This window comes from Cannabis sativa, chromosome 3 (genome assembly GCF_029168945.1).
Source record: "Cannabis sativa cultivar Pink pepper isolate KNU-18-1 chromosome 3, ASM2916894v1, whole genome shotgun sequence".
Classification (NCBI taxonomy): domain Eukaryota; kingdom Viridiplantae; phylum Streptophyta; class Magnoliopsida; order Rosales; family Cannabaceae; genus Cannabis; species Cannabis sativa.
This window is the reverse complement of record NC_083603.1, coordinates 60,526,359-60,670,537: the sequence shown is the minus strand read 5'-3', so window position 1 is coordinate 60,670,537 and position 144,179 is coordinate 60,526,359. Positions and strand designations below refer to the sequence as shown.

The following is a 144,179-nucleotide window of genomic DNA, read 5'->3' as shown; positions in this document are numbered from 1 at the left end:
CCGTTTAGGCGAGAGTCAAGGCAATTCTATCTTATGAGCTTCCACCATTGTTTCATAATTTGCAAGTCAAGTATGGTCGCCACCATTAGGGTGATCCATACCATACAAAACACTTACAAACTACTTATCATGCGAGGTTAAACGGTGCGAAATTGCTAATGAACGTTCTTCCATTAGGGAGGATTACTCACTAAAACAAACACGGTGTAAAACCCACAATGGAGATCGAATGTCTTAATAATAATCAAGCTCATTATTTAAAGTGAGTTGTATTTTCTTTGATTCTCTTTATTTAATTTATTTATTTTAAATATATATATTTATTTAAAATTTCCAATTTAGAATGAAAAATTCTAAATATAAATTTTAATTTAATATTTATAAATTTTACTTAGATGGATATGAAAATAACATGAATTATTTCCATCTTAGTAATAATTTCCATTAAATATTTAGAAAAATATTCAATTTAAGTTGTTACAAAATTAATTTAAATTAATTTACAACTCAAATTTAATTTTCTATAAATATATATTGCATTTCGAAAAATTAAAGTATATAAGAATACAATTTTCGAAAAATGCATAATAAAATAAAAAATAAATCCTGGAAAAATTATTCTAATTTAATGTTGGCCCAAAATTAATTAATAAAATTAATTTACAACAAAAAATATAATTTTCCTATTTAATTAAATATATAAGAAAAATTTCAAATATTTAAGTATGATGATGAAAATCAACTTAAATATTAATTTTCTATTTAATTAAATACACTAGAAAAATACTTCAAGCAAAAATATCATCTATCTAGATTTTCCTTTGACTAATTAATTCAATTTCTAATAATATACTTTAATTTATTTTAAATTAATCAATAAATGAAAAAATCATTGATTTAAGTTGATCCAAGAATTGATTAAAATAAATAATTAATTTACAACTCAATCGATTTTTCAAGATAAAATTCGAAATTCTAGCATTTAAGAAATGCAATTTCGAAAATTGATTAATAAAATAAAGAAAAAAAAATATATTTTAAAAATTATTTAAATTTAGTTGAAAAAATAAATTTCAACTAAAAATAATTTTCTATTTAATTAAATGTCATGAAAAAGAAATATTTAAGTATGATGATAAAAATCAACTTAGATATTCAATTTTCAAATTAATTAAATGTATTAAATTCAAGAAATAAATAATTAAGTGTAGAGAAGGCTTAATTATGAATCTCTAGTTTAATACTAGGAAAAAAATATACTTAAAATAAATTGTACCAAAATTAATTATTATTTAAATAATTAATTTCACAATTTATAATATTTTCTTATTTAATATTAGAAATAATAAGTAGTCTAGAAATAACTATCTAGAAAATATCTTATTTAACTAAGTATCTTTTCCACAAAATTTGAAAAAATATCTAATTTAAGTTGTATTTGAAAAAATCTAGAACTTAAATATTTTTCAAATTTAAATTTAATTAAATATCAAAAATTAAGTTGTAACCACTTAATTTGAAAATATTCCATTTTAAGTTAATATCCGAAAAGATATTAACTTAAAAAATATCTAAAGAATCTTAATAACCAATGCCTAAAATTCCTCAACTTAATTTTGAAATTTGAAATTCAAAAGATATTCAGATTTAAGTTGGTTAGTTGTAGATAACTAAATATCAACTTAAATAGGAATATTTAATGAAAAATTTAAATTAAGCTTCAGAAAGAATCTAGATGGTTATAATTCTATATTTAATTAAATACAAGAAAATACACATAGTTTAGCTTAGAATAAAAAATTCTTTAAACTATGTTTTTCTTAAATTAATTTCAAAATAAATGAAATTAATTATGTTGCTAATCAATTTTATTAGGTTAAACTAGTGTAATTAACCTAGTACAGTTGTTCAAATCAGGCAAATGGGCCTTCACAATTGGGGTGGTTCATGTGAGGGGGTGTTGGGTTCAGTATGTCGTACTCACTTCTATGGCTCCCAACTCTCACACAAGGCCCAAAAGAGAGGAATCCAACCTTAATAAGAACAACTGTTATTAATTGAATAAGCCCAATAACTAAATGGGCCTAAATAAATTCTATCAAGAACTATGATAATTTATTTTAGCAACAACAACCTATATGTATCTATAATCAAATTAAACACATAGGCTCACACAGGCACACTTTGGATGGGTCCTATCATGTTGCTAGGTCATACACAGATGAAAGAAGATTGTAAATATACTTGTTACAAATTATTAACTTGACCAAGGGAGCCATCAGATCATTAGATCTGGCAAAAAGTAACCATGGCTATTTGCAATCAAGTAATAATAGGTTTTGAAAACTTACACATAAGCTAAAACACATACTCCTGCAACAAGGTTAGTTGGATAGTTGGATGTAGGATTTATTTAATTTTAAATTAAATATTTAATTTCGAAAATAATTAATTAAATAATAAAAATATTTATTTTTCGAAAATTTAAAAAAAAAATTCGAAAATTTAAAAAAAAATTTAAATTTAAAATTAAACCTACAATTTTGAAAAATTAGGTTTCAACCAACCTAAATATCATTTCAAAATTTGCTAACTACTTTTAAATTTTTAAATGTTATTTTATAAATAAAAATTAAATAAAAAATTAGAAAAGATAAATAAATATCTTTTTCAAATTTTAAATGTAATTTAAATAAATAAAATAACAAAATTTAAAAAAAAAAATTAGCAAAATATCTTATATCATTTAAAAATTACATGATTATAAATATCTTATTTTAAAATTTAAAATAAGATAAGATATAATCAAATTTTAAAATAAGATAGATTTTTAAGCAAGAAGATAGATACTAATTCTATTCAAATTCAAATTACACTAATATCTTGAATTAAATTTAAAAAATATTAAATTAATTCAAAACGATAATTAGAATTGAATTAGGAATAGTAATAGTATAAATACAAAACTATACCAAAAATCGGAAGTTAATTCCATGAAAAAGCATGAAAAATCGAAGAAAAACAAAAAAAAAAATTGTGAACTGTACGGACAGTTTCGCGATCGCAGGAAAATTTCAAAGACAAATTTACCCCCAATTTTTTCAAATCTTCAAAAATTCATAACTAATTCAAATAAAATCGAAATTGAGTTCTGTAAAAGGCTAACTTGCTTAATTTTTTCCATACTATCCAATAAAAATAATTCCAGAAACAAAATCGCAATTATTTTTCATGAAAATTTACAAACATCAATCAATCATCAAATAACACTCAATACAACATGCTACCATCCAAAGAACATACAAACAATCGTTTTAAAGTCCAAATTTCTTGCAAGTAAATCAATTACCATGGCTCTGAGGCCGGTTGTTGGAAATTATTTTACCAGGATCTTAGATCTACTCACAAGTATGTTTATTAACATCCTAAATATGAACTTTCTAAAACGATAAATTAAACACATATAAAGTTTAGGAAACCTTACATTGGGTGCAGCGGAATAATATGACTCCTTCCGTTCAGATATCTAGCCCTTGATTCCTTTCTGTAGCAGAGCATTATCAATATCTGAACCTGGATCTCTTTCTCTGAATCTTTGATGCTGAAACTCCTTTGCTGATGATCTTTCTTCACGATCTTCCTCACTATGATTGAGGTATCACTTGATGTGTGTGGGCACTACTCATACACTAAGGTAGTTCGAAATTCAAAGGAAGAGAAGGAAGAAGTGGCAGCTAAAGATAGGGAGAGAGAAGGCTCAGTTTTTTTTTTATTCAGAAGTCTCAGAAGAAAAGTCTTATTTTTCTGAAGCCTTCACTATCTATTTATAGCATTCCACTAGGGTTAGATTTGAATTATATGGAATTAAAATAATGAAAAAAATCAACATAAAATACTACAATAGGTGGCCGGCCATACACTAATGGATTGGGCTTGCTTTTTACAATTTTGCAATTTTAACACCTTTTGTATCTGATTTTCTCAAAAATGCCAATTTCCTAATTCAATCATTTAAATGCCAATTCTAACTATTTAATAACTATAAATAATTATTAAATAATATTGTCATTTATCATATTTATTAATTGAACCATACAAAGTATCATAATTAACAAATATGCCCCTATAAACTCTTTCTTTACAATTTCGCCCTTACTTAGTGAAAAATTCACAAATAGACATAGTCTAATTTGAGAATTATAATTGATTAATCAAAACCAATTACATGAGTCTTACAAGCAATATTATCTCAACTAGTGGGGGGACCATGGGTCTATATAACCGAGCTTCCAATAAGTAGATCAAGAATTTAGCACTAAAATTCACTAACTTATTAATTCTTCGTTGAATCCACGCATAGAACTTAGAATTGCACTCTCAGTATATAGAATGCTCTATATGTTCCACCATATAGACACATCATTAGTTATCCATTGTTATAATCCTAACGTGATCAATTATCCTCTATATGAATGATCTACACAGTAAAGGGATTAAATTACCGTAACACCCTACTATGTATTTTATCCTTAAAACACTTGACCCCGTATAAATGATATTTCAGCTTATGTGAAATGAGATCTCCACCATTTATTTTTCGTTTGGTCAAGCTCGAAGGTGATCATTCTTTGCTTACTATTCGCCAGATAGAAGCTATAGATTCCATGTTTATGATAGCACTCCCACTCAATTGCACTACCGTGTTCCCAAAAAGTACGTTTCACCCTGACCTAAAAGTAGGCTTAACTAACAATTCAAGGAACACGAATAGCCTATCAAGATTGAGCCTAATCATAACAGGATTAAGATCATTTGATCTAGGATCAACTAGGCGATATTGACTTGAATAGATTTTACGGTAAGTTTAATTAAATCTAAGTCAAAGTTCAATATCGGTCCCTTCCGATGCATACTCCATGCATCCAACCTGAGCTTTACTTTAACCAATGCTCTGGAAAGAACATAGCACTTCTCCAAATGCAAGTAAACTCTGTTGTAGATTATCATATCAGTAAAACCCTGTGTCTGACAAATCTAGGAAACTTTATTCACATAGTCATGTTTACTTTCCAATGTGTTGACGGCACAATAAACAGGATCAAGTATGTGAAAAGGGTTTCAGATGAATCTATACATTATGTACATATAATCATGAAATAAATCATGTGAACCATGCAACATTAAATGTTATTTCTGATCTATATTAATAAGTAAATCTGATTATATTGAAATGAGTTTTATTTAGGGCATAAAACCCAACATGAACCCCCTAATTATGGGGAGTACAATGAGGCTGGGCAACGAGTTGGCGCTGACGGGGAGGTCCTGGTTGAGGGCGTTGATTACGTCAGTGAGGAGCTTGTTGAGGCGGTTCCTCACAGGAGGCAAGGTGCCTTGGGCGCCAGGTGGGTGAGTCCTCTGTCCAAGATTTCGGAGGCACGCCTCCGCACTCTCGACAAGGACGGATACCTAAGCGAGCTGGACTGCTACATTCCCGCCCACGACAATCGTGCCACAAACCCTGATAAGGGGATGTGCAGCTGGTCGGGGGCTCACGGTCAGCAAGGGGCGATGATGCCCTTGCACAAGTACTTCCAGGATGTGGCGGACTTCTTCGGCCTCTGCCCGACTCAGATTACTCCCAAGGGCATTAAGTATTTGTCCGCTCTCTTCGTCCTCTACGCTTCCCAGGGATGGGATGCTTCTTCTCCCCACGAGGTCGCTTGGTTCTTCGACCTGAAGTCTACCCCCAAGCAAGGCAGGTCGGGGTATTTTTACTTCTCTGAGCCAGGCTTTAAGTGGTTGAGTGGGACGGACCACAAGGCCATCAGCAAAATAGGGCGTTTTGTTGATGAGTACTTCATGGTGAAGGATCCAAACATCACCCAGACTCGGTTTCAGCAGATCCTGACATTTGACCGTCCTCCCCGCTCCCTTACTCTTAGGGATAGGGCTCAAAAACTTGCCTGGTTACCGGCAGAAGATAGGGATATCATCCAGTTGACCTCCGATGAAAATCTGGTGCAGTACGAGCTTTACCCAGAGGACTTTTCTTCTAAGTCTGTGATGGGGAAGAAGGGGAAATCTGCTGCTGCCTGGCCTGAACGAGCTAATAAGGAGGATGAGCTCATTCAACATAAGTGAGAGGCTAAGTTGAAAGGTGCCTGGGCAAAGCAGTATGCTCAGGAGTCCATGAATCCTAAAGATGAAACCGAGGCTGAGGCTGAGGCTAAGACTAGCAGGTGACTCCTTTGAAGAGGAAGAAGAAACTCCCGGCCACGCCCAGGCCCGTTGAACATGCCATTCGCATAAGGGAGCCCATTTCACCTGTTCGACCATCTCATCCCTATGCTGGAAAAGGGAAGGCTGTTATGGCTGAGATATCAGGTGATGATGGACTTCGGACTTTCTGGGTGGGCAGTCCCTCTGCGCTTTACTTCTTTTTCAGCTTCTTGACTTTCTTGCTTTGTATTTTCTGCTGGTTTTTTCTAACCACGCTATTTTTGTTCTGTGCAGACATGTCTCGGCAGATAATCGACGCTTTAAGGAAGAGGATGAGCGGAAGCTCTAGCGCCTCCCCTCCGGCCAAGAAGTCTAAGGGCAGAGAGGGGTCTTCAGAGAAGAGGCCTTCTAGAGAGGTTATTGACATTTCTGAGGAGCTGACTACTGCAAATACTTCCACTCCCAAATCTGCCAAGTCTAAGGAGTCTAGGCCACAAACATCTGGGTCCGAACTGGTCAGAAGGATCCCTGAGCGGGTGCAGGCACCAACTCCTCCCATGCTTGTGCTGCATGAGGCCAAGAAGGGCAAGGAGGTGATGGCTCACTATATGAACCGGCTGGTTCTTGAGGTCGGTGAGCAACTGGCTGGTGCTGACGACTCATCTCTGGATGTGTTGGTGGACGGAGTCTTGAAGGAGCTTACCAGGGTTAGTCTTTTCTTTTCGACACTTCCCTTTTAGCTTTTCATACTTAGCTTCATATTCTGACTTTTTTCCTTTATGCAGGCCGGTTTGAAGTTGGCTTACACCTACTCTCGGGCTAAATCTGCTACTTTCAAGAGTGCGGCTCTGTACGACACCTTGAGGGCAAAGGCGGACTTGGCCAAGAAGGCAGCTGAGGAGGCCAGGGCGGAGACTGCAGCTATTCGTCATGAGTTGGGTGAGGCCAACAAGAAGTTTTTTGTCGCCGAGAAAAAGATCACCGTGCTAACAAAGGACCTCCAGGCTGCTGATCGCTTTGAGGAAACCATCGAGACCTTATTTGCTGAAGTTGATCGTCTTCAGGATTAGAGGAGTTCTCTGCGGCAGGTCCTTCTTCGGCTGAAGGAAGATAAGGACGCTCAGCCGGCCAAGGCGGACCGTTTGAAGGAAAAGGTCAATGTTTTGGAGACTGCCGGCCTTGAGCTCTTCTTTGATTTTTGGAAGGCTAATCCCCAGGCCAACTTCGACTACTTGGGCGACGCAAAGGACATGTACCTCGAGTACTGCGCGGCCCAAGTTGCCTATGTGGGAAAGAGGTGGCTGCTTCAACCTCCGACCAAGCTTCTGACCAGGCTGTTGATGCTTCTCCTGCTCGAACAACAGATCCTCCTGCTCCAGTTGGCTCAGAAGAACCAAACCCAGAGCCTGGGACTCCAGCCATTTGAACATTGATCTTTTTATCTCTCCTGTTTATATATATATATATATATATTATATGGCCTTAAGGCCTTTAAGAGATCTTGACCGGCCAAGCGGTCTTTAAACTTGGAATTATTTTTCATTTTTTGGACAACGGGCTGACCGAGCAGCTTTTAATCCCGGTGCTACATGCTTTTGTTATCCTTAATGAATTTCATTTTCTGTTTATAATTGCAGTGCAATTGTGATTGTTTTATGTTTAAAAAATGCTTTGTACAGGTATAGGTGCCCCCAAGTGACCGAACAGACGCATGACTCTTGGTCACTTGTCTTTCGCAAATATATTGCTTTTCTGTTCGGTGTTTTGGGTTCGACTGAACCTTTTGTACGCACTTTAGGTAAATTATAATCATGCTGATTTTTTCGACTCAATAGAATTGGAAATACTATCTTTATTCTTTTATTGATCGAAAATGTATTTGTTACCGTAGTAACTTACATCAGAGCTAGTGATCTAATAGATCTTTTTAGCTTAACATGACATAAAAAAAAAATAAGAAACTGTACTTTAAAGTGGTCTACCCGACCTGAGTACTTTTGTTTCTGAAGCCTTTGTGCGTAGTCCGCCCAAGAGGCCATTCACTTAAAAGCGAATGTTCAATAGTACTTTAATGTGGTCTACCCGACTTGAGTACTTTGAAATGGTCTATTTGACTTGAGTAATTTGAAGTTGTTGTTGGGTTTTATGCCCTAAATAAAACTCATTTCAATATAATCAGATTTACTTATTAATATAGATCAGAAATAACATTTAATGTTGCATGGTTCACATGATTTATTTCATGATTATATGTACATAATGTATGAATCCATCTGAAACCCTTTTCACATACTTGATCCTATTTATTGTGTTGTCAACATATTGGAAAGTAAACATGACTATGTGAATAAAGTTTCCTAGATTTATCAGACACAGGGTTTTACTGATATGATAATCTACAACAAGAGTTTACTTGCATTTGGAGAAATGCTATGTTCTTTCCAGAACATTGGCTAAAGTAAAGCTCAGGTTGGATGCATGGAGTATGCATCGGAAGGGACCGATATTGAACTTTGACTTAGATTTAATTAAACTTACCGTAAAATCTATTCAAGTCAATATCGCCAAGTTGATCCTAGATCAAATGTTCTTAATCCTGTTATGATTAGGCTGAATCTTGAAAGGCTATTCGTGTTCTTTGATTTGTTAGTTAAGCCTACTTTTAGGTTAGGGTGATACGTACATTTTGGTAACACGGTAGTGCAATTGAGTGGGAGCGCTAGCATAAACATGGAATCTATAGCTTCTATCTGGCGAATAGAAAGCAAAGGATGATCTCCTTCGAGCTTGACCAAACGAACATAAATGGTGGAGTACTCATTTCACATAAGCTGAAATATCATTTATACGGGGTTAAGTGTTTTAAGGATAAAATACATTGTAGGGTGTAACGGTAATCTAATCCCTTTACAATGTAGATCATTCATATAGAGGATCATTGATCAAATTAGGATTATAACAATGGATAACTAATGATGTGGCTATATGGTGGAACATATAGAGCATTCTATATACTGAGAGTGCAATTCTAAGGTCTATGCGTGGATTCAACGAAGAATTCATAAGTCAGTGAATTTAGGTTATAAATTCTTGATCTGCTTATTGGAAGCTCGGTTATATAGACCCACGGTCCCCCCACTAGTTGAGATAATATTGCTTGTAAGACTCATATAATTGGTTTTGATTAATCAATTATAATTCTCAATTTAGATTATGTCTATTTGTGAATTTTCACTAAGTAAGGGCGAAATTGTAAAGAAAGAGTTTTAGGGGCATATTTGTTAATTATGATACTTTGTATGGTTCAATTAATAAATATGATAAATGACAATATTATTTAATAATTATTTATAGTTATTAAATAGTTAGAATTGACATTTAAATGGTTGAATTTGAAAATTGGCGTTTTTGAGAAAATGAGATGCATAAATGATAAAACTGCAAAATTGCAAAAAGTGAGGCCCAAATCCATACTGTATAGGGCCGGCCACTTTTATAGGGTTTTTCATCTGATATTTTCATTATTTTAATGCGAAATAATTCAAACCTAACCCTAGTGGAATGCTATAAATAGATAGTGAAGGCTTCAAGAAATTTACACTTAACTTTCTACTTTTTCCTTCACAGAAAAACCTGAGCCTTCTCTCTCTATTCCTAGCCGCCACTTCTTCTCTTTCTTCTTCCTTGAAATTTCGAACCACTTAGTGATTAGAGTAGTGCCCACACACAGCAAGTGATACCTCAATCATAGTGAGGAAGATCGTGAAGAAAGACTTTCAACAAGAAGGAGTTTCAACACTAAAGAATGAGAGAAAGAGATCCAGGTTCAGATATTGATAATGCTCTGCTACAGAAAGGAATCAAGGGCTAGAAATCTGAACGGAAGGAGTCATATTATTCCGCTGCACCCAATGTAAGGTTTCTCATACTTTATATGTGTTTATTTCATAATTGTTTTAGAAGTTCATATTTAGGGTGTAATCAACATACTTGTGAGTAGATCTAAGATCCTGGTAAAAGAATTTCCAACAACTGGCCTCAGAGCCATGGTAATTGATTTGCTTGCGAGAAATTTGGACTTAAAACGATTTGTTTGTGTTTTGGATGGTATCATGTTTTTTTGAGTGTTGTTTGATGATTGATTGATGTTTGTGAATTTTCGTGAAAAATAATTGAATATCTGTTTCTAGAATTATTTTTATTGGATATTATGGAAAAAATTAAGCAAGTTACTTTTGTACAGAACTCAATTTCGATTTAATTTGAATTAGTTATGATTTTTTGAAGTTTCGAAAAATATCGGGATGGTGTCACTGCACCACGCGCGCGCGGAAATCATGCAGCTCCCCCTGCGCTGTGTTTCCTCGCCCATGCAACCCTTTGAGCGCGAGCGGTCAATATGCTCAGCATACTGTCCGTACAGCTCGCATTTTTTTTGTTTTTCTTTGATTTTTCATGCTATTTCTTGGATTTAACTTCCGACTTTTTGTGTAGTTTTGTGTACTATTCCTAATTCAATTCTAAATATCATAATTAAATTAATTATTTTTTTTTAAAATTAATTCATGATATTAGTGTAATTTGAATTTGAAAATAGTAAATATCTATCTTTTTTGCTTAATTATCTATCTTATTTTTAAATTTAATTATATTATATCTTATTTTTACGTTTAAGGGCGGATTTTAAATTTTAAATTAAATATTTTTTTAAATGATTTGACCTTATTTAAATTTAAAATAAGATAACTATAATCATGATATTTTAAATAGATGTAAGATATTTTGCTAACTTTTAAATTTATTATTTTATTTATTTAAATTAAATTATAAAATCTGAAAAAGATATTTATTTATCTTTTTTTAATTTTTTATTTAATTTTATTTATAAAATAACATTTAATTTTTTAAAAGTAGTTAGCAAATTTTGAAATGATATTTATGTTAGTTGAAACCTAATTTTTCAAAATTGTAGGTTTAATTTTAAATCATTATTTTATTAATTTCGAAAATATATATATTTTATTATATTATTATTTTTTTTTTCGAAAATAAATATTTTTTTTATTTAATTATTTTTCGAAATTTGATTATTTAAAATTAAATAAATCCTACATCCAACTATCCAGCTAACCTTGTTGCAGGAGTATGTGTTTTAGCTTGTTTGTAAGTTTTTAAAACCTATTATTGCTTGATTGCAAATAGCCATGGTTAACTTGTTGACAGATCCAATGATCTGATTTTAACTCATGGCTCCCTTGGTCAAGTAAATACTTTGTAACAGGTAATTTTCACAATCTTCTTTCATCTGTGTATGACCTAGCAACATGATAGGATCCATCCAAATTTTGTGCCTGTGTGAGCCTATATGATTAATTTTGTTATAGATGCATATAGGTTGTTGTTGCTAAATAAAATATCATAGTTTTTGATAGATTTTATTTAGGCCCATTTAGTTTTGGGCATATTCAATTAATAACAGTTGTTCATTTTAAGGTTAAATTCCTCTCTTTTGGGCCTTGTGTGAGAGTTGGGAGCCATAGAAGTGGGTACGACATACTGAACCCAGCACCCCCTCACATGAACTACCCCAATTGTGAAGGCCCATTTGCCTGATTTGAATAACTGTACTAGGTTAATTAAATTAGTTTAACCTAATAAAATTGATTAGCAACATAATTAATTTCATTTATTTTGAAATTAATTTAAGAAAACCATAGTTTAAAGACTTTTATTCTAAGCTAAACTATATGTATTTTCTTGTATTTAATTAAATATAGAATTATAACCATCTAGATTCTTTCTGAAGCTTAATTTAAATTTTTCATTAAATATTCCTATTTAAGTTGATATTTAGTTATCTATAACTAATCAGTTTAAATCAGAATATCTTTTGGATTTAAAATTTCAAAATTAAGTTGAGGAATTTTAGGAATTGGTTATTAAGATTCTTTAGATATTTTTTAAGTTGATATTTTTTCAAATATTAACTTAAAATGGAATATTTTCAAATTAAGTGGTTATAACTTAATTTTAAATTTAATTAAATCTAATTTGAAAGATATTTAAGTTTATTTTTTTTTAGATTCTTCTAAAACTACTTAAATTAGATATTTTTTCAAATTTTGTGGAAAAGATACTTAGTCAAATAAGATATTTTCTAAATAGTTGTTTCTAGACTATACTTATTATTTCTAATATTAAATAGGAAAATATTATACATTGTGAAATTAATTATTTAAAAAATTAATTTTGGTACAATTTATTTTAAGTATATCTTTTCCTAGTATTAAACTAGAGATTAATAATTAAGCCTTCTCTACACTTAATTATTTATTTCTTGAATTTAATACATTTAATTAAATTGAAATCAAATATCTAAGTTGATTTTCATCATGATACTTAAATATTTCTTTTTCATGACACTTAATTAAATAGAAAATTATTTTTAGTTGAAATTTATTTTTTCAACTTAAATTTAAATAATTTTCAAAATATATTTTTTCTTTATTTTATTAATCAATTTTCGAAATTGCATTTCATAATCCAAGATGATTTTGAATTTATCTTGAAAAATAGATTAAGTTGTAAATTAATTATTTATTTTAATTAATTCTTGGACCAACTTAAATCAATAATTTTTTCATTTATTGATTAATTTAAAATAAATGAATTAAAGTATATTATTAGAAATTGAATTAATTTGTCAAAGGAAAATCTAGATAGGTGATATGTTTGCTTGAAGTATTTTTCTAAGTAATTATTATTTAAGTATTTCGAAAAACATAAAGTTTTTATACTTTCTTTTTCAAAATACAATAAATATATTCTCATGAAAATTTATTTTGAGTTGCAAATTAATTTAAATTAATACAACTTAAATAATTTTCTTAATATATATATATCAAAATTACTACTGAGATGGAAATAATTTAATTTATTTCAATCACCATCTAAGTATAATTTTATAAATATTAAATTAAATTCTAATTTAGAATTTGAATTCTAAATTCGATATTTAATGAATATATTTTATTATAAATAATAATGAAAATACATTTTAAATAATGAGCTTTATTATTATTAGGACATTCGATCTCCATTGTTGGTCTTACAATAGTTAAATGTTTTCAATATAACCTCGAGACGCTAGACTTCGTCCCCCTTATGGATGGTTATTCGTTGAACGCATTTAACACCATAAGATCTCTCATTTGATAAGTGTTTTGTAAGTTTTCGTCTCTATTAGACTCTCCCCTACGGTGACTACTTAGAGAAAAAATTATAAAACATGAAACAATGGTGGAAGCTCATAAAATGAGAATAACCTTGACTCTCGCCTACCGGGACAACGTTGGATTCTTATTTTGATCGAATAAAAGGTTGCTAGAATGGTTTGCATTTTAGATGAGCTGACAACTCTATTCAATGAATGATACTTTGACTCTCGCCTACCGGGACACTGTATCAGTTTGTTGGAAACCTTGGAAATTATTTAGGATTGTATGTTATAGTATTTTCACTTGTCATTCCTACTTGCTATATGTTTAATAATTTTTGAATTGTGTATGAATTTATATTGAACCATGTTATTTTCTGTTATTAAATTGTAGTTTAATTTCGAATCTTCATTGTTGGTCTAACATGTTTGTTTTTCTAATTAGATAAATCCCTAATGGATTTTCACCATTAGACATACATAATAGTGTAAGATCTTGAAAGATAAATATTGTATATGCAACATCTAGCTGTTCATCAATTGATGACACCTTAGACTAGTATTTTTACAATATGAAACAAGAAGATTGTATAAATAAGATTACTTTGACTCTCGCTAATCGAAGCATCATTGGATTCTTATTTATAAATGAAATTATCCGAATTCCTCATAGCTTATTAATTTCGAATTAGCTCAATAACATATCATTGGATGAATGGTCTATAAATCATTTCATGTCATTCTATTTTCTCTTAAGAAATTAAATGACATATGATTATAACCCAAAATTCTATTCCACAATGATATAAATCCTCAATCTTAGAAATCTCCTACTTGTATGGGCAAATCAGACTTAGAGTTAAATTAGTAGTGGTGGTCCAAGATAGAATTACTCATTATATTTGGTATAAATTTAAGTCTTTGACTTTAATTTTAGATTCCAAACAAAAATTTTCTTATATTTCTAAATTCCAGGATACAATACATTTACACTTTCACAAGTGTTTAATAACCACTTCAGTCATTGGTTTCAAACTGTATGGAATATGAGTTTAATATTCTGTGACCAGGATCTAATTGCACTAAACTAAGAACTCTTTGATGTAACTATACCTAAGTCATCAAAAAGACACAACCACATTTTGATTAATCTATGGCATTTGTATCTTGTTCATAGTGGTTTTGACAAGATCAATCTCTGCAAAGAGTTAATATGCCTATATCCACTGAAAGTTGTTCATCTCATTCGTAGATGGATGTACATTCAGGGGTGGATATGAGTTTTTCGTTGTATTCTTAAAACGATAACTCTAGATTATACCTTATGCAAAGAAATTTGAAATGTTCGAAAAATTTCATTAATTTCTAGCAATGGTGGAAAACCATTAAGGTAAGTGGTTAAAAATCTTGCGAACTGATAGGGGTGGAGAAATAGTTAGTAGATATGCAATTCAAAGATCATTAATTTGATTTTTTGAATTATATCCAAACTTACCTCCCCAGAAATTTCGATTTGCATATTGATGATTAGTTACTAGTCCTTGCTTAAATTCTTCTATGGTAATACAATTTCAGAATGATGCAATGGTTGTATACTTAATGTAAATCATTACTAGATTCATGGATGACCTAATCAAAATCTTAAGAAAAGCTAGAACTGTTAACCATGGTTTGTTAGCTATTCTAAGTGATTAGGGGTGGACCATCCCATAGTCAATAGATAAGAAAGTGTTTGTTTAAACAAATACTACTTTTCTAAGAAAATGACTAAGTCTGAAAACAAAGTAGCAAATAAAGGAGATATTTATTTCTTGATTCGAAAAGTGTTCTATCATCTTATTTGACATATGATGATCCCACTGCCTATGTTGTCTTGTCACAACCGAAGAGATCAATACTATTTAGTTTTCTTAGACATAATTCACGGTACCTTGTCGTAGTGGGAGAGTTTCTAGGAACTCACCTTCTTATGACTTGGAAGACACTAGTGATTAAAATCCATTGTGAGTTTAAACAAGTAATGGATTGTCAAGATAAGAAACTAAGAAGAAAAGCCAATAGAACTATGGTTTAATCCATTCACATGGAGCAACCTAAACTTTCTATTACAAGGACATAAAAGGAAATTTCGTGTATAAGTCTATTCAATGGACTTAAAAAGACTTCCTGTTCCTAGTATGATAGGTTTGAGTTTATCTAAATCTATGGCTTATGGTATACCTGGTAATTACTTACTCTAATGCAAGCAACTTACTTTAGTGATATGCTGAAGCATTTTCTTTCTAATGGCAATCTATAGAAGCTTCTCGACTTCTAGGCATAGATTTTATTTATCTAAGGAAAAGTCTTAACTATTCCAGAAAAGATAAAGCCATGAAAGAATTTCTTATATCAACAGTAAGAGGTCTCAGATATGCTTTAGTATGCCTTAGACTAGACACCTGCTGTTGAGTGGGAGTAATGAGTAGGTATCAGATTAATCTAGGAGAGGAACATTGGAAGACAATCAAGTAAATCTTAAGATTAAGAAGAGGAACTATATGTTAGTCAATAAGGGTATTTAAAACTCTTAGACTACACCACATCAGATTTCGAGATTTGCCTTTGTGCTAGAAAATCTTTCTGATAAGATGGTGATTACTCTGAGGGTGGAATAGTGATTTTGGAGAAGTGTAAAAACCTATCTGAAGTCTCTAGGTCTACCAGAAAGGGATTGAATGTTAAAGTTGCAGGAAAGGTACTTATTCAGTCTAAGGAAAGTTCTATACATTTTTGGCACCATTCCAAATTGCCTAAACTACTAGTGTTGTTTCCTGATTAACTAAAAGTAGTTACAAAAAGTATAGAATCAAGTATCCCAAAAAGAGTAGACATATAGCGAGGAATTTCACATTATCAATGATTTTGTGATTAAGGAAGAGTAATGGTGGAGAAAAGGTTGTGTTTAATTCAACCTTTTAGATCCTATTATGAGGAGTTTACTACTACTACACTTGATTTGTATATCAAGGTGTTGAGATTATTTGAAATGCACTTTTTGTTTTATATTAGTGCAAGTGGGAGCTTGTTGGGTTTTATGCCCTAAATAAAACTCATTTCAATATAATCAGATTTACTTATTAATATAGATCAGAAATAACATTTAATGTTGCATGGTTCACATGATTTATTTCATGATTATATGTACATAATGTATGAATCCATCTGAAACCCTTTTCACATACTTGATCCTGTTCATTGTGTTGTCAACATATTGGAAAGTAAACATGACTATGTGAATAAAGTTTCCTAGATTTATCAGACACATGGTTTTACTGATATGATAATCTACAACAGAGTTTACTTGCATTTGGAGAAATGCTATGTTCTTTCCAGAGCATTGGTTAAAGTAAAGCTCAGGTTGGATGCATGGAGTATGCATCGGAAGAGACCGATATTGAAGTTTGACTTAGATTTATTAAACATACCGCAATATCTATTCAAGTCAATATCTCCTAGTTGATCCTAGATCAAATGATCTTAATCCTGTTATGATTAGGCTCAATCTCAAGAGGCTATTCGTGTTCTTTGATTTGTTAGTTAAGCCTACTTTTGGGTCAGGGTGATACGTACATTTTGGGAACACGGTAGTGCAATTGAGTGGGAGCGCTAACATAAACATGGAATAGTAAGTAAGGGATGATCTCCTTCGAGCTTGACCAAACGAAAATAAATGGTGGAGATCTCATTTCACATAAGCTGAAATATCATTTATATGGGGTTAAGTGTTTTAAGGATAAAATACATTGTAGGGTGTAACGGTAATCTAATCCCTTTACAGTGTAGATCATTCATATAGAGGATCATTGATCAAATTAGGATTATAACAATGGATAACTAATGATGTGTCTATATGGTGGAACATATAGAGCATTCTATATACTGAGAGTGCAATTCTAAGTTCTATGCGTGGATTCAACGAAGAATTAATAAGTCAGTGAATTTAGGTGATAAATTCTTGATCTGCTTATCGGAAGCTCGGTTATATAGACCCATGGTCCCCCCACTAGTTGAGATAATATTGCTTGTAAGACTCATATAATTGGTTTTGATTAATCAATTATAATTCTCAATTTAGATTATGTCTATTTGTGAATTTTTCACTAAGTAAGGGCGAAATTGTAAAGAAAGAGTTTTAGGGGCATATTTGTTAATTATGATACTTTGTATGGTTCAATTAATAAATATGATAAATGACAATATTATTTAATAATTATTTATAGTTATTAAATAGTTAGAATTGGCATTTAAATGGTTGAATTTGAAAATTGACGTTTTTGAGAAAATGAGATGCAGAAATGATAAAACTGCAAAATTGCAAAAAGTGAGGCCCAAATCCATACTGTATAGGGCCGGCCACTTTTATAGGGTTTTTCATCTGATATTTTCATTATTTTAATGCCAAATAATTCAAACCTAACCCTAGTGGAATGCTATAAATAGATAGTGAAGGCTTCAGGAAATTTACACTTAACTTTCTACTTTTTCCTTCACAGAAAAACCTGAGCCTTCTCTCTCTATTCCTAGCCGCCACTTCTTCTCTTTCTTCTTCCTTGAAATTTCGAACCACTTAGTGATTAGAGTAGTGCCCACACACAGCAAGTGATACCTCAATCATAGTGAGGAAGATCGTGAAGAAAGACTTTCAACAAGAAGGAGTTTCAGCACTAAAGAATGAGAGAAAGAGATCCAGGTTCAGATATTGATAATGCTCTGCTACAGAAAGGAATCAAGGGCTAGATATCAGAACGGAAGGAGTCATATTATTCCGCTGCACCCAATGTAAGGTTTCTCATACTTTATATGTGTTTATTTCATAATTGTTTTAGAAGTTCATATTTAGGGTGTTTATCAACATACTTGTGAGTAGATCTAAGATCCTGGTAAAATAATTTTTAACAGTTGTCTACCCGACCTGGGTACTCATTGGTAGTATTTCCTTAAATGTTCTCCATTCCAGTATCGTGATACTAGAATGAGTTGCATTTTTTCGTCATACTTACCCAGTTCGTATGCTCCGGGGTTGAGAACTTCGACCACCTGATATGGTCCTTCCCTGTTAGGTCCTAGTACGCCTGACGTGCGGTCTTTGGTGTTTAGGAATACCCTTCTTAGGACCATATCTCCCACAAAGAATTTCCGAGCTTTCACTTGTTTGTTGAAATACCGAGCTACTTTTTATTGATGAGCTACCAACTTTAAGTTTGCAGTTGCTCGTTTTTCTTCGATTTCATCAAGTGATTCTGCAAGGAGTATGTGATTGGTACATTGATTGTACGTCAACCTTCTGTGGGATGGTGGCTCGAGTTCGACGGGCAGCATAGCTTCATAACCGTACGCCATTGAGAATAGTGTTTGACCGATTGTTGTTTTTTCCGTTGTACGGTATGACCATAGAACTTCGGGGAGTTCTTCCAGCTAATTTCCTTTTGCGTCTTCAAGTTTCTTCTTTAGTGTGTCCTTCAAGGTCTTATTGACTGCTTCAACTTGGCCATTTGCTTGGGGATGTGCCACTGCGGAGAAGCTTTTGATGATGCCATGGTTCGCGCATAAATCAGTGAAAGATTGACTGTCGAACTGCTTGCCGTTGTCCGAAACTATTTTGTACGGTAGTCCGAACCGGCATATGATGTTCTTCACTATAAAGTCTTGAACCTTCTTTGATGTGATAGTTGCGAGTGGTTCGGCTTCAGTCCACTTAGTAAAGTAGTCGACTGCTACCACTGCGTACTGCACTCCGCCTTTACCTTTAGGTAACTGTCCGATTAGGTCGATTCCCCAGATGGCAAAGGGCCACGGACTTTGCATTTGTGTCAGCTCATTGGGCGGAGCTCTTGGTATCTTTGAAAATCTTTGGCATTTGTCGCACTTCTTGACATAAGCTTTCGAATCTTCAATCATCGTCGGCCAGAAGTAGCCTTGCCTTAGAATTTTCTTTGATAAGCTCTGCCCGGCTGCATGATTTCCACAGAATCCATCGTGAAGTTCATATAGAAGCCGTGCAGCTTCATTTGGTGTGACGCACTTGAGTAATGGCATTGAGAATCCTCTTCTATACATGATCCCGTCTACGATGATGTACCATGGTGCCTTTGTTCTCATTTTCCGAGCTTCATTTCGGTTATTTGGGAGTTCCCCAGAGTTGAGATAGGCTGCTATTGGCGTCATCTAGTTCGGAGATGTGTCGATCATTTTGATTTCTTCCGTGCCGGTGATGCTAGGCTCATCAAGAAACTGGATCACGACCAGGTTCGCCTTGTCACTTATATTGCTACTCGCCAGTCGAGCTAGCGCATCTGTTGTTGTATTTTCCTCTCTTGGAATCAGCTTGAGGCTATAGCTTTAGAATTGTGCGAGTAGATCATGTATTGTGCTCAGATATGCTATCATTTTTTCTCCCCGAGCCTCGTATTCGCCAGATATATGATTTACCACTAGCTGTGAGTCACTGCAGATCTTGATGTGCTCGGCCTTCATCTCCTTCGCTAGTTTGAGTCCAGCGATTAGGGCTTCGTATTCGGCCTCGTTGTTGATCTGTGGCCGATCCATCTACATGCAGCTTCCAGGTCGGCTTGTTTTCAGTGATGCTCGGCTGTGGTGTTAACTCGAGATCGCCTTCTGGGATGCTTTCAGTTTTTCCTGTGCATTCCACCACAAAGTCGGCCAAGACTTGGCCTTTGATAGCTGTTCGCGGTTGGAAGTTGATTTCATACTACTCCAATTCCACTGCCCACTTGAGTAATTGCCCAGAGGCATCTGGCTTTTGCAGTATTTGTCGTAGTGGTTAATTGGTGTACACCGGAACGGGATGAGCTTGAAAGTAAGGTCTTAGCTTTCTTGTTGCTAAGATGAGGCAGTAGGCGAGCTTTTCTATCAACGGATATCGGCCTTCGACCTCGATGAGTCTTTTACTGATGTAATAGACTGGATGCTGCACACCATCTTCTTCTCTGATGAGTACGACGCTTATGGCATGCTCCGTTACTGCTAGGTATATCCCCAGTTCCTCACCGTCTAGAGGTTTAGAGAGGACGGGGGGTTTTGCGAGCTATGCCTTTAGGTCTTGAAAAGCTCTTTCACATTCTTCTGTCCATTAGAACTTTTTGTGTCCTCCCAGGATGTTGAAGAATGGGACACATTTATCCGTTGATTATGATACGAATCTGCTAAGTGCGGCGATTCGACCAGTTAGGCTTTGTACCTCTTTGGTTTTTGTTGGCGAGTTCATATCCAGGAGGGCTTGGATTTTTTTCGGATTGGCTTCAATTCCTCGAGCGTTGACGATGAAGCCTAGAAACTTTCCCGAGCTGACTCCGAAGGAGCATTTTAGGGGATTTAGTTTCATGTTGTATTTTCTGAGGACTTTGAAACATTCGTCCAGGTCGTCTATGTGCCCCCCTAGCCTTTTTGGATTTGTTGAGCATATCATCCACGTACACTTCCATATTTCTGCCGATCTGATCTTTAAACATTTTGTTGACCAATCTTTGGTATGTAGCTCCGGCGTTTTTAAGACCAAATGGCATAACTTTGTAGCAGTAGAGACCCATATCTGTCCGGAAGCTTGTATGTTCTTGGTCTGGCGAATGCATCTTGATTTGATTGTAGCCCGAATAAGCATTTATGAAGCTTAATATTTCGTGCCCGGCTATTGCATCGACGAGCTGATCGATTCTTGGAAGTGGGAAACAATCTTTAGGGCACGCTTTGTTGAGGTCTGTGAAGTCAATATAGACTGGCCATTTCTTGTTCGGCTTAGGCACGAGTACGGGGTTCGCAAGCTAAGCTGGGTAAAAGGCTTCAATGATGAAGTTGTTGTTGCACAGCTTTTCAACTTCGTCTTTCAGGGCTATTGCTCGTTCTTTATCCAGCAATCTTCGTTTTTGTTGAACTGGCTGGATGTTAGGATCGATATTCAGGATGTGTGAAATAATAGAAGGATCGATTTTGATCATATCCGCATGTGACCAGGTGAAAACATCTAGGTTTGCTCTCAGAAATTTTATCAATTCCGATTTTACTTCGAGCAACAAACCCTTTCCGATTTTCAGCTTTCTGGTCGGGATAGCTGGATCGATCTCGATCTCTTCTAATTCTTCCACAGGTCCAACATTCTTGCTTGGGTCCCGAAGTCGAGGATCCACATCTTCATCCTCGCCTTGGGAAGTTTCCTACATGGGAATATTTATTCCCTTGTCCGGGCTCTGGCTGGAGGATACTTCCTTCTTAGCCTTGGCCACTGCAAGGTTGTAACATTCCCGAGAAGATTGCTGGTTCCCTCTAAGACACCCTAAGTGTGAGTTGTTTTTCTTGATCAGAAGTTCTATTTCCCGCTTCAAGTTGTAGCATTCGTTGGTGTCGTGGCCGTAGTCTCCATGGAACCGACAAAACTTTGTCATGTCCCTTTTGCTGGTATCTTTCTTCATGGGCCCGGGCTTCTTGTACAGAATTAGCGACTGAGTCGCTATGTACACACTTTCTATATTTTCAATTAAGATAGTGAATGCAGTGTGTTTGGCGCGATCACGGGAATCTGTCCGGGTTTTTCGACGAACTTTCCCTTCTTCCCGTTTCCTTGCTTGTGGTTGTTGCCTGAACGCTTGCCACTTGAATTGCTGGAATATTGGGGAAGCTGGTCGGACGTTCCAGTAGAAGGAGCCTTCGTTTTGTTCGGCTTTTGCTCACCTTCGGCTCGTTGAATGGCTTCTTCGAGCTTGATGAAACCTTCAGCCCGGTCAAGGAAATCACTCATTGAGTCGACCGGTCCGTTTTTCCTTATATCCTTCGATAGTTCACCAAGAACTTCAATGCCCCCTTGTATCGAGGATAACTTTCCATCCTCAATTACCCGTGATACCTTGGTTGCTTCCGTCATGAATCTGCTGATGTATGCCCGGAGTGGCTCGCCTGGTTGCTATTTTACTTCGACCAAATCTCCAGATGCAATGGGAGTTGGCATGAGGAAGAGAATTGTGCATGGAATTCCGAAGAGAAGGTTTTCCATGAACTAAAATTTCCTGGAGCCAACTTGAAATACCATTGTTGTGCGGCCTCTGACAGAGTTGCGGGGAAGATTCTACAACATACGTCTCCTCGTACCCCTTGTAAATCCATTTGCATCTCGAAATACTTGAGATGGGAGAGGGGATCTTCTCTCCCAGTGTACATCTTCCACGTTGGCATCTTGAACTTGTGAGGTAGTGGCAGGAGGTTGATTTCTGGTGTGAAGGGAGTTCCGCGTGCACGCTCTAACTCAAGATCGTTGTTACGTTGCCCGGCCATGCCGTGAAACATATTCTTCAGTTCATCGAGCTGGGCCTGTACGGCTGGGCTGACTTGATTGGCATTTTGGTCAGGTTGGGCTACGTTAGCGTCTTCTGAGCGGGGATTTGAGTATGGGCTCCGACTGCACGTTCGTTGTAGTATTCTGCTCGTGTGTTCCCCTTCTTCTGTTTAGGTCGTCCCTTAGGTCATGGGTTGTTCCCAACCTATCGAACACAGAAGAACCCGGCTGCCTTAGCGATTGGTTCACTTGGTTGGCAGGTGGAATGGCTCCATTATTTTGCGTGGATCCGTCGAGCATGACTCCTCCTGATGAATTCCCGGACAAGGTTTGTCTGCCTACATCATGGCCCACGAGTGGAACTCGTGATCGGGGATTGGACGGCTGACCGTTGGTTGTCTAGGAAGCATTCACTGTTGGGTCATCCTCGGTTTCTCCAAGGGGAATGACGCTCAGCGCTTGCTGGCTTACAGTCTGATAGGCTCTTCGTATCAGCACAGTGGCTTACCGACTACGATCTTCGATTTCTGCATGGTGAGCCCTTAATGCCTCCATCTCTTTGTCCCTCCACTCAGCAAACATACGCCTCTGTTCGTCAAACGCGAGGTTTACTACGGCACGAAATTCTTCCTGATCATGATGCAGGGTATTGTTGTGACCCTGCATGAGTCCGAGCGCAGCATGGAGGTTTTGCAATTCGGTCGCGTCTCCGATAGTTGTCTAGGCGTTGATGCTTGGTGGAACAGTCATGTTAGGAATGTCCTGGCTGTGTGCGGAACCGTTTTTTCCGGTCTCTTGCACACCAGGCCCACTTTCAGTAACAGGAGTTGTCCCATCATTCACCACGCTTCCCGTCTGTCCAGGATTGACAGCGGATGGAACCCTTGAACTCACTGGGTCCTGCAACGTCGGATCTAGCGTCTGTGAGTTTGTTGGGTCGGACAGGCCTCTACGAGTTTGCACCATCGTGTCAAAAGAGTGATCTGTGATTCTGCTCTCAATGAAAAGCACCAAAATGTTGACTTCACTTTTAGCCAACGACAATGAGTCTTTTTGATAAGCGATAAACGATATGTCATAATAAGAATATGTAGTAAAGCAATAATAAGACACAAAAATTTTATAGAGGTTCAGCCCCGAGCAGTTCGGTAATAGCCTAATCCTCGTTAGTTGTATTGACTTCAGAATAAGGAAGAAGATTCCTTTTCTTATAGCTCTTACAATAATATCTCTGAATATATAATTCTTAAATAGCCTTAGCTTATAGCGTTTCGGTGTACAATTTCTCTGTCCTTTGCCCAGTGAACATTCCTCACTATTTATAGGGCAGGAAACTTGAGGAGCAAGAGTTTCCTCTCTCGTTACAATGCACATAAACAGAAAGATCGTGTGATCAATGCTGAATGCTAGGATCGTGGGATTGAGGCTGAATACACTGATAGTGGGATCGTGTGTATGCCACATCCACGAAGTTGATCCCTGAGTTATAAGGATTGAGCTGGTGACTCACGATGCGTTTAGTTGAATTCGCTAAGTGTTGCTCATTCTGCACGGCTCGTTGAGAATTCCATTATGGACATGCCAGCGAGGCATCCTGCTCGGCATGTTGATCCGACCAGATGCTCTAAGTAGAGTCCACGTGTCACCATTCTCGTGATGCCACGTTAGAGTGCCAATTTTGGGATAACAACTATAATCATTAACAAATTCATATGTTCTGGACTTAAATAGAATTCATACATTATATGCATATAATCTTGAAATAAATCATGTGAACCATGCAACTTAAAATGTTATTTCTGATCTTTATTAATAAGTAAATCTGATCATATTGAAATGGGTTTTGTTTAGGGTACAAAACCCAACAACTACTACATAACAAGATAAGAACTCCACAAAGAATACAGTGTACACTAATATATTGCATCTGGTATTTACTTTTAATTGTCAAAAATTATAAATTATAGTATTTAGATCACTACAAGAAAACCTACTTTTGCCGGCGCAAAAATGCGTTTGCAAAAGTACACTAAAGGTGCCAGAAAAGGTTTGGCGGCGCAATACTACGCTGCCAAAACATGTCTGGGAATCTTGGTCGGTAAAGGACTTTTTGCTGGCGCGTAGATGAAATGCGCTGGTAGAAGTTTTACCGGCGAGAAACGGTGCCGACAAAGGTGAATCGGCGGTGTTAAAGGATACCCTTATCCGCTATAAACCTTCTTTGATAAGCTTTTGCTAGCGCAATATAGCGCCGGTAAAAAGGTTCGCTCCAATCCTAAGATTGGCGCCAAAAGTTTTGCCGGTGCAATAGATGCGCCGACAAAACTATTCGAGATTGGTGCGAACCTTTTTGTTCCTACCTTTTGTCGGCGCAGTAAGGCGCTGGCAAAACTATTTTATAAAAAAAAAAATTAATTAATTATAACTTTTTTGTTGCTACCTTTTGTCGGCGTAGTAATGCACCGGCAAAACTATTTTATTTTAAAAAAATTAATTAATTACAATTAATTAATTGAAATTAATTATATTATAAACCCAAAAGTAATTATATTAAATTTTATATTAACAAAAAAACCAACATAATTTACATTAAAAGATAAACAAACATTAATTATTTTATGTGGTACTAAAATTAATATATAAACAAAACATTAAAAGATGTTTGAATCGGATAATAAAAAAAGTAAAGTTCTATAGGCGAGTAATGTCATCGTCGTTGTTTCTTTGAGTCTTGGGAGGATGCGATGACGACCCAGCACCAGGAGCAGGCGATGACGATCCAACACCAGGAGTTGGCAATGGTGGAAGATTCATGGGAGGCAAGTTGAAACCCTGCACGGCTCAAGAAAGATACTCAAACTGATCTTGGAATCCCCTGAGGTAGAGTTGTTGTGTCTAATATTGCTGCCTCGTATATTGAGTTGTCTGCTCTGCTTCCTCCACTTTTTTCTGTAAAGCCTTGTACTGTTCCATTGTAACAGTCGGTGGAGCCGAAGAATGCGTGGCAGCTGCTCTTTTAACCCCAACTCCCTTTAGTGTGGGGAGATGGCCAAAGCCTCTGAGATGTCAAGATCGCTCCCCGAGTACTTGCGTCATAACATGTAAGTTTCAGGGGTACTGTGTAGCATCAATAGCAGGCTCATCAGGCTGATCTTAAGTGGGCGCTGGTTGAGTTGCCACTATTTCAACCATTTGCTCCTAAAACAAACAAATAAATAAAATGGTTAATTTTAATACAAAATAAATTGAAAGAAATAAATAGAAATAAATTAAATGTAAACTTACGTAAGCTTGTTGTGCATACTCGTTGCGCCAATTGTTGCCTTTATGGTGAAACTTTTGAAAAGTTTCCATCGCAGTTGGCAGTTCTCTTGTGTCGGGGTTAGCCTATTTTTAAGAAAAAATATATTATTATTGTTATTTTACTACAAAAAGTTAAATCAATGATAATGTAATATATAAGCTTACCCCCTCGACAACATGTGAAACAATAGGCTTTGAGCCCCAGCCTCCTTGAAGTTTCATCTTACCCCGACTTTCTTTATTTTTTGCTGCTCTCGCCTGAAATTTATAATTTTTCTAACAATTAATAATTTATTATTGACTATATAAATGAAACATTACTAAAATTAGGAATTTTATAAATACCTTTTTTTGTCTGTGCTCCAATAAGCAATGCAATCACTCCACACCTCATGAGTTACTCTGTCATGAGGTAACATGTCGACCCTCTCCTGTCCAAGCTCCTCAACGTTTTGTATCCACTTTTTCTTACAATCTGCCCTCAAGTCATGTAAACCCTTTGACATCTCATACTCACTATAGTCTACGAATGTAGGGTTATCTCGTGGGAGGACAAACTTGGTCTGCAAAAAGTTAAACATTAATAAATTGATTACAATTTAATAAGAATATAATAATTTAAAAATTAAAAAATTTATTACAAAATACCTTAAGTCTGTCCCACAGTGCATTGATTTCAGCTCTACTAACATCTTCCCATTTGAATTTATTCACGAGGATAGACATGCGAACCATCCATTTACACATATTGTTGAATTTTTTTCCGTTTTGGTCGACGGGGGTGCTCGTTTGTGCATGCAAATTAATGTGTAACTTGGCAGATAGTGTTTTGGAGAGCTCTTTTTTTGCCTTTGTATTTACCTCTGACCCCTTTCTTTTTCGAACTGCAGCCACCTTGTGTACACATACTACATATACAACACATATTTTTTATTTAAAATAAACAGCCATATTCAAAACATATTAAACAAGAAGGGTTTTAATTTTTATTCTTATTAAAACACTATTACAATTACAATTCATCATCCTCATCATCAGTTACATATACAACATTATCATCACTGTCACTCTCTAATTCTAAGGAGTTGCCTTCTTCGGTATTTAGACCCTCGTTGTCATCATCGACAATGAAATCATCTAATTGTTCAGGCAGTGAATTCACACGATGGATGTTTTCAACTTCTGTTTGGTCCACATCATGACGAACATAGTCAACATCATCCAACTGTGGAAGTTGAACAACGAACTCGGTTTTAGCTGAATTGTTTTTCTGTATAAAGGGTGTCTCCCCATCAGTGTCCGAGAAGTCCCAAACATTTTGCAGTATGTACTCATTTACAATCAGCCAGTCTTTACCGTTCTTCAGATCAGGAATGTAATAGATCAATTTTGCTTGAGATGCATGTATGAACAGTTCATTTTGGTACCACTCACGGTTGATGCAAATACTAGTAATAACACCGTCACTATCCATTCTACTCCCATTAGTGTCAAACCACTTACACAAAAATAAGAGAACACTGCAGTCTTTTAAATAAGTCAACACCATAATTTTTTCAAGTGTGCCATAAAAAATTTGTCCATCTTCATCGGGCACCATAACACCGATATTTTGTGTTTTGCGGTTATCATCCCTTTCCTTGACAAAAAATTTAATACCGTTCACTATGCACCTAGGATAAAAATAAATTGCTGGATTCACTGGGTTAGCAATAGCATACAACTCATCTGACACTGCACCCTGGTGGCTAAACTATAGTTCATTAATCTACATTTCAAGAAAAATATTAAATTAAGAAAAGCTGAAGAGTTATTGAAAACAAGATTATGAGTATTGAGAGGCAACAATGCTTACTCGAGTTTTAAACCATTCAGGGAACTCAGTCTCTTGCACTTTTTCAATATTGCCTACACCCCTTGGTTGAAGCAACTCCTTGTGCTCACTATATAATATAATGCACTTAGTAAGTTAAGAATTTTTTGGGTGAAGTCAACTATTGTGAGTAACTGTTTATGGAATTTATACTTACTTGATATACGGCTCAACCTCTGTGAAATTATTCAAAATGTACCACTCCGCCTTACGCTTGCTTTGCATCAGTTAGGTGTCGACTGTCCTCATACCTAGCGGTCGGCCAACATGCTTGAATACAGAAAATTGTCGAGTTGGCATGTTTTGGACAATGTCATTGTTCCATTTAGGACGGTTGAATCGAGTTTGCACTTCTCGAAAGTACATTGAGAAAAATGTTAATGCCTCATTAACCACAAAAGATTCAGCAATAGAGCCTTCCGGACGGGCACGATTCCTGACATATTGCTTGTACACAGACATTGATCGCTCAATGGGATACATCCACCTGTACTGCACTGGTCCACCTAGTATAACTTCTTTAGGGAGATGCATAACTACGTGAACCATTATGTCAAAGAAAGCCGGTGTAAAAATTGTTTCTAACTTGCACAAAATAGTTGGAACATTTGTTTGCATTTTTCCAAATTTGAAACATTAAGTGTTCTTGAGTATAATTGTTTGAAATACACACAAAGCTCAATGATTGTGTCCCAGATTTCTTTTTTCAAGAGCTTACGGATACCTGCCGGTAGTAAACGTTGTAACAACACATGACAATCATGGGATTTGAGAACGGAAATCTTGCCCGTATCCAAATTTACATTTTTGTCTAAGTTTGCCGCAAAACTGTCCGGAAATCGTACAGACTTTATGAAGTGTGCAAATTCAATCTCTCCTTGAACACTAAGTGTGTAACAACCTGGAGGCTTTTTCCACTTCCCATTTCGGTCTTCATACAACCACAACTCACGTCATATTTGCAAGTCTTGCAAATCCATTCTCGCCTTGTCGGTATCCTTTGACTTCTCGTCGATAATTAGAAGAGTACCTACTAAGTTGTCACACACATTTTTCTCAATGTGCATTACATCAAGATTATGTCGTAAGGACAAATGCTTCCAGTACTCAAGCTAAAAAAACAAAAATACTTTTTTTAAAACCAATTTAGCTTTTCACTAGAACGCTTCCATTTCACACTCCCGAACTATTTGAGTTTTCCAGGCAAACTCAATGGAATTCGGTCTACTTAAGATAAAATATCATCCCCCGTTAATACAGGAGGTGGTGCTCTCTTCTCAGGCTTACCATTGTACTTTTTGCTTCTCTTTCTCGGATCACTCATTTCGAGAAAACGTTTGTGGCCAACATATCCAATCTTACTATTTAGGCCAATGGAAGGAGTGTGTTCATTGCAAGTGGGACACGCCATATACCCTTTTATGCTCCAACCAGACATTAGAGCATACGCAGGAAAATAATTTATTGTCCACAACACTGCTGCACGCATTGAAAATACAGTTCCGTTGTAGGCATCTCGGGCTTCAACAACTGTCTCCTACAACTCTTTCAGTTCATCAATTAACGGTCTCATGAGTACATCTATGTCTTTCCCAGGAGATGATGGACCTGGAATCAATAAGGCCAACAACAACGATTCAGAACTCATACACTTCCACGGTGGCAAATTATATGGGACACAAATAACTGGCCACAGGCTGTAAGAGTTGCTCATGTTGCCAAATAGATTAAAACTGTCAATAGCCAATCCCAGCATGGCATTTTTAGGTTCAACAGCAAAAGACGGATGAAGGCGGTCAAACCACTTCCATTCTTCAGCATCCGCAGAATGTCTAAGCACACCGTCTTCTTTCGGTCTCTGTGAGTAATGCCACCACATATCATCCGCGGTGTGTCTTGAGCAATATAATCGTTTTAGTCTCGGTGTGAGTGGGATGTATGTTACGAAAATTATAAACACTACGCAAGTATACGCAATCAAGTAGTAAACTCACACAGGTGAGGTCGAACCACACGGAATTGGATTAACTACTACTAAACTATACCTATAATTCTATTTGGCAAATCGAAAAGAATTTTGATTTAAAAGAATTAAAGAAATTCAGAAAACTTATAACACAGTTAAAGTTTAAGCAAGATGAGATGATAGGAAGGAGAATCCTATTGTTGTTTACCCAGATCGTTAATGCCTAATTGCTATCCTATTCTTGTTGTGATTGACAGATTATAAAGTAACCTAGCTCTTTTTAGATCTTCTAGGTTCTAAATCACATGTTATCTAATTAATTCCTTAATTAAACTAACATGAAATCAGCATTAGGTAATAATCTACTCGTCACATAAGTCATGTAAATACTCTCGTTTCACATAGAACATCGATTATCCAAATTTTAGCATTCTCAATTCTCGCTTTTCAGATTTCGAATGGAGATCATAAAGCATGCACAAGGTGATCAATCTTAAACATGAAATTAAACACAAATTAAGATAATTTCATCAACAAGAATGAAGGAATGACAATTAAACATTAACTAGGCAAAACATTAAACAACAATCATCATCCTCCCTAAATGGGAAATTTAGTTCAGAAATAAATCCATAACCATTCCTATAACAATATTCAACATAAAGAAATTAAAGAGAAATAAAGAAAGAAACTGTTGGTGGATGAGATCTGGATCTTCACTTGAATCACTATGCTCTTCCTGCCGCTCTCTGCTGTGTTTTAGGGTTCCGAATCGCTTCCCCTGACTTCCAATCGTAGTTTTCTATTTATAACTAATTTTTAGGGTTCGATTGACAGAAATACCCCTGGGTCGTACGGGATATTGCTGCGGCCAAGTGTAGTCTCGCCGCGGCCAAATAAATGCATTTTAAGCACGGTATTGTAAGTCTTAAATGGCCGCAGCGATGGTGTATCTCGTCGCGGCGACTGTAGCCTCAAAACTGCTTCGTGATCTAGCCGCGGCCAAGCTGTATCTAGCTGCGGCCAGATATGCATCTTTCCTCCAAAAATTGTTTTTCCTGGCTCAGCTCGTCTTTTATTGAACTTTTTCATCCCGAGATCTCTATTGTTCCAAAGAACCTGAAAACATAGAAAACAAGCGTAATTCTGCCCCAACACAGTGAAAAACGCACATAAAATTGATCCAAAATATAGGCTAAAAATAGCCTAACAAAATCCCCCAAACTGAATCTTTACTCGCCTCCGAGTAAAACTAAGACTCAAACTAAAGACAAACAACACATCAGATAACCAAACTTTCCAACGATTGAACTACTACCACCACCTGCACAACTTCAAGCCATCATTAACCAGAATTTCAACTCACTAACTCTAAGAACTAATCTGGATGTACAATTTAGAAGTAAGCAATTCATACAAACACAAAACATCGCATTTGACGTTCATATCACAACCATTCTACACTTCCCGACATTCCACTAACACATGATCAATAAGTTTGGATGACATACCTCTCTCCACTAATGTTGACAAATTTCTCTTTAGAATCAATAGGTCTTTTTCGGTTATCACAACGTGGCTTAGGTACATGGGTTGGTGACAAGTCAATTAAGCTACGTTATACCACAAGCACAATTAACCAAGCAAGCACCCGCATTTATCTTTTTTTTTTTTCATATATAACCCCAAAGACAATAGTAAGAGATTGCATATTCTTTCCCTATGTGCCTACCTCATATTTTTCATACTTAAAATTTTTTTTTCAAGAAGTCATTATCATATATTTTCTTTTTTTTTTCTTCTTCTATTTTTTTTTTCACTAGAGGCACAACACACAATACTTTATCATATACTTTCTCTTTTCCAATCTCTTACTAATACACTTTATTTCCCCACTTACAACAATTTATTCCCCCCCCCCCCCCCCCAAACTTGCTTAAAGGCTCATGGCATAATAAGGTATGTTTAGAGTAAAGAATTAAGGATAATGAATTTAGCTTGGGTAAGTGGTGAGAAATTTTTAGAACAGGTTAAGGCTCAACTTCGAGTATACTAGGGTAAAATTTTTGGGTAGGCTCGAAAGGCTCAATCGATCCTAAGAAACTTGCCTAAATAATTTTCCAAACAAAAATCATCAAGGATTTCGCTTCAAGAGAGTATATCAAACAAATTCTATTTCATGTCAAGTCAATCATTCCACAATCCAAATAGAACACAAGTGATATGCGTCAAAAACAAATGTTTTATATCTACATGAACAACCTTCTAACACACATCCACCTTAATTCAAACAGTTGCAAGTCAAGCACACAGTTAAGATTTTAATCAATTGCACAAGTGAATAACAGTGGTTCAATCAATCTTCCAACTTAGCTATCAACACATGACACTAAAAAAAAAAACTAACTAACTTAAACAAAAGAAAAAAAAAAACTGAAATGAACTGAAAAAAATTAAGTCTCTCCCCCTAAACTAAAGATGCACATTGTCCCCAATGTGTGAAAATAAAACTGTGTTGAGAGAAACTTACCTGAGCCACATTAGAAGGAGTTTGGTGGACCCTTTTCATCCAAAAGAGCCCTCGTACTAAATGAAGAAAATTTACCACCAATAGTGTTGATTTCAAAGTTTTGCACAAGAGTAAGCTCACCTTCAGAACTACCACACATCAATCTTTTCCAACGACGCTGAATCGTTTGAAGTCGCTCTTTAGGCTTTGCTTTCTTCTTATCAGCTTTAACAAAAGAACCCTTCACCATCTCAATCTTGCAACAGGTAGGAATGTCGGTTGGGGCAAAAACATTAAAACTGGCCTTTTCATCTTACACTCGCAACTTTAACTCCCCCTTTTGAACATCTATTAATGCTCGGCCCGTGGCTAAGAATGGTCTTCCCAAAATAATGGGAATAGTTGAATCTTCCTCCATATCAAGAATTAGGAAATTAGCAGGGCAGATAAACTTACCAACATTCACCAGTACATCTTCAATCATCCCACGAGGATGAGTCAAAGAACGATCTGCCAGTTGTAAAGTCACTGTTGTAGGCTTTGCTTTTCCCAATCCTAGCCTTTTGAAGATAGACAATGGCATTAGATTAATGCTTGCTCCCAGATCACATAGATCTTTAGTTTCCACCGAACCCCCTATAGAGCATGGAATATTGAAACTACCCAGATCTTTAAGCTTGGGCGATAGTTTCTTTTGCAAAATGGCGCTACACTCCTCAGTTAATGCCACTGTTTCATAGTCCTCCATTTTTTTCTTCTTAGACAATATCTCCTTCATGAACTTCACATAACGGGGCATTTGTTCCAAGGGTTCAGCAAAAGGAATGTTGATGTGTAGTCTTTTGAAGACCTCTAGAAATTTGGTGAGCTGCTTGTCTAGACTTGACTTTCTGAGCCTCTGAGGATAGGGTATTTTCACATGGTGATCAATGCTAATTGGTGGAGACTGTTGTGGTTGTGTTAGGCTGTCAGTAGCCTTCTCTGATGTTGGTGTTGGGGTTGGCATTGGTTGAGCTTTATTCTCCTTATCTCCATCAGTTGGTTGTGGCAATTCAGGACCATCATAATTCTTACCGCTTCTCAGGGTAATTGCTTTGCAGTTTTCCTTGGGGTTGACTTCAGTTGTGCTAGGCAAATTCCCTTGAGGACGGATTGCTACCTGAGTTGCTAGTTGGCCCATCTGAGTCTGGAGGTCTTTGATTGAAGATCTAGTTTCAGTCATGAATTGTAGCAGTAAATCTGTTTCCAAACTAGAATTTCCACCAGAGGCTTGTTGCTGATTAAACTATTGGTTCTGTGTCTGGTTCTGATTTCGTTGCTGATAGAACCCACTGTTTCTTCGGTTACCACCCTGGTTGAACCCATAATTGTTGTTGTTATTCTACGAAAAATTTCCAATGGCTTTAGCTTCATCCATTGGCAAATCATCCACATCTGCTTGACACTCTGAAAAGTGATGACTTCCTCCACATAACTCACAAACAACTTGGGCTTGTTTAGCTTGCCCTGCAATTAGCTTTGGCAATGCCTGAACCTGAGCTGTCAACTTTGCGATGGCATCAACCACTAACACACCAGCTACCTTCTTAGTTTGACTCCTTTCAGTTGGCCACTGCTGATTGTTTAGAGCCATCTCCTCCAATAGATCATAAGCCTCATTAGCACTCTTTCTCATAAAGGCTCCACCAACTGCTGCATCTATCAGAGTTCTAGTGTTACCAACCAACCCGTTGTAGAAATTGTGGACCAGCATGCACTTCTCTATACCATGATGAGGGCACTTTCTGATCAAATTTTTAAACCTCTCCCAAGCCTCATGGAGAGATTCATTATCTTGTTGGCAAAAGTTGTTTATTTCTCCTCGCAGCTTTGCAGACTTTGCTGGAGGGAAGAACTTTGACAAGAATTTCGTTGCCAGATCATTCCAGGTGGCAATAGAGTTGGGTGGCAAGGAGTTTAACCAACTCTTGGCTCGTTCTCTGAGCGAGAATGGGAACAGTCTCAGTCGAATAGCATCATCACTAACTCCATAACTTTAAAAGTTTCACAAAGTTCCATGAAGTTTGAGAGATGCAGATTAGGATCCTCAGAAGGGAGGCCACCAAACTGAACTGAGGACTGCACCATTTGAAGTATGGCAGGTTTGATCTCAAAGTTATTTGCATCCACTGCCGGTGGCCTAATACATGACTGCACTCGCGTCAGAGTAGGGAGAATGTAATCTATCAAGCTACGGTCATTAGCTTGATCTTCAACGGTACCGCCATTATTACCGTTATTACCTCCATTATTTGCAGCATTAGCATTCACATTCACAGCCATGATTTCTGAAGTTTCAGTAGTTGCTGAAACTCCTTCTTGCCTCATGTTCTTTCAGTTTCTCCTACAAGTTTTCTCGATTTCAGGGTCAACGGGTAATACTATTGCTTGCCCTTGGCAGCGCATGCACTCAAAATACCTGAAATAGACAAGAACAGTTTTTGCAAGAGAAAGGTTAGAAATTCAGCAAGAAGAATGTACCAAAGTAGAAGTTAGTATAATTTTATGTAATATTAATCTTTATACAATTCCCCGGAAACGGCGCCAAAAACTTGTTATGAAAATTATAAACACTACGCAAGTATACGCAATCAAGTAGTAAACTCACACAAGTGAGGTCGAACCACAGGGAATCTGATTAACTACTACTAAACCATACCTATAATTCTATTTGGCAAATCGAAAATAATTTTGATTTAAAAGAATTAAAGAAATTCAGAAAACTTATAACACAGTTAAAGTTTAAGCAAGATGAGATGATAGGAAGGAGAATCCTGTTGTTGTTTACCCAGATCGTTAATGCCTAATTGCTATCCTATTCTTGTAGTGAATGACAGATTATAAAGTAACCTAGGTCTTTTCAGATCTTCTAGGTTCTAAATCACGTGTTATCTAATTAATTCCTTAATTAAACTAACATGAAATCAGCATTAAGCATTAGGTAATAATCTACTCGTCACATAAGTCATGTAAATACTCTCGTTTCACATAGAACATCGATTATCCAAATTTTAGCATTCTCAGTTCTCACTTTTCAGATTTCGAATTGAGATCATAAAGCATGCACAAGGTGATCAATCTTAAACATGAAATTAAACACAAATTAAGATAATTTCACCAACAAGAATGAAGGAATGACAATTAAACATTTTTTTTTGATAAATCAGGACATTATATTGCACAAACATTATTTACAAACTATACGCACCCAAATCGGGCCCAATCAATCTATACATCACATCTTATCTACAGTATAGTTCATTGAACCATTTTTTATCTACTTCTTTAGTCTTCTTGGGTGTAAACACAGCAATACGTGTTTTGATATTCCATTTTGTCTCCTCAGTAACCCGGTTAGAGGATAATGATTCCCCTTGCCAAGTAATATTGTTCCTCAGTTTCCAAACATTATAAACCAGTCCAGCAATTGCAGCAGTATATACCTTCTTTCGGAATTTCGAAATCTTTGCCCTTGCAATCCACCTAAGTAAGGTAGAAAGATTCAATGAAACCACATTCCAAGACAGCCACTGTTTTATATCCTGCAACCATTTCACAGCCACATCACACTCGAAAAATAGATGTTGCACCGTTTCAGCTTGATCATTACACAGGCAGCATAGTTCACTAATTTGTAATCCATGCTTGAACAATCTCTCTTTTGTTTTCAATCTATTTAACATCGCTAACCACAAGATAACACTATGTTTGGGGATATTCAATCTATTCCATACCTCATTGCACCATTTCTGTTTAGTTCCAGGAGGAGAAAAGAGTACATAACCTGCTGCAATTGTGTATTGTCTCTGTTGGAATTCTGCTGTATGACACTTCAGTTTCAGCTATTCTTTGATGGCTACCAGCTTTTTCCAATACCAGCTAGCATGGATAGAGGCTGTGTAGTTCCACCAATCTTGATCCTTAAGGTATACACTATGTATCCATCTTTGTCAGAGGCTGTCCCGCTTGTTGGATATGGCCCAAATGTACTTGGAAATAGCCGCTTTATTCCACTCTTCTATCTTTATGATTCCCAAACCACCTGCTTTTTTTGGTTGACATATGTTTTCCCAAGCTACAGCCCCAGGACCATTCAACATTGCTTGGCCCTTCCACAAAAAAGCCCTACACACGGCTTCTATTGCTTTTACAACTTTTTTTGGCAACACCATCATCTGACTCCAATATGCCTGAATTGCTATTAATACTGAGTTAGTTAGAGTAATCCGACCTGCAAATGAGAGATTTCTTGAACTCCAACTCTTAATTCTAGCCGTCATTTTTTCAACCAACAGTTCACATTCCTTACCTGAAATCTTCCCAGAGCAAATAGGTATCCCCAGATAAGTAAATGGCAAGACTTGTCTAGAGAACCCCGATGTTTTAATCAATTTCTTCACACTTCCTTCATTCATGTTACTGCAATAAATTGCAGTTTTGCTAGCATTCGGGTGAAGCCCAGAAGTGAAAGAAAAAAGTTTAAGAGCTTGAAGCATATAAGTGATGCTCTGTGTATCTCCATGACAAAAGAGAAGTACATCATCTGCAAAAGCCAAATGATTCAATTGAAGTGAGGAACATCTATCATGAAATAGGAAGTCCTTTTTCTCACCTATCTTCTTCATAAGTCTAGATAAGTATTCCATTCCCAAGACAAATAACAGAGGAGACATGGGGTCCCCTTGCCTAAGTCCCCTTTTAGCTTCAAAGAACCCATGTAAGGACCAATTGAACATAAGAGAGAACCTCGGAGTTGTAATACAATTCATTATCAGCTTAATGAATTCCTTAAGAAAGTTTAAACCTTCTACAATCTCTTCCAAAAATCCCCACTCAATAGTATCATAAGCCTTTTGAAGGTCGAGCTTGATCATACAACTTGGTTTATTGGCTTTTCTACTATAATGTCTCACCAGGTCCTAACAAATCATAATATTATGCCCTATGAATCTTCCTTTAATAAATCCTCCTTGGGAAGGAGAAATGATTTCAGGAAGAATGTCTCGAATTCTAGAACTCAAAAGCTCTGTTGCAATCTTGTAAATAATATTACAACACGCAATTGGCCTAAAATCTTTGACACTGTTAGGACATTTTATTTTTGGAACCAAGGTAATAATAGTTGAATTGATTTCTTTGAGAATATTACCTGAATCCAAAAATGATATGACTGCTTCACTTATGTCATAACCAATAGCCTCCCAATTGTCTTGGAAAAAACTACTCGAGAATCCATCAGGACCTGGAGCTTTACCACTCGGAATACTAAAAGCTGCTACCTTTACTTCCTCTGTAGAGAATCCCCGAAGTAGTAGTTTTGATTGCTCTGCTGATACCCCTGCTCCTTTGGAGATTACACTATTCTGAACTTTCTTTCTATTCACCATTTTAATCCCAAGCAAGTCTTTGTAAAACCTCAGAAATGCACCAGTGATGAGCTCTGGTTCATGTACCCGCTGTCCATCTTGAGCGTCTATCGAGAGGATGCGATTCTGTCTAATTCTATGCTTAATGCAAGCATGGAATAAGGCAGTGTTGCTGTCACCATTCTCAATCCAGGCCATTTTTGCTTTCTGTTGGAGAAAAGAAGAATAATCTTTCTACACCTTCACTAACACTTCTCGAGCCTCCTTTTCTTTGCTGTGAGTTTCCTCATTTAAAGGTTGCTTCTGAAGTAAATCTTGCCATTTGTCCAGATCTGTTTTTGCTACAATCAGTGCACTATGAAGATCAGAAAATCCCTCTCGATTAATCTCCTTTAGCTTCACTTTCAATTGCTTCATTTTAGACACCACTTGATACATCTTCGAGCCTCTTATCTCACTCTTCCAAATTTCATTCAAAGCTAACTCATACTTTGGATGTGATTTCCACATTCGAAAGTATTTGAATGGTTTCTTCCCCCCCACAATACCAGGATAAAGTGTTAAAATGCCAGGAGAATGATCGAAAATGCCTTCATTAAGGAATACAGCTTCTGCATACTCATATCTGTTGATCAAAGCTTGATTGGCAAGAATCCTATCAATCTTGGAATAAATTCTATCCTCTCTAGGTTGTTTATTTGACCATGTAAAAAAATTCCCACTCGACTTGACATCCTCTAATCCACAAGAGTTGACACATTCAAGAAAGTCAGAATCGGGGTAGGATTTTACTCTGAAACCGATCCTTTCTTCCTTAGCTAATATGTCATTGAAATCTCCCATGAGTAGCCAATTTTCTGAGGTATTAAGATCCTTCAAGTCCTTCCACAACACTCTCCTTTCCAATCTATTATTTGCAGCATAGATCACAGTTAAAAAACTATTAAATCCATCAATAGTTGTTATTTTTAAATGCATTAGTTGACTAGTGCATTTAATAATATCAACTATGAATCTTGAAGGATTCCAAGCTATTGCAATTTTTCCTCCCGAATGCCAAGCTATGTTGGAAGAAAAACACCATCCTTGAAACACATTTGAGTATAAGACTCCTAATTTTGGAGCCTTAACTCTCGTCTCGAGAAGACCAACAAAATCAGCTTTTTGAGCGCTAATAAATTGCTTAATCAACTGTTGTTTATGCTGATTATTGGCTCCTCGGACGTTCCAACACAACAATTTATCCATTGGAAAGAGAGGGTGCTCCCCCCTCTCTTGTTTTAATCACCTTCCTAGCATCAAACCCTTCTATCTCATGATCATTCTCCATTTCTTGTTCTATCAAACTCTCTTCATTATCTTCTAAAATCTGAAAAGAATTACTAGTACTTGCCCCCTTCTTCCCAGCAACTTCTGATTCATTATGCTCAGCTTTACTCATATTTCGAGTCACCTTCACAAAACCCTCTTCATCTGTCTCAACCTGCTTCCTATTATCCTTTTTCATTACCCATTGTGGCTTCCCATTAGAGTGTTTCCTACATTCCTCCACTGTGTGTCCAAACCAAGAACAGTGAGAACAGGCCACTGGTTTCCACTCATACTTCAGCATCACTGTAGTAGTTGAACCGAATTCATTTTCAAATTCCAGAAAGTCTGGAAATTTCTGATCCATCATCACCTCAACCATAACTCTTGCATAGCTCAACCGCTCTCTCTCCCTAGTAATTGAATTAAGCATAGCCATCTTCCCAACCTGGCTTACAATCTTGGACAGTGTTCCATGACCCCAATATTTCAGTTCCAACTCCTCTAATTGAATCCATATGGGCACACACTTCACATTCTCTTTCTTAAAGTTCTCATGGGGGTTCCAAGGCTTCATTATCACAGGCCTCCTATTAAAGAAAATATACCCTCCATTCAAAATCTGATCTCTATATTCTATAGAGCTAAATCGGATGATAAAGACTCCATATGCCAATAGTTTCACCTTATCAATTTTATCTTTCCATATTCTATTGACAAATCCTTCAAGAACATGTAATGGAGGATTGGCCCCCAATACATAACAGACAATAGATGGTGTCCAGAAAGAGACTTCCTGTTCAATATCCTCAAAAGTAATTCTAACTTTACTGCTTTTATCACCAGAATTCCTAAAAGAATTTTCAAGATTCCTCATAACAGAATCAGATCGCAGAGTTGGGGGGATTGGAGATTTACCTTGTGCCACATCACTGTTACATTGATCGTTGGCTCGCAAGAAGTGCACAAAGTCATTCCGAGCCTCCTCTTGCTTCTGAATCCTTTCCAGAGACGATTTAGGAGATAACGGTGGTTGAGAGAGATCGTGAATTGCAGGGTCATCCGCCATCGCATCCTCTTCATCCGTCAACTCCAACGCCTCAATTTCAGCAACCTCTTCTTCCCTAGCAAGTCGAACAGCTTTAGATCCATTCTTCACTCCCTTCTTCCTGTTTGCTTTAGTAATCGATTGAGCTTTCCCTTGAGATTTTGACCTTGTTTTAGCCATGGCACCAGCTTCTCAGCTGCAAGAGCAAGAACCACGAGAGAAAGCGCCTTTTTAACTTGATTCTAAGTTTAATGACAATTAAACATTAACTAGGCAAAACATTAAACAACAATCATCATCCTCCCTAAATGGGAAATTTAGTTCAGAAATAAATCCTTAACCATTCCTATAACAATATTCAACATAAAGAAATTAAAGAGGAATAAAGAAACAAAGTGTTGGTGGATGAATTCTGGATCTTCACTTGAATCACTATGCTCTTCTTGCCGCTCTCTGCTGTGTTTTAGGGTTCCAAATCGCTTCCCCTGACTTCCAATCGCAGTTTTCTATTTATAACTAATTTTTAGAGTTTGATGGACAAAAATACCCCTGGGCCGTACGGGATATCGTCGCGGCCAAGTGTAGTCTCGTCGCGGCCAAATAAATGCATTTTAAGCACGGTTCCGTAAGTCTTAAATGGTTGCGGTGATGGTGTATCTCGCCGCGGCGACTGTAGCCTCGAAACTGCTTTGTGATCTAGCCGCGGCCAAGCTGTATCTAGCCGCGGCCAGATATGCATCTTTCCTCCAAAAAGTTTTTTTCCTGGCTCAGCTCGTCTTTTATTGAACTTTTTCATCCCGAGATCTCTATTGTTCCAAAGAACTTGAAAACATAGAAAACAAGTGTAATTCTGCCCCAACACAGTGAAAAATGCACATAAAATTGATCCAAAATATAGGCTAAAAATAGCCTAACAATGTAACACATAACTTTGTGAGGAACTTTTTTCCCCTTACCTTATTTTTCACCAATCTCTATTCGCCACATACAGGGCAAAACTCTTTCTTATCATTCTCCTTCCAAAAAATGGCACAATTATACTTGCACACATCTATTGAGTCGTAACCCAAACCTAGATTGCACAATCGCATCTTCGACTCATAATGCAACTTCGGTAATTTTGTCCCCTCCAGAAATAGTTCAATCAAGATAGACACCAACATATCGAAAGAGTGGTTACTCCACCTATTCAAAACCTTGCAGTGCATTGAGGGCTGATTTTTTGCAACCTGGATACAACTCAGACTCCATCTCCTTAAACAAGTCATCAAACTTGTTGTTGTCATTGATAGGCGATTCATTGAAAGAATTAGTAGTACTGGCAGATTCGTCAAACCCAGGGTCCCCTCTTAACATGTCTGCCAACACATCTGCCATTTCCTCTTCGTCATTTTCAGGAAGTTCAACTGCTGGGTGAGAAAAAGTCTCCCCGTGGAAATACTAGGGGTTGTACGAAGGTTGGATCCCGCTGAGAAATAAAGGAACCCTTATAGTTGTAGGTGTGTGGAAATTCACATTCAAACAACGCATGCATGGGCATCGAGCTAATCCGTCAGAATTTACGTGGTTCGTTGCAACCGCAACAAACTCGTCAACGCCACTTCGAAACTCTACAGAGCGACGGTGCGCCTTCATCCAATTTCGATTGGTAGGCATCTTCCACTATGAAGTAATTAACAAAAAAAAAACTAAAAAACAAACAAGAAAATGTGCAAGTGTCCTAATCCACCTACTCACTCCATTACTAAAAGGGTAAAGAACCTATCCCATTCAGGTTTGTAATATACATATAGTACAATCTACACTCTTAAGATTATTTTATTTTTGTAAAAAATTTGGGAGCACCTCCCCACAGTTCTTATAAGTTAGCAAACTTATAGTAATTAAGTTTGTTGACTTACAAGAACGTGTAAGAAGACGTTGTACCAAAATATCTAATAATGAAATAATCAAATAAGCAATAGATCATACTATAAGTATAAAACAAGCCAAAACTATCCATGCGGACAAACAGTCCTGGATAGTTTGGAGAAGCGTATTTAAGAGTCCTTACTGACTCAGCCTCTCCAAACGGGTCTAAGGTATTACGTGCATGTGTAAAATTAAAAAAATAATTATCACTATGTGATAATACAAATACAAATACAATTGTTATATCCTATCTTTGGTGTATAACCAAAGAGATCAAGAAAAGATAATAAAAATTTTATTTTATGCTATTTTACAAATATCTTATGCTCATTTCTACTTACTTTATAATTACACTTACTTTATGATAATTAGTATAAATTCTTACAATTACTTTAAAATTTTATTTTATAATTTTTTTAAATTATAAATGTAAAAGTTTTTAAAATTTAAAAATATCACTTGATTACATTTTAAATTTTATAATAAATATTAATTTGTAATTTTTTATTTTATTTATTTAAATTACAAATTACAAACTTTTAAACTTCAAAATATCACTTGCTTACATTTTCAATTTTGTAATAAATATTCATTTATAATTTTCTATTTTATTTATTTAAGTTAAAAATTAAAACCTTTTTAAAGTTGATAATATCGCTTGCTTACATTTTAAAATTGAACAATAAATAGTAATTTATAATTTATAATTTTATTATTTAAATTAAAATTTTCAAACTTTTTCAATATTAAAAATATCACTTACTAACATTTTAAAAATTAACAATAAATAGTAATTTATAATTTTCAATTTTATTTATTTAAATTAAAGATTACAATTTTTTAAAATAAAAAAAATATTTTGATTACCTATTATATTTTATAATATATACTATTTATAATTTTCTATTTTATTTATTTAAATTAAAGATTATAAATGTTGTCGAGTGAATTTCGCAACACCAAATTATATAATATTATTAGTAACAAGAAGAAATTTACGTGGAAAGACAAATGCGAGAATTCAACCTAGAATGGCGAGTACTCGACTGGGAATGAGAAATAATTAACAAAAGCTGGAAAATAACAATAAGACAGAGAATTATAGTGGTTCAGTCAGATTATGATCTGCTTAGTCCACTGCAGCAAGAGATTCGTAGGTGCCATTTCATGGTGGATCACCCCTTTATATACAAAGCAGGTGTCCAATCGATTACACAAGGATTGCATTCATTGTTAATCCGTTATTTACATATTGAATTACAATAATTAAACCCAAGCAACATTAACATTAATAAATGAATGACAGTTACTAAGTCCATCAACGTATGCGTCTTCCGCATCTGCGAGTTGACTGTTCATGTTCCGATGTTAAGCTCGCAGGGTTATCATTACGTTTGGGATGTCTGCATCCTTAGGTAGTCGCTTCTTGTAGACATCGCATGTCGAGCTGATAGAACCTAGACATGCAAGTCTATATCGGTTTATCAAGGTTGTTGGGTCGTCGGGACCAAACTCGCATTATAGAGAGTCGATCTCTATGCTTTCGCAGGAGTATAGAGAGGACACTCGTACATGTCCCGACACATGCGAGTTGGATCCATTCTCTCATCCCGCATAATACGAGTTACAGTTATGCGATCCGACTTTGGTCGTACTCGCTGGCTCTATCCTGGACGAGGGTTAAACTTCGAGGAGTCTCTCATGGACATTTCAGCTTTCATTGGAAATCTGAATATACGTGTCCTCCAAATAGGAGTCTGGCCTCGAGTTTCTAGGTGAGAGAAATCTCACTATAACACATGCCTCTAGTTTCGCAATGTGATAGGTGCGGTCACAAGGGAAACTATACACGAGAGACAGGTGAAAAGTTGTCACAAGGAGGTGACCTTTTGGTTGTCCCATCGAGGGTTTCGAAAAATGACGGCTGTAATTATTACTTTTTATTGCATTTATGGTGCCACGTCACAAAACTCCTCGGTTTTCGTGTAGGCGTGGCTATCGTTGGTCGTTAGATTGGGCGACCTTAGGCATTCTTGTTGCCACGTGTCGTAATCCCAATTAATAAGGGATATGGGTATTTAAACCCTTTGATACGAATCAAATCCTTCATTTTTCCCTCTTGTTCTTAACTTCCTCCTTCCCTCCTTTACAGAGATTTCAAATCCACTTTCGTACTCTGCCCAGATTTCTACCGCTCTTTTCTAAAATATCCTCAATCTCAGAAGTGATCGAGAGAAATCGCAGGAACAACTTACCAAAACTAAAGGTTAGTTTCGAGTTTCATTGTATTTTCGTTTTCTGTTTGGAGAAAAAATGCTTTTTTCTGGGTTTTGGTATTTTGAGGCTTTTTAGGAATGCATGCTTGTAAGGGGTACGTATGAGGTTACATTTTTTTAGGTAAAAAACTGGGTAATTTCATAAAAAATGACCTGTAAATTGGCATAACCGCATACTATATAAGAAATACTTGAATGGGTACTGTTTCATGCTTTGAATACTCGTGGGTATTCGGATGAACACTTCGAATACTCGCACATTGCCAAAATTTACTTACTTCTGATTATTGGCTAGATCTTTAGGATTTTGTATACTGTGAATTTAGTCGCGAGAACATTAACCGAGTTTCCAAATGGTGGGTGTGTCACAGTATTCTAATGGTCATATATGCGGTTATATGCCCCTTGAGATACTGTGATACACCCAGCCATTTGCGACATGCGTTAATATTCAAATGAGCATACTCCTTGGCTGGTAGATATTCTCGGAACGGTGGGAGTACCTCAGTAACTTCAGGGTCATGCTTGAGAACGCATGCCCCTTGAGTCACTGAGTTTCTCCCAGCCGTTTCTGGAGGTATATCGCTTGGCCCAGGATGCGTGACTTATTTGCACATTTAGTATTATCTCTACTCGCATATTGATGGGGTGGTCAGTATTCGCAAGGAGGCTGACCATTCTATCAAGTGCGACTTTATAGTTTTAATGCGGGTGAGACCACTTATTTTGCTTTCACACATTCACCACGCTGAAAAGATTTTCTATCTTTCAGATGAGCGACCTGTCGGATAGTCGACTGCTCGGCTCGGGAGGCCACGCATTCGATGGTGACGAGGACCAGGAGGAAGATAGTTTTCTCCCAGCTTCAATTTCGAAAGCGGTGATCGCACCTACTGTAGGTATAGAGCTGGGTCCGATGTCTTCTGCGGACATCGAGAGATTGGTGCAGGAGCTCGCTGAACCTGGGACCATCGATATTCGAGACAGCGAGTCTACGGTGTCAGCCCGCAACTACCTTATTCATTCGAGGCATGCTCCTGACGTCGAGGTCGAGGAGACGGATGACGATTGGACGGCCCCAGCTCGCGAATCAGGCGAGGATGAAGAAGAGGCAGAACGGAGCAGGACTGACTCGGTCGATGACGCCCAGCTGAACGAGCCTATCTTGTGCGAGGATTTGATTTCGAGAGTTACCAAATCAGACCTCACTACCTTTACGAGCCTAAACCTGCTGCGACTTGCTTCTTTGCGACCTAAACCGACTCAGAGGGCGCACCTTCCTTTTACCAATCCTGCGATTATTCCCACAGAGGATGTGGTAATCTCAATACCCATTCTCCGATGTGGGGTATCAGTCCCTTTCCATCCCTTTATCGCGGCTATCCTTAAACGATATGATGTATCACCTTTCCAGCTAACTCCCAATAGTTATCGCACTACCCTGGCCTTTTACGCGATGTAAATGGAGTACGTTCATAGGGCTCCCTCGGTAGAAGAGTTCAGCTACTTCTACGATATAAAAAGCGTAGGCCTTCACAATGGTTTCTACTGCTTTAGCAAATGGGCGACTTCTGAAATTAATGGGGTAGAAGGAATGGTATCTAATATGGGAGATTGGAAATCAAAGTGACTCTACATCTTTAAAGTCCCAGGGATTAGAACTGATTTTAATCGTAGACCTAGTACGTCGCATGTTTTCTTACTTAGACATTTTTGAATTATTTCGAGATCTCATGCTAACTCGCTCTTTTTTGTTTTCGCAGATAGACCAGCTCGACCTGCACTTGACGCAACTCGCAGAGAGACAGTTGAAGTTCTCGGGAGCCTTCTGGTACAAGATCGCGACTGGCAATTATTGTGTACGACTGCTAAGCTGCGAGAACACAAGCTGATTCCAGAGAACGCAAGTCTTCAAAGAGAGCCAGTATACAAGGAACCATCTGAGAAACAGCAAGAGTGGATAGACAAACGCCTCTCCAAGCAAACTTCTCGACCAGCCTCAGGTAACATATCCCACGTTATAAACTAGTGCCTTGAAATTTATTCATACTTATTTTTTATTTGTCCTCGCGGAGATGACTTTTTTGAAGTCCGCGCCCATCCTCAACCGCAAGCCAAAAAGTGGAACAGCGACGACATCGCCCGTCATTGCCCAGAAGAGGAAGAGCGATGTTATAACTACTCTTGTCGCGGATTCTTCCAAGAAGCTGGCTAAGACCGCGCAAGACAAAGGGAAGAAAGTCATGATCGAGCCAACTATCCGAGCCCGCGATTTTCTGGCTATGCAGGAGAAGTTCGTGGGCGAGGAGTTCATATCCAAGGCGGAGAGGATCCCTTCTAAGGAGCTCGTTTCGCGCTCTGTGGAGTTAGCTTCGCAGTCGATGACTCTGTTCATGAAAGCCATTGCCGCTTGTTCTAAGGAAGCTGAACTGTTGAAGAGGAAAAATGCCCAGCTCCAGGAGAGCATAAAGAAACTAAAACAAGACGCGGCTGATAAGGAAAGGGAGCTTGAAGACCTTTGCAAGTCTAAGGAGCAGGTTGAGCTCGAGGTCAATAACTCTTAGAGGAAGATCGAGGAGATGGCTCGCGACTTAGAGGTCGAGAAGGAGAATGGGAAGAAACAGTATGATCAGGCAGTTTCTGACTATATTTACACCACTCTTTCCAAAATTCCAGATTTTGACTTCTCAATCCTCGGAGCAGAAGCCGCTGAAATGGCTGAGGATTTTCGCGCCATGTCGCCCACACAAACTCAAGGTGGTGGAGGGAATCTTCCCGAGGAGGCTGAGGCTGCGGATGCTGAAGAAGTCGAGAATGAAGTCGTCAGCAAAGTCACAGATGAATCTGCTCCTGCTGCTCCCAATGCTTGACTTTTCTCTTCTATGTTTAAACTATTTTTTGAATTTGCTAGTTAGTTTTTTATGCGGTACAGGGGTACTCACACTCTGTACTTAGACATATTTGCAATTTATTTTGGACAAATTCATATCCTCGCGGGGATAATTAATGTTTAACATTTTCGCAGTACACGGGTACTCGCGTTTTTTAATATATATATATTCGACTTTAATTACAGCTTGGTGTAATAAGTAGAAAATCTTACAAGACTTGACAAAATTTGTTTAAACTTGAAGAATTAACAAATATGAGGCATTTCCTTTATATAATCAATAGTACATTATGGCATATATACCCCGCTGTACTTAGGATTTTTTTATATAAAAAATGTCTAAGTATAAGTACAAGAGCGAACATAGTTTAATAATGTGAGTACTATTGATAATATAATTTTAAACTTTCGCCATTCCAAGCTCGTGGAATCGCAGTACCATCGAGTTCTGCGAGTCGGTATGTGGTGTCACCTATTTTTTCCGCGATGAGATATGGTCCTTCCCAATTATCTCCAAAGACCCCATGCGTTGGGTTCTTGGTATTTGGCATTACTCTTCTAAGGACCAAGTCTCCTGCTCACAGGAATTTTACTTTTACCTTAGAGTTAAAGTATCTTGCAGTTCGCTGCTGGTAAGCCGCATTTTTTAAGTGCGCTTGATCGCGTTTTTCTTCCAGGAGATCAAGGTAGAGTAACTGCTTCTCTTCGTTCTGCGAGATGTTGAAAACATCTCTGCGTAGGGAACCTGCCCAAATTTCAACTGGCACCATGGCCTCGCACCCGTAAGAAAGCGAGAAGGGTGTTTCGCCAGTTGTGGATCGAGGAGTTGTATTATAAGACCACAGGACTTGCGGTAACTCGTCTGGCCAAGTCCCTTGGCGTTCTTCTAGTCCCCCTTTAATATTGTGTTTTATTATTTTGTTAACAGCTTCAGTGTGTCCGTTGCTTTGCGGGTAAGCAACTGTGGAGAATGCCTTTTTAATTCCTAGATCGTCACATAGTTGTCGCATCTCTTTACAATCGAACTGTTTTCCATTTTTTAAAATGAGTTTGTGTGGAATACCAAATCGACAAATTATGGAATTATAGACAAACTCGTGCAATTTAGTTGTTATGATGGTTGCGAGTGCTTTGGCTTCGGCCCATTTGGTGAAGTAATCTACTGCGACTACCGCATATTTGACTCCACCTTTCCCTTTAGGTAGCTCGCCTATTAAGTCAATCCCCCATACTGCAAAGGGCCATGGACTGGTGATAGAATGGAGGTTACTCGGAGGTTTGTGGGTATATGTGGCTATTCGCTGGCACCTATCGCACTTCTTCGCAAATGCGAGAGCATCTTGTCACAAGGTTGGCCAGTAATACCCTTGTCGCATGATTTTTAATGCAAGGGAGTTACCTCCGGTATGATTGCCACAAATCCCCCTGTGTACCTCACGGAGTATATAATCACAATCTTCCCCGCTGATGCATTTGAGTAGAGGTTGACTAAAACTTCTGCGATACAACCTTTGATCATATATTATATAACGGGCGGCTCGCTGTCGCAGCTTTCTTGCTTCTACTTTGTCATCGGGCAAGAGACCCTTTTCCAGATATGCGACGATAGGAGTAATCCAGGTGACCTCCTGAACGGTGTCTATCTCCATGATCATTTCACAATTTATAGTCGGGTGAGCTAACACATCTACCAGAATTACATCGAGCAATTCGGCTTCTCTAGTTGAGGCCAAACGGGCAATGCGTCTGCGTGTGAATTTTGAGCACGCGGTATTCGAGACACAATTACTCTTTTGAATTTCTGCATTAGCTCGCATACAATGGCTAAATATTTAACTAATCTCCCGCCTCTTGCCAGATATTCTCCATTCACCTGACACACCACGATTTGGGAGTCGCTAAAAGCCTGAAGATACTCGACTTTCATCTCGAGAGCGAGTTTCAATCCTGCGATTAATGCCTCGTACTCAGCTTCATTGTTAGATGTGGAAAATTCAAAACGTAAAGCAGCATGTTCCTTAAAATTACCGGGACTGATTAATAAAACTCTGCTACCAGAACCTTCGCTATTTGAGGCTCCGTTGACGTACAGTGTCCACAGTTCTCTATTTGCTATAGCGATGTCACTTTTGTCCTCTATGAGCGCTACCTCGGTGCTGGGGAATTCAAGGATAAAATCTGCTAGGGCCTGCCCCTTGATCGCAGTTCTTGGTTTATACTTGATGTCGAATTGACTCAACTCCATCGCCCACTTCAATAACCTTCCCGATGTTTCTGGTTTTGCTAGAACTTGCCTTAAGGGGTAGTTTGTCAAAACTTCAATACTGTGAGCCTGGAAATAAGGTCGCAATTTTCTTGACGATGTTACCAAGGCAAATGCCAACTTTTCCATTTGGGGATAGCGCGTCTCGGCATCCAGTAATCGCTTACTGACATAATACACAGGGTATTGCCGTCCTTGATCTTCGCGTACTAGTACTGAACTAATCGCATATTCCGACACTGCTAAATAGATGGACAAGACTTCACCGGTCATTGGCTTTGACAACATCGGAGGTTGGCCCAAGTGTGTTTTTAAGGTTTGAAAAGCCTGCTCGCATTTTTCGGTCCAATGGAACCTTTTGTTGCCTTTTAAAATCTGAAAAAACTCCTTGCACTTATCAGAAGATCTTGATATAAAGCGGTTTAAGGCTGGGACTTTACCTGTGAGGCTTTGAACTTCTTTTGGCTTGGTTGGTGATGGCATTTCCACTAATGCCCTGATCTTCGCAGGATTGGCCTCTATTCCTCGCTGATTAACCATGAACCCAAGCAATTTCCCGGAGCCAACTCCAAAGACACATTTTAGAGGGTTTAGCCGCACCTTATACTGTCGCAATATATCGAACATGGCCTGTAAGTGGGCAATATGATCCTTCGCATGTTGAGATTTTACGAGCATATCGTCAACATATACCTCCATGGTTTTTCCAATGAGATCTGCGAACATCATGTTCACTAGCCTCTGATAAGTCTCACCTGCGTTTATTAAACCAAAAGGCATCACTTTGTAATAGTATAGTCCTCGATCGGTAATGAACGAGGTGTGTTCCTGATCGGGTTCATACATCGGGATTTGATTATATCCCTAGTATGAGTCCATAAAACTCAGGAGTTCGTGACCTGCAGTGGCATCAACAAGCTGGTCAATGCTAGGAAGGGGAAAGCTGTCTTTGGGACAGGCTTTGTTTAGGACTGTAAAGTCAACACATGTGCGCCATGAGCCATTAGGCTTAGGCACGAGTACGGGGTTCGCTAACCAGTTGGGGTAAAACGACTCCCGTATAAAGCCGCAGGCAAGGAGGCGGTCGACTTATTCTTTTAGTGCTTGGTACATCGCGGGTTCCATTTTGCGGTGCTTTTGTCGGACACCTCGCTGTTGGGTTTTATGCCCTAAATAAAACTCATTTCAATATAATCAGATTTACTTATTAATATAGATCAGAAATAACATTTAATGTTGCATGGTTCACATGATTTATTTCATGATTATATGTACATAATGTATAAATTCATCTGAAACCTTTTTCACATACTTGATCCTGTTTATTGTGCCGTCAACACATTGGAAAGTAAACATGACTATGTGAATAAAGTTTCCTAGATTTATCAGACATAGGGTTTTACTGATATGATAATCTACAACAGAGTTTACTTGCATTTGGAGAAATGCTATGTTCTTTCCAGAGCATTGGTTAAAGTAAAGCTCAGGTTGGATGCATGGAGTATGCATCGGAAGGGACCGATATTGAACTTTGACTTAGATTTAATTAAACTTACCGTAAAATCTATTCAAGTCAATATCGCCTAGTTGATCCTAGATCAAATGATCTTAATCCTGTTATGATTAGGCTCAATCTTGAAAGGCTATTCGTGTTCTTTGATTTGTTAGTTAAGCCTACTTTTAGGTCAGGGTGATACGTACATTTTGGGAACACGGTAGTGCAATTGAGTGGGAGCGCTATCATAAACATGGAATCTATAGCTTCTATCTGGCGAATAGTAAGCAAAGGATGATCTCCTTCGAGCTTGACCAAATGAACATAAATGGTGGAGTACTCATTTCACATAAGCTGAAATATCATTTATACGGGGTCAAGTGTTTTAAGGAATAAATACATTGTAGGGTGTAACGGTAATTTAATCCCTTTACAGTGTAGATCATTCATATAGAGGATCATTGATCAAATTAGGATTATAACAATGGATAACTAATGATGTGTCTATATGGTGGAACATATAGAGCATTCTATATACTGAGAGTGCAATTCTAAGTTCTATGCGTGGATTCAACGAAGAATTAATAAGTTAGTGAATTTTAGTGCTAAATTCTTGATCTACTTATTGGAAGCTCGGTTATATAGACCCATGGTCCCCCCACTAGTTGAGATAATATTGCTTGTAAGACTCATGTAATTGGTTTTGATTAATCAATTATAATTCTCAAATTAGACTATGTCTATTTGTGAATTTTTCACTAAGTAAGGGCGAAATTGTAAAGAAAGAGTTTATAGGGGCATATTTGTTAATTATGATACTTTGTATGGTTCAATTAATAAATATGATAAATGACAATATTATTTAATAATTATTTATAGTTATTAAATAGTTAGAATTGGCATTTAAATGGTTGAATTAGAAAATTGGCGTTTTTGAGAAAATCAGATGCAGAAAAGATAAAACTGCAAAATTGCAAAAAGTGAGGCCCAAATCCACTAGTATAGGGCCTGCCACTTTTGTAGGAAATTTAAACTGATATTTTCATTATTTTAATGCCAAATAATTCAAACCTAACCCTAGTGGAATGCTATAAATAGATAGTGAAGGCTTCAGGAAAATTACACTAAATTTTCTATTTTTCCTTCAGAGAAAAACCTGAGCCTTCTCTCTCCCTATCTGGCTGACCACTCCCTCTCTTCCTCTTCAATATTTCGAAATCCTTAGTGTATGAGTAGTGCCCACACACATCAAGTGATACCTCAATCATAGTGAGGAAGATCGTGAAGAAAGATCATCAGCAAAGGAGTTTCAGCATCAAGGATTCAGAGAAAGAGATCCAGGTTCAGATATTGATAATGCTCTGCTACAGAAAGGAATCAAGGGCTAGATATCTGAACGGAAGGAGTCATTATATTCCGCTGCACCCAATGTAAGGTTTCCTAAACTTTATATGTGTTTATTTCATCGTTTTAGAAAGTTCATATTTAGGGTGTTAATAAACATACTTGTGAGTAGATCTAAGATCCTGGTAAAATAATTTCCAACAACTGGCCTCAGAGCCATGGTAATTGATTTACTTGCAAGAAATTTGGACCTTAAAACGATTGTTTGTATGTTCTTTGGATGGTATCATGTTGTATTGAGTGTTATTTGATGATTGATTGATGTTTGTGAAATTTTCGTGAAAAATAATTGTGATTTCGTTTCTGGAATTATTTTTATTGGATAGTATGGAAAAAATTAAGCAAGTTAGCCTTTTACAGAACTCAATTTGGATTTTATTTGAATTAGTTATGATTTTTTGAAGATTTGACAAAATCGGGGCTGTGCTGATATTTTCCTGCGATCGCAGAACTGTCCGTACAATTTCGAATTTTTTTGTTTTTCTTCAATTTTTCATGCTTTTTCATGGAATTAACTTCCAATTTTTTTTTGTATGGTTTTGTATATATACTATTACTATTCCTAATTCAATTCTAATTATCATTTTGAATTAATTTAATTTTTTTTTTAATTTAATTCAAGATATTAGTGTAATTTGAATTTGAATAGAATTAGTATTTATCTTTTTGCTTAAAAATCTATCTTATTTTTAAATTTGATTATATTTTTTTTAAATTTAAGGTCAGATTTTATAAGATATTTATAATATCTTTTAAGATATTTATAATATCTTTTAAAATATTTTAAAAATATCTTATCTTTTAAGATATTTTAAAAATATCTTATCTTTTAAGATTTTTTAATTAAATCTTTTTAGAAATTTTGACCTTATTTAAATTTAAAATAAGATATTTATAATCATGTAATTTTAAATAGATGTAAGATATTTTGCTAATTTTTTAAATTTTGTTATTTTATTTATTTAAATTACATTTAAAATTTGAAAAAGATATTTATCTATCTTTTCTAATTTTTTATTTAATTTTTATTTATAAAATAACATTTAAAATTTAAAAGTAGTTAGCAAATTTTTGAAATGATATTTAGGTTGGTTGAAACCTAATTTTTCAAAAAGTGTAGGTTTAATTTTAAATTAATTTTTTTTTTTTTAAATTTCGAATTTTTTCAATTTTTTTTATTATTATTATTTAATTAAATATTTTCGAAATTAAATATTTAATTTAAAATTAAATAAATCCTACATCCAACTATCCAGCTAACCTTGTTGCAGGAGTATGTGTTTTAGCTTATGTGTAAGTTTTCAAAACCTATTATTACTTGATTGCAAATAGCCATGGTTACTTTTTGCCAGATCTAATGATCTGATGGCTCCCTTGGTCAAGATAATAATTTGTAACAGGTATAATTTACAATCTTCTTTCATCTGTGTATGACCTAGCAACATGATAGGACCCATCCAAAGTGTGCCTGTGTGAGCCTATGTGTTTAATTTTAGGGAATTTTACAAAAATACTGTTTTTGGACCAAAACTTTACAATTATACTGGGACACGGCAAAAATAACATTTTTACTGCCCCAGCCCAATTTCATTACTTTTGTACTGCCCAAGCCCAACAGCATAACATTTATACTGTGTGTGTGGGGAAACAACGTTCTTCGTGTGTGGGGAGACGCCGGAGACGGAAATCACCAAGAAAAAACCATTAAAACCGGCAAGAATAAACAAAAGCAGAAAAATCAACGTCAATAAATAATCATGGCAAAACAACAGTAAAACAACACTAAAACAATCAAAAAAAACAAAAGAAAAAATGATTAAAAAAAACAAACAATCTGCTGCACAACCTCAACACCAGATGCAAAATCAACTATATTTGCAAGTCTATTCCTAGAAAATTATAAAAAAAACTACTAAAACAACACTGAAACAACACAAAAACAAATGAAGCAAATTTAACTACTTAGAAAAATATAAAAGAAACACACACCTCCATCTTCCACACTCACAGACATAACCATCACAACAACACGAGAACACCCAGAAAATACCTATTAATTCAAATAAATAAATCATGAAAAACAACAGTAAAACAATACTAAAACAATACTAAAACAAAAAAAAACAATAAAAAAATGATCAAAAATTAACTATGTTGTGCACATCCTCAATACTAAATGCACTATATTTGCAAGAAAAGTTCTAGAAAATTAGAACAAAAAAAAACCACACTAAATCTTATATTTTAAAAAAAAACGTAACTAAGAACTTAAAAAAATTAAAAAAAAAAAAAAAGAAGAAAAGAAAAGAAGATGAAGAAGAAGAACTGAACATGAAAAAAAAATAAAAATCATGAAAAACAACAGTAAAACAATACTAAAACAATACTAAAACAAATAAAACAATAAGAAGAGAGAATAACCACAAACCTTTGTAAACCAGAGAAGTGTAATCAGCTGCAGATTCAGTAAGTGGGACAAAGCTCAAAAATTGTTAGGATTGGAAGAATGAAGAGGATGAGAAGAGAAAAGGGTCTAGTGGGAAAACCCATTTGGGGTTTGGAGAAAAAAAAATGAACTTTTTTTGAAAGATCAAATCATGACAGTTTTTTTTGGAGATTTTAGTTGATTTTCAGAGATGGGTTTTGGTTTGAACAGAGGAAAAAGAAAGAACTCAATAGAGATTTTTGTGATGTTATAACCCTATTGTGTTTTATCAAAGGGTTTTTGGTCTTTGTGTCGTGGTGAATGTATTTTTTTATTATTTATTATTTTATTTATTTATTTACTTTTTGATTTTTAGTGTGGCCTACCTCTGGAGATGTGCATAGTGGTGAGGCATCTTTTTATTTATTTATTATTATTTGCATAATTTTAAATAAATAAAAAAATTTATTTCTTGAGGAAAGGGATTGATGAGTAGAGTGTATTTCTTGAGGAAAGGGATTGACAGTGAGAGATGGATAAATAAATAATATATTTTTAAATTTATAGAGTATATCACTATTTTAATAAGAAGCTCAAGGATCGAGGGGGTACTATGGCTTAACATTTTAAAAAAGAAAAAAAAAAGATTGATGGGAAAGGACCCCATAATTGCCAAAAAAAAAAAAAAAAACAAGACAGTACAAAAAAAAAAAAAAAGACAGTACAAAAAAAAAAAAAAAGACAGTACAAAAGTTGTATTTTCCGTGCAACAGTAATAATGTAATAAATGGGGAAAAAACAGTAGTGGGTGTAAATTTTCCTAATTTTATTATAGATGCATATAGGTTAATGTTGCTAAAATAAATTATCATAGTTTTTGATAGAATTTATTTAGGCCCATTTAGTTTTTGGGCCTATTCAATTAATAACAGTTGTTCTTATTAAGGTTAAATTCCTCTCTTTTGGGCCTTGTGTGAGAGTTGGGAGCCATAGAAGTGGGTACGACATACTGAACCCAGCACCCCCTCACACAAACCACCCCAATTGTGAAGGCCCATTTGCCTGATTTGAATGACTGTACTAGGTTAATTACACTAGTTTAACCTAATTAAAAATTGATTAGCAACATAATTAATTTCATTTATTTTGAAATTAATTTAAGAAAATTATAGTTTAAAGAATTTTTTATTCTAAGCTAAACTATATGTATTTTCTTGTATTTAATTAAATATAGAATTATAACCATCTAGATTCTTTCTGGAACTTAATTTAAATTTTTCATTAAATATTCTTATTTAAGTTGATATTTAGTTATCTACAACTAACCAACTTAAATCTGAATATCTTTTGAATTTAAAATTTCAAAATTAAGTTGAGGAATTTTAGGCATTGGTTATTAAGATTCTTTAGATATTTTTTAAGTTAATATCTTTTCAAATATTAACTTAAAATGGAATATTTTCAAATTAAGTGGTTACAACTTAATTTTTGATATTTAATTAAATTAAATTTGAAAAATATTTAAGTTCTAGATTTTTTCTAATACAACTTAAATTAGATATTTTTTCAAATTTTGTGGAAAAGATACTTAGTCAAATAAGATATTTTCTAGATAGTTATTTCTAAACTACTTATTATTTCTAATATTAAATAGGAAAATATTATAAATTGTAAAATTAATTATTTAATTAATTTTGGTACAATTTATTTTAAGTATATTTTTCCTAGTATTAAACTAGAAATTAATAATTAAGCCTTCTCTACACTTAATTATTTATTTCTTGAATTTAATACATTTAATTAATTTGAAAATTGAATATCTAAGTTGATTTTTATCATCATACTTAAATATTTCTTTTTCATGACATTTAATTAAATAGAAAATTATTTTTAGTTGAAATTTAATTTTTCAACTAAATTTAAATAATTTTCAAAATATATTTTTTTTTTCTTTATTTTATTAATCAAATTTCGAAATTGCATTTCTTAAATGCTAGAATTTTGAATTTTATCTTGAAAAATAGATTAAGTTGTAAATTAATTATTTATTTTAATTAATTCTTGGATCAACTTAAATCAATGATTTTTTCATTTATTGATTAATTTAAAATAAATTGAATTAAAGTATATTATTAGAAATTGAATTAATTAGTCAAAGGAAAATCTAGATAGATGATATTTTTGCTTGAAGTATTTTTCTAGTGTATTTAATTAAATAGAAAATTAATATTTAAGTTGATTTTCATCATCATACTTAAATATTTGAAATTTTTCTTATATATTTAATTAAATAGGAAAATTATATTTTTTGTTGTAAATTAATTTTATTAATTAATTTTGGGCCAACATTAAATTAGAATAATTTTTCGAGGATTAATTTTTTATTTTATCATGCATTTTCGAAAATTGTATTCTTAAATACTTTAATTTTTCGAAATGCAATATATATTTATAGAAAATTAAATTTGAGTTGTAAATTAATTTATATTAATTTTGTAACAACTTAAATTGAATATTTTTCTAAATATTTATTGGAAATTATTACTAAGATGGAAATAATTCATGTTATTTTCATATCCATCTAAGTAAAATTTATAAATATTAAATTAAAATTTATATTTAGAATTTTTCATTCTAAATTGGAAATTTTAAATAAATATATATTTAAATAAATTAAATAAAGAGAATCAAAGAAAATACAACTCACTTTAAATAATGAGCTTGATTATTATTAAGATATTCGATCTCCATTGTTGGTCTTACAAAAGTTAAATGTTTTCAATATAACCTCGAGACGCTAGACTTCGTCCCCCTATGGATGGTTATTCGTTGAACGCATTTAACACCGTAAGATTTCATTTGATAAGTGTTTTGTAAGTTTTCGTCTCTATTAGACTCTCCCCTACGGTGACTACTTAGAGATAAACTTATGAAACATGAAACAATGGTAGAGGCTCATGAAATGAGAATAACCTTGACTCTCGCCTACCGGGACAACGTTGGATTCTTATTTTGATCGAATAAAAGGTTGCTAGAATGGTTTCTATTTTAGATGAGCTGACAACTCTATTCAATAAATGATGCTTTGACTCTCGCCTACCGGGACACTGTATCAGTTTGTTGAAAACCTTGGAAATTATTAAGGATTGTATGTTTTAGTATTTTCACTAGTCATTCCTACTTGCTATATGTTTATAATTTCTGAATTGTGTATGAATTTATATTGAACCATGTTATTTTCTGTTATTAAGTTGTAGTTTAATTTCGAATCTTCATTGTTGGTCTAACATGTTTGTTTTTCTAATGAGATAAATCCCTAATGGATTTTCACCATTAGACATACATAATAGTGTAAGATCTCGAAAGATAAGTATTGTATATGCGACATCTAACTGTTCATCAATTGATGACACCTTAGACTAGTATTTTTACAATATGAAACAAGAAGATTACATAAATAAGATTACTTTGTCTTTCGCTAATCGAAGCATCGTTGGATTCTTATTTATAAACGAAATTATCCTAATTCCTCTTAGCTTATTCATTTCGAATTAGCTTCAAAACATATCATTGGATGAATGGTCTATAAATCATTTCATGTCATTATATTTTCTCTTAAGAAATTAAATGACGCATATGATTATAATCCCGAAATTCTATTCCCAATTGATATAAATCCTCAATCTTAGAAATCTCCTGCTTGTATGGGCAAATCTGACTTAGAGTTTAAATTAGTAGTGGTGGTCCAAGAGAGAATTACTCATTATATTTGGTATAAATTTAAGTCTTTGACTTTAATTTTAGATTCCAAATAGAAATTTTCTTATATTTCTAATTCCAGAATACAATACAGTTACACTTTCTCAAGTGTTTAATATCCATCTTCTATTAATGGATTCAAACTGTATGGAATATGAGTTAGGTATTCTGTGACCAGGATCCACTTGCAGTATTCTAAGAACTCTTTGATGTAACTAAACCTATGTCATCATAGACACTACCACTTTTTTTTAATCTATGGCATTTGTATCTTGTTCCTAGTGGATTTGACAAGATCAATCTCTGCAAAGAGTTAATATGCCTATATCCACTGAAAGTAGTTCATCTCATTCGCAGATGGATGTACATTCAGGGGTGGATATGAGTTTTTCGTTGTATTCTTAAAACGATAACTCTAGATTATACCTTTTAGCAAGAAATTTGAAATGTTTGAAAAATTTCATTAATTTCTAGCAATGGTTAAAACCATTAAGGTAAGTGGAAAAAGATCTTGCGAACTGATAGGGGTGGAGAAATAGTTAGTAGATATGCAGTTCAAAGATCATTAAATTGATTTTTGAATTATATCCAAACTTACCTCCCCAGAAATTTCGAGTTGCATATTGATGATTAGTTACTAGTCGTTGCCTAAATCCTTCTATGGTAATACAATTTCAGAATGATGTAATGGTTGTATACTTAATGTAAATCATTACTAGATTCATGGATGACCTAATCAAAATCTTAAGAAAAGCTAGAACTGTTAACCATGGTTTCTTAGCTATTCTAAGTGATTAGGGGTGGACCATCCCATAGTCAATAGATAAGAAAGTGTTTGTTCAAACAAATACTACTTTTCTAAGATAATGACTAAGTCTGAAAACAAGTAGAAAATAAAGGAGACATTTTTCTTGATTCCAAAAGTGTTCTATCATCTTATATAACATATGATGATCCCACTGCCTCTGTTGTCTTGTCACAACCGAAGAGGTCAATACCATTTTCTTAAACATAATTCACGGTACCTTGTCGTAGTGGGAGAGTTTCTATGAACTCACCTTCTTATGACTTGGGAGACACTAGTGATTAATATCCATTGTGAGTTTAAACAAGTAATGGATTGTTAAGATAAGAAACTAAGAAGAAAGCCAATAGAACTATGGTTTAATCCATTCACATGGAATAACCTAAAGTTTTCTATTACAAGGACATAAAAGGAAATTTTCGTTTATAAGTCCATTTAATGGACTTAACAAAACTTCCTGTTCCTAGTATTATAGGTTTGAGTTTATCTAAACCTATGGCTTGTGGTATACCTGGTAATTACTTACTCTAATGCAAGCAACTTACTTTAGTAAGATGCTGAAGCATTTTCTTTCTAATGGCAATCTATAGAAGCTTCACAACTTCTTAGGTATAGATTTTATTTATCTAAGGAAAAGTCTTAACTATTCCAGAAAAGATAAAGCCATGAAAGAATTTCTTATATCAACAGTGAGAGGTCTTAGATATGCTTTTGTATGCCTTAGACCAGACACCTGTTGAGTGGGAGTAATGAGTAGGTATCAGATTAATCCAGGAGAAGAACATTGGAAGACAATCAAGTAAATCCTAAGATTAAGAAGAGGAACTATATGTTAGTCTATAAGGGTGTGTTTAAAACTCTTAGACTACACCATATCAGATTTCGAAATTTTCCTTTGTGCTAGTAAATCTTTCTGATAAGATGGTGGTTACTCTGGGGGTGGAATAGTGATTTTGGAGAAGTGTAAAAACCTATCTGAAGTCTCTAGGTCTACCAGAGAGGGATTGAATGTTAAGGTTGCAGGAAAGGTACTTATTCAGTCTAAGGAAAGTTCTATACATTTTTGGCACCATTCCAAATTGCCTTAAACTACTAGTGTTAATTTCCTGATTAACCAAAAGTAGTTGCCAAAGGTATAGAATCCAGTATCTCTAGAGAGTAGACATATAGAGAGGAATTTCACATTATCAATGATTTTGTGATTAAAGGAAGAGTAATGGTGGAGAAAAGGTTGTGGTTAATTCAACCTTTCAGATCCTGTTACGAGGAGTTTACTACTACTACACTTGATTTGTATATCAAGGTGTTGAGATTATTTGAAACACACTTTTTGTTTTATATTAGTGCAAGTGGGAGTTTGTTGGGTTTTATGCCCTAAATAAAACTCATTTCAATATAATCAGATTTACTTATTAATATAGATCAGAAATAACATTTAATGTTGCATGGTTCACATGATTTATTTCATGATTATATGTACATAATGTATAAATTCATTTGAAACCCTTTTCACATACTTGATCCTGTTTATTGTGCCGTCAACACATTGGAAAGTAAACATGACTATGTGAATAAAGTTTCCTAGATTTATCAGACATAGGGTTTTACTGATATGATAATCTACAACAGAGTTTACTTGCATTTGGAGAAATGCTATGTTCTTTCCAGAGCATTGGTTAAAGTAAAGCTCAGGTTGGATGCATGGAGTATGCATCGGAAGGGACCGATATTGAACTTTGACTTAGATTTAATTAAACTTACCGTAAAATCTATTCAAGTCAATATCGCCTAGTTGATCCTAGATCAAATGATCTTAATCCTGTTATGATTAGGCTCAATCTTGAAAGGCTATTCGTGTTCTTTGATTTGTTAGTTAAGCCTACTTTTAGGTCAGGGTGATACGTACATTTTGGGAACACGGTAGTGCAATTGAGTGGGAGCGCTATCATAAACATGGAATCTATAGCTTCTATCTGGCGAATAGTAAGCAAAGGATGATCTCCTTCGAGCTTGACCAAATGAACATAAATGGTGGAGTACTCATTTCACATAAGCTGAAATATCATTTATACGGGGTCAAGTGTTTTAAGGAATAAATACATTGTAGGGTGTAACGGTAATTCAATCCCTTTACAGTGTAGATCATTCATATAGAGGATCATTGATCAAATTAGGATTATAACAATGGATAACTAATGATGTGTCTATATGGTGGAACATATAGAGCATTCTATATACTGAGAGTGCAATTCTAAGTTCTATGCGTGGATTCAACGAAGAATTAATAAGTTAGTGAATTTTAGTGCTAAATTCTTGATCTACTTATTGGAAGCTCGGTTATATAGACCCATGGTCCCCCCACTAGTTGAGATAATATTGCTTGTAAGACTCATGTAATTGGTTTTGATTAATCAATTATAATTCTCAAATTAGACTATGTCTATTTGTGAATTTTTCACTAAGTAAGGGCGAAATTGTAAAGAAAGAGTTTATAGGGGCATATTTGTTAATTATGATACTTTGTATAGTTCAATTAATAAATATGATAAATGACAATATTATTTAATAATTATTTATAGTTATTAAATAGTTAGAATTGGCATTTAAATGGTTGAATTAGAAAATTGGCGTTTTTGAGAAAATCAGATGCAGAAAAGATAAAACTGCAAAATTGCAAAAAGTGAGGCCCAAATCCACTAGTATAGGGCCTGCCACTTTTGTAGGAAATTTAAACTGATATTTTCATTATTTTAATGCCAAATACTTCAAACCTAACCCTAGTGGAATGCTATAAATAGATAGTGAAGGCTTCAGGAAAATTACACTAAATTTTCTATTTTTCCTTCAGAGAAAAACCTGAGCCTTCTCTCTCCCTATCTGGCTGACCACTCCCTCTCTTCCTCTTCAATATTTCGAAATCCTTAGTGTATGAGTAGTGCCCACACACATCAAGTGATACCTCAATCATAGTGAGGAAGATCGTGAAGAAAGATCATCAGCAAAGGAGTTTCAGCATCAAGGATTCAGAGAAAGAGATCCAGGTTCAGATATTGATAATGCTCTGCTACAGAAAGGAATCAAGGGCTAGATATCTGAACGGAAGGAGTCATTATATTCCGCTGCACCCAATGTAAGGTTTCCTAAACTTTATATGTGTTTATTTCATCGTTTTAGAAAGTTCATATTTAGGGTGTTAATAAACATACTTGTGAGTAGATCTAAGATCCTGGTAAAATAATTTCCAACACTCGCACCTCGGGGTCAATGTTCAAGCGATGACACATGACTTGCGGAGATATCCCGACCATATCTGAGCGTTTCCAAGCAAAAACATCAAGATTTTGCTTTAAAAAGGTCGTTAATTGTTCTCGCAGCTGAAAATTTTATTTAGAACCAATTTTCAAAACTTTATTATTATCTACAGGATCTATAGGTACCTTAATAGTGTCTTCCGCAGCTTGGGCTGCGGCGGTGTGATCGAGGATTCTTGGATCCAAGTCTGGTTCATCTATGTGCGGCACCTCCTCGATTCTGAGGATCTCCTGGCGAGGAGGTGGCGCCTCCAACAGGTAGATAACATTTACCGTCTTTTCTCTGCGAGTTTAACTGCTGTGTTGTAGCATTCCCACAAATCTGCTTGGACTCCCCGCACAGAACCTACTCCAGCAGGAGTAGGGAACTTCATTGTCAGATGATAGATCGAGGTTATGATCTTCATCTCCTTCAGGATCGGTCGACCAATCACGGCGTTATATGCAGAGTACTGGTCGATTACTGTGAAGTCAGCCATTGACTTGGCTGTCACCGGGGCAGTTCCCAAAGTGATTGGGAGTTTGATCATTCCTTTTATTGTTATGACGTCGCCTTTAAAACCATAGATGCTCGACGTCACAGGTCGCAGGTCCTTCTCCGACAACCCCATTTGTTTGAATGCTTGGAAGTTCAACAGATTCACTGAACTCCCATTGTCGATGAGTATGCGGTGGACATTGTCCCCGCCAATATTGGCGATTATAACTAGTGCATCGGAATGCGGGTGATGGACCAATCTCGCATCACTCTCCATAAAGGTGATGTCGTCGCATTCCTTCTTAAATAGTTTCTCGGGCCGCTCACTAAGATTGTTGACATTGGTGAACGGCTTTTCTTTAGCTTCTCTGGCATACCGCTCTTGTGACTTGCGAGAGTCTCCTGCGATATGGGGTCCTCCAATGATAGTTAGGATGTTGCGAGGCGTTGTTGAACCACTCGCATTTTGGTTTTCTCCTTTGTCATCCGCTTGGGGATGACTTTCCTCGCCCTTCTTATACTTGTCGAACTTTCCTCTCCGAATTAGCTCCTCGATTTCATCCTGCAAGACCCAACATTCTAAGGTAGTATGACCAATGTCTTTGTGGTACTTACAGAATTTTTTGGGGTCTCTTCTGTCGCGATTTCCCCTGATGGGGGGCGGCTTCTTGAAGACTCCGTTTCTTTCTTCGATTGCGTAGATATGGTCTTGGGGTGCTGCGAGTTCAGTATAATTGACGAAACGAGGTCCATTCTTCCTTTTCGGCGAGGATTCCTTCTTTGGAGGAGACTTGGCCAACTTCGGACTTCGCTGTCTCTGCGGGCTACGTCTCCTTGGGCTTCGGCCCCTGGAGTTCTTCCCTCGGGGACTGCGAGATCGTGAACGCGGTATTGGTGATTGGCATTTGTCTTTGCCCCTCTCTAACTCTGCCAGAGAATTCTCGATTCTCTTGTGGGGTTCGGCCATGGCGAAGAATTTGACTAAGGATTCTGGCCTTCGAGCTTGTAACTCCTTCCAGAAGTCGGTCCTCGGCAAGATACCTGTTATCAGCATGCAAACAAGCGAAGACTCGGGAGCCTTCTCGACTTTTGTTACCTCTGCATTAAGCCGTTTAAAATAGTCTTGTAAAGACTCACCAGGTTCTTGTTTGATGTTGGCCAAAGTCGTATAAGGCGGCCTATAGGTCATTGTAGCCTGGAAATGTGTGAGGAATAAGTCGACGAAGGTTTCCCATGTCGATATTGATGCCTCAAGAAATTGGGTAAACCAATCGTGGGCGTTCTCCTCGAGTGTTGTCGCAATAATGCGGCATTTTGCAAGCTGTGGTACCTGATCCACCTCCATTATAGTATTTAATTTTTCAAGATAATCTATAGGGTTAGAAGTACCTTTATACTTTAGGGATTCGGATAGACGAAACCCCTTGGGAAGTTGAGCTTGTCGCACTTCTGTAGTGAAGGGCGAGGTACCATGCAACTTGTATATGGGCTTCCGTTGCTGCTCGAGCATTTTCAAAGCCTACAGAAGCATGCTCTGGTCAATCCCTCCAGTCGCAGGAGTCGGGGCTGCTACGACTGCGGGAGTTGCAACTACTGCGGCGAGATTTGCTGGGACATTGATCCCAGTGGTCGCAATCGGCGCGGTAGGCGGGTTATTGTAAGTGTTGACACCCTGATCGTCCGCATGGGGATCACAGAGTGTCTCCGTATTATGAGGGGCACGAGAACGCGCTCTAAAAACTGCGTTGAGGTGATCACGCAGATCACCCCGATGTACCTGGTAATGTCCTCCCTGTTGCGTCTGTACAGAGCCGGACCTTGTATATCTACTTGGTGTACGACCATGCGATGACGAAGAGGCTGATTCTGTGTCGTTGTCTCGTGATGGTCGACTGCGAGGATTGCGTCGTTCAGGGTCTTCATCAACCTGTGTGCTTTGGTTTGGATACCTTGCGGATTGATCCCTCGATGTTGGATGGTTCATGTCCAAACCTTCGGGGTTGGTTCTCGGTTCCCTGCGTACACGATTAGTATGAGGTCTAGAATTTGTTACCTGAGGGTTATCCGTGCGAGTAGCAGGAACTCGAGGGGGGCGTCGGGTCCGGTTTTTTCCATCTACTTCGGCTTGTAATGCACGCAGTTGGTCCTGAATCGCAGTATATTGATCAGTGGTGAGTTGGATGATTCCCTCGGATACCACTGCCGGAGTGACAGGGGGAAAATGCATGTTTGCTGGTGGTGTGGATGTGTCCCCGACTTGAGGGTCAGTCGTTTCTGGGAACAGGTTGAGAGGTCTGAGATTGCTTCTCCCTACTCCGCCGTTAATGACGTCCACAGGTGGCATTCCAGTTCCAGATAACGGTACGTTCATCGTCCCAATGTTGATGGACCCGTTGTTAGCTCCTCCGTTTGTTTAATTTCCAGCCATGATAGTCGTTTCCCACAGACGGCGACAAATGTTGTCGAGTGAATTTTGCAACACCAAATTATATAATATTATTTGTAACAAGAAGAAATTTACGTGGAAAGACAAATGCGAGTATTCAACCTAGAATGGCGAGTACTCGACTGGGAATGAGAAATAATTAACGAAAGCTGGAAAATAACAATAAGACAGAGAATTATAGTGGTTCAGTCCGATTATGATCTGCTTAGTCCACTGCAGCAAGAGATTCGTAGGTGCCATTTCATGGTAGATCACCCCTTTATATACAAAGCAGGTGTCCAATCGGTTACACAAGGATTGCATTCATTGTTAATCCGTTATTTACATATTGAATTACAATAATTAAACCCAAGCAACGTTAACATTAATTAATGAATGACAGTTACAAAGTCCATCAACGTATGCGTCTTCCGCATCTGCGAGTTGACTGTTCATGTTCCGATGTTAAGCTCGCAGGGTTATCATTACGTTTGGGATGTCTGCATCCTTAGGTAGTCGCTTCTTGTAGACATCGCATGTCGAGCTGATAGAACCTAGACATGCGAGTCTATATCGGTTTATCAAGGCTGTTGGGTCGTCGGTACCAAACTCGCATTATAGAGAGTCGATCTCTATGCTTTCGCAGGAGTATAGAGAGGACACTCGCACATGTCCTGACACATGCGAGTTGGATCCATTCTCTCATCCCGCATAATACGAGTTACAGTTATGCGATCCGACTTTGGTCGTACTCGCAGTATCTCGCTGGCTCTATCCTGGACGAGGGTTAAACTTCGAGGAGTCTCTCATGGACATTTCAGCTTTCATTGGAAATCTGAATATACGTGTCCTCTAAATAGGAGTCTGGTCTCGAGTTTCTAGGTGAGAGAAATCTCACTATAACAATAAATTTTATAAATTTAAAATATTTTTTGCTTACCTTTTACATTTTATAATATATATTATTTAAAAAAATTCATTTAATTTATGTAAATTAAAAATTACATTATTTAGCTATCTACCAAAATTTTGACAGCATAATGGCTTAAAAATCTTAAACCCAAAATTTTCAAAACCTATAAATAGCACAAACAAAGTTTCCACAACAACATATGAAAAACAATAATTGACCCACCGATCAGACAACAGTAAATTTTATCACAGAACCTACTTCACTAACATGTATAGACATACTAACTTATAACAAAACTATTAAATTTACAATACTAATATGAAGAAGAAAAAAAAACAAACCTGAAGCAGTGCAAAAGTAACAACAACAAGCAGCAAGTGGTGCTTCGGGTCGGTGAAAGAGACCTAATTTCATAAAAATAAAACCCAATTAAAATATGAACATACATATACACACATAAATATATATACATAAACTTACACTTAAACTTACATATATACACATACACATATACATATTTACACACACACATACACACATACGTATATACACATATACATATACTCACATACACATATACATATATACATACACCCACATACACATATACATATATATACATACACCCACATACACTCACATACACATATATATACATACACTCACATACACATACAAATACATGCATACATATATACATACACCAACATACACATACACACATATATACATAATCCCATATACACATACACATATACATACATACATACATACATATATTTATACATATATATATAAACATTTATACCCACATAAATATATATAAACATATATACAGAAAAACATACATATACACATCTATACACTAATAAACACATAAATATACATACACATACATACACAAATCCATACATATATATAAACATTTAAAAAAAATATTAAAATTAAAAAATTAAAAATACCTTAAATAAATTAGAGGAGGTGGGGCTTGGTGGTCTGCGGTGGTGGCTGGCGAAGGTCCTCCGTCGTCGATGGTGGTGGTGGCCGACGGTGGTGGTGGTTTATTTTGAAGAAAAACAAGAGAGGGATTGAGAGAATGAGATAGAGATTGAGAGAGATTGAGAGAATGAGATGGAGAAGGAGAGAGAGAAAAATAGAGAAAACAAAAAAAAAATTGCGGAAAAAAAATGGAGAAGAAGGGGGCTGATCGTGGGGATTACATAAATATACTTAGAAGTGGTAAAAAAACCCTAAAACTGAACGCACTGTTTCCATTAATACTTTTGTCGGCGCAGTATTCTCACCTACCACCAGTTTTCACGCAGGAATTTTTTCCCCCAATTTATTGTAGGCGGTCAAGATTCCCACCAAAAATTTACTCACTTTTACCGGTGCAAAAGTGCGCTGGTAAACACCTTACATACGGGGGAACGTCCTCACCCCATTTGGCGGTTCATTTTGGATTCCCACCAAAAATTTAGTTACTTTTACATACGGGGGAACGTCCTCACCCCATTTGACGGTTCATTTTGGATCTTTCACCGGTGCATATTTAATAGTACGCTGGTATTGTCAACCTTTTGCCAGCGCAATAAATGCTGAATCAATAAAAAAATTTAGGAATTTATTTATTCTGATAACTTTTACCGGCGCAATAGGTCAATTGTGCCGGTAAAAGTAGATTTTCTTGTAGTGGATACACATAATAATAATTTCACCTAATAACTAATTATATTTTTTCTTTTTAATTGTATCACTTTTAAATAACATAGAAAAAACTTAGCATAAAATTTAGTATACGTGCCTCGGACGTAACTTTTTGCCAATATAATATATATATGGCAGTATATGATATATTATGTTCTAAATATATAATTCAAATAGGAATCTAAATTTGAATTTAAAATAAATATCTTAAATACTATCTTAAATTTTAATTGATAAATTTAAAATTGAGATAGTATGTGATAAAAGATAAATTATTATTCCCTAAATTTTGGAATAAATAATTAAAATGATAACCAAATAATCTTTTTCTTTATAAAAAAATATAATAAAAGAATTTTAAAACTTAATTTGTCACAAAAAGTGGTAAAATTCTAAATCCATACAAAATGGTACAAAATTTCAAATGAGAAAATATTAAAAAAGCCGTTCACCTCACAAAATTCACAAAAATCTCAAAAAGAGTAATTTTACTTAAAAATTTAATGTGCACTAAAATTCAATTTTAAGGCCGTAAAAAAATGGCATTCTAAAAAGAAGTCATTCATCTCTTAATTATTAAAATTCTTTTTTGGAACTACATTTGACTTGATTCTTATAAAAGGATACGTAGACAACTTAGTTGCTAAGATTATGTGCAGTTACTGATACCGCAAAATGGTATAAAACACACATCTCAAAATTCTATAAAAGGTCATATACCTAGGAACTTTTCCAAATTTTCAAATAGCAAAAAATTCCTGAAAGTGGTTATCTACCAGAATTCTTATATTCAAATTCAAAAGTACTGTAAAGAAGTACAAGTGGCTTGATCCTTCACAAAGAAGATATGTAGGTAGCTCGGTTAATTAAATTGACTGAGTCCAGCTGCAATTCTAAATTTACCCAAAATTTCCCTAAATTATTGTAAATCATTTAATATCATCTTAATTATAATCAAAAGGTATTTCCTTTAAAAAAAAATTGTAATTTTGGATGGATCAAACTTAAATTAATAATTTTTTATGCTGCAAATTTAGAAAAATTAAGTATTACATTTTTTTTTAATACTCAATGTAAATTTTTTGTTTAATAGAGAACAATGTACTTTATCAATTTGGAAGCTTTGGTTCCCCAACTCATGCATAACGTACGTCACAAAATGTTAAGACTTTTCAACTCTCAATTATAGTAATAATGAAGATGACGAATGCCATGTATGTATATTATATAAATACATAATACTAATATAATAAGAACAAATAATGTGGGGGTAGTATGGTAATCTCGTAATGTGCGTGACAGGGGTACTAATACTACTAATACTACTTGTACTACTATATATATGAAGCGCGCGTCTTATATATCTTCTTCATTTGAGTAGAAGTTAAATTTATATATATATATATATAATATACACATATATATTATATCCTGATGTGGAAGCTAAGGGTTTCAGTGGGAGAGGAGGATCCATGGTTGAAGAGTGTGAATGAGAACATAGGAAGGCAATACTGGGAGTTTGATGAGAATGATGATGATGACTCCTCAACGTCTCAACTCCAACATCTTCGCCAAAACTTTCATCTCAATCGCTTTCACACCAAACATAGTTCTGATCTTCTAATGAGGCTTCAGGTATATATAAATATATATATATGTATGTACTTCTATTATTTACGTATACATAAATTATAATTTGATGATTTTGTTGCAGTTTGAAAGGGAAAATAATAATAATAAGCAATTGCCCATGAACATAAGAGGAGTTAAGGTGGAAAGGGAAGAAGAAATAAGCGAGGAAGCAGTGAAAATCACGCTGAGAAGAGCGTTATCGTTTTATTCCAGTTTGCAAACTCAAGATGGTTTCTGGCCCGGTGACTATGGTGGTCCTCTGTTTCTTCTACCCGGACTGGTACGTGTTCTCACATATATATATATTTTACTTATTATCGATCACGTACGTCTGTACTCTCTTTGGTCTACTCCTAATTTTTTATATGAGTATAAAATATGGGTCATATTATAATTAACTATAACTAAAATGTTTAATATCAATATATATGAATGAATTTAGATTATATATAAATGTATCGTTTTTTATTAGGGATATATATCTCTAATATTACTTCATGATTTTATCTCTAAACTAAACTAAACAAAACTAATTATTTTTGTTAATCCAAATCAAACTTTAGTTAGTAAAATTAGATAAAAATTCTTTAATTCAATAATATTAATAGTTCGAAAAAAAAATTATGCATAATTTGATAAATATTAATGTTCGGGAGGAAAGTTTGATCCGATAGCCTTTCATTATAATAATTATATATGTAAATATATTATTATATTATGTGCATGAATACCATGGCCACGGTATATTATTAACATTTTATTCCATGACTATGACCTGTTATCTTTAATATCTTAAAACTTTTAGAACAAGAGAACAAATATATATATCCATACATATATAATATAAATAATAATAATACATCATTTATGTCTTTATATATATATGACAATTCGACTAATTGAAGAGCTCTATCTGTACAATTAATTAGTACCATGATGAGCTTATTAATGAAATGGCAAAACCTATAATTATTCCTTTTTTAATATTTAAAATAAATCAATGGTCCCCAAATGTGTACCTTTTATATATAATATTAATAATGATAAAAAAAAAAAAACAATGATATGATTTCTAATAAAAAATATTGACAAGCTATTGTATCATTTTCTCATTATTAATTTTATATATATATATACACTACAAAAAATTATTATTTTTAGTGACAACTTTTTAGTCACAATGTAATTTTTTTTTACTAAATTAATGTGACTTTTAGTCACAACAAAATATTACTTGTGACTAAAATATAATATTTAGATACAAATTATCACTAATTTAGTTTTAGTCACAACAAATATTATTGTGACTAAATACATACATGTTTAGTCACAATAAATTGTAATTTTTGTGACTATTACCTTTAGCTACGGACCTTTCAATCACAACATAAGAATGATATGATTTATAAATAGTCACAATTTTTTTCACTTTTAGTCATAATTTTTTCACTTTTCGTCACAATTTTTTCACTTTTAGTCACAATAAAAGTAAAAAAATTTGTAGTGATATATATATAGATATATTTATATATTATGAATTAGAGAAGTTTTAATGCTCAAAAATACTACTTACAAACCACAAGCAAGACTGGGAGAAAGCCTCAAACCAATCTCTATCCTTTCTATTTATTTTTGCTCTTTTAAAATGAGAAAACCTATAATACAATATTTTTCTTTTTTCTTTTACTCTTTTGATCTATAATTTGTACATTATATACTTTTTGGTCCCACAAACAAATATTTCTAACCTCCCAAATATAATATAATAAAGCACTTATACTTGCCACATAATATATTTCCTAGACATTCTTTAACTTAAGACAAACAAAGACGGATAGAAAGAAAGGAAAGAAAGATAGAGAGAAAGATGAAGAAATTGATAGAGTATTTCATATTAGATCAAAGTACCAATGTGATTACTTATATAACATTTGAATTAGAGTCCAAGACTCTAACAAACTAACGGATTTGATCTAACAACTCACCTTAACTACTGCTAGTAAACTAACACTTACTAATTAGCTATCTTAACAACCGCCTTCAAACTTAGAATTGATGTATCTTCAATTCTGAGTTTGTTTCTAAACATAGTAAACTTGTTAATTGAGATGGCATTTGTCAAACTATTTGCAATTTGATCAATTGGAGGGACATGCTTCACTTCAACCAATTGCTAAATCACCTTCTCTCTTACAAAGTACAAGCCCAACTCTATGTGCCTAGTCCTTTATGCAGTACTAGATTCACAGTTAATAATATTGTGCTTAAGTTGTCACACCTAATTAATGGATGCCTTGGCATAGAGATGTGTAACTCTGTAAACAAAGGTTTAAGGCAAGAGATTTCTATAACATAGTCAAACTCCTAAACTCTACCTCTCGATGGATAGTGTTTTGATTTTTGCAAGACTAAGCAAAAAGTTTAGGACCAACATAAATGGCAAAACTAGAAGTCGATCTTCTGTCATCAAGGTCTGCAACCTAGTGTGCATCATAGAAAGCAATAATCTCTAGTTGGTGACGTTTCTTGAGGTGAAGGCCGAAATCCATTATCCCACTTAGATACCTTAGGATTCGTTTAACAACAATCCAATGTACTGGAAGTGGATTTTGCACAAACTGAAAAACTTGTTAACAAATATGAAATTTTAAGCCTAGTGATAATATGGTATTATAGAGCTACTACAAGTGATCTGTAGAGTCAAACATCTTTTATATCATCACTCCCATAGGCAGACAACTTAAAACCACTTGTCATAGGTGTTCTCTTTGATTTTTTCCCTGCATCTTGGTCTTATAGAGAAGATCTCTGATGTATTTCCCTTGAGATAAGAGGATGTCTTTTGTAGTGTACTTGACCTCAACTCTAAGGAATTAGTTCAACTCTCTAAGGTTTTTGAGAAACTCAGAGTTCAGAATCACAACAAGTTGATCAATGGCTTTCTAGTCACTTCCAGTGATAAGAATATCATCTATATAGACCAAGATAAGAGTAGTAGAGAACTTGGTGTAATGAACAAATAGAGTGAGTAGACTTAGATGAGACAACACCAAGAGACATCAGAGAAGTTTAAAGTCTTTCAAACTAGACTCTTGGAGCTCGTTTTAGGTCATAGAGAACCTTGTGCAACTTGCACACTAGAGGTGGGTTAGAAACAACTTGAAAATAAGGTAGTTGTCATATAGACCTCTTCATGAAGGACACCATTCAAGAAGGCATTTTTGACATCAAGTTGTTGAATTTTCCATCCTTGAGACAAGGCTAGTGTTAACACCACCCTGATTATAACAAGCTTTACTACTAGACTAAAAGTCTTTGTGAAATAAAATCCAGGTTATTGGTGAAAGCCTTTTGCTACCAACCCATCCTTGTACCTATTGATAGTGCCATCTAGATTCTCCTTAATCTTGTACACGCATTTGCAACAAATAGATATGTTCTTCCTCGTGGCAAAGGTACAAGGGTCCAGGTAAAATTTCCTGTTAGGGTCAACACCTCATCTTACATAGCACCATTCCACTATTTTTTCTGAAGCAATTGAGGTTGGTTCTCGATATACATTGAAAACTGTTGGCTTGTGTTTCCCTGATTTCGACCTTGTTCACATTTGATGTGTATTGGGAAATTTAGAAGCATGTGCTGTAATTACTGGTGTCGTGCTAGTCTCATGGAGATCAATCTACACTGGTTCAGGACTTCTTGATGGAGGAGACTCGACTAAATAATGGAAGGGGAGATCTAGGAGCAAGAGTGACCTCAATAGAGCCAGAGATTACAATAGGAGCTTAATCAATACCTAGAGGTGGAGAATGAGAAACAGAACCAGAGTGAGGTAATCTTGCAACAAGAGATAAGTAACTTGTTGAAGAGTGATCACGGGTAGCTAAGTCTGAAGCAGGAATAGGTACTGGTGTTGCAGGCTTAACATGTGGTAATGTTGCAGTTACATCATGTGGTGGCTCATGATTAATTGTAGTGACCATTGGTGAACCTGGAGTGTGTTGAGTAGAGACACTAAACTTGGATGTCGATGTAGGAATGAGACTAGAGAGGCCAATTGCAATTTCTTGAACTGTTGGTGCAACTATCTTAGGTTTATTGAAGAGAAAGTGGTATTCATCGAAAAATCACATCCCTAGAGATGTACAACCTGCCTATAGGATCAAGGCACTTGTATCCCTTATGATTTTAATTGTATCCCAAGAACGTGACAGTTAGAGTCCCATGATCTGCAAGGGGAAAGACCAGGAGCTGTGCAATCCTACATTGCCTGGGGAAGGTTAAACGTGATGATTTTGAGATTATGTAAGTATGAGACAGTTAAAGAGGACTTAAATGGATTTATTGGTACTACCTATATCAACAAGATGCATCTTCTTCTCGGTAGCCCATCATGAAAGAATTACAAAGTTAAGCGTGTTTGACCTGGAATAATTTCAGGATGGGTGACCTCCTAGAGAGTTTTCCCAAGAAGTAGTCAAGTGAAGACAATCCACGCCGGAAAGACTGGTGTTGTCCTGCAGGGTTAGTCGTCATTCCATGAAGTAGGCAAGAGTGACATACCCATGTATAAAAGTCATTAGTTCGTGGAGGAAGGCCCAGTGGAGGCTTGAATTAGGGACGTTATAAAGAATATTAGAGCCTTGACCCAACCTGAAGTATGGTCGACGAGGATGTTAGACAACTAAAAGGGGGTGATTACGACAGTCGGAGTCTTGTGATCTGCAAGGGGAAAGACTGGGAGCTGTGCAATCCCAACATCGCCTTGGGAAGGTTAAGTGTGATGATTCTGAGACTGCGTAGGTATGGGACTACACTGTTAAAAAAAGATTAAATAGATTGATCGGTACTACCTATATCAACAAAATGTATCTTCTTTTTGGTAGCCCATCATGAAAGAACTCCAAAATTAAGTGTTTTTAACCTGGGGTAATTTCAAGATGGGTGACCTCCTGGGAAGTTCTCCTATGAAGTGGGCGACTGAGGATAAAGCATGCTGGAAAGACTAGTGTTGGTCTACAAGGTCAGTCATCATTCCATGAAGCATCCAAGAGTGACATAGCTGTGTATAAGAGTCATTAGTATGTGGGGGAAGGCCCAATGGAGACGCTACAAAGAAAGTACAAAGGCTAGATCTAAACTAAAGTTTGTGTTCATTATATGGCCTATTATTGGGATAACATTTGCAGCCAAAGGTTTTAAACCAAATATAATAAGACTTTTGATTAAACAAAACATCCAAGGGACACTTATTTTGCTACACATGAGTAAGAAGTCTAGTATGGGGATAAACAGTTGTCCTAAAGGCTTCATCAAGGAACTTGAAGGTCATAGTGGCTTTACCAAGCAAAGTTAGGCTATTTTTAATAATATGTCTATGTTTTTCTTAGCTAGCCATTCTGATTGTAACACCCTACTGGTTTAGGCGTGCTACAATACTTTCTTAATTATTATGAAATGTTTGCTGATCAAAGAGTTTCAAAAAATGTGATTTAATTTAAACTTTTATAATAAATAAAAACTTACAATTTGTTTCCGAAATCTAGATCCCGTATCTAATTTTTTCAAACATGTACGTCATAAAATATGAGCCCATTTTTCATCGAAGATCCAAACACATAAAAATTGGATAGATAATATTAGTGCAAGTGGGAGTATGTTGAGATTTTATGTTGGGATTTTATCCAATTTATCATGAATAGTAAAAGATTACTGAAATCTTCACTGAGCTCTAGACTCACAGCTACTCAGTTCTAGTCTTGCCATTACCCACACATGTGGTAGTAATTGTGAGTCGACAAACTCAATAAGAAAAATATAAAAATAAATATATATAACCAACTTGCACCTAGGGCCCCATACACCTACTTACAAGTCTTAAGAGACAATCCAAGAATGTTCTTGCATTTGGTAAGATTGACCATGATATCAGTCTCAAGCAGCATTATAACTGTACTACTGACCTGACACTATGATCGTACCGCTATGATAGCATCAATCTATATCGTAAAGTACAATTGACCATATATCACTCTTAATTAGTACTATGCATGTACTGCTGACTAAGTACTATGATTGTACCACTATGATAGTGTCACTTTATACTTTCTAGAATTGAATATAAGTCATAACCAGTACTATGCTCATACTGCTGACCCGATACTATGGACATATCGCTATGATACCAATTCATACTTTCTAGAATTGCCAAACATATATTCAAACGATATTTAGATGCAATCTCATGTACACAAACTATCGCTCTAATTGATATATCATATAATTGGAAAATATAAACATGTACATATGTGTGTTGTATACTAGTTTTAGCTCATTTTCAAATTCAAGTGGGCCGGTCAACCTGAATAGAAATACCGTCTGATGATCGGAGGCCTTATGTCACATTTATGAAAGACTGGTAAGTGTTTACTCTAGAACACTCCCTGATTCCTGAAAAGACTTTAGGGTCTTCTACCAAATTACATGGTGAAAACACCCTAAAATAAAACTTATACTTTGGCTCTAATATATATATATATATATCATACTGTAGAGCTCATCATAAGCTTAAAAATAGTATATAGAACGTCCAAAATGGACACCCTAGTAAAAATTTATGGCCAAAATACAAAAATTGATACTTTTTAAATATTGTCCAAACAGAATTCTAGTTGGTACGACCATGTACCTTCTGAAAATTCCGGTTTCATGGGAGCAAGAAACAGGAGATTTCCAATATTCAAACCACCACAACTTGGTCCAATAAATCCCAAATGCTACCAAACTTTCCAGAACATTAATATACCAAATAATTATGGTCTTACCGCTACGATGCTAATTCATACTTTCTGGAATTTCCAAACATATATTTTTACTTTATCTAGACGCAATCTTATGTATACCAACTATAGCTATAATTGATACATCATATAACTTGCAAACATAAACATGTACATATGTATGTGTGTTATACTATTCTTATCTAATTTCTTGATTCAAGTGTGTTGGCCAACTTGAGTGGACATACTGTCTAACGATCGGAGGCCCTATGTCATATTTACGAAAGATTGGGAAGTGTTTACTCGAGAACACTCACTGATGCCCATAAAGACTCTAAGATCTTCTTCCGAACTACGTGGTGAAAATACACTAAAATAAAACTTATATTTTCGCTCTAAAATATATACCATGATGTAGATTTCATCTCAAGCTTCACAAAGGTATATAGACGTCTAATTCAGACACTCGAGTGAAAATTTATGGCCAAAATATGAAAAATTGACATTTCCCAAGTATTGCCCCAACAAAATTCTAGTTGGTACAACACTGTACCACTTGGAATTTTGATTTCCTGGGCAGCAAGAAACACGTTCAAACCCCCACAACTTGTTCCAATCAATCCCAAATGCTACCAAATTTTTCAGAACATCAATATACCACATAAGTAACATATTTCTAAGCTTAAACAAAAAAATTACACTAAGAATCAAAAGATGCTTGTTGAGCGAAGTTTGAGTTCATGAACTCAAACTTGCCCAGTTCTGATCACATTAATTAAAAATCACTATAAATACATGTTATCAATCATAAATAACCTCTGAAATAATTCCCTAACCCATCACAACCAAACAGAACCCAAATCATGAAATCACTTATTGAAGCTAAGCTTTTATCTTGAAATTGTAGAAGAAAGAGGAGATGAGAGTATACCTTGATGATCCCTTGCAATTGTAACTTGCTCCTCTAGATTCTTTCCTAAGAAATGATTGAAAAACTTTGAAATTTGCAAAGAGCTTCTTGGTTTCAAAGGAGGTCGAGAAAGAGAGATGGTGAGGAGAGAGAAAGAAATTAAATTTTGAGATTGTGGTTGACTCCTATTCAGGAAACTATAATCATTTAGCTTGATTGACACCCAGGTTTGATTCGGTTGAGAGCACAATCTTTATCATGGAAGAATTTTAATAGAGGATTTCCACCATGGATATAGCTTGAAAATTAATTCTCACGGATTGTAACTAGGACTAAGCTTCCATAGTAGGAAACTGTAATCATTTAGCTTGATTGACAAGCTGTGATTGAAGTAAATGAGAGAAGAGTCATCACCATTATTATTTCTTTTGTACTATTGCAGAAAAAATTGTTGTATTCCATGGACATCGGAGTTTGAAGGATAATTGGAGCTTGTAACCACATTTATCGTCAATGAAAGACAATGGTGCTCTAATAACATATTAGATTTCATAGACATTCTATAACCAAAGATAGAGAGAAATATAAGAAGAAATATACGAAGAGAGATGAATAAATTTAGAGAGTATTACTTATTGAAATGGTGACTTATATACAATCTAAATTAGAATCCAAGACTCTAACAAACTAACATATTTTGTCTAACTAACTTGAAAACTCACCTTAACTAACTCACAACTAATAAACTAACACTAATTGTAAGCTAACTATCTAGCTATCTTAACACCACATAACTTTCCCTACGAAATTTAGTGAGATTAGCACAATTAATCCACTTAATGTTAGGATTTATAAAACACTTAAGAAATATATAAATCATAGATCCAAACATATTCCTAAAAGTGCTTTAATATAGAAAACCCTAAATTACATATTTATAGAACCTTTGCTAAATTAAAGAAGAAGATGATGATAAAAGATGAGCGGAAGTACTAACCTGAAGCCATTGTTGGAGATTGTAGAGAAGGTTTTGATCTTCCAAGAATACACTATTTTCTTAGGTATTTTCTCTGATGGGGAAGGAGAGAATACAGAAACCCTAGTATTTCTTGGGGACCACTACCTATTTACAGACTCATCTTAGAATGAGTTTTGGGTATTTATAATTTGGCCCCTCAACAAATTATAAATTAACTTATGGTATCTACACATTATATCCATGACAATTTAATACCCTTTTGATACCCATAACATAATTGATCACTTAATTTTGTATCACACTTTATAATAGCATATTCATTATACATATGTGCCCACAATAGGATTTTAATCCAACACTTAAATCTCCCTTTAAGAGAACTTTGGTTTGTTTTCATACTAATCCAACTTGAAATAACATCAACTACTTTATTACAATAGCAGAAGTAAAAGAAAATATGATTATGAGTCTCTGCAACTTGATTAAAAAATAGGCAGCAGTCACCTATTATAACTCCAAATCTCACTACTAGAAAAATGGATTTTACTCTTTAGTTTTTAAGTTAGTTTATCTTTGATTAACAAAATAATCGCTACGGAAGACAATTGAGACGAAGATGTGGGTCTAAAAATTATCCAAGATGTACGGGATACCTATGTCTTTGGTTATACAAAATAACTAAAGACATAGATCTTTGTCGAAGCTTGGATTGCGTGGGTGTATCAACCCTACATCTTCAGTTATTTGGGAATAACCAAAGAAATAGGGTAGTCTATGTCTTCGATTATTCCCTAATAACTGAAGTACCTAAGCTTTGCCCATTTTTTTTTATTTCTTATTTATTTAATTTAATTTACTAATTGTTCAAATAATTATAAATTAGTTTTAATATTAAAGACTTTATTTAAATTAAAAATACAATTCATATTAATAAATTTAAAGTTTACAACATGATAAACTATAAGCCTAAAATTATAAAAACTGAAATAAGTATTAATAAAAATTTAGAACATAAAATAAGTATTTGTCTAAAATTAAAATTATAAGTCTAAAATCAAGAAGACATGTTGTGTCAATCTCGCTAACAACTGATGTGTCAATCTCTCTACTACAAGAGAAAAAGGGTATTGGCACGATTAAATTAGTGCCAACAAACTCATTTTTTAGTGCCTATCATTATAATGACACGACTTATCGTGCCCTTTTGGTCGTGACAATAGGTTCGTGCCAAAATATAATAACCGGCACCACAAATAACATCGTGCAAACCGCTTGAACAAATGGCACCACACGTGTAGTGCCCACTTAAAATCCTTAAAATTGTCAGCTATAGCAGTAGGCACCACATGGGTCGCGCCCATTGTTCATTATTTTTTTTTTTTTTAAAAAAAATTGTAATTTAAATTTAATTGATATTTATATTTAAAATATATATCAAAAACCAATAAAAAATACATTATAAAAATATTTTTTACTATATAAATTAGAAATCCAAACTAAACATTCAAATAACTTAATACAACACTTAAAATAACTGTTGAAATAAAATATACTTATATTGTCACATTCATACAATAACTAAAATAATTATTCAAATAAACAATACTTATATTGTTACAAATAACAATACTATAATCCTAAATGTGTGGACTCCTCCTCCTCATCATCATCATCACCATTCTCTCCAGACTGGAATATGTGACATTTGTGGATAGTAAGGCTGCAAAGATACTTCTGGCATTTGCGGGTAGTAAGATTGCTATATGTGTGACATCTACTGCATTGATGTCATCGGTGACGATTGCTGCATCTGAGACGCTGGTGGTATATGTTGCATCGATGGCATCGAAGGCATCTATTGCGCATATGCGGTGTCTGCTGCATAGAAAGCATCATCCTATTTTTACATCTTTCTTTTAAAACCTTTGAAGATTGTCAACCATTGATTAAAATACTTTGCTATCCAAAAAGAAAGTTTCATTTTGGTTGAGAGCTCTAGTATATTTAGCTTTGTTTAAAACTAATAATAACAACTATATAAGAGCATTACATGCACTAAAAATCTTTGAAAACCCATATCTAAAATTTATTAGTTTCGATTACCAAAATCTAATATTCAAATAAATTCCACAAAAAACAGTTACTTTTGCTTCTAAAATATAAAAACTTTAATTACTTACTTCATTGACTCTACAGTAAATATTTTATAAAGCAAGCCTACAACTATTATACATATATATATTTCTATATACCATGAATTCCTAAAATTAGCTACGAAACAGAGCAAACTTAATTGTGCTAGGCCAAGAATAATAGAAAAACAACCAATTAGACAAAAAAAAGGCTAATAGGATTTTTGCCCCTGAACTTAATTTTAAGGTCGTCAAAAATGCCCCCTGAACTATTGCGAGGGGGCACTATTGCGATTGTTAAATTTAAGGACTTTTGTCTAATTTCATTCAATTTTACTACTTCAGTGATTGTTTATATACTAAATCATGCTCTCCAGACTTTGATATCTACCAAATCATGCCCCACGAACTTTGACATGTACTAAATTATGGCCCCTGGACTTTCATCCATGTTAGACTTTTTTACTTTTTTTTTGAAAAAAGTCCTTAAATCCAACAATCTAAATAGTTCAGGGGCATTTTCAACGACCTTAAAAGTTCAGGAGTATTTTCAACGATCTTAAAAGTTCAGAGGGCATGATGTGGTACATGTCAAAGTTCAGGGGGTCAAAATCCTAATTAGCCAAAAAAAAAAATAGTGAAAGAGAAACAATATTTAGAAAACAAGAGGTGGATTAATACTTTTAGATAACAAAAAGGCTAAACTCAAAAAATATACAAGAAAAAAAGTGGATTGATGCTTTTACAAAAGAAAATTAAAAAGATTAACCTAAAAAAAACATTTAAGAAATGGAAAAATCAAATATTAATAAGTGAGATAGGAATTTACTTATAGTAACACAATAGGGGCGGGCCCCGAGGCCGAAGCAGAAACCTCCGCCGGGGAGGCCATCCATGGTCTAAAGGCTTCGGGTTTCAACGATTTCGACACCAGGAGGACATCTATGGTCTCCGTCTAGCCGCGAGAACACGAGAGGGAGATTGCGAGGAGAGGAAAACGAAAGAGAGAGAGTCGGGGTAACAAGGTTTTGGGAGTTGGAGAGTTCGAAAATAGCCTCCGTTTAGGAGGTCGACGACCAGCGCTGGTCCATTCGGTTGGAGCAGAGAGCTGGGATTAAGAAAGAGAGAAACTATGGGAGGCGGAAGAGAGAGAATGGTTAGACAGAAAGAGATAAAATTAGGGTTTAAAACCCTTTTACCTCAAAGCTAAAAGAGAAAAGCCTTTCAGAAAAAAATAAATAAATAAAGGGATTTTTTTAGGAATATACTATATTAAGTAAGTTTTTACAAAAATAACGTTAATAATGTATCACACACAAAATGACGTGACACGTCATCATCTCCTCCACGATTACCTGCAAACATAAACACAACTGTTAATCCTAAAAATAGAAAATTACCAAAAAACGGCAATTATATATACAAAAATTTAACATAACAAAAACAACGTTATTTTTGAAAATAATTGCCAAAATAAGGTGGCCCATGAAAATTTCCCATAAATAAATAAAAGAAAAAGGAAAACAAGCTTTACCAGTCAACCCAATTTTCAAAAATTAAAAAAAAAAAAAAAAGTTTGGTACGAAATTGATGTGTCCAAACCAAAAAGTCGGCCCAAAGTATATTTTTTTAATTAAAAAAAAATTAGACAAATTGATTGGCACGATTTTAGTAATGTCAGCCCAAAAACCTATATTTTAAGAGGAAATTACACTCTATACCTTTTTTATATTGTCCTCTTTTATTTTTACCCTCTTTTTTAAAGTCTATCATTTTAAACTTTTTTTTTAAACATTGTACCAATTTTGCCCCTGTCACTTCAAGATACTTTCCATGTAACTATAAGTCTAAAATTATAAAATTGAAATGAGTATTAATAAAAATTTAGAACATAAGTATTTGTCTAAAATTAAAATTATAAGTCTAAAATCAAGAAGACATGTTGTGTCAATCTCGCTAACAACTGATGTGTCAATCTCTCTAACCACTGATGTTACAATAGTCGCAAGTCCAGACCCTCTCATCGTAACTTTCTTTCTTTCAAAACTACAAAATTAAAATGTAAATCATTACTTAGTTCAGTATTTATTATTTACATAAATTAATTCATTGTACTAATTACTTAATTTACTTTTTCATTTATAATAGTGTGCTTATTTAGAGCTCTGAAAATATCTTTGGCATATGCATGCAATAGAAATTAGAGTACTACATTGTCTACCTAAGGCATTTGTTAGGACTCCAACCATCGAGCATGTACTTGATCATCTTTCAAATTCCATAACTCTAGAACTGGAAAATGACATCTAGGGTTGTACTCATTCATCTCAATTGATACAGTTTTAACAATCTCATAAACTTTTTCACCCAGTTTCTTCTTTAGTCCTTTCAACTTCTTGATTTAAACAGTACTTAAAAAGGACTATAGGATTACCCAAGAGAACAAGTTTAAATGCTTCTAAAAAGGAAAAAAAATACACAAGTATAAGTAGATATTCAAATACACACACAATATATATACTAGGTGAATGTACGTGCCGAGCCACATATTGCTGGTTTCATTTAAGATTTTGATCTTTTTAAGATTTTGAATGTATTTTATTTTTAAAGATTACAAATTTTTTGTTTGAAAAAATTAAATATTTATATTTGAAATATTATTTAATAATGGATTAAAAATAATATTAGTGTAATTATAAAATTGTAAATAAATTTATTATTGGAGTATTAGATTATTCTATTTAGTTCTTTTTTTAACATAGCATTGTAATGTAAGTTTATATCTATAAATATTCTGTAAAGTGTTAATATTATATGAACATCTCCATTTATAAAGCTAAAAAGTGGGTCAATACAGAATTGGTATATCTGCAATCACACAAAGATAGAAGTAGTATTTCTGCTTCCTATGCTTATCCAGAGAAAACATTAGATAACGTGAGGTTAACTTTAATATATAAAGATTTTTCTTTTTTAAAAAATAAATAAAAAAATTATTAATATTCTCTTAGGTTTGTTAGAGAGATATGTGGCTAAGATGATTTTTTTAATTTAAAAAGACATTATTAATATTTAAAAGATTGTTTAATTTTTTGGGTTTATTTGTTAACGGGAGATCAAACCTAATCGTTAAATTTAACAGAATATTCTTTTATTTTTAAGTATATTCTGTTAAACCAAGAAATGTCATTAGATAGATACTTTTAATATATAAAGATATGATGAGTTTGCCTCTGATGGATTGATAACTTCGAAAGGGTGCAAGATTTCATTATTTCAATGAATAATTTAGAATATAATTCTCCCATTCTCTTAAAACCATATTAGCTAAAATATTAAAACCTATAATAGAAATTTCAATAGGATAACGACTATAATAATATAAAAAATAACAAACATTACAAATAATTTTCAAGAAATGTGTGCGAATACAAGTAGGTTGCTTATCCCTAAAAAAATTAATAGTATACCATATTGTAGAATTTAAATCATCAAAGAAAAAATGATATACAACAAATTACACTCCACATGTTCTCTCTACCACCAACACAACAATCCCAAAACAGAATATTAATAATTCACCACCACTGTCAGTACACTAAACACATTATTATACAATACATTCATATACACTACACATATACAATATATACATATATACATTATCGATATTAATTTTCCTAACTTTAAATACATAATCCTACACTAAACAAAAATAAATAATAATAATATATTTCTCTACATTCCACATACAATAAAATTATATAAATAACTTTCTAATAGTATAAACATAATTTCTTAGAATCAAATATTTTCGTATTAAACTATATAAAACACCAAAAAAATAAAAAGTATAAATAATAATACATACCTTATTTTGAAATCGCCACCAACGGTCACCACTGCCCAAAAAAATAACCCTATATCAAAAGCCCAAAACAAAAAATATTGAAACATTAAAATAATACAATGAAACTTTCAAATATAAGTATGAAATAGAGTTTTACCTAAATACAAGCTAATAAAAATCACCAAATAGCTTGGAATAGCGATTTTCAATCACACCATCATCCACTTAAAACTTTCACGTAAACCTTCAAGTTACTTTCACGTAAACCTTCAAGTTTTAACATTAAAATCCTAAAATAAATTATTTTTGGTACTCTAGATTGGATTATGGCTCGAAGAATTAAAGATATAAAAAATGGTGGAAAACAATTCAGAGTCGTGAAAATTGGTCCGATCAATTGGTGGTTTCCTTTAGGGTTCTTAAAATTTTTAGTTGAAAGAGTGAAACAGAGAAGAGAGAAAGTGCAGAGGAAAGGTGGCAGAAGATATTATAAAGCACCTATCTCTTTGGTTATTCACTGATAAACAATGACGTAGGTCTTTGATTATTTGGGGCTTCTCATCTCCACGTACCAGCCTCGAAAATCACCCTCCTTCCTTTTATCTTTGGAACCAAAGATAAAACTAAAATTTTATTGATCGAGTCGAGCAAAAATCGATGAAACGAGTCCATATAGACCTATGTCTTTAATTTTATTTTTTTTTAATGAAGAAATTGAATACAAATGTGTTAATTATAATAGTGTCAAACTAGTCGATCCCTGATACGAAATAATTGAAGGAAATCTAGCCAAGTTATGAACTTGTATTTTTGGTAGCGCAAAATCTATTCCAAATACACTCATATATACCAAACTTTGTGTAAGTTGTCCCTCGACCAAATTTTCAAACAAAGTTGAGAAAATGTTGAATTTTCTACTTAACTTAGCCAGTATCCATTTTGGTTTCAATAATATTTTTATCCTCAACAATCTTTATTTAAAGAAATGTTCCACACATACCTTCTCAAAGCACCCATATTTCATTGATCAATATATATATATTTTTTTTTTTTTGATGAATAAGCTGATTTTATTACTCCAAAACAACAAATGTACACTCAAAGAGCACCCTCAAATAAAAAGAGAGGATCTCAACAATACTATTTACAAAGAATCAAACCAAATTTTATCACTATTGGACACCTTCTTTGGCCATATACAAGATATTCTACTCTTTGTTACACTTTGGACTTGCTGAAAAATCACATTACAAGTGCCCACTTTGCCTTCCCACAATTTCCCATTACGGCAGCACCACACTTGATAAATCAAGGCAGCAAGAGCAGCAGCAAAAACTGCTCTTTTGAACTTGCTACCCTTTGCTTTACCAAGCCAAATCACAATTCTATCCACTGTATTTGCACTTGTCCGCCAGCCCAGCCATTGCTTAACCAACTCAAAGCACTCTCGAGTAAAAGAGCAAGCAAAAAAGAGGTGCTCAACACTCTCTTCTGCACTATTGTTGCACAAAACACAGCTGGTATCAATTTGAGGTTTATAGCTCTTTACTCGGTCTTTAGTCTTCAATCTCTGCAGAATGGTTAGCCAAAAGATAAAACTATATTTGGGGCAATTAAGTCGGCTCCAAACCACAGAAGACCAATGTTTCTTCTCACCTGCAGGCACTAGTTTATGATAACCAGTTGCTATTGTATACCTGTTACAACAATCTTCTCTTTCCTTGGCATCAAAAAGCTCCAAGACTCTACCCTTTATTGCAACTAATTTTCTCCAATACCAACTATCATTTGCACTAGCATTGTATTGCCACCAATTAGCCCCCTTAATATAAACATAATGAACCCATTTCACCCATAGATTGTCCTCTTTTTTTGCCACTGCCAAAACGTATTTAAACATCGCTGCAATGTTCCAATCTCCAACAGATTTCAATCCCAAACCACCTACTGATTTAGTGTGACAAACCTTACTCCAAGCAACCGCGGCCACTCCCGTTAATTGATGAGTCCCACTCCAAAGGAAGCCTCTACAAATAGCCTCAATCTCCTTAATAATGATCTTTGGAACCATTATTTGACTCCAATAAGAGTGAATTGCCATTAACACGGAGTTGATAAGCACAATTCTACCTGCAAAGGAAAGGTTTCTAGAACTCCAAGTTCTAATTCGGCCAACCATTTTTTCAACTAAAAGATCACATTGCTTAGCAGAGAGCTTTTTTGGGCAAATGGGAATGCCCAAGTATTTGAAAGGGACTTCTTGTTTAGAGAAACCAGAAGCATCTAAAATCCTTTGAACATCCACATCACACATGTTATTACAATAGACAGCCGTTTTAGAAGGATTCGGTTTCAAACCTGATGTTTGCGAGAATAGTTCAAGGCCTTGAAGCATGAGGTATATACTCTTGTAATCTCCATTACAGAACAACAAAACATCATCTACAAAGCTGAGGTGGTTGAGCTTCAATTCTCCACATCTCTCATGAAACTTAAAGTCCTGTTTAAGCCCAACTTTCCTCATAATTCTGGATAGGTATTCCATTCCCAAAACAAACAAAAGAGGAGACATTGGATCACCTTGTCGTAGCCCCCTTTTTGATTCAAAGTATCCATGTAAGGAACCATTGAACATCAAGGAGAATTTTGGAGTCCTGACACACACCATAATGAGTTTGACAAAGCTAGCTGGGAACTTGAAAGCCATAAGCATCTCTTCAATAAAATCCCATTCGACTGTATCGTAAGCTATTTGTAAATCTAGCTTGATCATACAATTCGCCTTAGAGGTTTTCCTTCCATAATGCCTAATTAAGTCCTGACAGACCATAATATTATGCCCAATGAACCTCCCCTACACGAAACCACTCTGATTCTGTGAAATCAAATCTGGTAATACCAGTTTCAGCCTTGAACAAATCAACTTGGTAGCAGCTTTATACAACACATTGCAACAATGGCCTATAATCACCAACAGTATTTGGACACTTAATTTTAGGCACTAGGGTCAAGACCGTATTATTTACCTCTCTAAGGAGTTTCCCGGAATGCAAAAAGGAAGTGATGGCTTCAAATACATCTTCTCCCACCAACTCCCAGTTATCCTGGAAGAAAAAGCTACAATATCCATCAGGACCTGGGGCTTTATTTCCAGGAATATCAAATATTGCTTTCTTGACTTCCTCTCTTGTGTAATGCATAACTAGCATATCGGCTTGCTGGCTAGACAAAATCGGACCTTGCTTCATGATCCCTTCCAAAACCGATTTCCTATTCACCATTTTGCTTCCCAAAATCTGATTGTAGTACTCTAAAAATAAAGTGGAAATTTGATGAGGATTATCAACTCTTACCCCATTAGAGTCCATGATAGAAAAAATCTGATTTTGACTTCTCCTAGCACGAATACTATTGTGGTAAAATGCTAAATTAGAGTCCCCATCTTTGAGCCATAAAATCTTTGCTTTTTGTTGGAGAAAAGAAAGATAGGCAGCTTGAATGATAGCGAACTCAGTCCTTGCAGCAGCTTCCCAAACCTGCAACTCAGCATTCATTGGACACTTATGTAGCTCTTTTTGGCAAACATCTAGCTCCATTTTGGCCTTAGCATGAGCAGTAGGAATATCAGCAAAATGCTGATAATTCAGTTGCTTAAGCTTCGGTTTCAGCCCTTTTAACTTGGTCACTATCTGAAACATTTTTGTACCACTATCCTTCTCCATCCACCTATCTCGAATCAGCTTATTGTATTCTGGATGCAAAGACCACATCCTAAAATATCTGAACGGTTTCTTGCCCCCAAGAAGAGAAGCCGAGACAGTTAGAACAACAGGAGAATGATCTAACAAGCCCTCATTATGAAAAACAACTTCAGCATTCAGATGCTCATCAAGCCAGATAGGATTTGAAAGAACTCTATCAATTTTTGAATAGATTCTTTCATCTCCTAACTGCTTATTACACCAAGTAAAAAAACTGCCCACAAACTTTACATCTTCAAGGTTGCAATCATCAACACAATCTCGAAATTCCGAAGAATTCTTATACTTAACCTTGGTGCCTATTCTTTCTTCCTTTTTAAGGATATCATTAAAATCGCCAAGCACCACCCAAGCTTCTGTACTAGCTATATCCCTCAAATCTGCCCATACCTTCCTCCTCCCAATCTCATCATTGAACCCATAAACAAAGGTCAAAAAAATTTTTTTGTCTATGGTTTCAACGAAGAGATGAATGAGTTGACTAGTACACTTAATGATGTTAACATCAAAACTATTAGGATTCCAACTTACTATTATCCTTCCACCCTTATGCCACGCATTATTAGAGGTAAAACACCACCCCGAAAACATTCTTAAGTATAAGGCTCCCAAGTTCCAAGCCTTAACTCTTGTCTCGAGGAGACCAACTAGCCCAACCTTTTGAGAACTAATCAATTGCTTGACTAGACATTGTTTTTGTTGGCTATTGATCCCCCGGACATTCCAACTTAATATTCTATCCATTGTTGAGAGAGGGCCCTCCCCCCCTCCATTCTTAACCTCTTCTAAAGATTGCCCTGCTTTATCAACTTCCTCAATTCCCACATTTCCAACTATGTCAACATCATTATTATCCCTCAGCGCAATAAACTTGTTACGAACTATAGTAGCAGTAGGTGCAGCTTCGGGTCTGGTTTTCCAACCATTTGACACCGGTTGGAAGCCCTCAGCATCCACTTTACTGTTGCCAGGACTCACGGTTGTTGCCTCTTGTTGTTGCATTATGTCTTTTCGGACCCATTGCTGCTTCTTGGGTTCCTTCTTCCTACAATCTGCAGTTAAATGCCCCAAACCTTCACAATGAGCACAAATCACTGGTTTCCATTCATAAGAAATAGCAACTGAAGTATTACACCCATTCTCATCTTCAAAAGATATCATCTCGGGCAGCTCTTGTTTGATGGCAACTTCAATCAATACTCTTGGGAAACTTAGCTTCTCTCTATTCTTTGTAGCCTCATCCACCATAACCGGCTTCCCAACTTGCCCAATAATCTTGTACAATGACTTCTCTCCCCAATACTTGAGCTCTAGATCATCAAGATGAACCCAAATAGGAACCATTCTAATATCTTCTTTTTTAACATTAATGGATGGTTCCCATTCTTTCATAACAACAGGCCTGCGGTTAAAGAAAATGTATCCTCCCCTAAGCACTTCATCTCTATATTCAATGGACTGAAACCGAATTATGTATATACCATATGAAAGTAATCCAACTCTCTCAACCTTCTCAGACCACATCCTTCACAAAACCCTCAAAAACTGCCAATGGGGGATTAGCTCCTAGAACATAACAAACAATTGAGGGTTTCCAAAAATCAACTTCCTCTTGTATATCATCATTAGTGATCTTCACCTTATTGCACTTAGAAAATAGACTTTTAACAACAGATCCAGATCTTAGAACAGGGGGATTCGAAACCATACCTTGTGCGATTTTAGCAGAGCACTGCTCAGACGCCTCCAAGAAATGAGCAAAATCCATCCTAATATCCTCCTGTTGCATAATCGACCTTAGCGAGGACTTCGGGGTCAGAGGATCAGGTTCCAGCATACCCGGAGGTAATCCCTCATTTCCGTCCACTGAATCGTCATCATCGACATCAGAAAAAACTATGGGAGCAACACCTAGCACCGCATCCATTGATTTGGTTTTCCTAACATCAGAAATAGAATTAGGACCTTTCTTCTTCACCGGCTTCATCAGATTTCCCTTCCCACGCCCTCTACCTCTTGTCTTCGCCATGGCTCCAGCACTTGCTGCAAGGAGTCGAGAGAGAGAGAAAGTTTATTCTTTATTTCTAATTGATCAATATTTCTAAAACCCAAACCTTCGAAGTCTTTTGTTAAACAAAGTTGCTTAGCAACAAGACCTGCAACATCCAAAAAATAACAGATTTTCCACAAGAAAGGTTTACAAATACTATTAATCTTCTCTAAAATGTATTTAGGAATTATCATTAATTGTGCCTAATAAATGTGAACAACCATCAAAGTAGAATTGATTATAGTTAATCCTACCAGCCATCTTTTAAATAATACTATCACACTCAATTTTTATTTTTTTGAGCAAATAAGAATTTTGAGGTACCTAAAAGGCAAGCTGCTCTTGACAAAACATGAACTCTCCAAAATGAATTGCTCATATGTCCTATTTATTTCGTAACAATAAAAAATCGTACTTCTATTATTAGCATGTAATCCTAATATATCTGAAAACCTATTTAAAGTTCTAGCGAGGGTCATTATAGAAGCAGTAGTCCCTCTTGAGAACATCAACAAGTCATCAATAAAACATAAATGATTTAACTTCAAATTCTTACATCTATGATGATGCTTAGACTCACTCCTCTGCGAAACTTTGGTTAACAGATGAGAAAGGTACTCTATTCCCAGTACGAATAACAAAGGAGGCATGAGATCCCTGCCTAAGACCTTTTTTTGAACTAAAGTAGAGATTTTAATGAGTCAATAACTATAAGAGAGAATTTTTGGGTAGTGAAACATTCCATAACCAATTCGATGAACAAATTAGGATAATGCAAGGTTGTCAACATTTCTCTTATGAATCCTCATTAATAAGTATCATAAGACTTCTTCATATCCATCTTAATCATGCAAGAATGACTATCATTTTTCCTCCCATAGTGTTTCAAAAGATCCTGAAAAATTAGAATATTATTGCCAATATACTTCCCATAAACAAATCCACCTTGATTAGCCGCAATGAGACTTGGTGACACCTGCCTCAGCCAAGAACAAAGAAATTTCATAATTATTTTATAGAACACATTGTAACATAGTGTGCCTAAAATCACAAACAATGTTTGGGTATTTTACCTCTAGAATAAGGGTAAGATTAGTAGCATTTATCTCCTTAAGAATCTTCCTTCAATTCAAAGTTGAAAGCACAGTTGTAGTAAAATCAGTTCTTGTATAGTTCCATGTCTTCTTCAAAAAACCACAACTAAACCCATCTGCGCCTAAAGATTTATTATCTGGAATGGAGAATAAAGCATTTTTAACATCCTCCTCAATATAGGAAAGCATTAGCATCATATCTTGGTCCTCATTCATCTCTTGTTCTTCTTGAAAAATTTCACAACTCCCTGCTTTTTTGATGCTCACAACATGTTCACTGCTTTCCCAACACTTATATTATATATTTTAGTTTGTAATTATATATATTTTTTTTAATGGATATATATATTGATTTATTATATATGAAATGTATATTTGCATGTACATCTACTAATAAGTAATATACAAATATATATATAAACATAGGTTATTGGATTGAGTGTGACGGGTGCGCTTAATGTGATCTTACCACATGAGCACCGACAAGAGGCATGTCGCTACCTCTACAATCATCAGGTAATAATAAATACCCATGGTTTGTCTATTACTTTATATTAAATTAGTATATTATGTTAGAGCATATAAGCAAATAATATATTATGATATACATAAAAAAAAAAAAAAAAAAGACATATAGTCCGTATTACAATATTTATAAACTATGTCTGAATTGTGGTAACATCAAAATTGGAGTCAGACCCAGGCCCGAGCTAGGTTTAGAGCCCGAGGTCAGGATCAGGGCAGGGGTGAAGGCTGGAGTCTAGGATCCGGGGTTGAGGTCGAAGTCAAGGCTGGATCTAGGTCTGTGGCTTGAGGTTGAGGTTGAGGGTGGGGTTCAAATACAACCCTGGAGCTAGAGTTTTGGGTCGGGGTCCAAGGCTTGAGATCAAGGTCCAGATCGAGGTCGAGGTTAGGGACAAGGCCAAGGTTTGGGGCCCGGCCCCAAGTGGAGATTGAGGTCATGAGGCATGAGGCTGGAGTGGGGGCTAAGGACGAGTCTAGGTTTAGGGCTTGGAACGCGAGGCCAGGGTCCATGTCTGAGTTGGATTTGGGGCCAAGGCCGAAGTTTAAGGTCCAGTCATCATGTCCGTGGGATAATATGTTTATGATAAGTATTAGGAGTCAAAGTCGAGGGGTTGGGTCGGGGTTAGTATCGCTATCACATGTGATATAATTAATAATATATATTTTATTATTTTTTAAGAAAAAAATTAATACAATACTATACTATTGTGCACCAAATATAATATAACACATACACTATTAATATAAATCAATACCATATTGATATGTATTATAATATTATACAATACAATTCAACACAATATAATAAATCACCAAATAACAAAAGCCCTCATCTTATTATTATTATTATTAATATGTACATATATAAAATAATTTAAGTACAGAACGAAGATGGAGGATGGGGACTACACATAGAAGGGAAAAGCACCATGTTCTGCACTGGCCTATGCTACGTAGCACTGCGGTTGCTGGGAGAACACATGGACCTCCACCCGATCCATAAAGCCAGATCATGGATCCTCACCCATGGTGGCCTTACCTATATTCCTTCTTGGGGGAAAATGTGGCTCTCGGTAGGTACAATATATCAAGTATTAAACTTCTATGATCGATGAGTGCATAAGACTACAAAATAAAACTGAACGAAGAAGATTGAATAATGTAATATAGATATGATTGATGATCAGGTACTTGGGGTATATGAATGGAGTGGAAACAATCCATTACCTCCAGAGCTATGGCTTCTTCCATACACTTTAAATCCCCTCCATCCAGGACGAATGTGGTGTCACTGTAGAATGGTGTATCTGGCCATGTCATATTTATATGGAACCAGGTTTGTGGGTGCTATCAATTCCTTAGTTTTGTCTCTTAGGAAGGAGCTTTATACTCTTCCTTATCATCTAATTGACTGGGACCACTCTCGCAACCTTTGCTATAAGGTACCTATATCATATGATATATATATATATATATTAATTAATTCTTCCTCAAATTTATATTAGATATGATAATGATTTATTATTATATATCACCAGGAGGACTTGTATTATCCGCATCCAATGATACAGGACATACTATGGGGTTGCTTGCATAAGATTGGAGAACCAATTCTGATGAGTTGGCCTTTCTCTAAGCTAAGACAGAGGGCTCTTCACACTGTCATGCAACATATTCACTATGAAGACCAAAACACTAATTACGTCTGTCTTGGCCCCGTCAACAAGGTTCAATTATATACACATACAATATGTTATGAAAAATAAAGATCAATGGATGAAAATAATAAAAGATAAATAAAATAACACCAAGACAATTATAACTCTGCAAAGCTACAAAGACTAAAAAAGATTAAATAAAATGTTACAACTCTAAAAACACAAAATACAAATAAAATAGAACGAGTAAAATATGTGGAAGACTAGAAATACAACTGAATGCATGAAATACATGTAAATATATATAAAAGCAATATATAGTAAATTATAAATATATTATAATAGTATATATATAATACTATATTATATGAAGACTGTAGTAAATATATGATATAGTATATATAATATAATATTATCAAAGAAGAAGAGCAATTACATAAGTATTAAAGGGGGATCATTAATAATAGCTAGAACAAGGATTATACATCTTTGTTCAAAAACCTTATTTCTCTTACTACCAAACACTTAGAGAAAATATGGAAATGTTTTTAGAAATAGATAAGCTTAGAGAGTTTTCTAGCTTATACATAGATGTCTATTAATTTTTTTTTTTTTTCATTATATGACTGTTATCAACATTTTAATTATTATTTAATGGGATAAAATGTTACACTAGAGGGTTGAAAACATGTTAAATAAATTCAAATACGTTTATGGATGTTTTCAAAAACTAGGTTCTAAGTGATAGAAAAATAACCATAAAACAATATGTCCTCAACCATAAAATAACTTTTTTTTAGAAAATCCAGTATTGATTTTTTGTAACTCTTCTTCGAGCCATATCTTTCTCTAACGTCCCAACACTCATTTAAATAATATAATTGAGCATTGTAGTAGTTTTTAAAAGTAAAAAAAGTTATTCCATTGATTCTATAATCTCTATATGTAATATCAATTTAATTATATATAATCAAAAGTGATGCATAGATTACAATTTTCTTAAAAAATTTTGTAACATTTCTTATGTCATGTGTATTATTAAACTATATAATTTAATTACTAAATACATTATATATATTAATCTTATATTAATATATAATATATCACATTATTTTAATCTTATTATAATATTAATTTATTTGAATAACGAATAATATAACAAATTCTCCCACTAAATTAAAATTTATGACACTTCATTGTAACAATTTTATTTAATCAATCAAAATATATCATATATCTCTCACTTTGATTGAATAAATAAACTCTTTTCATAAAGACTTTTCTCAAGTTCATAAAGTAAAGTGTCTTTTAACTTGAACTTTACTATAGTGTAATCTCTACAAATTTTATTAAAAATTTGGTTGACAAAATATTGAACCAACTTTTCTTTATAATAAAATAGTGATGATACACACACATTTGTTAGACTCACTTAAGACCTCAAGCTCAAAGTCTCACTTTGCACCATTAATGACCTTGTGCACATTTCATTCATTGAGCTTTTTTAAAAAAATATACTCTCCAATTCATCACCTAGGGTGGCACCACCCTTAGGTCAATATAACTAGGTAGAATTATTACAATATTTGTTACTAAAATACTTGTTTCCCAAACTAAATTCTATTAAAGATTTTATACCATTTTATAATTTGAGATAAGTTAAATGATGTTCTATCTTAAAATTAATTGATAATGAGAGGAGTAGCCCAATCATCTTATATATATTATATTATCTTTCTTTATTAACAATATACACTTCGAAAAATCTTACTTTTAGTCACAACAAAACTTGTGACTAAAAGTGAAAAAATTGTGACTAATTATAAATCTTGATTCCTATGTTGTGACTAAAAGATCTATGGATAAAAGTATTAGTCATTTTGTTGTGACTAAAAATAAAAAAATTGTGACTAATTATAAATCATGATTCCTATGTTGTGTCTAAAAGGTCCATGGAGAAAAGTATTAGTCACAAAAATTACAATTTACAATTTGTTGTGACTAAATATATTTTTGGTCACAATACTTGTTGTGACTAAAACTAACTTAGTGACAACTTGTAAATATATGTTTTATTCACAAGTAACATTTTGTTGTAATTAAAAGTCACATTTAGTCACAAAAAAATTATATTGTGACTAAAAAGTTGTCACTAAAAGTAGCAATTTTTTGTAATAAATGTGAAACTCTCTAACAGTTAACATATAATAATATATGATTCTTAAGTTACAAAACTAATTTTAGATTTTATAACGGCTCTTATATTATATTACAAAAATGTATAGTATTAAATTATATATTATATAATTTAATTACTAAGCATCTAATTACATATATTAATCTCATATTAATATATAATTATCCGATATTTTAATTTTATTATAATATTTATTTGAATAACAAATAATATAACACAATATATATGCATCATGTTATCATATAAATATATATGTATAATGCATATGGATAGGGAAATTTGATTTTCTATACTTAGAAAATTTTAAAATTTTTTCCCTAAATACATACTTAATAATATTGGTAATATAGGACCACATTTCCCATATCCCACAAATACCCCTCCCATTTGAAAAAAATCAAAAAATAAATCAGCCATGGATGCCTCATCCCGAACCTCTCTCTCCCATGGCTGCCTCATTCCGACCACCACGCCCGGCCACCGACGACTACCCACCACCCCGACTACGCACCACCGTCCGAACCACGCACGACCCAGCCCCTTCTCTCGAACCCAGCCCCTCTCTCTCTCTCTCTTCCTCTCTCTCAACCGGGAAAAAAAAAAAAAAAAAAAAAAAGACCGGAGGTTCGATGGTCGGACCACATGGTCCGATGGGGTCCGACCCATCGGACCATGTGGTCCGACCATCGGACCATTGTCTCTTTGTTTTCCTCAAACGAAAAAAAAAAAAAAAAAAAAAAAATCGGACCATCGGACCATTGTCTCTCTGTGGCCCAATACTTGACAGCCTGCTGCCCACTCATTTCCCCATAACCTTCGGCCAAGTTCTCCCCGTAAGGTCCACCCGAGTGCTCATCTTATTAGAGAGTATTGATGAATAGTTTAGAGGCGTTTTCTTTTCTTGGTAAAAAATATAAAAATATATATATACATATATAATGTTACCTGGGTAGCAGATTGTTTTTTTTTTTTTTTTTTTTTTTTTTCGGTTTGAGGAAAACAAAGAGACAATGGTCCGATGGTCGGACCACATGGTCCGATGGGTCGGACCCCATCGGACCATGTGGTCCGAGCCATCGGACCTACGGTCTTTTTTTTTTTTTTTTTTTCCCAGTTTGAGAGAGAGGAAGAGAGAGAGAGAGAGAGAGGGGCTGGGTTCGAGAGAAGGGGCTGGGTCGTGCGTGGTTCGGACGGTGGTGCGTAGTCGGGGTGGTGGGTAGTCGTCGGTGGCCGGGCGTGGTGGTCGGAATGAGGCAGCCATGGGAGAGAGAGGTTCGGGATGAGGCATCCATGGCTGATTTATTTTTTGATTTTTTTCAAATGGGAGGGGTATTTGTGGGATATGGGAAATGTGGTCATATATTACCAATATTATTAAGTATGTATTTAAGGAAAAAATTTTAAGATTTTCTAAGTATAGAAAATCAAATTTCCCTATGGATATTCATAATGCAGGTATTAAACATGATTTGTTGTTGGGCAGAGGACCAAAATTCTGATGCCTACAAATCTCATCTTTCCCGAATTAAAGATTACCTTTGGCTGGCTGAAGATGGTTTGAAAATGCAGGTTACTATTCTTTATTAATTTACTAAAAATAGTAGTCAATTAATTTATTAATATACAAATATATCATTATTGGGTCAACAATCTATTTATTAATTCAGGGATATAATGGGTCTCAACTGTGGGATTGTGCTTTGGCTGTTCAAGCCATAATGGCAACCCACTTGAAGGAGGAGTACAGTTCAATGCTTAAGAAAGCTCACTACTTCATCAAAAAAACACAAGTAATTAAATATTATATGAATACATATTGCTATATATTTATGTATACTACAACGTACGAACGTATTGATAATTTCACTTGCATATAATATATAATATATGAAGATAAGAAAAAACAGTTGGGGCAATGTAAGTGAGTGGTATCGCCACATTTCAAAGGGAGGATGGACCTTCTCAACTCCTGACAATGGTTGGCCTGTCTCTGACTGTACTGCCGAAGCTATGAAGGTCTTCTTTTACATTTATACTCATATAATTTAAGCTAACCTATATAGTTGCGTGTCTTTTGCTTATAGGGAGTTTTTTTTTTTTTTTTTTTTCATTTTTGGCACAACCTATTTTCTTAGTAAGATAGTGTTGTTACAATATGATGGCACCAATTTCAATAATAATAATAATAATAATAATAATAATAATAATAATAATAATAATAATAATAATAATAATAATAATTTAGAGTGTCAAAGTTAGAATTTGTTTTTTTGACGTGACCAAAGTTAGAATTCAAAATATTCTGCTTTATACATGTAAAACTAAATATTTGTTTGGACTCTTTTTTAACAAAGTAAATATATATGAACTTTAATTAATACCGTTTTAATTCCCTGTAATTTTGCTAAAGATTAATTTGGATCCCTTGTTATCATAAATACTTAAAAGGACCATCAAATCATTTAAATAGTAAAAAATGTCTCCTAATTATAATTTTAGTCATGTTTAATTTTATTTTTTATAAGGAGTGAAATATACTCTTTTTTATTTTTTTTTAATAAAGGAGTGAAATATACTTTTAAAAATACTATAGAATAATTTTATATATTTTCTCAAATTTTTAATTTATTTATTTAGTTTCTATTTTAAAACTAATAAATAATTAATTAAATATATAAGTATAACTTATCTAAGATGATAGTTTGCTAATTTTGATAAACCCAAGGGAAGGATTCTGGTAAATTAGGCGGTCTATGTTTATGATCATGTTCTAGAGGTTTTTCTTCTGTTCCTGAGATGATAATTAGATTCTTCAGAGAAAAAGTTAAATAATTAAAATTTTTATACATTTAATTATATATTTAAGAGTTTTAGAAAAAATAAACTAAATAAATAAATTAAAAATGAATAAAATAAAGTTATTTAACTCTTTTTAAAATTTATTTGACTAAAATTATAATTAGGAGATTTTTTTTTTTAATAATTAGTTTTATTTATGAGAATAGTCTAAAGTAATTTATTATTAGTAGAAAGCATGATATAACAGCAACATATGTACGGTCATATTATAAAAACATAGATATAATTTATTTACGTGCTAAAATTATTCGGAGTAAAAGAGATACCATACCTGAAAAACTACCTTTGTATGAATTTAATACTATATATATATAACATACATACAGGCAGCTCTCTTACTATCAGACATGCCTTCTGACATGGTGGGAGAAGCCATAGCGGCGGATCACCTTAAGGATGCTGTTCATCTTATTTTATCTTTACAAAACAAGAATGGAGGGTTTGCAACCTATGAACTCACAAGATCCTACGCTTGGCTAGAGGTATGTGTGTGTTAGTGGGTCTAAAACATTAAATTAGATAAAATTGTATTGGACTAGTTGTCATGTCAAATCATGCCATGTATGTATTTATTAGATCATAGTTGTCATGTCATATCATGCCATGTATGTATTTATTAGATCATAGTTGTCATGTCATATCATGCCATGTATGTATGGGTATTAAATTAATGTCACAAAATATGGTCTTTTTAGAGATAAAAAGTTTAAAAAATGGAAACTATAACAAAATACAATGAATAAACTAATTAAAGTGCCAATCAAAGTGTCTTTATCACTAGCAGGTAAATTACTGATAATATAGTTAGGGAAATTTGATTTTCTATACTTAAAAGTTTTCAAAAATTTTTTTTTGAACCAATACATTTTATACTATGAAAAATATGCCTACTTTACCTAAATTCCAAAATTACCCCTCTCAAAATCCCACACCCATCAGCCCTCTCTCTCTTTCGCCTCTCTTTCTTTCTTTCTCTCTTTCTCTCGGTGCCGCACCCACAGACCCACGGCAGACCACCCACGCCGTCAACGCTCAAACCATTTCACCGCCCGCACCTTCAAATGCACCACCACGGCTCACCTCCACCACCCACCTACTGTACTGCCCCCTCTCACTCTCTTCGTCTTTCTCTCTCTCTCGAACAGGAAAAAAAAAAAAAAAAAAAAAAACATATGGGCCGATGGTCGGACCACATGGTCCGATGGGGTCCGACCAATCGGACCCATCGGACCATGTGGTCCGACCACCATGTCCATCTCTCTTCGTTTTCCTTAAAAAAAAATATATATATATATATATATATATATATGGTCCGATGGTCGGACCATATGTTTTTTTTTTTTTTTTTTTTTTTTCCCGTTCGAGAGAGAGAGACGAAGAGAGTGAGAGGGGCGTGCGGTGGGTGGGTGGTGGAGGTGAGCCGTGGTGGTGCATTTGAAGGTGCGGGCGGTGAAATGGTTTGAGCGTTGACGGCGTGGGTGGTCTGCCGTGGGTCTGTGGGTGCGGCACCGAGAGAAAGAGAGAAAGAAAGAAAGAGAGGAGAAAGAGAGAGAGGGCTGATGGGTGTGGGATTTTGAGAGGGGTAATTTTGGGATTTAGGTAAAGTAGGCATATTTTTCATAGTATAAAATGTATTGGTTCAAAAAAAAAATTTTGAAAACTTTTAAGTATAGAAAATCGAATTTCCCTATAGTTATAGCCAATGAAATCATTCATGCCATTCATTCTAGAAAAGCTGGCAAATTAGGTTGGGCTGCGATTAAGTTGGATATGGAAAAGGCCTTTGATAGAGTTGAATGGTCCTTCATCTCTCACTTTCTTCATCACATTGGGGCTCCTCCTACGTTTATTTCTCTCATCACTAAATGTCTTTCCACTGTCACCTACCAATTATCCCTCAATGGTAACTTATCAAATGTGTTCTCTTCTTCCCGTGGCATTCGCCAAGGTGATCCCCTATCACCTTATCTTTTCCTAATCGTGGCTGAAGGTTTGTCTGCAGCTATCCGCAGCCATGAGGAGGCTGCCCTTTTCTCTGGTATTAAAATTTGTCGAGGAGCCCCCTCTTTTTCCCATCTTCCATTTGTCGATGATAGCATGGTTTTCGTTCCTGTTTCAACTCAATCTTCAGAAGCTATAAATAATATTTTGCTTCTGTATCTCCAAGCTTCTGGCCAATCTGTCAATAGGGATAAATCTTCCATTCTCTTCTCCCCAAATACCTCCCCTGACTCTCGATCCACATTCCGTTCTTCCTTACTCCTTAACGGTGAAGGTTTCATTAGTAAATATCTCGGTGTTCCTCACTGTGTTGGCAGGGTTAAAAATTCTATTTTTCACTATCTCATTCAGAAAGTTTCATCCAAGCTTAATGCTTGGAATGAAAAGCTCTTCTCTCGAGCTGGCAAAGAAACCCTCATTAAATCTGTCATTCAAGCAATTCCTTCATTCGCTATGTCTTGTTTCAGACTTCCTAAATCCACCTGTGCCTCTATTCAAAGTTTAATTGCTAAATTCTGGTGGGGCTCTTCTTCGGATAAGCAGAAAATTCACTGGAAGAATTGGTCTGCTCTCTCTGCTTCCAAATTTTTTGGTGGTTTGGGGTTTCGTTCTCTTACTTCCTATAACCATGCTCTTCTGGCTAAGCAGGCTTGGCGAATTTGGTCTAACCCTGATTCTCTGCTCTATTCACTTCTTAAAGCTCGATATTTTAAGCATACTGATTTTCTCCATGCCCCAAAAGGTCATAATCCTTCTTTCACTTGGATAAGTCTTCTGTGGGGAACTCAACTTCTCAAACAAGGCCTCATTTGGAAAGTCTGTTCTGGCAATGACATACCCATTTCAGCCCCTAACTGGATCCCTAATATCTCACACCCAACTATTTTACAACCAATTGACCCCTCCCTGGCCACTGTCTCTTTTTTTGTCAACCCTGACCGAACTTGGAATACTGACAAGCTTCACTAATTTCTTCCTAGTTATCAAGCTAATGCTGTCCTCAATATCCCTTTGGACATTGGTCCATCTGATTCTCTCATTTGGGGATTCCACCACTCTGGCATTCTTACTGTCAACTCAGCCTATCATTTAGCCCAGTCCACTACCCTTAATTCTTCCCCTTCCACATCTAATCCTAACCCTTTTAAGGATTGGTGGAAACTTCTCTGGACTTTGAAAATCCCTCCTAAAATTAAGCAATTCACTTGGAAGGCTTTCAACCATCTTCTCCCTTGTGCTCTAAACCTTTTCCTTAAGCATGCTATCCCATCTGCTAGTTGCTCTTATTGTGGGGGAAGTGCAAAGTCGGTTTCTCATGCTCTTCTTCACTGTCTCAGAGTTAAATCCATTTGGCATCACTCTAACTTTAAGCAGTTTTTTGTTGACTATCATAGGCTTGATATCAAAGATTTTTATCTGCATAGCCTTACCTTAATTCCCAGGGACCATCTTCCCTTATTCCTTGGTATCATTTAGCAAATTTGGAATATTAGAAATGCTCACCTTTTTCAAAAGCCTACTGTAACGAATATTGTTCAAGATATTGTTGCAAGTTTTCTGCAGGATTACCAGGATGCTCAAATCCATTCTTTAGCCTCAACATTGACTAATAATCATTGCCCTCCTGCCTTGGATCATATTTTGGCTCCCTCAACCACTGCTCTTTTTGTTGATGCTGCCCTTAATACTAATGCTCCTGCAACAGGTATTGGGATGGTTTACATGCAGGGTCTGTCTCACATTCAGCAATCTGCAAGGATCTTCAAACCAGGGGCTTCCTCCCCAATTTTTGCTGAAGCTCAAGCTCTTTACGAAGGCCTGCATTGGTGTTTTTCTTCCAATTTGCAACCTAGATTTGTCTTCTCTGATTGTATTAACCTTGTTTCTAAGGTGAACGGTAATTGGCATGACTACTCTCCACTATCTTCTCTTGTTCATCAGATTAGAACCTTCCTCTCCAGATTCCCTGAAGCTACTTTGCTGCATGTCCCTCGCCAGCACAACGACAAAGCTCATTCCCTTGCGAAGTTAGCCCTCAGGTTGAGAGACTAAGACTAGGTGGTTTCTTAGTCCCCTCTTGGCTGTTTGTGCTTTTAGTTTTCCTTTTGTAATCAACCTCTTGTTATTTAAAAAAAAATGAATAAACTAATTAACTAGATTTCAAAAATAATTATCGAAAAAGTCATCAAAGTTATTACCGCCAGATAAGACATTGAAATTTTAATTGTTACAAGAAAAATCACTAGAAAATCATTAGAGTTTTTACTGTCACCAGAAAATCATTACTACGACGTCGTCACTATAGTTGGACATTGAAATCTACAGTGGACATTATTTAGTTATTTGTCTTCGGTATTAGATAAATACCGAAGACAAAGGTCTTCACAAGATCCGGCCCAAAAACATTAAAAAAAAAATTAAACACTTTTAATTTCGGTTATTAATAAAAATCGAAGATATAACCAAAATTTTATGAACCACTACTTAAAAAGCGATGATACAAGTATTAAAATAGTTTTATCTTCGGATTTTTAATTTATTAAAGAAAAAAACTGAAAATAAAAGATATATTTCTAGTAGTGCTAACACACAAAAACTAGTTACGTTTATGTGATAGCTCACTCCACTCAACGTATTAACAAATTGTACGAGGTTGCTCTTAAGCATTATCTGTCTTGTTAACTGATCTATATGAGGTCTAGCTTGATCAATATGAGGTCTAGCTTGATCATTGCTTTTAAACTTTGTTGACATCTCTTCTTCTCTGAAAGATAACATATCTACTTATGTTGAACTTTTTAAAACCTTTTTCCAAACACGTATCTCTTAACACTATTGGGATGTCCAAAGAACATGCACTTGAAAAGTGAACTATATGATCTAGCTTGTCATGTCAAATGTGTACATAAGTTGTGCATCCAAACAATGTTAGGTGTTCATCAGAGAGTTTCTTCCTTGTGCAGACCTCCTAAGAGTTTTAAAATTCAAAGCTACTGAGGGGCACCTATGTATTAAGTAGTTTGTTGTATATTAACAACTTCTCCATAAAATTTTCTTTCAAGGTCAGCTTCCTTGAACACGCATCTAACTCTCTCTAAGCAAGTTCTATAAATTCTTTATGCAAATCTATTTCGTTGAGGAGTTCTCGTTACTGATGTATGTCTAGCAATACCAACACTTATGCTATACTGATTAAACTCTTTGGAATAGTATTCAAGACCATTATTAATCCTTTGTTTTCTTACTAGTTTGATTTATAAACATTCTCCATATAATAAAATGATCTAAATCTTGATCTTTTGATTTGAAGAGTAGCTTCCACACTTTTTGAGAGTAGTTATCTACGATACTCACGAAGTAGTTAGCTTCACCTAAAGATGATACTCTTGCTGGTCCCTAGAGATGAGAATGAATATAGGCCTATGAAAAGTAGTTGTGTGAATTCTAATACTAAATTTCACTATGCAACATTTACCACAAACACAAGTCAAGCTTTCCACCAAGTTTGCCACTCAGAACCTTTTATTTCAACACTTCAACAATCCATCTTTCAGTAATTTGACCAATCGTTTGGTTCCAAAGTTGAGTTAAATCAACATCTTTATTTGAAGCCAATGCTGCAAAACTAACTATTTTCCTACCATGAAATAAAGTCCACCTCTAAATTCATCCTTCATAATTATTAAAGATTCGTTTAAAACATTCATAGAACTGCCCTTAGGTTTGATTTTATACTAAGACTCCAATAGATTACAATTTTCTTCTGAATACAACCCTTTTAACAAACCGGCGATAATAAGCAGCTAAACTCAAACACCTTCTAACTTTAGTGACTGTCTTCGGCCTTGGCCAATCCTTGGCAGATTCAATCTTTCTCGGATCAACTATAATTCCATCTTTACTGACAATGTGCCCTAAGAATGATACTTGGGATAGCCAAAATCTACAGTTTTCAAATTTTGCATAGAGCTTGTGTTCTCATAGTCGCTGTAAAACCATCCGTAGATGCTGCTCATGTTTCACTTCTGACTGAGAGTACACAAGGATGTCATTAGTAAATACTATAACACATATATTGAAGAAATCCTTGAATACTCTACTCATCATGTCCATAAAAGTTGTTGCATCATTGTTTAGTCTAAAGGACATAACTAAGAATTCATAGTGACCATACCTAGTACGAAAGGCGGCCTTTGGAATGTCCTCCTCTCGAATTCTCAACTCATGATAGCCCGAGCAGAGATCAATCTTAGAAAAGACTGTCTTCCTCTAAAGTTGATCGAACAAATCATCGATCCTTGGCAGTGGGTATTTTTTTTTTTTTGATTGTCAACTTGTTTAATTCTCTAAAGGCAATACACATGCGAAGTGATCCATCTTTCTTCTTAATAAACAATACTGCAACTCTTCAAGGTGACACACTGAGTCAGGAAAACCCCAAGTCAAGCATATCCTAAAGTTTTATCTTTTATTCTTTGAGTTCAGCAGGAGCCATTCTATAGGGTGCCTTGGAAACTAGTTCTGCTCCAAATGCTAAGTCAATCACAAAATCTATTTCCCGCTGTGGTGGTAATCCTAGAAGTTTTTATGGAAACATATCCAGAAACTCTTGAACTAATTTGATACCTTCAGGCCGAACTGATTCAGGCCAGCCGGTATCTAACACCACTGCGAGAAACCCTAAGCACCCTTCTTTTAAAAAATTTGTGGCTTTTATTACAGAGATCCCTGGAACTTGGGAACCTTAAACTGATACCGCAAACACGAATGTTATTCACCTTTAGGTTAGAAGATCACCATCTTTCACTTGCAATCATTGTTAGCGACGTACTTGGACAAAAAATCCATTCTAAGTATAATATCAAAATCTACAAAACCCAATTCCACTAGGTCAGGGCTCAACTCCCTATCCTCAACCCTAATTGGCACAGACCTAATCCACCTTTTGGAGATAACTAATTCTTCGCTAGGCAGTAGGGTTCCAAACCCTGTTTCATAGCTATCTCACGGCCTACCCAGTTTATTAATTATTCAAGCTACCACATAGGAACGTGTGGCTCTGAGTCAAACAATACAAAGTAATAAGAGTTGTAAACTAAAAGTTGACTTATGACAACTAAAGGACTAGCTTCAACATCAGCCTGAGTAAGAGCAAACATGCTTTGCCTCTATCTTCTGCTCTTCTTTCTTTAGCTGTGGGTCGTCTCTTTTATAATGTCTAGTTACACCACACTGGAAACACCTTTGACCTCTCCTCCAGATGATACTTATTATAATTAGGGAATTCTAGGTAAGTGTATCAGTTCTGAGACCCACCCTGTCGGTTACCATGGCCTTAGTTCCCTTGGAACCTTTTGTTCTAGTTCGAGCCACCGGACCTAGATGGAGACCTTCTTTTTTGATCAGAGGTCGAGTCACTACCACCCCTACCATAACTAGAGGTAGGAGGACTAGTGGCCCCACTAACAGTAAGAGTCCTTTGGGGCTCTTGAATACACTCCACTATGCCCTCAGCTTGTAGTGCTTTCCCTACCATATCAGCATAGGTAGTGGCTGTTGGAAATTATTTTACCAAGATCTTAGATCTACTCACAAGTATGTTGATTAACACCCTAAATATGAACTTTCTAAAACGATGAAATAAACACATATAAAGTTAAAGAAACCTTACATTGGGTGCAACGGAATAATATGACTCCTTCCGTTCAGATATCTAGCCCTTGATTCCTTTCTGTAGCAGAGCATTATCAATATTTGAACCTGGATCTCTTTCTCTGAATCTTTGATGCTGAAACCTCCTTCTTGCTGAAAGTCTTTCTTCACGATCTTCCTCACTATGATTGAGGTATCACTTGCTGTGTGTGGGCACTACTCATACACTAAGAATTTCGAAATTTGAGAGGGAAGAAAGAGAGAGGGAGTGGTCGGCCAGATAGGGAGAGAGAAGGCTCATGTTTTTCTAAATCAGAAGTGTGAAATTTAAGTGTAAATTTCCTGAAGCCTTCACTATCTATTTATAGCATTCCACTAGGGTTAGCTTTGAATTATTTGGCCGGCCCTATACTAGTGGATTTGGGCCTCACTTTTTGCAATTTTGCAGTTTTACCTTTTCTGCATCTGATTTTCTCAAAAATGCCAATTTTCTAATTCAACCATTTAAATGCCAATTCTAACTATTTAATAACTATAAATAATTATTAAATAATATTGTCATTTATCATATTTATTAATTGAACCATACAGAGTATCATAATTAACAAATATGCCCCTATAAACTCTTTCTTTACAATTTCGCCCTTACTTAGTGAAAAATTCACAAATAGACATAGTCTAATTTGAGAATTATAATTGATTAATCAAAACCAATTATATGAGTCTTACAAGCAATATTATCTCAACTAGTGCGGGGACCATGGGTCTATATAACCGAGCTTCCAATAAGTAGATCAAGAATTTAGCACTAAAATTCACTAACTTATTAATTCTTCGTTGAATCCATGCATAGAACTTAAAATTGCACTCTCAGTTATATAAAATGCTCTATATGTTCCACCATATAGACGCATCATCAGTTATCCATTGTTATAATCCTAATGTGATCAATGATCCTCTATATGAATGATCTACACTGTAAAGGGATTATATTACCGTTATACCCTACAATGTATTTATTCCTTAAAACACTTAACCCCGTATAAATGATATTTCAGCTTATGTGAAATGAGTACTCCACCATTTATGTTCGTTTGGTCAAGCTCGAAGGAGATCATCCTTTGCTTACTATTTGCCAGATAGAAGCTATAGATTCCATGTTTATGCTAGCGCTAGAACTCAATTGCACTACCGTGTTCCCAAAATGTACGTATCACCCTGACCTAGAAGTAGGCTTAACTAACAAATCAAATAACACGAATAGCCTTTCAAGATTGAGCCTAATCATAACAGGATTAAGAACATTTGATTTAGGATCAACTAGGCGATATTGACTTGAATAGATATCACGGTAAGTTTAATAAATCTAAGTCAAAGTTCAATATCGGTCCCTTCCGATGCATACTCCATGCATCCAACCTGAGCTTTACTTTAACCAATGCTCTGGAAAGAACATAGCACTTCTCAAAATGCAAGTAAACTCTGTTGTAGATTATCATATCAGTAAAACCCTATGTCTGATAAATCTAGGAAACTTTATTCACATAGTCATGTTTACTTTCCAATGTGTTGACAACACAATAAACAAGATCAAGTATGTGAAAAGGGTTTCAGATGAATTCATACATTATGTACATATAATCATGAAATAAATCATGTGAACCATGCAACATTAAATGTTATTTCTGATCTATATTAATAAGTAAATCTGATTATATTGAAATGAGTTTTATTTAGGGCATAAAACCCAACTCCCACTTGCACTAATATAAAACAAAATGTGCATTTCAAATAATCTCAACACCTTGATATACAAATCAAGTGTAGTAGTAGTAAACTCCTCGTAATAGGATCTGAAAAGTTTGAATTAACCACAACCTTTTCTCCACCATTACTTTTCCTTAATCACAAAATTATTGATAATGTGAAAATCCTCTCTATATGTCTACTCTCTTGGGATACTGGATTCTATACTTTTGGCAATTACTTTTGGTTAATCAGGAAATTAACTCTAGTAGTTTAGGCAATTTGGAATGGTGCCAAAAATGTATAGAAGTTTCCTTAGACTAAATAAGTACCTTTCCTGCAACTTTAACATTCAGTCCCTTACTGGTAGACCTAGAGACTTCAGATAGGTTTTTACACTTCTCCAAAATCACTATTCCACCCCCAGAGTAACCACCATCTTATCAGAAAGATTTTCTAGCACAAAGGTAAATTTTGAAATCTGATGTGGTGTAGTCTAAGAGTTTTAAACACACCCTTATAGACTAACATATAGTTCCTCTTCTTAATCTTAGCATTTACTTGATTGTCTTCCAATGTTCTTCTCCTGGATTAATTTGATACCTACTCATTACTCCCACTCAACAGCAGGTGTCTGGTCTAAGGCATACAAAAGCATATCTAAGACCTCTCACTGTTGATTTAAGAAATTCTTTCATAACTTTATCTTTTCTGGAGTAGTTGAGACTTTTCCTTAGATAAATAAAATCTATGTCTAAGAAGTTGTGAAGCTTCTATAGATTGCCATTAGAAAGAAAATGCTTCAGCATCTTACTAAAGTAAGTTGCTTGCATTAGAGTAAGTAATTACCAGGTATACCATAAGCCATAGGTTTAGATAAACTCAAACCTATAATACTAGGAACAGGAAGTTTTGTTAAGTCCATTGAATAGACTTATAAACGAAAATTACCTTTTATGTCCTTGTAATAGAAAACTTTAGGTTATTCCATGTGACTGGATTAAACCATAGTTCTTTTGGCTTTCTTCTTAATTTCTTATCTTGACAATCCATTACTTGTTTAAACTCACAATGGATTTTAATCACTAGTGTCTCCCAAGTCATAAGAAGGTGAGTTCCTAGAAACTCTCCCACTACGACAAGGTACCGTGAATTATGTCTAAGAAAACTAAATGGTATTAACCTCTTTGGTTGTGACAAGACAACAGAGGCTGTGGGATCATCATATGTCAAATAAGACAATAGAGGCTGTGGGATCATCTTTGGTTGTGTCTTTTGATGACATAGGTTTAGTTACATCAAAGAGTTCTTAGAATAGTGCAAGTGGATCCTGGTCACAGAATACCTAACTCATATTCCATACAGTTTTAATCCATTAATAGAAAATGGATGTTGAACACTTGAGAAAGTGTAACTGTATTGTATTCTGGAATTAGAAATATAAGAAAATTTCTATTTGGAATCTAAAATTAAAGTCAAAGACTTAAATTTATACCAAATATAATGAGTAATTCTATCTTGGACCAGCACTACTAATACAAACTCTAAGTTAGATTTGCCCATACAAGTAGGAAATTTCTAAGATTGAGGATTTATATCAATTGGGAATAGAATTTCGGGATTATAATCATATGCGTCATTTAATTTCTTAAGAGAAAATATAGAATGACATGAAATGATTTATAGACCATTCATCCAATGATATGTTATTGAGCTAATTCGAAATGAATAAGCTAAGAGGAATTAGGATAATTTCGTTTAAAATAAGAATCCAACGATGCTTCGATTAGCGAAAGCCAAAGTAATCTTATTTATACAATCTTCTTGTTTCATATCGTAAAAATACTAGTCTAAGGTGTCATCAATTGATGAACAGCTAGATGTCTTATATACAATATTTATCTTTCGAGATCTAACACTATTATGTATGTCTAATGGTGAAAATCCACTAGGGATTAATCTCATTAGATAAACAAGCCAAGTTAGACCAACAATGAAGATTCGAAATTAAACTACAACTTAAAAAAAGAAAATAACATGGTTCAACATAAATTCATACACAATTCAGAAATTATAAACATATAGCAAGTAGGAATGACAAGTGAAAATACTAAAACTTACAATCCTAAATAATTTCCAAGGTTTTCAACAAACTGATATCAGTGTCCCATTTAGGCGAGAGTCAAAGCTACCATCCATTGAATAGAGTTGTCAGCTCATCTAAAATGTTAAACATTCTAGCAACCTTTTATTCGATCAAGATTGGAATTCAGCGTTGTCCCGTTTAGGCGAGAGTCAAGGCAATTCTATCTTATGAGCTTCCACCATTGTTTCGCAATTTTCAAGTCAAATATGGTCGCCACCATTAGGGTGATCCATACCATATAAAACACTTACAAACTACTTATCTTTCGAGATTAAACGGTGCGAAATTGCTAATGAACGTTCCTCCATTAGGAAGGATTACTCACTAAAACAAACGCGATGTAAAACCAACAATGGAGATCGAATATCTTAATAATAAAGCTCATTATTTAAAGAGAGTTGTATTTTCTTTGATTCTCTTTATTTAATCTATTTATTTTAAATATATATATATTTATTTAAATTTCCAATTTAGAATGAAAAATTCTAAATATAAATTTTAATTTAATATTTATAAATTTTACTTAGATGGATATGAAAATAACATGAATTATTTCCATCTTAGTAATAATTTCCAATAAATATTTAGAAAAATATTCAATTTAAGTTGTTACAAAATTAATTTAAATTACTTTACAACTCAAATTTAATTTTCTATAAATATATATTGCATTTCGAAAAATTAAAGTATTCAAGGACACAATTTTCGAAAATGCATGTTAAAATAAAAAATTAATCCTGGAAAAATTATTCTAATTTAATGTTGGCCCAAAATTAATTAATAAAATTAATTTACAACAAAAAAATATAATTTTCCTATTTAACTAAATATAAAAGAAAAATTTCAAATATTTAAATATGATGATGAAAATCAACTTAAATATTAATTTTCTATTTAATTAAATACACTAGAAAAATACTTCAAGCAAAAATATCATCTATCTAGATTTTCCTTTGACTAATTAATTCAATTTCTAATAATATACTTTAATTCAATTTATTTTAAATTAATCAATAAATGAAAAAATCATTGATTTAAGTTGGTCCAAAATTAAAATAAATAATTTACAACTTTAATCTATTTTTCAAATAAAATTCGAAATTCCAGCATTTAAGAAATGCAATTTCGAAATTTGATTAATAAAACAATGAAAAAAAATATATTTTGAAAATTATTTAAATTTAGTTGAAAAAGTAAATTTCAACTAAAATAATTTTCTATTTAATTAAGTGTCATGAAAAAGAAATATTTAAGTATCATGATGAAAATCAACTTAGATATTTAATTTTCAAATTAATTAAATGTATTAAATTCAAGAAAATAAATAATTAAGTGTAGAGAAGGCTTAATTATTAATCTCTAGTTTAATACTAGGAAAAAATATACTTAAAATAAATTGTACAAAAATTAATTATTTAAATAATTAATTTCACAATGTATAATATTTTCCTATTTAATATTAGAAATAATAAGTAGTCTAGAAATAACTATCTAGAAAATATCTTATTTGACTAAGTATCTTTTCCACAAAATTTGAAAAAAATATCTAATTTAAGTTGTATTAGAAAAAATCTAGAACTTAAATATTTTCAAATTTAAATTTAATTAAATATTTTCAAATTTAAATTTAATTAAATATCAAAAAATTAAGTTGTAACCACTTAATTTAAAAATATTCCATTTTAAGTTAATATTCGAAAAGATATTAACCTAAAAAAAATATCTAAAATATTCCATTTTAAGTTAATTTTCGAAAAGATATTAACTTAAAAAAATATCTAAAGAATCTTAATAACCAATACCTAAAATTCCTCAACTTAATTTTGAAATTTTAAATCCAAAAGATATTCAGATTTAAGTTGGTTAGTTGTAGATAACTAAATATCAACTTAAATCGGAATATTTAATGAAAAATTTAAATTAAGCTTCAGAAAGAATCTAGATGGTTATAATTCTATATTTAATTAAATACAATAAAAGACATATAGTTTAGCTTAGAATAAAAAATTCTTTAAACTATAATTTTCTTAAATTAATTTTAAAATAAATGAAATTAATTATGTTGCTAATCAATTTTATTAGGTTAAACTAGTTTAATTAACCTAGTACAGTTATTCAAATCAGGCAAATGGGCCTTCACAATTAGGGTGGTTCATGTGAGGGGGTGCTGGGTTCAGTATGTCGTACCCACTACTATGGCTTCCAACTCCCACACAAGGCCCAAAAGAGAGGAATTTAACCTTAATAAGAACAACTGTTATTAATTGAATAGGCCCAAAAACTAAATGGGCCTAAATAAATTCTATCAAGAACTATGATAATTTATTTTAGCAACAACAGCCTATATGCATCTATAATAAAATTAAACACATAGGCTCACACAGGCACACTTTGGATGGGTCCTATCATGTTGCTAGGTCATACACAGATGAAAGAAGTTTGTAAATATACCTGTTACAAATTATTATCTTGACCAAGGGAGCCATCAAATCATTAGATCTGGCAAAAAGTAACCATGGCTAATTGCAATCAAGTAATAATAGGTTTTGAAAACTTACAAACAAGCTAAAACACATACTCCTGCAACAAGGTTAGCTGGATAGTTGGATGTAGGATTTATTTAATTTTAAATAAATAATTTCGAAAAATAATTAATTTTTGTAAAAAAAAATTAAAAAAATTTCGAAAATTAAAAAAAAATTAAAATTAAACCTACAATTTTGAAAAATTAGGTTTCAACCAACCTAAATATCATTTCAAAATTTACTAACTACTTTTAAAATTTAAATGTTATTTTATAAATAAAAATTAAATAAAAAATTAAAAAAGATAAATGAATATCTTTTTCAGATTTTAAATGTAATTTAAATAAATAAAATAACAAAATTTAAAAGTTAGCAAAATATCTTATATCTATTTAAAATTACATGATTATAGTTATCTTATTTTAAATTTAAATAAGGTCAAATTATTTAAAAAAATATTTAATTTAAAAATTTAAAATCTGACCTTAAATTTAAAAATAAGATAAGATATAATCAAATTTAAAAATAAGATAGATAATTAAGCAAAAAAGATAGATATTTACTATTTTCAAATTCAAATTACACTAATATCATGAATTAAATTTAAAAAATATTAAATTAATTCAAAATGATAATTAGAATTGAATTAGGAATAGTAATAGTATAAATACAGATCTACACAACAAATCGGAAGTTAATTCCATAAAAAAGCTTGAAAAATCGAAGAAAAACAAAAAAATTGTGAGCTGTACGGACAGTTTTCGCGATCGCAGGAAAATTTCAGCACAACTCCGATTTTTTCCAATCTTCAAAAAATCATAACTAATTCAAATTAAATCGAAATTGAGTTCTGTAAAAAAGTAACTTGCTTAATTTTTTCCATACTATCCAATAAAAATAATTCCAGAAACAGATATTCTATTATGTTTAACGAAAATTCACAAACACCAATCAATCATCAAATAACACTCAATACAACATGATACCATCCAAAAACAAACAAACAACCGTTTTAAAGTCCAAATTTCTTGCAAGTAAATAAATTACCATGGCTCTGATACTAGTTGTTGGAAATTATTTTACCAGGATTTTAGATCTACTCACAAGTATGTTGATTAACACCGTAAATATGAACTTTCTAAAACGATAAAATAAACACGTATAAAGTTAAAGAAACCTTACATTGAGTGCAGCGGAATAATATGACTCCTTCCGTTCAGATATCTAGCCCTTGATTCCTTTCTGTAGCAGAGCATTATCAATATCTGAACCTGTATCTCTTTCTTTGAATCTTTGATGCTGAAACCTCCTTCTTGCTGAAAGTCTTTCTTCACGATCTTCCTCACTATGATTGAGGTATCACTTGCTGTGTGTGGGCACTACTCATAGACTAAGAATTTCGAAATTTGAGAGGGAAGAAAGAGAGAGGGAGTGGTCGGCCAGATAGGGAGAGAGAAGGCTCAAGTTTTTCTAAATCAGAAGTGTGAAATTTAAGTGTAAATTTCCTGAAGCCTTCACTATCTATTTATAGCATTCCACTAGGGTTAGGTTTGAATTATTTGGCATTAAAATAATGAAAATATCAGTTTAAATTTCCTACAAAAGTGGCCGGCCCTATACTAGTGGATTTGGGCCTCACTTTTTGCAATTTTGCAGTTTTACCTTTTCTGCATCTGATTTTCTCAAAAACGCCAATTTTCTAATTCAACCATTTAAATGCCAATTCTAACTATTTAATAACTATAAATAATTATTAAATAATATTGTCATTTATCATATTTATTAATTGAACCATACAGAGTATCATAATAACAAATATGCCCCTATAAACTCTTTCTTTACAATTTCGCCCTTACTTAGTGAAAAATTCACAAATAGATATAGTCTAATTTGAGAATTATAATTGATTAATCTAAACCAATTATATGAGTCTTACAAGCAATATTATCTCAACTAGTGCGGGGACCATGGGTCTATATAACCGAGCTTCCAATAAGTAGATCAAGAATTTAGCACTAAAATTCACTAACTTATTAATTCTTCGTTGAATCCACGCATAGAACTTAAAATTGCACTCTCAGTTATATAAAATGCTCTATATGTTCCACCATATAGACGCATCATCAGTTATCCATTGTTATAATCCTAATGTGATCAATGATCCTCTATATGAATGATCTACACTGTAAAGGGATTATATTACCGTTATACCCTACAATGTATTTATTCCTTAAAACACTTAACCCCGTATAAATGATATTTCAGCTTATGTGAAATGAGTACTCCACCATTTATGTTCGTTTGGTCAAGCTCGAAGGAGATCATCCTTTGCTTACTATTCGCCAGATAGAAGCTATAGATTCCATGTTTATGCTAGCGCTCCAACTCAATTGCACTACCGTGTTCCCAAAATATACGTATCACCCTGACCTAAAAGTAGGCTTAACTAACAAATCAAAGAACACGAATAGCCTTTCTAGATTGAGCCTAATCATAACAGTATTAAGAACATTTGATCTAGGATCAACTAGGCGATATTGACTTGAATAGATATTACGGTAAGTTTAATAAATCTAAGTCAAAGTTCAATATCGGTCCCTTCCGATGCATACTCCATGCATCCAACCTGAGCTTTACTTTAACCAATGCTCTGGAAAGAACATAGCACTTCTCCAAATGCAAGTTAACTCTCTTGTAGATTATCATATCAGTAAAACCCTATGTCTGATCAATCTAGGAAACTTTATTCACATAGTCATGTTTACTTTCCAATGTGTTGACAACACAATAAACAGGATCAAGTATGTGAAAAGGGTTTCAGATGAATTCATACATTATGTACATATAATCATGAAATAAATCATGTGAACCATGCAACATTAAATGTTATTTCTGATCTATATTAATAAGTAAATCTGATTATATTGAAATGAGTTTTATTTAGGGCATAAAACCCAACAGTGGCATCATCTGTTGCTATAATTAAATCGTGCTTGATCTTGGATTTCAACCTATCCAAATATTTTTCTTTCTTACTAAATTTAGTTTGAACTATTCCCAAGGCGAATCTAGCCAATCTATCAAACTGTGTCGTATACTATATAATTGTCATATTCTCTTTTTGGGTCAACTGCATAAATTCTTCTCTCTTTACACTATGAATTGCTTCATTGTAATACTTTACACTAGAAAACTCTTGAGATTCTTCCCAGGTAATTGGTGACATCCTGGGTGAGAGACACCATGTGCCACCAAACCAAGGCGTCGTCCTGGAACTGGAAAGTAGCATAGGTCACTCTGTCGTTTCTAGTGACTCCCATAAAATTCAGTATTCTTCTAATAACTGTTAGCCATTGCTCAACTTTCATAACGTCTGGACCTCCCACAAAGACTGGAGGTGCTTACTTATGGAACGTTTCGTATAATGGTTGCATTCGATTAACAACAGTAACTGGCCCCACTTGCATAACAGGGGTAGGAGCCATTTTCACCTCAGGAGCAGGCATTCCAGGACCACTATGTTGTCTTAGATGACAAATTTCTTCATCCTGTTCATTAATCCTGGGTTGCATTTCAGCCAACCTATTTTCCCAATCCTGGGCAGCCTGTGGTGGGTTAACATCACCCCGATAGTGTGCCCTACCTCTTTGTCCTCTGCCCCGACCATAAATATTAGAGGGAAACTGGACTCCATGACTGCCACTAGATCCGACTGAATTACCCTAGCTTCTCATGTTCTACCTGGCATTTGTTCTATTTGAATAGCCAGTAAAACCATGAGCTAGCCTGGTCAGATTGCGATCAAGATTAAATTCTAATTACCGCTTGCTTGAGAAAAAAAAACAAGCACCTATTCAATTATCAGGCTACTAACATGCTTCCTATCAGGATTTTCTTATCACATACTAATAAAAAAACTACTAAAGCATAAGAGGCTTACTAAACTGTGAGTCGAGCATAACTCTAATGATGATTGTACATATCATGATGATCTTCGGAAGACAATCTGGCAGCTCTGACACCAAACTATAATACCCTATTAGTTTAGGCGTGTTATTATATTTTCTTAATACTGTGCACTCTTTTTCTAATCAAAGGATTTATAAAAAAATCATGAATAATTGAATTTTTCTTAATTAAACTTTAAACTTGAATAAATAAATACTTTACATAATTCGGGATCCCATTTTTAAAGTTACAACTGTTTTACAAAATACTTAGTTACAAAAGTTGTCACCTGGCGACTATTAAAAGAAAGGCTGTTGTCACGAAGATCGTACACTCCAGGTTTAACAACCCTAATTTTTGCAATTTTCATCGCCTTGTATTCACTACTGTTCAACCTTAGCTTTTCCTTTTACCTACACATATAAACAACAATTTTGAATTGACAGACTCAGTAAGTAAAGCGTAATCATAACATTATCATAAACTGGATTATAACTTGGTGCCCATACACCCAATTACAATCCTATCCTGCGTCCCACACGTAATGAGTTTAGAACGTTCGTACGATAATATGATTGATCATAATATTAGCCTATGCTTGGTACTTTAGCGGTACCAATGTGATAGCATGAATCCGTTCTATACAAAACATATACCCTTCGACATTCAGTGAAACTCTATATGCACTAATCCTACCAATACTTATCAAATAGGCAAACATAAAACATGCACTCTAAACATGTAAACACATGATAGTATTATAATAAATCTTACCTTGATTTTGAATTCAAGTGTCCCGATCAACTTTAATGGAAACTAGTACTCGACGATTTATAGGTCCCTAAGTCACAACATATATAAAACCGATAAGTGATACACTAGATCACTTTTCAGGGACTTAAACCTAAAACTAGAAGTTTACCTATCAATAGATAGCATGGCAATACACTAAATATCGAGAAAATACCGACAAATGAGATTCTTGGGAAAATACCATAAAATATAGCAGGTCGCTCCCTATAAATGGTAGGCCATTTTTTCGGGTCCTAGACTACTGAAAACGGTAGACCATTTCAGCAAAAATAGTCTGCCATTTTTATAACAGAAACATAAAGAACCTCATCTCTCCTAAAATTCTATCCCAAATCTCACCAAATGCTCCAAAACACCTAATTAGGCCATACACAACATATACTAACTGAATCCATCATCAAGGCAAGAAATCAAAAATTACCATTAATGACCTAAGTTTTTAAGCTCAAACACAGCAATAATCATAGTAACAGTCACAAAACAACCTAATCAAGTCAAATATAACATCAGAAACAACTTTGAAGTATTGCTAACTTGAACAACATCTCAAACCCAACTTTGCACGCTTGAGCCATCCTTAAAATTCCAAAAACAACAAAGAACAAAGTAATTAGGGCTTACCTTAGTTCTTAACTTTCCAAAACACCTTCAATCAAGCTAAAATACCCAGAATTAACAAAAAAAAGGCCTGGTTTTTTTGGGTCTCCTTAGGGTCGAACAAGAAAGAGAGAGAAGGAGATAGGTTTTCCTTTTTAATTTGTGATTTTTTACTAAGTGTAATCAATGAAACAATTCTATTATTTTAGCTCATTATTTTTTTTTTTTGATGAATGAAGGTGTTGTATTGCTCACTACACTGTTTTATACAATCAAATAGCATCCTCGTAAGAGAGGACCTAAATACTCCTTTACAAAAATTATATACATCTCAATTTACATTCATTTTCCCTCTATCTCTTTACGATCTCGAAAACCAACTAGTGTCTTCCTTTTTCGGCCAAAGGGTTGTTACCATATTCTTAACAACCTCTTTAGTTCTCTGTGTGATTTCTTGTGCTTTAACCATCTTCATGTTCTAAATTTAATCATTCCTAACCCTCCAAATGTTGTAAAGCAAGCATGCTACAATAGCTGAGTATACCTTCTTTCTAAACTTGGACATTTTGGCTCTCTCAATCCACCTCACAAGCTGCTTCAAAGTCATGCATTGTGCTCCCCATTGCTGCCAGCTTTTTACTTCCTATACACAAACAGCAGAGATTGAACATTTGAAAAATAGATGCTCACTGTTTTCCTACTGTAAATTGCAGAGAAAACATTGGTCATCCTGCACTATATTGCACACTCTCAATCTTGCTTTTGTTCTCAGCCTATTCTGTATTGCCAACCAGAATGTGAAGCTATGTTTAGGTGTGTTGAGCCTTCCCCATACCTCCTGATCCTAGTTAACCTTGTGTTGTATTGGACAAAGCATTTTAAAGCCATCTGCTATAACATACCTTACCTAAGTGAAGGGCTGAACATCAACCCTGCTTTTGATTTGATCTTTCGCAGCAACTATCTACTTCCAATACCAGCTGCCATTTTGTGGGAACTTGTATTCCCACAAATCATTCTACTTGAGATACACATTGTGCACCCATCATACTCACAAGTTGTTCTCTTTATTAGCTATTTCCCACACATACTTAAAAGAGAGCAGCTTTATTCCATTCAGGTATCTTTTTGAACCCAATTCCTCCTTCCTTCTTTGACAAATACACCAGGTCCCAAGCAATGAGGCCAGCCCCTTGCATCATACTTTGACCCTTATTTAATAATAAAAACATTAAAACCAAATCCACTCACTTTTACTTATGATAAAACTAAGGTAAAATTACCAATTTGCTCTCTTTTTTCAACATGAAGTAAACTTAAAACCTAGGGGTAATATGGTCCAAACACATAACCTCAGATCCTTCTGATATTCTAAATGTGTAACTATACTACCTTACTAAACTAAGATATTATAATTTATTTAAGTGACTCTATGGTCCAAATGCTGCATTCTACTATTATCAGGCATAAAAATATGAAAAACATAAAATTTCATATATAATCATAATTAATACACCTAGAATTCAACTATATTTCCATAATTATAAAAAATAAGTATTAAAATTCTACTTTTGACGATAAGCCCTAATAATCTTTTAATTTTCAATATGCGGTCATTACAATATATCCATGCATACCTCTAGTAAGTATCAATAAAGCTTATGTAATATCTATAGACATTAAACGATTCTACTCCAGAGATCAGTATCTAACAACTGTTATGGTGATGTGTAAAATATGTTACTGAATTGGGAAAAGGTAACTTATGGTGCTTACCAAGACACCATGCAGTACATAGCTCAAAAACAATTTTATTGGTATTGAAAATATTACAATATTCAATTACAGATATAACAGTAGATTTGGCTAGGTGGCCTAATCTGTTGTGCCACAAAGTAAAGTTGGATATAGGTACATTGGAATTGGAATTGAAACATTGAAAATTATAGTCACTTGTAAGAGGTGTAGAGAACTCAGATGAACTAGCAGGAGGAGTGAGGCTTGACTGAGATTGAGGAATAGACTTATCAAACTAGTAGAGACTATTTTCAACTCTCCCAACCAACAAAGTCTTCATATTAACCCAATATTTAACACAATAATGGTTAGGATAGAATCTAAAAAAGATATTGTTATCTTTAACAAATTGGGAAATATTGATTAGATTTTTAATAATTGCAAGTACATGAAGAAGATGTTTTAAGATAAAATGCTTGAGAGGTAAAAGGTGAAATAAGAGTGATAAACCAATTTGTTGGATGCAAAAACTTGAACCATTACCCATGTAAATTCGATATGAACTTGGAAAGTCTTGAGCAATAGATAGATTGGCCAGATCAGGGGCTAGATGATGAGTTGCGCCAGAATTTGGGTACCAGCAGGAATCAGATAAAGTCTCGGGAGTAGTAAGCATCATCTACATTTCAACAGCATAAATAGAGCCACCATTGAAAGACTGGAAGGACTCAGGCCCAGTAAAGGATTTTTCAAATCGATAAAAACATTGAGTTTTAGGAGTCTCAATCACATGGGGTAGTACCATGATAACCACCATGAGAGGGTTGAGAAGATGGAGCAAATATTAAATAAGGTGGAGTAGGAAGCAATCTGTAGTTTTTGTATAGAGGACTTGGATAAGTCGACCCAAACAGAGGATAACCAACTCAAGGAGGGTGGTGAAATCCTTGACAACCATTAGATGTTTGAGGAAAAGGAGGAGCTGGAGAGGAAAAACTAGGCCTTGGCATGGGATACTTTACTTGAGCTGGAACATTGACCTCTAGTTTTGAGATATCTAGCTCAGACTCACTGATTTTATTTCGCACTTCTTGAGCCATTAGTAGATATTCAACTTCAGCAACATAGCAAGCATCCTTTTGTGTTGACAGCGATGTGATGAACATGAAATAATCTCAAGTGAAACCATTGAAGATGGCCTCGATGTGATCTTGTGCAGAGAGAACATGGCTGATCGGGGCTAAAGAGTTTATGATATGCTTGATCTTGAGAAGATAATCATTAAGATTACCAGTGAGTTTTGTTTTGTGAAGTTGAGTGCAAAACTGACTAATCTTGGCTTGATTCTCATCGGAATAAAATTGTTCAAGGCATGACCAAATCTGAGCAACTGTATTACAACCAACCATTCGTGTTAGAATTTTAGTAATCATCGAAGAGAGAATCTAGAAAACTAGAAGATTGACATGAACATTGTATTCAATAAATTCCTCAGAGATGCAATTTGTGAGTTCATCTTCAGTAGTGCGAAATATAGGTGAAGGAGTTGCTGGATCAAGAAATTTTAGTAGACAATTTCCTTTGATAATTGCATAGACTCGATGATACCATGGAAAAAATTATTTTCATCAAGTTTTATGGATAACGAATGATTGAACTAAAGAGTATTTGACTTTGGCAACGAGTTGGAGGTTGGACCTTTGTGGATTGAGCTTGAATCGACCATGGAGGAACGAGAGGACTGATTTAGGCATCTGATAACATGTTGAAAGTGATGAGAGACAGAGAGAAAAATAACTAAGCTGAATAAAATTAGTATTTGTATTGATTCTTGACTAAGTATTTGTATTGATTATTGATGTTTATATACACAAAGTTAAGATTGGAAAGTTAGTTACATGAAAGAGAAATTAGCTATGATGAAAAACTATCATATAATTAACTAATGTAATTAACTATCCTATCATCTAACACTAATTGACCTCAGAGCTCTAACCATAAAATATATAGAACATTACATTGGTCTGATCCAGTATAAACCTTGCATTCTTATTTTCTTTATGTTTGATATTTTCACTTTTCTTATTGTTTTTTATGTTCTAATTTTAAGTTTGGAGTTGTAAGGAATTTTAAAACATGGATTTCAATCATTGAAAGATTATTTTTAAATTAACATGACATCGTGTGTGTGTGTGTCCAGATGATAAATCCAGCTGAAACATTTGGAGACATCATAATCGATTACCAGTATGTGGAATGTACAGCAGCAGTGATCAAAGGTCTAAAGTCATTCACAAAGAAATACAAAGAATACAGAAAGAAAGAGATTGAAGAATGTATAAGAAAGGCAGCTGAGTTCATAGTGAGTAGACAAGAAGACGATGGGTCATGGTATGGGTCATGGGGAGTGTGCTACACCTACGCTACTTGTTTTGCCCTAAAAGGATTGGTGGCTGCTGGGCACTCCTACCATACAGCTCATTCCATAAGAAAAGCTTCTCGTTTCTTGCTCTCCAAGCAACTCCTGTCGACTGGGGGTTGGGGAGAAAGTTATCTTTCATGCCAAAATAAGGTACACTTATATTATACATATATGTATGCTACAGAAAATATTTATTAATTTATTATATAATAACATTATTATATAGATATATCAATTGAATTAGCGTCTATTTCATAAACCAGCATTATTGATTTCAACTTTAGTTCAAAATCAAGGCTATTATTTATTGTAGTGCCACTATTAATAATGTTGTTAGATGATTGAGGTATCTAATACCACTTCAATGTAGTTGCATATTATGTTTCTATTAATAGTGTAAAAACAATTGAAAATAACAAAGACCATATAATGCAAAACACTCACCATATTCATATGTAGGTGTACACAAATTTAGAAGGAGGTAAACCACACTTGGTAAACACTGCATGGGCCATGTTGGCTCTCATCGAAGCTGGACAGGTATGTACAATATAAACCGACACAAATGTATATATTTATGTATGTCATACACCTCTAATATATGTTATATGTTTATGACCATATACGTTTGAATATATAGGCCGAGAGAGATCGCACACCCTTGCATCGAGCAGCAAAATTGTTGATAAATTCACAAATGGAAAATGGAGACTTCCCACAACAGGTATACGTTTTATACCTTTTTTGTATATATATACTACTAATTAAGTTGTTTTCAAATATATATATTGATATATAAATAATAGTATTAATTAAATTATTTTCAAATACATATTTATACATATGTACATTTGTATGTGTGTGTGTTAACTTGTCAACTATTAATAATAGGAAATTATGGGAGTGTTCAATAGAAATTGCATGATCAGCTATTCTGCCTATAGAAACATATTCCCCATATGGGCCTTGGGAGAGTACTTCACTCGGGTTTTGTTGCCATCTTTTGAGAATAATTTATTGTAAAAGTTATTGTGTATTGATAGTCTTTCTTATTAAGATGAAATGTATCAATATTTCAATTAAACTAAAACTCATCAATCTGTATGTAATATGAGTATATATGGTGTATCTATATCTTGATAAATCAATTGGTGACGCATTGTTGTTTATATACATTATAGATATTCACCAATAATTAAAAAATTTTAAAATTTTCATATTACATAACAAATACAAAATAGTATTATATATAAAGACAATTATGTTATGTACATCATCATCTAGTTAAATTTAGGTGTTGTTTAATTAGGAGGAAGGAAAACATAAAAATAAGAATGAAAATGAGAATATGAATATGAATGCGATAGAATAAAATTTAAAATGCATAAAAAAAAATTATGGATTTTTTTATCATATACTAGAATGGTCTTTCCTTTTATTTTAAAATGTAATAGTCATTAGAAAGGTCATTCTATTGGAATGACATTCTAATACTTTAATATGCAACCAAATAAAGACAGAATGAAAATTGCTTCATTTTATTTCTATTCTATTTCATTACCTCAAACCAAATGCCACCTTAACTCATAAATATCTGGTCTCCAACCCTAATAATTATTAGTTATTGGCTAATGGGATTTTGATCTCCTCACGAGATAACTTTGGTTCATCCTAAAATTGTTAGTTTTTCGGTACTAAATCAGATATGTTGTATACACTGATTTTGGATTGTTATACCCGTTATGTTTATCCAAAAAAATGACCCTGATGATGTGAATATCAATGTTCAATGCGTGATAAGAAAGAAACAATTCATGGAGTTAAGTGCCCCAAGTCATAGTAGTCAACTCTTGGAGGGGTCCCTAGCTCTATGCCTAGGCTGACTTTGGGAGCTCCGAAATGGGTATTTCTAACCTGCCAATTTGTTTTCACAATAACATCCTTCAGTATTCTGAACCAACAAGTCAGGAAGACTATTGTTTGATGTCTAAGAATTAAAAATATTCAATTGGCATCCTGAAAGCAAACCCAAGCGCCTAGGGTGTCAACCAGTGGCCAGGTTGACATTCTAGGCTAGGGTTTTAGTTTTCAAGTCTATCTTAGTGAAAATTGACTAAACCTTGAACTTAGACATGTATAAGACCTATCACAAGGATGCTAAAGGCACGATAATCATAATCGAAGCAATTTGTCATTTGAGGCACCTAGACACCAATGCCCAGCTTGATCTAGCGATGCACCTAGCACCCAAGTTAATGTATGTTGTCAACTTGAAAAGCTTCCAACAACTTTCTACAGATGTTTCTTGGGCATTTTATTTTTCTTCATCAAAAATATGGAAACAAGTACGCTTAGGAAAGAAATACATCAACCTTGAGGCCAAATAAGTGACCTAATTCCCACATCGACACTGAACCTAGTCACCAGCGCCCAGTTTGACATATTATCATCTCGGGCCATTCCCAATGATGATTCTTACGAAGTCTTCGTGGCATATTCTTTATTTTCTTAAAATATTAAGATATTGGCTTTTGAGAAACAAACAGAGCCATCAGATAGATAGAATGGGGAGCCAGCGCCAAGGTTAACCTGATGCTAGGTCTCAGTGCCCAAGTTGACATGTTTCAAGCATGTTTCTTGGGAATTCTTCAAGATATTTTATGTGTTTTCATCAATAATGAAGGTATAAGGGTTCTCAAGAAGCAAACGAGACCATTCGAGGGCCAAAATACGGACCCAACACCCAGGTTGATATTGGTGTTGGACCCTATGCCTAGGTTGACACTGAACCTGATTCACATGTTTTTGCTACTAAAAAAAAGTTCTACCCTTGGAATTTTTCTTATCTTGGTCTAAAATAGGGTAGAGACCTCGTTCACAATGTATAATACCATATAAGTACCAAAAGGACTCCCAAGAAGCTGACCAAGAAGCACCCAGCTCCCACATTGACACGTGGCCTGGTGCGTAAGGTATCGCTTATCTAATTCAAGTTCTGTCTCGGGCATCTAACTATTTTTTTTATAGTAAATGAGAGCTACGACATCTGAAAAGTCAAATTTGCACTTCGATATTTCACCACTTTTACAAAGTGGAATATCAATAAACCAGTCACAAATAAAGAAATTTTAAGTCTACCAAATTAAATGAAATTGTAACATCTCCGACAACTAGTGAACAAATTCACTAGAACTAGAAAATTGACTAAGTGATGATAGAATATAACTTAGACATCAAAAAATACATGTCCAATGCATTTTCGCACTCATACAGCATCTAGGTTGACGTTAGAATATCAACCTGGGCACTGGTTACTGAACAACCTTCAGTAAAATGGTTATAAATCACTCATTATTTCTCTGATTGATGCAATTCTAGTTGTGTTTGAAAGTTCTTTTCAAGATCTTCGTACACATATCTCACACTTCTCACACTCATATCTCCATTTTGAAGACATCAAGTCAAAAGTTCATCCCCAAGTCAAGTGTAATCTTTCTCTACAAAATTCCTAAAAACGATCCTACAGATGTAATTCGAGCTCCGAAATTGATGATCATCATTTAGAGTCATTTTTTAAAATTAGATCATCATCAATGACCAAGATAAAGCCAGAAATATTTTTCTATATATTTTGTATTATTTTATTAATATTTTAATGGACCTCATTGCCAAGAAAATGAGAACTCCATTCGCTCATATTTTACATTCAAAAAAGTCTCCATAAAGTCAAATCATCTCTTTGAGTCATTCAAATCCTTTTTCTTTTTCGATTGAGAAGGTCTCTTTTGAGATGGGTTCTCGATCAATCTGTTGAAATGAAAGCTTGAAGGCATAGGCAAGGGAAAATCCATAGTAGCGGTCAATACAATTTCTTAGGCAGCGCCGCGCCCCTTTAATATGATGAGAAGAAGAGGGGCCGCCCTCTTTTCCGCACCAATCCGTATTTACGACTCTTTTTGGGGGTGCATAGCTCAGTTGGTAGAGCATTGGGCTTTTAACCTAATGGTCACAGGTTCAAGTCCTGCTATACCCAAACCTACCTTACACTATACTACTATTAGTAAGGATGCGTAGTCTCTAGAAATTTGAGCTCTTGTCTTAGTTAATTTTCTTGTAATTCTCATGAATAATAAAAACTTGAAGTAGACGCAACTCCATTACCGTCGCGATACGAGGAGTGAACTACTATAAATTCTTTATGCTCACTTTAAATATTTACTTAACTCATTACTTATCTTGCCAATCTAGCGAGCTGGTGTTTGTGAGATGTCTACGTCAATATTTTGGTACTTTCATTTAGAGCCCACATCTCATCTTCTTGAACAAGTTGGTTGCTACAAGATCAACAAGTGTTGAGAGAAGCACAAGAACTGGCCTATCTGTTAGGGGCACACCAACTATTGGAACAGGAACTATGACGACCCTTGCATCTTAGATGCCACATAAAGGCCTTGGAACTAGTTCTACAACTTAACCCCCCAATAATAACTACTAGTAATGATCCCAATATTCACGTTCCTCCTGGTGAACCTCATGTGAAGCTAGAGGACGCTGAGCAAGTTGAACCTCTAGTTGAACAATTTAGTCAATCAATTGCTAACTTGCAATCCAAGCTACGAGAATCTCTCGACAAGCAGCATGAATAGTTCCAAACCAAAGTTGCTCCATATCTTAATGATAAAAAATACTAAAAGATAGTGGGTTAGATTCAAGTTATTGAAGTTTGAACTTCCATCCTAGAGATCCCGAAGTAAACCTTGGCGCAGGGCTAGGGTCCTTCCCAGGTCGACTGCTATGACTCGGGTATACTCAACTTCGTGACGTTATCCTTCATGCCAAATGTCAAATATTGATGTTCATGTCACCAGGGAAAAAATTCTGAGTTAACAAATATTTACATTTAATAACTGATTGAGGAAATCTCTACACTGCTTGAGAGAATATCCAAACTACTTTTCAAATTCAAATATTTATCCATTGAATTAATTAATCAATTAACCCAAAAAGACAAAACCAATAGGGACTCCTCATAGCATGGGGCACGTGCACTGTGTTTGGACATAGTGCATGTGGTGTCATCTTTGTCTCTTTTAAGACAAGGAATGTGTCTTTTGTCCTAACAACTTTTGTCTCGACAACCTTTGTCTTTTTCCCTATTTAATTAATTTGAAAAATAAATTATTTACTATAAAAAAAAATAAATAATTACTATTTTTCTAATTCCAAATAATTTTTTCTGAATTTTCCTATACAATATTTATCCCACCCCCTGACAGTGTTTTACGGTGGTGATCCAGGAACTGTGGCCCTATAATTCTAAGCTCCAATAAACTAGATTTATTTATTGCATCTCATCAATCAAATAATCTTCATTTTCCATGATTACTCCACTATAAATATAGAATTGAACTCTTAGTAATTATAGAATTATATTTTACTGAGTTTTATTACAGTGTCCATTGATATAATCAATTCTTGTGATTAGCCCTCCTTATATTGGTTCGTAATTAGTTTTGGTCAAATTACCATTTTAGCCTTATAATTACTTCTTTATCCTTTAGTACCATTAATTCACTAGTGGAAGTATAATCTAAATCCCATCTAAATTTGCGCGTAACTTTCCAATTCCAGAATTAATACATAAAAGGAACCAACATTCAATCTGTTAGGAAAGTCAGGATTCCATAATTGTAGATCATGTTCTAGTCAACCACATTATTAGACTCCTAAAGAAGTTATAAGAATGATCTTCTTTAAGAAACTTTAACGAGTGAATCAAAGAAACTAAGAACATGAACATGAATTTATGGTTACTTAGGAGTTAGGTCGATCTACAATTGATCATCATTATGATATGAATTAGGTGTTTATAGTTTACAGTAAGTTTGACAAATACATCTTTATTCAAATCGATCCTTGTTATATATAATCTCTATTATATACAGAACCTTCACTAATATGTCATGCTACATCAGTAACTCGAATTAAGATTACTTACACTGAATAAGGGGCATTAGTGAACCGCAGTAGCAACCATTGATTAAAGAATCCTAAACTCTAATATGTTGCTAACTGTTTATTCATGACTAAGTAATCTTAATTCTTTGTACAACTACAAGTCACAACATCATATGAATAAGTAATTTTTAATATTTATATAAATTATTTAATATTAAATATTAATAATTTAACATTCATGCATATATCAAAATATTCATCTTTTATAATGTTTATCGAGTTTTTGGTAACTAAATATTTTTAGAGCATAGGAAAATAATAAACAATATAAATAGAAGAATAACAAATACGAGATTCTTACGTGGTTCAGGCGTTAGCTATCCTTAGTCCTCAAGTCCATTTTATTAGGCTCATCAGCCGATAACTGTTTATAGATATACAATGGATTGTAACTCCTTTCCCTGTGTTCCTCTTAAAGAAAAGGAAGCTTAGTAGGAATATTTTTGAGTTGGTTGGAAGGTTACAAAATATGTTTTCTTAGGACGATGAAGAATGAGTCATCTATCTCTCCCAAAAAAGGGTCTCTCCCCTTGTGCTTTTTTAGCAATATCTGTAGGCCAACTTCTTTACAAGTCCTGCCTTAGATGGATCATAGTTGGGGCAAAATCTGAATGTTAGATTCGTACGTGGCATTCTCCCCATATGGCATTTAAGGGCGTCAGGTCGTACAAGCTGGGCCTCAGATGCGTGTCATCCCAAGGCTTCTCCTTTTTAAATTTCCCTGATCCCTAGCTATTAGATCATTTGGTCAGGTACACAAGGACATGCATGCTCTGTATGATAACGTGTCGTGGGAGACAACCTCTGACGTCATACCTGAAAAATCCTGGTCACTAGGTCCATACTCTGACACGTATAGGCACAGCTTCCGCAGGCTAAAGGCGTGGCCTGGATTAACGTGTCTCAAAATGCCTTGGCCCTTCTGGGGAAATCCCTTCTCTTCTCAGGAGTCAATGGATTTGGTTCCTGGAACGGTGGGAGACTTTGGCTCAAGGATACCCTCTGTGTTGCTAGTAGTCAGGGAATTCCCTATCACGGCAACTCTTCCAGCGAAGTTATGGCCTTTATCTTCCCAGAGTATCAAATGAGGAGGTTGGTCAACTAATGACTTCTTAGCCTTATTTGATTAAAACCCATGTGTCATGTTTATGAAAATGCAGATAACATTTACCCCTCAAGCTTCTAGAGCGTACCATTTTCGGGAGCTTGCAGTATCTTCTCCTCAGAGATTTTGAGCACGTGGGATTTATGACAAGCTCTTTATTACATTACGTAATCAGCTGCCAACTGAAGTGTCATTATTCAGAAGGCATAATTGTTAGATATTATTTTACCAGGATCTTAGATCTACTCACAAGTATGTTGTTTAACACCCTAAATATGAACTTTCTAAAACGATAAAATAAACACATATAAAGTTAAGAAAACCTTACATTGATGCAGCGGAATTAATGTCTCCTTCCACTCAGATCTCTAACCATTGTATCCTTCCTGTCGCAGAGTATAATCAAGATCTGAGCCCGAATGTCCTTCTCTTTTAGTTTGATCCTTCACAGTCTTCCAATCTATGATTGAGTTACTGCTTGTTGTGTGTGGGCACTCACTCTTTCACTAGGGTCGAAATTTAGGAAGAAGAAAAGAGAAGAGGGGTTTCGGCCAAGGTATAGAAAAAGGGAAGGCTCAGTTTTTCTGAAGAGAGAAATTTCTGTCAGAAAAGGTTATTCAAAACTTGTTTGAAAGCATGTGTTTTGACTGAGCCATCACTTTCTATTTATAGGCAACTACTAGGTTTAGGTTAGGAATTATTTGGCATTAAAATAATGAAAATATCAATTTGAAAAAGTCAAACAAGTGGCCGGCCAAGGTGTAGATAATGGGCCCCACTTGATTTTGCAGTTTTAACAAATTTTATTTCAATTTTTTCAAAAATGCCAATTTTCCAATTCTAACCAATTAAATGCCAAAACTAATTATTTAATAACTAAAATAGATTATTAAATAATATTGTCATTTAATTTAATTATTATTTAGACATATAAAGTCCATTATTAAATAAAAAAACCTAGAATCTATTTTCTTTACAATTTCGCCCCTGCTTAGTGAAAATTCATAAATTAGACATAGTCTAACTTTAGAATTATAATTGATCAATCACGAATCAATTATTGCGTCTTACAAGCAGAATGTTCTCAAGTAGAATGGGGACCATGGATCTATATGCTGAGCTTCCAATAAGTGAACCAAATTTACGAAGTAAATTCCTACTTATTAATTCTTCGTTGAATCCACTCTTAGAACTTAGAATTGCACTCTCAGACTTATATTAAGCATATTATATGTTCCGCGATATAGATATGCTATCTCATTTAACCATTGTTATAATCTTATTGTGATCAAAGATCCTCTACATAGATGATTTACATCGAGATGGGATAATTTTACCGTTCTCACCCCTCAATGTATTTTGTCCCTTAAAACACTTAGCTACCTGTAAATGGTGTTTAATGATCTAAGAATTAGTCAGTTAAATAAGAGCTCATCCATTTAATTCTATTTTCTAAGCTTGAAGGGAATCATCACTTGACTTTTATACACCAGTAGAAGCTATAGATTCCATATTTATGTTCAGCACTCCCACTCAATCATACTATCATGTTCCCAAAATATACGTATCACCCTGACCCAAAAGTAGGCTTAACTAATAAATCAAAGAACATGAATAGTACTCCTGAGTTGAGCCTAAGCATATCAGGATTTAGATTCTTTTAATCTTAAGATTAACTACTGATATTGACTTGGAAAGATATATAATGGTAAGTTTGTAATATCTTAACTTAGTTGCAATATCGGTCCAGTCCAATGTATACTCCATACATTCAAAACTAGTATACTTTACTAATGTCGTGGAAAGAACATAACACTTACTCCAAGTGTAAGTACACATCATCGCTGATTATCACATTAGTGTAAATCCAAAACACTGATGAAACAGGGACTTAGTCTTTTGATTCATATGATCACAATATAATTCCACTGTGTTGACGATACTGTAATTGTGAATAAACATATGATCTGGATTTAACTGATTCTGTATGTAAATGTAATAAACATATTAAATCATTAGCATGTAAAATTCATGCAAACATTAATCACTTCAAATTTCTTATATTGATAGCTAATCAGATTGTAAAGAGTTTTATTTAGGGCATAAAATCCAACAATAATTTCTTCTATTATCTTGTTAGGTTTTTAAATGGTGACTTTTGAGTTTTGTGCGCGTGTTCTGTGGGATACATACATTTTGGGAACACGTTAGTACAATTGAGTGAATGCGCTAATCATAGATATGGAATCTATAGCTTCTATCCGGACATAGAAGTGAAACGATGATTTCCTTCGAGCTTGGCTAAATAGAGATAAATGATAGAGCGCTCATTTTAGTGATTATATTAGTTCACTAATATATCATTTATAGGTGGCTAAGTGTTTTAAGGATTAAATACATTGAAAGGGTGTAACGGTAATTTTGTCCCTATGCAATGTAAATCATCTATAGAGAATCATTGATTATTGGGATTATAACAATGGATAATTAATAGCGTATCTATATCGTGGAACATATAGAGCGTTCTATATAACTCAAAGTACAATTCCAAGCTCTATAGTGGTTCAACGAGGAATTAATAAGTTGGAGAATTTATTTGGTAAATTCTAGATCTGCTTATTGGAAGCTCAGTTATATAGGCCCATGGTCCCCATACTAGTTGAGACAAACTGCTTGTAAGACTCAGTTAATTGATTTTAATTCTAAAATTAGACTCTGTCTAGTTTATGAATTTTCACTATGTTATGGCTTAATTGTGAAAAAATAGTATTTTAGGGTGAATTTATTAATTAAGAGACTTTGTGGAATCTAATTAATAAATATTATAAATGACAATTTTATTTTAAAATTATTTTAATTATTAAATAAATAGTTTTGCATTTATAGGGTTGAAAGTGTAAAAAGTGGTATTTGTGAAAAATAGATAAAATAGTTAAGAAAAATGGCAAAAAACCAAACTTGTGTGGGGCCTATTAAGTGGCCAACCACTATGTGCCTATTTTACTCTAATTTTATCAATTTTTTATTCCTAATAATTCAACCCTAACCCTACTGGAATTTAGTATAAAAGGAAGGCTAGGGTCTCATTATCCAACTAATGCCTCCAAAGCTAAAAACCTAGTTTTCTCTCTAGGTTGATGAGACCTCTTCCTTTTCTTCTTCTTCAATTCGAAATACCATAGCCTCTTCTTCACAAACCAAATTCAGCCATTAGTGATTGAGTGCATGCCCACACATAACAAGTTGGTCCTCAATCATAGTATGTAAGACTGTGAAGAATCCAAACAACAAGAAGGAGAATCCGGCTCAGATCTTGGTGATACTCTACTACAAAAAAGGATACAAGGGTTAGAGACTTGAGCGGAATGAGTCATTTAATTCCGCTGCAACCACTGTAAGGTTTCTCATACCTCTTATGTGTTTATTTTCATCGCTTTAGAAATTCATATTAGGATGTTAAAAACATACTTGTTAGTAAATCTAGATCATGATAAAATATATTCCAACGACTGGCCTCAGAGCCATGGTAATTGATTTACTTTCAAGTAATATGGATTTGAAACAATGTATATGTGATTTGGATGTGATTCATGTTGATCTATGTGTTTATTGGTGATTGATTGATGTTTGCAAAATTTTTACATAAAATAATTGGATTTTGTTCTATAATTATTTTTATTGGATAGTATGGAAAAAATTAAGCAATTTACTTTTTTACAGAACTCAATTTCGATTTTATTTGAATTAGTTATGATTTTTTGAAAATTTAAAAAAATCTGAAATCGGGTGCACATCACACACGCGCGCGGACACCGAGTTTCACTCGGTCAGGTGCGTGTTCGGACACTAAATGTCCGAATAAACACGCACGGGGTTGTCTAATTTCCCCATTCCGCGCGCAGAAAGGCTGCGTGTAGCCTCCAATTTTTTTCATGTTTTTTCTTAGAATTAATTTCAAATTTTTTGTGTAGTTTTATATTTAGATTTTTATTTTTCATATTTCAAATCTAACTATTAGAATTAACGTTCCGCATGCGCTTCGCGTGCCATTGGCTTAATTAATATTTTTTTTTTTAATTTATTTAAGATATTAGTGATATTTGAACCTTGGAAATAGGTAAAAATCTATTTTTTTTTTCTTAGTTTGTTATCTTACTTTTAAAATTTGATTATTTTATCTTATTTTCAAATTTAAAGTCAGATATTTAATTTTTAAATTATTTAATTAATTTTTATAAAATGACCTTATTTGAAATTTAAAATAAGATTATTTTAATCAAGAAATTTTAAATTGTAACAAGATATTTTGCTAACTTTCAAAATTTTATTATCTTATTTAAATTAAATTATAAAATTAGATAAATAATATTTATTTATCATTTTATTTTATTGGATTTTTAATTTTTATTTTTAAAATAACATTAAATTTGAAAAGTTGTTAGTATTTTTGAATGGATATTTAGGTTTATTGAAAACCTAATTTTTTCAAAATTATAGGTTTAATTTTTGAAATTAATTATTTAATTTAATTTGAAATTTTCAAAAAAATAATATTTTCGAAATTAATTAATTATTTAATTCATTTAAATTAAATAAATCCTATATCCTACTATCCAATGTGTTGCATGTGTGTGTTTTATATTGTTTATTATTAAAGTAAGTTTTATAAAACCTATTATTGTAAGATTTAAATTGTCATGGTTAACTTGTTGGCAGATCCAATGATCTGATTGTAACCAATGGTTCAATTGTCAATAGGTCAAATAAATAATTTATAACATGTAAATTTTGCAATCTTCTGTCATCTATGTATAAACCTAGTAACATGATAGGATCCATCCAAATCAGTGTGCCTGTGTGAGCCTATATGTTTGCTTTAGGCTTAGATGCATATAGGGATCCCATTTAATTTTTGTAATTAAAATGGACTAGGTTGCTAAATAAAATTATCACACTTGATATATTTTATTTAGGCCCAATTAGTATTTGGGCCTATTCAATTAACAGTTGTTTAAAGGGGTAAGTTGAAAAATACCACTTTTATTAATCTATTAATCAAATTTACCTCTAATTTTATATTTAATTAAAAAATACCTCTTTTTAGATGTATTGTACCCAAAATACCCTGACATAAGTGAGTTACATGGAGAGTATCTTGAAGTGACAGGGGCAAAATAAGTATAATATTTAAAAAAAAAAGGAGGTAAAAATGATAGACTTTAAAAAATAGGGTAAAAATAAAAGAGGACAATATAAAAAGTGTATAGAGTGTAATTTCCTCTTGTTTAAATTAATGTTAAATTCCTCTCTTTTGGGCCTTGTGTGAGAGTTAGGGGGCCATTAGTAGTGGGTACGACATACTGAACCCAGCCCTCCCTCACATGAACAACCCCAACTGTGAAGGCCCATTTGCCTGATTTGAATAACTGTACTTGGTTAATTAAACTAGTTTAACCTCATAAAATTAATTAGCAACATAATTAATTTCGAAATATGTAAAATTAATTTTTCATTTGATTATTTTGAAATTAATTTAGAAAAACACACTTAGTGTAATGAAATTCAAATTCAAGATAAACTAGATGCATTTTTCTGTATTTAATTAAATAAAAGAAGTTATAAGTAATTAGATTCTTCTAGAAACTTAATTATTTGAATTTTCAAAATATATTTAAGGTGAAAATTAGTTTATTTTCAAACTAATTTTAGATCAACTTAAATTTGAATATTTTGAAATTAATAATTAAGTAGCACCTTCTAGAAAATTAGTTATTCAGATATTCTTTAAAATATTATTTAAGTTGAAATTTGTTAATTTTGGATCAACTTAAATAGGGATATTTTTCAAATGAAGTTGATTAGCTCAAGATACTTAATTTGATATTTAATTAAATTTTGAAAAATTATTTAAGTTGAAAATTTTATTATTTTTAAAGAACTTAAATTAGATATTTTTTAGAAATTTATTTTAATATATTTTATATATAATTTCAAAATTTTATATTTAAATATAATTGGATTTTCGAAATTATTATTTGAAAATTAATTTTTTATTAATTTTGGATCAACTTTAATTAAGTAATTTTCATTATTAAAATATATGGATTAAAATAAATGATTAATTAAAAATACCTTATTTTAAATAATGAGCTTTAATCAAGAGATATTCGATCTTCAATGTTGGTCTTACAATAGTTAAATGTTTTCAATATAATCTCGAGACGCTAGACTTCGTCCCCCTTATAGATGGTTATTCGTTGAAAGTATTTAACACCGTAAGATCTCATATGATAAGTATTTTGTAAGTGTTCGTCTCTATTAGACTCTCCCCTACGGTGACTACTTAGAGATAAACTTACAGAATATGAAACAATGGTGGAAGCTCATAGAATGAGAATAACATTGACTCTCGCCTACCGGGACAACGTTAGATTCTCATTTTGATCGAATAAAAGGTTGCTAAAATAGTGTCCATTTTAGATGAGCTGACTACTCTATTCAACTAATGTTATCTTTGACTCTCGCCTACCGGGACACTATATTTCATTATGCTGGAAACCTTGGAAAATAATAAATATGTTTAGTTTTTGGTATTTTTGCAAACATATTTGCTTTACTTGTTATTTTCTGAACTTGTGTATGAATTGATTGAACCAATAATTTATTTTTGTTTATTGATTTTTTTAGTGTCAAAATGTACAACCGACACCCCAATCCTCATGTAGAATATGCCTTTAGGAATGAAATTCAAAGTGTGAAGATGACTCCTGTTCAGAGTATCACTTCACACTTGCTCATGATGAACATGAAATTCTAGAAAGCAGCTAAGCTGGGATTGTTTTATCAGAAGAGCAGAGAGTTCATTGCTCCGACAATCCTACTACTTCAAGCTCAGTTGAGAAGAATATAGAAAGTGATTCCACTTCCTCAAATTATCCTTCACAACGATTGAACCAGCAATAAGAACAATTCAAAAACGGTTAAGCAATGATGCTTTAGTTTTTCAATCATGTATTTTAGAGAATGATAAATCCATCTAGATTCCTGATTCTGGATCTACAAACCATGTCTGTTGTTCATTGCAATTGCTTGAAAACTGGAATTATTTGAAATCTGGAGAGTTGAAACTTAAAGTTGGTAATGGCGAAATGGTATCAGTTAGAGCTAGAGGAAAAGCCAAACTCAAGTTTCTAAACAGATTTTGGATTTAGACAGTGTCTTATTCATTCCAAATTTCAGTAGAAACTTGATTTCTGTTTCATGCTTACAGTTGCAACAATGCAAATTAGATTGTTTGAGTTCTAGTTCTATCGTTTCTCGAAATGACATTCAAATTTGTGTTGCATCTATGGAACAAGGGCTTTATGTTCTAAGATCAGAAGAACCATTTGCGCTGAATAACGAACTGTTTAAAGTAGCTAAACCTAGAAAACACAAAAAGCAAAAGATCGATAATGAAGATGAAACATATCTATGGCACTTACGTCTTGGTCATATAGGCTATGATAGACTTCACAGGTTAACCAAAGGTGGTCCATTGAAAAATGTCACCTTAGGTGAATTACCAGTTTGTGAAGTTTGCCTAGAAGGCAAAATGACAAAACGTTCTTTCTCTGTAAAGGGAGAGCGTGCCAAGGAGCCACTAGGCATAGTACATTCAGATGTTTGTGGACCACTGAATGTAAAAGCTAGAGGTAATTATGAGTACTTTGTCACTTTCATCGACAATTACTCTAGATATGGTCATATTTACCTTATGCATAAGAAATTTGAAACGTTTGAAAAGTTTCAGGAATTTCTAGCATAAGCTCAAAACCAATTGAGTAAAACCTTAAAGATCTTGCGAACTGATAGGGGTGGAGAATATATGGATATGCAGTTCAAAGATCATTTAATTGAACTTGGCATTGAATCCCAATTAACTGCCCCTAGCACTCCACAGCAAAACGGAGTTGCAGAAAGAAGAAATTGCACGCTTTTGGATGCTTAGGTCCATGCTTAGCTACTCAACTCTACCTACGTCCTTTTGGGATATGCTATTCAGATGGCAACTGACATTTTAAATGTTGTCCCATTAGAGAATTATGGAATGGTTGTATACCTACGTCCTTTTGGGATATGCTATTCAGATGGCAACTGACATTCTAAGACACCTTTAGAATTATGGAATGGTTGTATACCTAGTTTACGCCATTAGAGAATCTAGGGGGGCCCTGCTCATGTCTTAAGAAAGAAAGATGGCAAACTAGAAATGTGAACTGAGGTTTTCATGTTTGTTAGAAATTCTAAGGAGACTAGGGGTGGACTATTTTATAGTCGCAAGGATGATAAAGTGTTCGTTTCCACAAATGCCACTTTCCTTGAAGATGACTATATTAAGAATTTCAAGCTGCAAAGGAAAGTAGTATTGGCGAAAATGCTTTCAGATATAACTCCTTCTAATGTTCCATCCTCTTTTACTCAAGTAGAGGATAATCCCACTTCCTCGGTTGAACCTTTGCAAGTTGATACAACCGAGAAATCTACCACTAATGTTCCTGTTCAGAAGACCACGGCTCCTCGTTGTAGTGGGAGGGTTTCCACAAAACCATCTCGTTATGGCTTGGATGGTGAAATCAACATGGTTGTTGGTGACGGTATTGATGACGATCCATTAACCTATAAACAGGCAATGGCAAGTCTAGAACAGAAACAATGGTCAGCCGGCATGGATTCAAAAATGGACTCCATGAAAAAGAACAAAGTTTGGGAATTTATAGACGCACCTGATGATTATCGTCCAATTGGATGTAAATGGGTCTACAAGAAGAAAAGAGGTGATGGAGGCGAAGTTGAAACTTTCAAAGCTAGACTGGTCGCTAAGGGTTATTGTAACGCCCTAAGATTTAGGCACGCTACCCAATATGATTAAGAAACCCTAATCCCCTAAACGGGATCGCTTTTAAAATAAGCGCGGAAATTAAAACTTTAAACGAAAACAGAATGAAAATAAACTTGTAATAATTTTAACCTTACAAACAAAAGTTACATGTTTCGGGATCCAAAAAAAAAATCATTTTACAAAATATTACAAGTCTTTTCTCCTTAGCCGACCTAAGCGGCAAAAATAGAGTTACAAAAGTTTCAACGCTGGTAGACCCCAACCCGCTTGGTCTAGTGTGGCCCGAACATGTACATACATCGCCCAACTCCCATAGTCATGGTTGATCAGAGATAGATTTACCCTTTCCTGCACAGTAGAGCACCCGTGAGCCAAGCCCAGCAAGACAGTAAGATATATCGTTAATAATATATAACTCATCACATAAATAATAATAATTCCATTTCATATTTTTCTGTATGACACAGACCTGCGTGTTACGCTCACACGCCTATTTATGTCTATGTGGCATAGACCTACATGTTACGCTCACACGTCTAATTACAATAAGACCTTAGAACGGTTCATCTCGGTTCTAGTTACCGAGTCCAACCCGATTATGCCTTGAACACATAACCCTTTACTTCAATATACAGCTATATACATCATGGCATAATAATTACATATTAACAATTCACTTGGGTAATAACCCTAAGCCAATAAATCGCTCACTTTAGAATAATAACTCTAATCCCGGTTTCTAGTTTCTCATATAAATCACTTTCCATATAAGTGCCATTGTGCATATCTCTATGTGCTAACTACTGTCTTACCTGATGTCCCACAAATATGGAGATTCCAAATCCCCGGGTGCTCCTGACCAAGTGCCGGTAATCCTAGTCACAATTCCGGGATACACAAGTATAGGGTTAATCCCAAAATCCATTTCCACAAATTAAAAACTGGGCATTTAAATTCCAAATATTCAGATAGAGCTCGGAACGAGCTTTCCAACGATATAAAGAACGTCCCGAACGGAGTCCCGAGTCAAAAGTTATGACCAAAACAAAAACTCGAAAAAAAATACAATAAGCTGTCAAAAATGGTCGCGGCTACTGGGTTTAAAAACCCAGGAAACCCAGTTTCCAGCCACGAAAATGCATCCAAAAATACCAATTTTCATGCTATATCAACCCACAATCATACCAAACTTTCACCTAACATAAACCAAGTAATTAGAGAGGAATTACACCTAATTCACTCTCCAACAACACCAAAAACCAGCAACTAAAAATCAGCCTTCAACAATGAATTTCAGCCCCCAAAACTCATCCATTTCAACTCAATTCACAACCAAAACTTAAATCCATTAAATAGATTTTCCAGTAATTAAATCAAAAGCTTAAAACACAATTCATGTATTAAAAATTCAATGGTAAAAACCCCAAAAATTCAGATTAAACATCATAAACTTCAAAGCTCCAACTTAAGCAAAATCACCAAGAACTTCAAGCTCAAGAACTTGAACTTGAACAATTAATTTCAAAGTTCAATAACAGAATAAAAACACAATAAAATTCCTTTTAAATTCTGTCTAAACCTAACCCAACAACAATTCAAAAGATCCAAGTACAAACATGCTCAAATCAACAAGAAAACACTAACATGCATCTCAAGACCATCCCAACCTATTTCATGCTTTTCAACCATAAAATCACAGCAGCAAATTCATTAAATTTCAGCAATAGAAAAACTACCTCAAGCTTCAATACAATGATCAAGCCATAACTCCTCAAACAATTCTTCAATTTCATGCTTGAATACCAAGCAAATCACCAATTTTTCAACCAAATACAAAGAGAGATAGAGAGAGAGAGAGAGAGAGAGAGAGAGAGGGAAGGGGGCTGTTTTAGGGTTAAGGTAAATGCAGAAATGAAGTTCATTTTTTTACAAAGAATGCCTTTAGTTGAAAATAAATCCAAAATACATATTTACCATTTTGCCCCTAGGGCCATTTCTCACATACTCAAAGAATCAAGAGCATTGAATTCATTTCATATATAACACATATTTAAATAATTTCAGATTATTCACACATAAATAAAATTCCAATAATTTATCCCAAAATTATATTTCGGCCCCGAACCCGGTTCGGCCCGAAATACCCGATTGTGACTATACCGCGCCAACTTGTCTGAACACACCTGAAAAAGGACACACCAGATATACTATATAATAATATAGTTCATAAGCACATAAATAAATTAAATTCACAGTTTTACCCTTCTCGGGTCAAAATTACTAAAATGCCCCTAACTCACCAACGGGGTCTTAACATGTCATTTCTCATATTAATTCGCATATAATAAATTATAATATAATATAATTCTACAATAATACTCAATTAACTAGTTAGGGCTTTGCTAATCCATTTCCTTAATTCCAGGGTATTACAGTTATACCCAAGGAGAAGGTGTGGACTATGAGGAAACTTCTAGTCTGGTCGCCATGCTCAAATCCATCCAAATTCTTCTCTCCATAGTCGCCGCTTTCGATTATGAAATTTGGCAAATGGATATCAAGACAGCTTTCCTTAACGGAATTCTTGAAGAAACCATCTATATGGAGCAACCAGAAGGCTATGTTCTTCCAGGGCAGGAAAAGAAAGTTTGAAAACTTAATAGGTCCATTTATGGACTTAAGCAAGCTTCTCGCTCTTGGAACAAAAGGTTTGATGAAATAATTAAGACCTACGGCTTTCAACAAAATGAAGATGAACCTTTTGTTTACCAACTCAAGGATAATCAAGTGGTAATATTCCTGGTCACTTATGTTGATGACATTTTGATTATTGGAAACAATATCAAGAAAATGACTAACATCCAGGAATGGCTTAACACTCAATTTGAAATGAAAGATTTGGGTGAAGCTACTTATGTTCTTGGTATTCAGATCATCGGAAATCAGAAGAACAAATCCCTTGCTCTCACTCAAACAGCTTACATTGATAAGGTTTTGGAGAGATTCTCAATGACCAATGCCAAAGGGGCACAAATTCCTTCTAGATTTGGTATCCGTCTATCTAAGGAACAGTGTCCCACTGATCCTCAAGAGATAGAGGACATGAGAAGGGTTCCTTATGCTTCAGCAGTTGGGAGTCTATTGTATGTAATGTTATGCAGTAGACCTGACATATGCTATGCAGTAGGAATTGTGAGCAGGTATCAGACAAACCCAGGAGAGGAATATTGGACTGCAGTTAAGCATATTCTGAAATATTTGAAAAGTACTAGGCATTATGTGTTAGTCTACAAGGGTGGTGCTTTAAATCCCATAGGCTATACCGACTCAGATTTCCAAGCTTGTCTTGATGACAGAAAGTCTACATCTGGGATGGTTTTTACACTTGCGGGTGGATCAGTTGTTTTGAGAAGCACTAAGCAAACCGCAATATCAAACTCTACCATGGAGGCCGAGTACATAGTCGCCGCTGAGGCTGCTAAGGAACTTGTTTGGCTAAGAAAGCTCTTCTCAGAACTTGGTGTTATTCCTAGAATAGAAAAATCGCTGGTTTTACTTTGTGACAATACTGGTGCTATAGCCAATAGTAAAGAGCTTCGAAGCCACAAGAGAAGCAAACACATAAAGAGGAAATACCACATCATTAGAGAATATGTGGGAAGAGGGGAGGTACTAGTGGAGAAAGTGGACACTGAAGATAACCTAGCTGATCCATTCACCAAAGTATTGATTGCAACTACATTTGAAAAGCACAAATTGAATAAGGATTAATTGAAATGTACTGATAGTTTTATGTTAGTGCAAGGGGGAGTTTGTTGGGCTTTGTTCCCTAAATAAAACTCTATTTCAATGTAATCTTTTCTATTCAAATATCAATAAAGAAATAGATTTAATTTCATTACTTGTTTAATGTGTTATTTGGTTCATGTGATCATCTATTTACTTATTTGATTAATAAATTCATCCCAACCCTTATCACATTTATATTCTTTTTTATTGTGTTGTCAACACAGTAGAAAGTAAAGAAGATTGTGTGATTAAATGTATTCCAAGATTTATCAGTACACAAGGTTTAACTGATATGATAATCTACAACGTAGTTTACTTGCACCTTGGATAAGTGCTATGTCCTTTCCAGGGCATTGGTTAAATTAAGCTTGGGTTAGATGTATGGAGTATGCATCGGAAGGGACCGATTTTGAATTTGAACTAGATATGATAATCTTACTGTAATATCTATTCAATTCAATATCACCTAGTTGATCCTAGATCAAATGATCTCAATCCTGAGATGGTTAGGTTCGCTCTCGAGAGTGTTATTTGTGTTCTTTGATTTGTTAATAAAGCCTACCTTTTGGTTCGGGTGATACGTACATTTTGGGAACACGGTAGTACAATTGAGTGGGAGCGCTAATCATAGATATGGAATCTATAGCTTCTATCCAGACATAGAAGTGAAATGATGATTTCCTTCAGGCTTGGCTAAATAGAGATAAATGATAGAGCGCTCATTTTAGTGATTATATTAGTTCACTAAAATATCATGTATAGGTGGCTAAGTGTTTTAAGGATAAAATACACTGAAAGCGTGTAACGGTAATATTGTCCCTCTGCAATGTAAATAATCTATAGAGGATCATTGATTATTGGGATTATAAAAATGGATAATTCATAGTGTATATATATCGTAGAGCATATAGAGCGTTCTATGTAACTAAGAGTGCAATTCCAAGTTCTATACTGGTTCAATGAGGAATTAATAAGTTGGAGAATTTACTTGGTAAATTCTAGATCTGCTTATTGGAAGCTCGGTTATATAGGTCCACGGTCCTCATACTATTTGAGACAAACTACTTGTAAGACTCAGTTAATTGATTTTAATTAATCAATTTTAATTCTAAAATTATACTATGTCTAGTTTATGAATTTTCACTATGTTATGGCTTAATTCTGAAGAAATGGTATTTTAGGATTAATTTATTAATTAAGAGACTTTGTGGATTCTAATTAATAAATATTATCAATGACAATTTTATTTGATAATTATTTTAATTATTAAATAAATAGTTTTGGCATTTATAGGGTTGAAAATGCAAAAAGTGGTATTTGTGAAAAATAGATAAAATAGTTGAGAAAAATGGCAAAAAACCAAACTTGTGTGGGGCCCATTAAGTGGCCAAGGAAGGCTATCTCATTATCAAACTAATGCCTCCAAAGCTAAAAACCTAGTTGTCTCTCTAGGTTGATGAGACCTCTTCCTTTTCTTCTTCTTCGATTCAAAATACCATAGCCTCTTCTTCACAAACCAAATTCAGCCATTAGTGATTGAGTGCATGCGCACACATAACAAGTTGGTCCTCAATCATATTATGTAAGACTGTGAAAAATCCAAACAACAAGAAGGAGAATCGGGCTCAGATCTTGGTGATACTCTGCTACAGAAAGGATACAAGGGTTAGAGATCTGAGCGGAAGGAGTCATTTAATTCAGCTGCAACCACTGCAAGGTTTCTCATACATTTTATGTGTTTATTTTCATCGTTTTAGAAATTCATATTAGGATATTAAAAGCATACTTGTTAGTAAATCTAGATCCTGGTAAAATATATTCCAACATCCACCCCGTGCACCTTCTTCACTACTAGATGAGTCTGGTGTTGCCCCATCTGTAGCATCACCAGGATCCTCCTCTTCGCCTGTCAGCATCTATTCTCAGCACCTCAGAGGCTCGCGAACCAGTATACCCTACCATTTTAGAAAGGTTGGAGACTGTGGAGAGGGAGAAGATTACTTTAAGGGAAGGCCAGACCGCTTTCTTAATAGGACAGATAGAGATTATAGGTCAGTTGAAGACCATAATGAGACTCCTGCAAGATCCTGGAAGGTCGACACCAGATACTTAGTCATAGCCACAGCCACAACCACAAGA

The 144,179-nt window shown here is 34.5% G+C and overlaps 1 protein-coding gene, 1 long non-coding RNA gene and 2 other non-coding genes across 4 annotated transcripts; 3 read left to right on the top strand and 1 right to left on the bottom strand.

Annotated features, from left to right (window-relative positions):
* The first annotated feature begins 34,174 nt into the window (after positions 1 to 34,174).
* LOC133036378 (small nucleolar RNA R71) lies at positions 34,175 to 34,281 on the top strand. The gene has a single exon (XR_009687035.1). It is a non-coding gene; the product is annotated as a small nucleolar RNA R71 (small nucleolar RNA).
* Positions 34,282 to 69,582: 35,301 nt separating this feature from the next.
* Positions 69,583 to 123,416, top strand: LOC115710837 (cycloartenol synthase). The gene is made up of 14 exons (XM_061112175.1): positions 69,583 to 69,869; positions 69,949 to 70,146; positions 91,848 to 91,937; positions 92,831 to 93,019; positions 93,134 to 93,388; positions 93,485 to 93,673; positions 97,257 to 97,370; positions 97,469 to 97,591; positions 97,695 to 97,817; positions 98,987 to 99,142; positions 122,026 to 122,397; positions 122,707 to 122,787; positions 122,888 to 122,971; positions 123,139 to 123,416. The coding sequence occupies exons 1-14, from the start codon at positions 69,669 to 69,671 to the stop codon at positions 123,268 to 123,270; spliced, it is 2,307 nt and encodes a 768-aa protein (XP_060968158.1). The 5' UTR covers positions 69,583 to 69,668; the 3' UTR covers positions 123,271 to 123,416.
* Positions 123,417 to 126,207: 2,791 nt separating this feature from the next.
* On the top strand, positions 126,208 to 126,280 carry TRNAK-UUU (transfer RNA lysine (anticodon UUU)). Its single transcript has one exon. It is a non-coding gene; the product is annotated as a tRNA-Lys (tRNA).
* Positions 126,281 to 138,350: 12,070 nt separating this feature from the next.
* LOC133035489 (uncharacterized) lies at positions 138,351 to 139,204 on the bottom strand. The gene is made up of 2 exons (XR_009686692.1): positions 139,064 to 139,204; positions 138,351 to 138,599 (listed from the first exon to the last, which is right to left on the bottom strand). It is a non-coding gene; the product is annotated as an uncharacterized LOC133035489 (long non-coding RNA).
* Positions 139,205 to 144,179: the final 4,975 nt, after the last annotated feature.

What these genes read in the sequence shown, in the direction of transcription:
- LOC115710837 (XM_061112175.1), top strand. Translation starts at nt 69,669, where the DNA reads ATGTGGAAGCTAAGGGTTTCAGTGGGAGAGGAGGATCCATGGTTGAAG. An exon ending in TGTTTCTTCTACCCGGACTG is followed by an intron (nt 70,147 to 91,847) that starts GTACGTGTTCTC and finishes ATATAAACATAG; the next exon opens with GTTATTGGATTGAGTGTGAC. An exon ending in GCTACCTCTACAATCATCAG is followed by an intron (nt 91,938 to 92,830) that starts GTAATAATAAAT and finishes ATTTAAGTACAG; the next exon opens with AACGAAGATGGAGGATGGGG.